The following is a 144,179-nucleotide window of genomic DNA, read 5'->3' as shown; positions in this document are numbered from 1 at the left end:
TAAAATACTCCACCTCCAACTTATACCTTCCCTATTACTATAGAGGACATCCTTCCAGTCCCTCAGGATTACAATCTGGGTGTCATCCTGGATTCCTCACTATTTCTTGCCTCCAATATTTAAGCTGTTGCTAAGGCTTGTCAATTACACCTTTGCAACAACTCTCTGATACTTCCCCTGCTCTCCTCTGACGTTGTCACCAATCTAGTGCAGACTCTCATCATTTCATACCTGAATTATTGATACAACCTGCTGGTGACTGGGCCTTCCTTAAGTTTCTACCCACTTAAATACATCCTCTATTGAGCCACTAATGTGATTTTCCTAAAGAGCAAGTCCGATCATGTCAACCCTTTATAGTGGCTTCCTATTGCCTCTAGGATCAAGTACAAAATCCTTTGTTTGGAATTCAAAGCCCTTCATAACCTAGCCTCCTACTACCTTTTCAGTCTTTTTTTTCATTTTACTCCTTCCATGTCTTCTTTGATCCAGTGACTCTGACCTCCTGCCTATTCCACAAACAAAACGCTCCATCTCTCTGCTCTAGGAATTTTCTCTGTCTCTCCCCTATTTCTGAAAAGCTTTCCCTCCTCTGCTCTGACGCTTGACTCCCCTGGCTTCCTTTAATTTCCAACTAAAATCCCACTTTCTACAGGAAGCCTTTCTCCTGCCCCTCTTTAATTCTATTAATTATTTCCTATTTATTCTGTATTCAGATTGCTTTGTATATTTATCTCCCCCAGATTGCAAGCTCCTTGAAAGTTTAATATTAATTAGTACTATGCCTGGAACATAGTAGACACTTAATAAATGCTTATTGATTGAATGACTTTTAACAAACATATGAAAGAACATACCAAATTACTAACAAGAGAAATACAAATCAAAAGAACACTGAGATTTCACCTCACATCAATAAGGTATTGAACCTGGAATCAATAAGACCTAAGTTCAAATCTGTCCTCTTACCTTTACTAGCTGCCTAACCTTAGTCAAGTAATTTAACCTCTGTCTTCCTCAGTTTTCTCATCTATAAAATAAGGTTAATAGAATCTGCTTCCCAAGATTGCTGAATCTTCATCTGGGACAAACCCACCAACTTTGAGTGTTTCCCAAGGCTCTATCCTGGGCCCTTGTCTCTTCCCTTTCTATACTATTTTATTTGACAATCTCATCAGCAACTATCATCTCTATGCAGATAATTCTCAAATGTATTTTTCTAACTTTAATCTCTTTGCTGGAGTCTATACTATCTCCAACTGTCTATTAGACATCTTGAACTGAATGTCTTATGGGCATCTTAAACTCATGTCCAAAATGGAATTAATATCTTCCCCCAAACTATTCCCTTTTCCAAACTTCCTTCTTCCTATCAGAGGCATTACTACTCTCCCAGTCAACCAGGCTCACAACTTGGGTATCATCTTACACTTCATTCTCTCATTCCCCCATTTCCAATCAATGCCAAATCTTGTGGTTTCTATCTTTGGAATATCTCCTGTCTACACTCTCTTCTCTCCTGTCCTCTGACACTGCCACTATGCAGAGGCCCTCATTATTTCATATCTGGATTACTGAAATAGCACGCTTTCTGCTTCCTGCCTCAAATCTCTCTCCACTTGTAATACCAATGTGATATCCATAGCAGCTACTATGAATATACAGGCATATCTCCATGGTTGGTTCACAAAATATAACAAACTCTGTTCCTCCAAAACAAAATCAAAATATTTATTTGAACATCCCTATTGGGATACCATAAGGCAAGATTTAGTAAGGTACTCATCACCAGTCCAGAGATCGTCTGACACTTCTATCTGTCTAGTCTCCTGAAGAGCAAGTTGTTCCCTTCCTGGTTCCTCCTTCCACCTGCTTCTCTCTCTGCCCACACCTTTCCCTCCAAGCAGTACAATATATGTGTTGTTTCCAATTAAAGACTTAGCACTTGATTGGCTTAGTGTCAAGAAGCTTGAAAATCAGCACTTAATTGGGAAAGTGTGAGAATCCCTTCACCCAGAACCTAATTGGCTCTGAACAGGGGCTCCATGTGAGGCTTATTAATGGGCAAGGAAGATCTTATATTCCATTAATCTTACACAACTCCAATCCATCTTCTATTCATCTGTCAAACTGATCTTCCTACAGTGTAAGTTTCACTATGTCATATCTCCTTCCCATTCTATCTGCTCTAATGACTCCCTGTTGCCTCTGGGATTAACTACAAAATCCTCTATTTGGCTTTTAAAGACCTCTATAACCTGACTTCTTTCTATCTTTTCAGTCTTCTTATACCTTCTGCCCCTTTTATATCTTGCATCATAGTCTCTGTGATCCATTGACACTGGCATCCTTGCTATTCCTGGCACTAAATACTATCTCTCAACTCCATGCATTTTCTTTCTTTTCCCCTCTCTCATTTGATTCTATTTTATCGTATGTTGTTATTTGGTTGTTTTAGTCTTGTCATAGAGGACCACATGTGGCCTTGAGGCCACAGGTTCCCCACCTCAGTAGCAGTCTCACCCACTGTACCTTGATCCCAACAGAGTGATTTATTTTGGTTCTCTTAAAGAATAAAGGACAACAACCACCAGTTATACTTCTGTGCTTTTTATCATCTATAAGTTTAATAAGCATGTCATCTATTTCTTTACCAAATCACAAATTAAAAATCTTATATAACACAAAGCCAAGGACAGATACTTGATACAAGTACCTGCTTTTAAACTGACATGAGCCTCTTTTTAAGATTACAATCTTCAGTTATATGGAGTTGTTACATAGAATTTTGACATCAGTATGTAATGCAATATACTGTGGATAGGCAATTAATCTGACCCCAAATTAAATTGGATGAGCACAGCTGGCTGGATTGTATTAGGGAAATTTTTAAATACTTTAATGACTTCAAGCTTGTCCTTGAATCAAAGGTCTGCCTTTTTAACAACAACAGCAACAAAAAGATTTGGTGATGCTACATGGCAATGAATGATGAAATATCACAATCTCCTAAAAATTAAAGTTGTTGGACATTCAAATGACACTGGAGAGATCCTCTCCATTTATGTGTATCGACCTATCCAGATGTTGGTTGTAGTCATCTACTGGCCTCCAAGTCATTTTCTCTCATTTCCCAAGAAGTTTAATAGCTGACTCAGTTTTCTTTTTCTTCACCCTACCCTCTGCTCTCATATTGAAAACTCTAGTATATACATTGATGTCCCTTCAACTCTTGAGGACCCAGTCTCCACTTTTTCTCTGGTGCTTTCTTCCAAAGTGCTGCAAAAGTGGGAGAAGGGAGAAGATTTCATTCTTCCCCCACCCTCCAGTTCCCAAGCAGGAGTAGAAAATGCAACTTATAGCAGAAACACAGTGGTGAGAGATATGAGCTTATATACCTGAGTAGAGAGTTCAAGAACGTTGTTCCTGAACCCCAACCTCCTGTTCAGAGGATGAATAATTTGAATTCTCTAGGCAGTCAACCTTGAAACCTAGCCTTCCAGCAGAGAAGCACTGGCCTTATTGGTAACCCCAAGTTAAAGAATTCAGGAACCAAAATGTCTGTTGAGAAATGCAGCATTTTCCTTGGAAAAAGAACATAGTTTTCAAGGTTCCTGTACAATACTATTTAGCAAAGCCAGTAAGTTACTTTGACAGTGCAGACCTGATGAAAAAGGATTTGCTTATTGAACAAGCTCCAATGTATATTTATCTTTTGAGGAGAGTTTAAACCACAGTATGGTACTATGAGTCTTAGAGAGACTGTGTAGGAATCTGTGGGAAAGAGGGACTCACCAGAATGACTGAGAGTTGTCTCATCAGCTACCCTAAGGTCAAGACCCTTCTGGGGATGAGGGATGGAGAGTGAAGTTGATGGACTATTTGATGAGCTTTATATTTTTGTATTTGTTCATTGACTCGTGAGTCCTTAGGTCTTAGGTTTTCTGTTGTTGTTCAGTCATTTTTTTTAGTTGAGTCTGACTCTTCATGAGCCTGTTTGGGGTTTTCCTGGCAAAGGTACTAGAATAGCTTTTTTCCATCTCATTTTACAGATGAAGAAACTAAGGCAAACAGGGTTAAGTGATTTGCCCAAGGTTACACAGCTAGTAAGTGTCTGAGGCCAGATCTGAACTCAGGAAAATAAATCTTCCTGACTATCCACTGTGCCACTTTGCTGCCCTGTTTTCTGTACGGTGAAATAAAGCTTTTATCAATAACCATATTGTATATTGTATGCCTATGGATAAGCTGGAGACTCTATAATCCATATTTGAGACATCATAGACTGAACTATACCTAAGTTTTGCTTTGTAGACTTTCCTGGATTAATCCAGGTTCGACCAATGAACTAAAGAAAGAGAAATTGACTCTATGTGGTCAAGCTCCCAGAATCAGATCCAGTCTATATGAGACCAAAGAACTGAAGGGGTCTTAGATCACTGATCATGCTTCAAATATACAAACTTTCATTCTCTTTTAATGAAAAATAAATACAAAAGTATACAGTCTCAATCACTCCTTTTTGTTGTTTTGTTTAATTGTTTTCAGAGAATGTACTTTGTTCTTAGTGTATTTGGTTGTATTTGCTTTGTTAAAACAAAATATATAAATAAAAAAGAAAAGAGAACATATGGCAAGAATCAAAATAACACAACATACAGGAAACCTCTGCTCTCTGCTGCATTTTATTATGGTTATGGCATCTGAGAATTGAGCACCTAAAATGAAGACATTCTAGCTTTTATAGAACTGGTTAGATATAAACTTGCTGTTGTCCTTTATTACTACTGACTGGGCATGTTGCTGTTGAGTTCAGAGACGGGAGAGAAAATTTTATATAATTTTGGAAATCTGATAGACTTTTTACCTTCAAAATGAGTCATTATAGGAGAGGATTCTGGGGAAATAGTGGAGTAGATTAGAAAATTCCAAGCTCTCCACATTTTCCCCAAAAACAAGATAAAATAGCACCTCAGGGTGAACAAAGAGCACTAAAAATAAACAAGAGTTGGGGCAGAACAGTAGTCCTTCTTGGACAATCAGAGAAGATCTGAAAAAAAATCCCATGTACAAGTTTTAATCCCTGTGAAGAGTAAACATATCTAGGCCAGTTCCACAGCGAGTGACAAGCATTGAGGCTAGCTGGGTTGGGAGGTAGCCGCAGCCCCAGCAACAGGAACTTTTACCTCCCAGATAGTGTGAGTAGTTGCACATCTGAGCCAAGGAAGATTGAGGGAACCTCTACTGATAAGGAACACCAGACCCAGCTTTGCTGCCAGGACCTGGCCTAGGGTGAGAAAGAAACCATACACACCTGGTGAGTGCAAAAACAATGGAATGGGGACACAGTTGGCTGTGGGCATTTACAGGAGGGCAGAATTCTTGGTTTTAGGCAAGAGGAGGGAACTGAAGGAGCATGTGAGGCCAGAGGTACCATGCCTCATACCCTAGGATTAGAGATCATTGCAATAATAAAGTGCTACAAATAAAAAAAAAAAAATGAGCAAGCAAAAGAGAAAGAACTCATCTATAGAAAGTTACTATGGGAATAGAGAAGATAGAGGTTCATCTTCAGAGGAGGATGCTGAAGCAAAAAGAGTCTGTCCTACCTGAAAGAGTAATGTAAAATGGTCACCTCCTCAAAAAGAAGACTTTAAAATCAAATGAGAGAGATTGAGGAAAAATTTTTTAAAAAAAGGACAATCCAAGAAAAACAAGATTATGAAAAGAAAGCCAACCAATTAGAAAAGGAGATCCAGAATATTAAGGAAGAAAATGAATCCTTGATAATTAGAATTGGGCAAAGGGAGGGCAGTAAAGTTATAAGAAACCAAGAAATAGGGGGATGAGCCAAGATGGCAGAGTGAGAGCAACTACTCACCTAAGCTCTTAGACAAGCTCCTTCAGATACCTCTAAAAAGAGAATTTGATCAAATTTTGGAGTTGCAGAATCCAATAGGAGACAGACTGGGGTAGATTCACAGACCAGGACAGACTGGAAGGTTAACAGGAAGGATCTGTTCCATTGGGGGTGGAGGAGCATAAAGCGCACAGTGCAGTGCGCTGAGCAGGAAAGCCCTGAGGTAGTCTGGGGCAGCAGCAGCACGGCAAAATAGAAGCCCAGGATAGGAGTCCAGTGGAGCTGAGTGAGTGAGAGCCACAGTGCCCCAGGTATTAGCAGCAGCTGCTTCTGAGACTATCAGTTGGCAGATTAAATGTCTGCAAATCACCTACTGGAACTTCTGGGAGACAAAATGGTGGTGTGATCAGTAAATGCTCTCTCCCCCTCCCCTTGTTGACCTTGAAAAAGTCATAAAATATTTCTCCAGAAAAATCCTGGATCAGTGGGATCAGCAGAAGGGGCAAATAGTCTCATACCACATGAGGCTAGGAAAATTGCTAAGGAGTATTCCTCTTACTAAGGTGGAAGATCTGAGCTGTCCTAGACAGCCCCACCTCAGGGAACCAGCAGGAGATCCAGAGTTCCAGGGGGGTACAACCTCACAACCACCAACACTAGAACCTCAGGTGTGCCTCAGCACTCCAGGGGAAATGGGAAGACAATAGGACAGCTGGGATCACCAACTGCTGAGCTTGCCTTTGTGCTAGCTTGGCTGAGGAGATCTCCCGTGACCAGACCACCCCTCCTCCACACTTAACATGCTAGCTTCAGGGTTAATCAGGGGAAAGACAAAAAGGACTTCACCTGGCCCCTGATTTCTCACACCAGCCAGCTCAGTACCAGGTTCTTTAGCTTCTAGCTGAAAGTACCAGAGGCTACAATACACAAAGTGTCATCATCCTGAACAAGAAGTTAAGTAGGAAGGAAAGGACCATAAAATCTTTCTATGAGAACAAGGACCAAAACACGAATACTAAAAAGGTCAGTATTGAGACTGTACTCCCATCTGAAACCTCACAAGGTACTATGAAATGGTTGCATGCACAAAGAACACTCTTGGAAGAGCTGAAGAAGGAAATAGAAGAAAAACTGGTCAATGATTTTAAAAGTATGAAAAAAGAATTCACTGAAGAGAACAGTTCTTTAAAAAGGAAAATTAAACAAATGGAAAAGGAAGTACAAAAACTAACTGGAGAAAATAATTCCTTAACAGGAATAAATGGACAGATTGAAAAGGAGATACAAAAGTTAACTGAAGAAAACAATTTGATAAAAATTAGAATTAGGCAAGAGGAAGCTAATGACTCTATGAGACATCAAGAATCAATCAAACAAAATCTAAAGAATGAAAAGATAGAAGAAAATGTAAAATATCTAACTGGAAAAAAAAATGACCTGGAAAATAGATCCAGGAGAGAAAATTTAAGAATTATTGACCTACCAGAAAGTCATGATGAAAAAAAGAGCCTGAACAATATCTTCCAAGAAATCATCAAAGAAAACTGCCCAGAAGTGCTAGATTCAGAGGGCAAAATAGTCATCAAAAGAATCCACAGTTCACCTCCTGAAAGGGATCCAAGACTAAAAATACCAAGAAATATTGTTGCCAAATTCCAGAACTATCAAGTGAAGGAGAAAATACTATAGGCAGCCTGAAAGAAACAATTCAAATATCAAGGAGCTAAAGTCAGGACCTTGAAGCTTCTACATTAAAAGATCGAAGAAATTAGATTATGATATTCCATAAGGCAAAAGAGCTGGGACTACAACCAAGGATTAATTACCCAGCAAAGTTCAGCATAACATGTCAGGCAAGGAGATGGATATTCAATGAAATAAGGGATTTCCAGACCTTCCTGATAAAAAGGCCAAAACTCAATAGAAAATTTGATCTTCAAATTCAGGTCTCAAGAGAGGCATAAAAAGGTAAACAGGGGAAAAGAAAAACTTGTTACTCAATTTGGGCAAACTGTTTACCTCCCTATAAGGGAAGATGATACTTGTTAATCTTATATTTATTATGAAATATAAAAGGGATATACATAGATAGAGGGAGTGAGTATAAAGTAAATGATATGATGATAAAAATGTGATTCAAGCATGTGAAGGGATTGTAACAGGAGATATGAAAAGGAGGAAGCAGAAAATGGTAAATTACATTACAGGAAGAAGTACCAAATTATGTTACAGTAGAGGGAAAGAAGGGAGGGAGATGAGCATTGTTTGAGAGGTGCTCTCATCTGATTTGGTTCAAGGAGTGAACAACAAACTTAATTAAGAATATAAATCTAACTAGCTCTATAGGCAGTAGGAGGGGAAGGGAGAAAGAAAGGAAGGGGACGCTAAAAATGAGGGAAGAAGTAGTAAGGGTAACAGGGAGTAAAAAGGAGGAGAGCTGAAAGAAGACAGGGGAGACTGCAGGAGGTGGTGGTCAAAAATTAACACTCCATTGTGCAGGGGAAGGGAGAAGGGAGAACTAAAAGCACAAATGGTGGGAAAGAGGATGGAGGGAAAGATACAGATAGTAATCATAACTGTGAATGTGAATGGGATGAACTCTTCCATAAAATGGAGACAGATAGCAGAATGGATTAAAAGTCATAATCCAACAATATGTTGTTTACAAGAAACACATTCGAAACAGGGGGATACACACAGGGTAAAGGTAAAAGATTGGAGCAGAATATATTGTGCTTCAGTTGATGTAAGAAAAGCAGGGGTAGAATCCTAATCTCAGACAAAACAAAAGCAGAAATAGATCTAATCAAAAGAGATAAAGAAGGAAACTATATCCTGCTAGAAGGCACCATAAACAACGAAGCAATATCATTACTAAACATATATACTTCAAGTGGTATAGCATCCAGATTCTTAGAGGAGAAGTTAAGGGAGTTACAGGAAGATAAAGAAAGCAAAACTCTACTAGTAGGGGACCTCAACCTCCCCTCTCTGAACTTGTAAATCTAACCTTAAAATAAACAAAAAAGAAGTTAAGGAGGTGAATAAAACTCTGGATAAGGTAGATATGATAGATCTCTGGAGAAAATTGAATGGGAATAGAAAGGGATATACCTTTTTCTTAGCAGTACATGGCACATATACAAAAATTGGCCATGTACTAGGGCATAAAAACCTCATGATACAGTGTGGAAAGGCAGCGATAGTCAATGCACCCTTCTCAGATCATAATGCAATAAAAATTATGTGTAATAAAAGGCCATAGAAAGATAGATCAAAAATCAATTGGAAGCTAAATACTCTAATCCTAAAAAATGGGTGGGTTAAACAACAAATCATAGAAGCTATCAGCAGCTTCATTCAAGAGAATGACAATAATGAGACAACCTACCAAATCTTATGGGATACTGCAAAAGTGGTTTTTAGGGGAAGTTTTATGTATTTGAATGCTTACATGAATAAAATAGAGAAAGAGGAGATCAATGAATTGGGCATACAGCTGAAAAAGCTAGAGAAAGAACAAATTGAAAATCCTCAAGTAAATACCAAATTAGAAATACTGAAAACCAAAGGAGAGATTAAAAAAACAGAAATTAAGAAAACTATTGAACTAATGAATAAAACTAAGAGTTGGTTTTATGAAAAAAACCAATAAAATTGATAAACTTTTGGTCAATTTGATTTAAAAAAAGAAAGAAGAAAATCAAATTACTAATATCAAAAATGAAAGGACTGAACTCATCTCCAATGAGGAGTATATTAAAACAATAATTAGAAATTACTTTGTCCAACTTTATACTCATAAATTTGACAATCTAAATGAGATAGATGATTATTTTAAAAAATATAAATTGCCCAGATTAACAGAAGAGGAAGTTAAATACTTAAATAACCCCATCTCAGAAAAAGAAATTGAATAAGACATCAATGAACTCCCCAGGAAAAAATCTCCAGGGCCAGATGAATTTACAAGTGAATTCTATCAAACATTTAAAGAACAGTTAATTCCTATACTATATAGACTATTTGAAAAAATTGTGGAAGAAAGAGTCCTCCCAAATTCTTTTTATGATACAAATATGGTTTTGATACCTCAACCAGGAAAAGCCAAAATTATAGACCAATTTCTCTAATGAATATAGATGCAAAAATTCTAAATAAGATTTTAGCAAAAAAAATAGAGCAGCTTATCACAAGAATAATACATTATGATCAGGAAGGATTCATACCAGGAATGGTTCAATATTAGGAAAACTATTAGCATTATTGATCATATCAGCAACAAAACTAACAGAAACCACATGATTATCTCAATAGATGCAGAAAAAGCTTTTGACAAAATACAACACCCATTCCTAATAAAAACACTGGAGAGCATAGGAGTAAATGGAACTTTCCATAAATAATAAGCAGTATCTACCTAAAACCTTCAGCAAGCATTATTTGCAATGGAGATAAGCTAGATGCATTTCCAATAAGATCAGGGATGAAGCAAGGATGTCTATTATCACCACTATTATTCAATATGGTACTAGAAATTTTAACTGTAGCAGTAAGAGAAGAAAAAGAAATTGGAGGAATTAGAATAGGCAAAGAAGAAACTAAGTTATCATTCTTTGCAGATAATATACTTAGAGAATCCCAGATATTCGAGTAAAAACTACTTGAAATAATAAACAACTTTGGCAAAGTTGCAGGTTACAAAATAAACTCATGCAAATCTTCTGCATTTCTATATATTACTAACAAATCCCAACAGCAAGAAATACAAGGAGAATCCCATTTAAAGCTAGGGTAGTCACTATAAAATATTTGGAAGCCTACCTGCCAAAACAAATCCAGGCCCTATATATATGAATACAATTACAAGATTCTTTTTGCACAACTAAAGTCAGACCTAAGTAAGTGGAAAAACATCAGTTGCTCATGGGTAGGCCAAGCCAATATAATATAAATGACAATTTTACCTAAATTAATATACCTATTTAGTACTATACCAATCAAAGTATCAGATAATTATTTTCTAGAGCTGGAAAAAATAATATCAAAATTTGTTTGGAAGAATGAAAGGTCCAGAATATCAAAGGAACTAATGGAAAGAAATGCTAGGGAAGGTGGCCTAACTCTACCAGATCTGAAATTGTTCTACAAAGTAGCAGTTATCAAAACCACTTGGTACTGGCTAGGAAACAGAAGGGTAGACAAGTGGAATATGCTAGCTACTCAAGACACAGTAGTCAATGAATATAGCAATCTACTGTTTGACAAATGCAAGGACCCCAGCTTCTGGGATAAGAACTCATTGTCTGAGAAAAATTGCTGGGAAAACTAGATAACATTGTGGCAGAAACTAGGCATAGAGCAATGCCTGACACTTTACAAGAATAAAGTCTAAATGGGTACATGACCTAGGTATAAAGATTGATACTATAAACAAAATAGTAGAGCAAGGAATAGTATATTTATCAGATTTATGGAAAAGGGAAGAATTTTTGACTAAAGAAGAGATAGAAAGCATTATGAACGCAAAATGGATAATTTTGATTATATTAAACTGAAAAGTTTTTGCACAACCAAACCCAATGAAACCAAGATTAGGAGGGAAGCAGGAAACTAGGAAAGAATTTTTGCAACTAGTGTCTGTGATAAAGCCCCCATTTCTAAAATATATATGTGTTTGTTCTTCGTTGCCAAAGAAGACCATACCATCAGAGAAATGATGACATGACTTGCACTTGACTTTGTTTTGAGTGAAGGAGGGCTGTACAGATCACCAGCCTCACTTCTCCTCCAGAGCCATCTGAATCCAGTGACAAGATATTCATCAGGATGACTGGAGATGACTGAAGATGAGGCAATTGGGCTTAAGTGACTCGCCCAAGGTCACACAGATAGTAAGTGCCAAGTGTCTGAGATAAGATTTGAACTCAGGTCCTCCTGACTCCTGCACTGGTGCTCTTATTCACCGCACCACCTAGCTGCCCCTAAAATATATAGAGAACTGAGTCAAATGTACAAGAATACAAGCCATTCCCCAATTGAAAAATGGTCAAAGGATATGAGCAGACAGTTTTCAGAGAAAAAAATTAAAGATATCTATAGTCATACAAAAAAATGCTCTAAATCACTATTGATTAGAGAGATGCAAATCAAAACAACTCTGAGACACCACATCACACCTATTAGATTAGCTAACATGACAAAACAGGAAGATAATAAGTGTTGGAGAAGATGTGGGAGAGTTGGAACACTAATTCATTGCTGGTGGAGCTGTGAACTGATCCAACCATTCTGGAGAGTAATTTGGAACTATGCCCAAAGGGCTACAAAAATATGCATACCGTTTAACCCAGCAATACCACTTCTAGGACTGTATCCACAAGAGATTATAAAAATGAGAAAGGATCCCACATGTACATAAATATTTACAGCAGCACTCTTTGTGGTGGCCAAAAACGGGAAATCACAGGGATGCCCATCAACTGGTGAATGGTTGAATAAATTATGGTATATGAATTGTGCTATAAGAAATGATGAACAGGAAGACTTCAGAGAGACCTGGAAAGACTTATATGATTTGATGCTGAGTGAAAGGAGCAGAACCAAGAGAACTTTGTACACAGCAACAACTAGAGTGTGAGGATTTTTTCTGGTACACTTAGAACTTCATTACAATGAAGGACTTAAAAAATTCCCAGTGGCCTTTTAAGGCAAAATGCCTTCCACATCCAGAGAAAGAACTATGTAATTCAATCACAGAATGCAGCAGATAATTTTCTTTTGCATTACATGTTGGTTTGTTATATGATTTCTCCCATTCATTTTAATGCTTCTGTGCAAAGTGACTGTGGTAATAATGTAAGTAATAGGAATGCATGTGTGGAACCTATATAAAATTGTATGCCATCTCAGGGAGGGAGGAGGGGAGGGAAGGGGGAATGGAGAGAGAGGGAGGGGAAAAAAATCTAAGTTATATTGTAGTGATTGTAGAACACTGAAAATAAATAAAATAAAAAAACAAAAGAAACCAAAAGAAACCCATACAAACAAACAAAAAAAGAAACCAAGAAATAATAAAACAAAATATAAAGAATGAAAAAATTGGAGAGAATGTGAAGCATCTCATAAGAAAAACAATGGAAATGGAGAACTAATTAAGAAGAGAAAACATAAGAATAATCAGACTACCTGAAAGCTATGATCAAAAAAAGAATTTCAACATATCAATAATATAAGAAATAATTAAAGAAAATTGTCCTGAAGCATTAGAACAGTAGAAGAAAGTAGAAATAGAAAAAAATCCACCAATCACCACCTGAAAGAGATTCTATGAGGAAAACCTCTAGGAATATCCTGAGTATTTCAGGGTCCTTGCTGTTGCAGGTTGCAGTCAAAAATATCATACCCAGTAAAGTTAAGCATAATTCTGAATGAAAAAAAAAATGGATATTCAATGAATTGCTAGACTTTCAGGATTTTATTACAAAAAAAACTCTGAACTTAATAAAAGACTTGACAGATAAGATGCCAGAGAAATATAAGGTACACATCAAATACTAATTACAAGGGTCTCAATAAGGACAGAATGTTTAATTTTTGTATGAGGAAATGCAAGATGTATGTTTAAGACAGTTAGTAATTGGGTAATTCAAAACAAAGATTGGAGTGAACTGAATATGAGATGATTCTAAAAAAAGTAATTCCATTTAGGAAACAGTAAAAAGAGTACTTATCTTATACAAATGAGGTGCTAGAGGAAGAACTGAAGTGGAATTAGATGGGGGAAGAGTACTTGTAGTTGTGGAAACCTACTCTTGGAACAATACATATACACATATACCTAGAAGGGTATAAAAGTCTTCTGAATTCAGAAAGAAATAAAAGGCTAAGGAGATAGGGAGGGGAGAGAAGATAAGGGAAGGATTTTTAAAGAGGAAGGGGAAGGAGTAAGATAAGGGGGGTGTAATAGAAGAATGTTTAGATTAATGAATAATGGGAAGATAGTGGAGGGACCCATGGAATAGGGGTAGGTTAAGTAATAAAAGGTCAAGGTAGAAGTAAAGTATAGGAGTTAGGAGGGATAGGAAATAAGAGATATGCACAAACATAAAATAAAGATCAGGAACAGAATTTATTAAGGGGAGAAAAAGCAAAGGAAGTAATCATTATTAGACAAAGTTAAAGCTAAAATAGATTGAGCCAAAATAGAAAAATAGGGAAATTGCAATCCATGTCAGCCTTATTAATCAATATTATTCTAAACAATTTAAAATAACTATACAGTGTAAGGTTGGAATCTTGCTGTGATGTAGAAAATGATGAGTTGGTGGACTTAGAAAATATGGAAAGATTCAGACTTATGAAGGAAGAAGTTACTCACCCTCAGAGAAACAGAGGACACACAAGTATATATGGTCTAACACAGATGTGTATGGATGTATATGTCTATATGTGAATGATTATAGATAGTTTAGAACATGTGTCTAAGTAAGTCTATGTATATGTAGGCATATATGTTTGTATATGTGTATATGTGTATTGTATGTATGTGTGTATGTATACATAGTATATATGTGTGTATGTGTATATATAGCATATATGTGTGTATATGCATATATGTATATATGATGTATATATGTATGTATATGTGTGTATGCATGCACACACATCCATTGTAGCTTTTTAATTGTAGCCTTTTGTGGGGAGAAGAAGAGGAAGAGGAAAAAAGGAACAAAGTAAAAAATGCACAGTAGCGAACAAAAGAAAACTTACAAGTAAGCAAAGATGAACATCTCTGAACATTATGTGTAGTATTTATTATGGAGAATTTCTTGAAATAGAAATTTACTGTTGTGTATTTTGAATCCTCTCATGTTCTTACTTTGTATTTGTTTTAATATTTAAGTTTACAATATGTTTTTCTTTTCTTGTGTATTTAAATTTTAGTATTTAAGTTTAAAATAAAAAAATAACAAAAAACCCTAAAAAACAACAAAAAAACCAAACTGAGTCATTATAGATTGATTATTCAACAATAAACATTTATTAAGTACCTACCATATATCAGTCATAGACAGAGCTAGCTACTGGGGTACCAAGACAAAAAAAAATGAGCACAAATTTTATGGGTTATTTATGCTCTCTCCATCTCTCTATTTCTGTCTGTCTCTCTCTCTCTCTTCTTCTCTCTCTCTCTTCTCTATTCATATGGGTATATTGTTGTATCAGGGAAGAGTTGCTTGTTATTAACTTTTCTATTATATTTAATTTAATGGAATTTAATTGAGATATGCATGCATATATATATGTATGTATGTATATAAGCAGATAGATAGCTAGTAGCTATCTTGCTAGCTAGTCTTACACTTGTGTTCAAAAGCAAACTTCACAGTATATGGTAGAGAAGGCACAATTAGATATGAAGGAAGAGATTCAGTGAACTGTTCACTCAATATAAATCAAATCATAATATGGCAGCCAAAATAACAATAATTGCTGACATTTAAATAGCACCTACTATTTGCCAGACACTGTGCTAAGCACTTTATAAATATTTCTCATTTTATCTTCACCATAACAGCAAGCACCCCAACATACACAGTGAGGCCTGCTATCATAGGTTCTTTGATCTGCTTTTCTAAACGGAAAGACAACTTTCAAGGGATCGACAATCACTTTAATCAAGTACATGTATCATTCACTTAGTTCAGGGGAAAAAGAGTCAGCATCCTGAACTTCAGAGAAAATACAGAGAAATCAGAATCAACAGATATGCTTCCAAATGTCTGATATAAGCAATACATACATCATGGATCAACAGACAGGTCCAACTGTCTGACCATAACATACATACATAGTTACCAGAGAAGGAAGCACAACATCTGAGTTTTCAAAGCCAGGAGGTTGCTTAACAGCTTCCCAGAGTCTCTTCTGGCACACAAAGCTTCTTCCATAACTAAGCTCCAAAGTAAAACCTCACCCTCAGAGTATTTATATATTTTTTAGAGCCCAAGACATCACAACCCTTGAGAACCAGTGCCTCATTGAAAACTTAACAAAAGGTGTGGGTCTTCCTATAAATCTTCCCAGGCCCATTAATGGGTGGGGAAGATCTTCTTTAATCACATTATTCAGTCAGAGGCGCCTGATTATACTAATACACACCACAACTCTTTGGAGGTAGGTGCTATTATTATCCCCATTTTACAGATAGGGAAACTGAGGCAGATAGAAGTGAAGTGATTTGCACAGGCTCACACAGAAAGCAAGTGTTTGAAGCTAAGTCTTCCTGATTCTAAGCCTGGCATTCTGTCCATTCATTGTGCCATTTAGCTGTGCTTCCCGCCCCCCCCCCCCCCCCCCCAATAATGCAATCATAGGCAACATTAAGAGAAAAACAGTGTCCAGGACTAGAGAAATGAGAATCCTCCTATTTGGAGGACATCCTGTTTGAACCTCTTCTAAATTATCGTGATCATTGTGATGACTGTGATAAGAGAAAATCTAGAGGAGGGACACAGATGGTAGAGGGCCTTGAAGATCAACTGAAGAATCTGTAGTTTATTCTGAGAAGACTTAGTGGGAACTCGTAACTTTTTAAAAGTATTTGAAGGTCTGTCAAGTAGCAGAAGGATTAAACTTGATCTGTTAAGCCCTTAGGAGCTAGTGCTGGGAGCAATTGTATTTTATGTCATATGCCTATGAATTACATTTGAAAGAGATAGATCTCATGTAAGGAATTTTTTTAAAACAATTAGATCTACCCCAACATGCACTGGCCTGCTTTGGGAAGGAGAGAGTTATCCTGAACTAGAAATTTTCAAGATGTTGAATGATCACAAGTTGGTGATACTGACAAAGGTACTATCTGTCAGGTATAGGTTGTTTGGCCATCTGTGTGAACTCTTAGGCTCCTTCAAAAGAGATTCAGTGATGTGTGGTTTGGAGGGTAGATTAGATTATTTTTAATAACCTTTACAGCTCTAAGTGTTATAGTATAGTTATCATTCCTTGTCAGGTGATGCAATGACAGATCACATTTTTATTGCTATTTAGGATTTATTCACAGGTAAATAGCGAAAATATGATCCCCATTTTACAAATGAGAAAACTATGACTCAGAGGGGTTAGGACATTTGCCCATTGTCACACAGTTTATCAATGTCAAGGGCAGGATTTTGACATGTTTCCTTACTCTTACTGAAGTAAGGCCTCTCCAGCTTGATTTCATAATAATCCACTTTATCCTCTCCTTTGGTCCCTTTACAGTTAAATTATGGAGAAGACATTGATTTACAAAAATCGTTGGCCCTCCTTCTATCAATTTATTTCTGCTGTGCTGCATGCATTCCTTTCTTGAAAGATTTCATTCTGCTCTACAATGTTGTTTGGGGTAGGTAAAACTATGATCTCAATGGATATGAAAGCTTTGCTCTAAGGAAGCATTAGGAAGGGCCATAAATCATCAAGTAATTTGCTAAACTCTTTCCAAGTTCATATTGCATTTGAATTGTCTTTGGATTCAGATAAATAAAGTTCACTTCTCTCATGGAGACATGAAGACAAAAGATATACCTGATCTGAAGTCCGTTCCTAATGGTGCTTAAGATCTGATATGATTATAGTTCCCAGAAGTACAACTGCAGTTTGTCAAACTGTTAGTCTTAACACAGTAGAATAGAAGGAGACTTAGGTGGTGGAGAACAATCATAGCTTAAATAGTCTCGTTAACTGGTACCTCCTTTCAAAGTAAGCTCAGCTCCCATTTCTGTTTAAAGATGAAGATAAGTACTGTGTAAAAGTAAAATAAGATTAAAAGAATATTTCACTTAAAATTAGCCCAGTCTAGTTTAAGGAATGGAAAAAGTTCCCTTTAATCACCTACCATGTACCAAGCATTGCACTACATTGAAATAATGTCATTTGAGAATGGGAAATTAGGGAAAGGATAGTACAGGCAAGATTTATTTTCCAACAGAGTAAAAGGATGAAAAAGAACACTTTAAAGGGGAGGGAGGAGGGGGAAACCTTGACAGCTTCAAAGACTATTATCTAATACTTTGACTCAATTTATGTTTGTTTCCCTTTAACATACTGCTTCCAATAACATCTATTTATTTTCCCACACCAATGAAATAGAGCTCTTTACATTAGCCCTTGTAACCTTTGAAAGTAATTTTCTGAGCCTAAGTTGCTCTTAAGAAAATCATTCCTTTATTTCATTGGCTTCTGGTACAGATTTCCTGAAACCCATCCCTCAGTGACATCCCTCAGTGGCAACTCGAGATATTTCAGAACAGAATTCTTTTGTGGTTAATGGATAGTCATTTGAAAACTTCCAGGCACCTACTGGATAATTTATGCTCAGGAAATAATTTCTTTACTGTTACATTAGGTCCACCACTACACATTATCAATAGTACCTTCTATAATAAGCCTTAAATGGGAACATAGTTTTAAAATATGAAATGTTCATCTTCTATCAAAAGAACAGGTTCATATGTGCTAGCACACTATTATAATTAACAAAAATTCAATTTATTTAAAAAATTATGTTGGGAGAATTAGGTGGCTCAGTGGATAGTGCCAGACCTGAGATCAGGAAAACTTGAGTTCAGATTTGGCCTGAGACACTTCCTAGCTATGTGACTTTGGGCAAATCATTTCACCTCTCTTTCCATCAATTTCCTCATCTGTAAAATGGGGATAATAATAGCACTTACTTCCCAGGACTGTTGTCAGGATACAAAAAGAGAAAAAAGACAACCCCTGACTTCAAGCAGCTCACAATCTAATGGGGAAGACAACAAGCAAGAAATATATATAAATCAACTAAATACAGGATAAATAGGAAATAACTTAAAAAAAGAAAGGCATCAGAATTAAAAGAGATTAGGAAAAGCTTTCCCTAGAAGATGGAATTTTTGTTGGAACTTAAAGGAAGTCAGGGAATCAGTTGGCAGAGATGAGGAGGTAGAGCTCTCCAAGTGTGGGGGACAACCAAAGAAAATGTTCAGAGCCAAGAAATGGAATGGTTTGTTCTTGGAACAGCAAGCAGATCAATGTTACTGGGTTGAAGGGTAGGGTCAGGAAGTAAGGTGTAAAAAGACTGGCAAGGTAGGAGAGGACTAAGTTATGTAGGGCTTTGAAAACCCAATACAGGATTTTGTGTTCCATCTTGGAGGTGAACAGGAACAACTAGAATTTATTTAGTGGGAAATGGGAAAGTGACATGATTGGAACTGTGTTTTAGGAAATTCCCTTTGATGGCTGAATGGAGGATGGTTTAGAGTGGGAAAGACTTGAGGCAGGCAGATCCACCAGCAGGTTATTGCAATAGTCTAGGCATAAAGTGATGAAGACCTACACCAGACTAGTATCTGTGTCAGAGGAGAGAAGGGGAATATTAGAGAGATGTTGCAAAGATGAAATTGCTAGGCCCTGGCAACAGATTGGCTATGAAGGGTGAGAGATAGTGAAAAATTCATTCTGACATCTAGGTTGTGAGTTTGAGGGACTGGGAGGATGATATTGCCCTCTACAGAAATAGGGAAAGTAGGAAGGACTGGGAGAAAAGATAATGAGTTCAGTTTTGAACTTGTTGAGTTTAAAATGCCTTCAGGGCATCCAATTTAAGATGTCTGAAAGGCAGATGCAAGATTGGAGGTCAAGAGAAAAGTTGGGGGAGGATAGATAGATTTGAGAATCATCAGCATAGGGATGGTAATTAAGTCCATGGGAGCTGATAGAATCAGCACATGAAGTAGTATAGAGCACGAAGAGAAGAAGGCCCTAGGACGTAACTCTTACCTATGGTAAGACGGTATAATCTGGATGAGAATCCAGCAAAGGAGACCTAGAAGGAGATCCAAGAAGGGAGTAGTGACCTAAAAACCTAGAGAGAAGAGAATATCAAGGAGAAGATAATCAAGTGTCAAAGGATGCAGAAATATTAAGTATAACGAGAATTGAGAAATGAGATTGAAGAACTGGATGATTAGGATATTTGAAGAAGAAAGTCAATATGCATGTCAAAATTCCCAAGAATGAGAGTAGGAGTTGAGGGGGAGAAAAATATTGTGAGTCCTGTACCAAACTCATTGAGGAAGAAAGGAGTGTGACGGGGAGGTCTCTAAACAGAAGCTGCCAGGATTTTGATTGGGTGCTAGATATGAATTGCATGAACTTTATAGGACAAAAGGTTGCTTAGTGATATAGGTAAGGGGAGAACCTGGAAGTGCCAATGGGGAGCAAGAAAATCCTTTCCTTGAGGATTTGTACCCCCATGAATCACCAAGTAAATAGTTTTCATCCATTTTGATGTCTTATTGATGAGGGCTGGAGAGATAGGGATACAGGAACTCCAAGGCTGGAGTTCCCTGCGAGGGCTGTCTGGAGAAGAATTCATGGACTCCAGCATTCTTGAGGTCAAGGTAAAGATTTATTATGCTTTTCAGTGGGCAAGAGTTCTTAGGGAACCTGCAAATTTAAGAGTGTTACAGGTAAAGTTTATATAGGATATTCCATAGTAACACATGTGCCAAATATGCTAAGTAGGTGATTCAGGGAAGGATTAGGGAATGGTTAAGGGGTGATTAGTTCTTAAAGGAACATACATTTTTGGTATCTTCTGCCCAGGTGTTTCACCCAGAGTTCATCAGAAAATAGCCCAAAGGGGGCCCTACATGGAGGTGTGGTTTTAGGCCTGAAACGTCACTAAGTCAATTTACCTTCACGGATGACTAAGGAATACCAGGCTGCTCTCATCAATGTCTCATTAGGCAAGATAAATGTAAGGGAGTATGTGTATGTCTAAGGCTAGGATACATATGATTGGTCGGTGAGTAGTAAATGTCATTATGGCCCAGTATACAGCCTGTTCAGCCAGTACACAGCTGGTTCAGACTAATAAGTTCTGTAGGTGCAACTGACTACTGTATCAGGAAAAGAGATAAAAGTGTTGCTGGGGCAGGCTGTGTCCTTGGGCTGGGGGGGAAACTGCCTGGGATAGTGTTTTGAGGCTAGGGAGAAATATAATTTATAAAGAGAAATGTGATTTTAGAATTGGGGTTCAAGCACATGCACCTAAGCACCCCCATCATTATGAAGTCCTCTGTCATGTTTTGTGTCTATGCCTCAGGAAGACAACAGACCTCTCAATTTATGGTTATTAGGCTGACATATGACTGCCTCAGCATCCCCAAGCAAGGAATCACCATATACTATTAGTCTTATCTTCTTCTGACCCTCATTGGATGATCTATCACTTGATAGAATGTATTTGCTGGGTATCTTGCAAATCTGATCAAAAGGGCTTTAAACTAAAAAGAGAGGGAGGGAGAAGACTATTTATGCATATCTTCCAAATTAGATAACAGAGAGTAGCTACAAAGAAGAAATAACAACAGCTAAGACATCCAGAAGTTCATAGAAACATAAAAAAGCAAAAGCCATGGCATCTCATGTCAGTAAACAAATGCTCAAAGTGGGTTGGGTGACTCTACTTTATCATTCTTTAAAGGACAAGCAATTTTTTCCTCAGAGCATCTAGTTTCCCTCTCCCCACTTTTCAATAAGACTATCAAATCTTATTTTTAGTTCTGCATGTATATATAGTTTGTTCTTTTCCTTCCCTTTCTCCTCGACATAATACTCTTCCACTCTCCAAAATCCTAACAAAGGTCATCTCCACTCTTCCATTTCAGAGTCCCTTTATTTTTCATGGAAGCCTTACTTCTTTTTCCTTTAGGAATGCCTCTTCTAAAAACCCAAAATATGAAGAGACATTCTATTCTCCAGGAGAAAGATCAGCTTACACTTGGAAAGTAGATATGTCAACTGACTGTGGCAGAAATACAAATATCACAAAAATTTAATATGTCACAGTACAATTTTCCCCACTCCACATAATGGTTGAGATTTTCATTCCTGGTTGTTTTTTAAATTATTTGTGAGAGTCTGTCATTTCAGTCCAAAACACCTAGTTAAAACATTTGCTCCAAATTGTAACCTTTTAATAAATTGACAAGGGCAGCTAGGTGGTACTGTGGAAGAACACAGGGCCTGGAGTCCAATATGACCAGAGTTCCAATATGACCTCAGCACTAACTGTGTGACCCTGGGCAAGTTATTTAACCCCTGCCTGAATAAAACTGGAAAAGGAAATGGCAAACCCCTCCAGTATCTTTGTCAAGAAAATCCATAGGTCAGTTGGTCCATGGGGTCATGAAGAGTCAGACATGACTGAACTACTTAACAACAACAACAAAATACTTGACAACCCTACTCAACTAACTTTCCTTAGTTTCAACTGTTCCTCATGCCCACTTGCCCTTTGGCATTGTATCAAATTCTCATTTTACCAGTTTGCCCTACCCCCTAATCCATTCTATCAATTTGCTTTACCCTCTAATTGTTCCACTTAACCTTTTCTTACTTACTTTGCTTTGTCTTATCCTTATTGTCTGGAGTCTATCCCTTTAGGGTCTACTCCACTCTCTAAATTGAATATCCTTGAATATCCATAATCTTCTTTAATCCTTTTATGACCTCTTTAATTGTCCTTGATCCTTCTCTACTTTCAACCCAGAAATAGAATCTGTACCAGGAGATTGTTCTCCTTAGATTTCTCACAGATTTCACCAAATTTCCTGTCCTGAAATTTAACCTCTGACCTCCCATATCAAAAAGGGCAGCCTGCATGTAGCAAGAAAGAGAGGATGAGCCCCACATATAAAGAGGGATCCATGTGTGATAAAGAAGCTTGTAGTTGTGTGTGGTGTGAAGGGAGACAGAACAGACATTTCTAGACTCTTTTCTCCCACCTTTCTCCAAGGGAGACTCCTGCAGGAGTTTGGGGCAAGAAACCACCACTTTGCTCTTCTCAGAGAGAGATGGGGCACCAAAGTAGAATTATATCTATCTACTCCCTTAAATATTGTTCACCTAAGGATATGATTGGGTTTAAGCTAACTTTTGATTACTTTGTCATTTTAAAGGGAAGACAGATCCTAAGCTCCTTATCCAAGGCTTGACCCCTTTCCTGCCAAATACTAGTTCCACCATGAACGTGTATAACAAAAAGCAAAGGAGTGCATTTATTCAAATCATAGTAAAATAGAATTTAGTGAAGGTATATATAAGAGAACATATGCTAAACAATACAGAATGATGGAGCTTTTCCATTGGGAGTAAGAATATCCTTGATCTCACCCAAGAAGAAAATTCCCTTCATTCTCTAGAGTAGCAAACTGGGAATAGGGACATAATGGAGACTACTCTTTCCAGAATCTTTTTCCTTCAGCAGTCTAAGGTTGGGTTTCTCTCAAAACTGGAAATTGGAAGTTGACTCAATGCTATACTCAAATGTTTAGACATTTGGGACAGTGGTTGCATATAAATCATAGGCTAAATAAATGGATAGATAAATAGTTAAATAAATAAAAGGTCAACTGGACCCAAATGACCTCTAAATGGCCATAATTAAACAAAGCAGTTTAGAGACAGGAGAGTTAGGAATCAAACAAAACTTTAATTTCAAAGTGAAGGAAATGGCTTGCAGGCAAGGAGGTAAATTAGGCATGTGCTGTGGCCCCACCCCGATGGGGGAACCCACCTTAGTATAGGCTGATCTCAATACTTATACCTACGGTTACTCAGTGATCTATAGCCCTGACAATGAGGGTAACAGCAACAATGTGAAAAGTCTGATACATAGAAGGTCATCATGACCAGAACTTCTCTGGTGCTTGTCCAAACCCAGAGAACACCTGGATACTTTTGTGCTTTGATTACAGGGATAGTTGTCTGAATTGTCATGAAGCCAAAAACAGAAAATGGCATGTGTCTTAATAACACAGTAATTATGTGATTTTTCCAGAGGATGAGATCATCTAGAGGGTGAGTGCAAAGGATTGCTGTTATGCCAAGCTAAGGGCACAGCTTACTTGCTGGGCCTTAGCCCTGGAAAACAGGATGTCTCCTAATATTTTGACATTTCCCCCTTTTGGCCAAAGGGAGGGTATCTGAAAGAACCCCTACCCTTCTGGCCAATAAAGGAGAAGCAGGTATAAGCCAAGATGCCATGAGAGGCCAGTTGGGCTACAATGAGATGTTGCCCAGAGGGTTAGTTCCTTTAGGGAACCTATTGGGTAATGTGTCCCAGGTATCATTTCTAGCTATTGTTTGCTTGCCAGTAGAAAAGGGGAGGCAGGTTCAAGAATATAGAAGGAGAGAATGCCAACACATGCTTGAATCAGAGCCTTGATGATTGGTGACATAACCAAAAAAAAGAACAAAGCTAGAATAGTATACTCAGCTCTCATCTGGAATCTTGGAACAGCTGTCTCATCTGGGTATTGGCTGCTTCTGGGTCCAGAGTAGACCAACCTTGAGGTCCCTGGAGGATTCCGCTGTCCATTCAGAAGCAGGGGTTTCTTCACATGATTCAGGAGTCCAAATCCACAAGTTTGGCAGCTGTGGAATTAGTCAGAAGGACCTTAGCTGGAGATGTAGATTTGTGAGAAAAATACTTGGATCAATCTTTGGGTCTCAGTTTCTGGTCAGCATCCTTGGTTAAAAGTCTCTTAAACAGCACATAGAGATGGTCCAGTTTCCTAGCCATGCAGGGCTAGTTCAAACAATGCAATGAAGATTTCTCATAATTCCCATAATTGCATTAGCTACATTAAGTCAGGTATAGATCAGACTACTTACAGGGCTCACATTGCACTAGTTTTAAGAAAGGAGACTCACATGTCACCAAGGTAAGCAAGAAAACTTAAATGTAAAATTAAGTTTCCTTGTATCTCAGTGACTCATTCTCAATGTCCATTTAATCAGCGCATTTTGAGTCCCAGATGTCTCATGTAGTTATCTGGTTCCTAGATATCTTTTCTTGGTCAATAAGCTTTATTATCAGGGAAGCTCTGAAAAAGTCTCTGGCTCTCTGATTCCAATTCTAGAAGTTCCTAGATGATTCTGTGAGTAACCAACTTAATGCAATTTAGTAAATTTGGTCTCCAATCTCAAAACCTCATTTTCGTATATATATGTATATGTATGTATATATGTATGTATGCATGTGTGTGTATATATATAAATATAAATATATATACTTCATATATACCATTGGCTGCTTCTATCCTTACCTAAATCCTGTACCTGATAAAAGAATCTTTCAAAAATTTATGAAAGTCCAACCACAAAATGAGTTCTTCTGCTTTTTAAAATTATCAGATATTTTTTAGATGGAAAAAAATAATTTCACTTTCTTTACTGTTATCAATACAATGTATGCGTAAACTCCTTAATCCAATTTTGAGAACTTATTAGTAAAGCATATTTAAAGCCTGAATTTCCATGACAGATAAATTTGGAAGCCAATCATATAATCTGTATGTCGTTTTTAGAGAAAGCAGTCTAATTCTGTTGCTTTCTCAAATTTTTCTATTCCATTTATTTAGAAAACTTTCACATTACGTCTTTGTCTTGTTTACTTTGTTTAATCATTTCCCCCTTAGGAGGATATCATCCCTATATTATAATTTGACCACAAATACAGATTAAAATTATTAGATATTCGTATTTGCATCCTATAGTAGTAACTCAGAGATGTTCCAATAACAATCTTTTATTTAATAGCTTTAGTATTGTACTTACAAAACTTCTTGAGTATAGAGATTTGCCATAAAAGGAAAAGGAGGGAAACAGTTATAACAATGTCATATATCATAACAGAGGGGAAAAATCCCTTAGCTCTACTTAGCTCTACTTGATTCCAAGCATGAATCATATCTGACAGCCAATCATATAGTCACAGGGTGTTAAAAGCAAGGCACAGGATTAACCAGGTGGGGAAATTTCTTTCTCAGAAAGGAAACAGCACAATGGGAAAATAGAGTCAGAATGATCCTATCTTGGGCCATGACAAAGTTGTCCCCAAAACTTACCCCAGGCACAGACATCCAACTTTAGCAGTTCCCAGACTAATACACGTACCATTTTCTGCTATTAGCTTCTTGACAATTCAGACAACTATCCCTGTGAACAAAACACAAAAAATAGTAGATTACAGTCCCAGGAATTTTTATCTTAAGTAGCAAAATTTCACTAACCACAGCTTAGGACTTGAATATCTTTCCTGATGTTTCCCTAACATCGGTCCTTTACTTATAAATTAAACCTAACCATTTTCTGGGGCTTCAGATGTACAGCAAATACCTGATAGTTGATTCATCACTAATATGTTGAAAATTCATCTTTAAATTACCCTACATACTTTCATAATAGCCAAGAATTTTCAAATGAAAATTTTCTATTATATATTATTATCTGCATTATAGCAAAATGTGCCCCATTAAATATGTGTTTTCAAATACCTATTTTTATCATATTTTTAAAAGCTCAATTCATGTATAACAGCATCCATATTAAAAAAAAGTTGTTTTGTCTAATAGCATTTCTGTTACAATCTCTCAAATTTCACAATATAAGAGAATTTACAATAGCAATAAACAGAACTTCAGATGAATCAATTGCATTAATTCAAGTTTCCTACATTTTTTCAGCATTTTTTAAACCCTTTTATTTGGGAACATAATCTGAGATGATCAAGAAAGGGTTAACAAGAAGTGACTATAAGGTGTAAAACTTTTACGTATTTTTTTTCTTCACTCTGGAATTACTTCTAACCGAGTTGCCTTCCTTCATTACCCTGGAACAATGAAGCTCTTAATCTCATCATTTACTTTTAAAACTTTTAGAATTTAATTCTTATTTTTCCTTAAAATTAATTCTACAGAGTGGTACCCTAAAACTTACTAAGACATTTCAGAAGGGAGTGAGTTCTGAGAATTACCCAAAGTCTCAGGAGCTCTCCCCTACAATCTTAAAATGATGCATCTTCAAACTCCTTAACCAATTAATCTCCAAACCTCTGAAACTTGCTAGATGTTTTTAGTGATTCTACAGACTTTGATTATCTAACATTATTTCTGTAATTCAAACATAACCAAAGCTGAATTACAGGGGGAAAAGTGTCCTGCATATTTTTTTTTCTTTTAACCTATTCTCCCACAGAACCCTTAAAGTAAGAGTTAGTCCTGCTTACTGGGACAATTGCTTCAATTATGAAAGTTCATTAATCTTTACCAGTGTTCTAAACTCTTTAGGAGTTTTTCTGGCTGCCTGTATTTTAAATCTTTCAGGGTACCAGAATCTATAGACAACACACACACATGCCACAGACATTTTACAAAACATAAACACAGACAAAATGACAAAATGGAATAGAAACATACACTAACAGTTCTAACAAAAACTAACAGTTACAATCCATAGCCAGGCATTCATTTATTGGTTTCATGGAGGTAACTGAACACTCTTAGCCTTAGGGAGTAATGACTTAGGGGGTGAAGCCAGAACAGAGCAGGTAAGAGCCTCCTGCCCTGCAAAAGGCAGGAACATTTGATGAGGGGAACAGAGTTTTCAGAAAGAATATCCTTACCAGAGTGACCTGAGATGAACTGAGTCACCAGAAGGCCCCAGAGCTTTCCTCACAAAGAATGGTGAGCTTGACAAGGCAGGATCTAAGTCACTGGGGCAGCAACAAGGGCAGAGGACTCACCAGACAAGGGGAGGTAAGACTCTGGAGAAACAAATTTCCAGTACAGCTTGATCTGTTCCTGCTGGTACTGGAGAATCCAATGGCCGAGATCTGTGTTCAATCCTACATCTGACATCAATTCATAACTGGACCAAATGGGCCTCTAACCTGTGGATAGTCAGATCTGAACAAAGCAGGCTAGAGCCAGGAGAGTTAGGAACCAAATAGAAGTTTAATTTCAAAGTGAGGGAAATAGCTTGCAAGCAAGGAGGTAAATTAGACACGTGTGCTGGGGCCTCACCCTACTGGAAGGACTTACTTTAATGTAGGCAGATGTCAAAACTCATGAGCTTTAGCCTTGACAATGAGGGGCAACAGCAACAATGTGACAATTTTGATTCATAGTAGGTCTTCATGACCAGCACTTGTCTGGTGCTTGTTTGAACTAAGAGAATACCTGAGTGCTGGTCAAAGCAATATAATAATCATGTGATTTTGCCAGAGGATGAATGAAAGGATTGCTGCTATGCCAAGCTCAAGGCACAGCTTGCTTGCTGAGCCTTAGCTCTGGAAAGCAGGATATATCCTAATATCTTGACAGAATGAACACACACACATGTATACACATACATGCATATATATAACACATATGTGTGTACATACATATATATGAAATTAAAATAATTTCAATTTACATTTTATTATAATGTGTTTTGATCCATTTTGAAACATCTTGGAGGTTTTTTTAAACTTTGTTTTTAAAAAGCTATTTAAAAAAATATTTGTAGGCTTTTGTGGTTAACACTTTTTAAAGTAAGAAACATGAGATCAGTATCATTTCCAAAACTAGGTTTAAAGTCCTTAAATAGGATCATTGTGAGGCAGTCATTTTGAAATCCTTTAAATAATAAATATACTTCCTACTTTATGTTTCATGGCACCTAATAGATCTATAAATCCTACAGGAAGAGAGAAAAACTAGTTAACAAGGCCCAGCCAAAGTAATTCATCAGTGTCATGAAGATGGCCCTATAACAAGATAGGTCATTGTTAAAGTCTTACCTTCTGACCATTTTTGTCCTTTCCATGCACATCATGGAACTGGAAGTTAATGCAGTAGAGTCCATATGTTGTCACATCATTAAGTAACACTTATGAATTGAGAGTTGTTCAGTGCTTTCATATGGAGTTTATTTGAAAAATGAAAGAAATGTAGTTAGCAGTGTTTTTCTTAGAACCAACAATGCTACCTCTGTCTTCAAATTCATGTGGGAAAGTCATGTGAAGGTATAACATTGAATATTTCCTCTGTGAATTAGTGCTTCTGCAAACTGGTAGAATGAAGAATGTTTTTTGAGCCTTAGCAGAATGTAAAAGTATTTACATCAATACTCTTAAAACTACTTCCTTAGGTAAAAATAACTGTCAGATGTATATTGGAGCTATTTAAGGGTATGAGAAAATGTAAGAGAACAAAACTGTGCAAATTAATTTAATACGGGAAGAGATACTAGAATTCAAAATGATGAAGCATGGTAAGGCAGAAAAGTGTAAGATGATGGCATCAGATATTGGGTCAGTGGTGAGAGAAGAGTAAGGAGGAAGTCAGAAGAAAGTAGCTGAGGACACTTGAATGTTTGTATCATGGAATTGGCTGATATCTCTTCATTTCAGATCAAAGTCATCTCTGCAAGTTGGGTCAGCTAATGTAGAAAAAGGGCCAAAATTGTGCTCTAGGACCAGGTGACAATTATGAGTGCACAAAATGTGTTTTGGCATCCCTTGTAGTAGAGAAAGCAAAAAAGATGGAAGAATGACTCATGGTTGTCAGAAAGATTGAACTGTTTTTTAAAAATATAATTAGTTTATTTATTTTTAGTTTTCAACATTCACTTCCATAAAATTTTGAGTTTTATATTTCCTCTCCCTCCCTCTCTTTCCCCCTCTCCAAGACAGTGTGCAATCTGATATAGGCTCTACTTATACCTTCATGTTACACATATTTTCACATTAGTCATGATGTAAAGAAGAATTAGAACTGATGGTAAGGACCCCAAGAAAGAAGAAACAAAACAACAATAATGAAGGAGGACAAGTAATATGCCTTCCTCTGCATTCAGACTTCAAAGTTCTTTCTCTGGACGTGAATAGCATTTTCCATCATGACTCTTTTGGAGTTCTCTTAGATCCTTGCATTGCTGAGAAGAGCTAAGTCTATCAGTCAGTCATCACACAATGTAGCTGTTACTATGTATAATATTCTCCTGGTTCTGCTCATTTCATTTAGCATCAGTTTGTATAAGTCTTTCCTGGTTTCTCTGAAGTCTGCCTACTCATTTCTTATAGTACAGTAGTAATCCATTACATTCATATACCACAACTTGTTCAGCCATTCCCCAATTGATGGACATCTCCTCAATTCTTTTGCCATCACAAAAAGAGCTGCGATAAATGTTTTTGTACATGTGAGTCCTTTTCCTGTTTTTCTGATCTCTTTGGGATGAATTTGTTAAAAAATCTCTACAAAGCACTTTCTTCCTCCCTCCCTTCTTTCTTTTCATCCTTCCTTCCTGACACATTTTGTTTTGACATATCAGTCACTTCCCACTAAAAAATACCTCCAGCCTTCTAACTTCTTATTTTAAAAAATAGCTAAGCAAAATTAGATAATATAATGGTTTCAAATGGCAATTGATATCACCTTCCATTCCTATAGTTTATCATTTCTTCATAGAAAGGAAGTGTTTTAAAATCTCACTTTTCTCTCAGCTCTACTCCTATTCTCCTGACTTTTCTGATGTTTCTCAGCAGGCTTATTACCCTTGAAGGATCTCTCTGCCCTGAAGCCCCCTTTTGTGATTTGTCAGTACTTCCTGAAACCTCCATTTTGAGAAAAGTACCCAGGCCAGCTCCATGCACACACCTTCACTACTCTCCATACTCCCAACTCTCTGGACTTTTCTTCCATACCTCTACTGGGTACCTTTCCAGTTCAAGTCCCTTTCCCGTATTCCTTAAAATGTAAATTGCTTGAGGGCAGGGACTGTTTTTTTGTTTGTTTGTTTTTCTGTTCCCAGAGTCTAGCATATTTCCTGGAACAGAGTAAATACTTAATAAATGCTTGATCACTTAACCTGGATCTTCTGGAGCCTACATTGGTTATTGCATTTGACCTGAATTCTATTTCTTTTAGGATCATTTCCATTTACATTATTGTCATTATAAAAGAGGTGAGTGAGGAAAAACTCTAATCAAATGGAGAGTTTTCCTAAATCATCTGCTAGCATAATAGTGGCACAATGAGCCATTTAGTTGATGACCATATTGGAGAAGTTTCTGAATCAACCTGATGAGATATTTGGAAAAGGCAACTAATAAGATGCTGGAAACTTTTGATGCTTGGCTGAATTGATGACCATACCCTTTGTGGGGGAGACAAAAAGGAGACTAGTACACTCCCACATAGTTGTGAAGATGTTAAATTTTAAGAGTCTACTTTAAGGGAAGTACTTACCTCTTTAGGACTCATTTGTATTTTGGGGAGGGGATTCCTTTCTCTTAGATCAGGCCTACATAACCACCAGAGAAGCCAAAGGATTTCAAATGGCACAAGAAAAATTTGGAGTTGCACTGCGCACTTTCTTGTTATCATGTCATCTGTGGCAACCAACCATCATCAGTTTGTTTCTAGTCTAACTTATCTGCGCCCCAAAGAAGTTTAGCCTATTTATACATTGGCCCCTACCTACTGCAAAGTTATGCAGGTCTGTCTTAGACCCTTATCAGTAGGAATATCCTGCATGTGGCTGCCTCAGACATGTGCTTACCTGTAGTCTGAGAGGATAATTCAAGGATATTGCTTCCAGAACCAAAGAAAGGTTATAAAGGAAAGAGAAAGATCTTGGTGACTAAGTCAGAGATCCTATTTACTTAAGAGATAGCAAGGTTCCAAGTAGACTGAAAGGGAACAGAACTGGAGAGGCTTCCTGTTAGTATTAGGGTACAGGTCCTAGTTCTTTGTGAAAGTACCCCACAGTTCCTTAGCTAAGAATTTTAACTTAGTCTGTGGAGTTTGTAGAAACTTTGGCTAACCAGTTCAGCAATGTGCCCAGTGGAGCAGTCCTACTGAGCCCAGCAAAGAAATATACCTAGGCAAGATATCTTGCCTAGTAAGGAATATTTTATGGAACACCATGAGAAGAAATTAGGAGCCAAGCAGCATGAATTATGTGCATTTCCCATCCACACGTGGTCGCTCTTTGTAGGCCTCTCTTGTGTGTTTACTTACCCATTAACACTATGGTTATTTGTTGGAGAATATGCCATAAGCTTATGGGGAGGGAAAGGTTCCACTACAGATCTTACAATTCTATTCCAGTAAATAAAAATGTCTTTGCTTTGAGTTAATTTTGTTCTCTAGGTTATTATTAGAAGGTGAACATATCAATGTGGCCCAATGCACTATAGTGTTAGGAGTTCATGCCTCAAGAGAACCTGAAACCTGAGGTAGCAATTTTATAGGAAACTTCCCCTATAAGAACAGTGACTTAAAGAATTTCTACATAATTACATAATTATTGTGTAAATTGTCATTTTGTTCTGCTACTAAATGGACATTGTGACTCAAAAGCTGGAAGGCCTCAAGTCAAGTTCTTCCTCTGACATATATTGATTTGTGAAGCCTTGGGCAGGTCACTTATCTTCTCAGCACATTAGCAGTCTTTAAGTCTGTAATTTGCAGAAAAGATGCTGACCTGTACTGTTAGAATTGGTTTCCATATCTGGGAATCCCTTCCACCAATTACAGTTATCTCTTCCACATTGAGAGGGTTAGGGTCTTGGTGCCCCAAGGATCTGGGAAATCCAAGTAAAATTTTTGGCCCTCCCTTTGTACCAGAGAAGAATTCTGAATTTTTTTCTTTTTCTTTTATGGGATATTTACAATACCTTATAGTAAAATTTGGGTTAAGTATTTGGTTATAGGCTCTGTGTCATCTACTGGCCTTAATGTGTTATCTACAGCTTCCACAAAACTCCTAAAAAAAAATTCCCATTTAATTTCTTATGCTAGTCTGTGAATTGGAGAAAGTTGTGATGTAGAAGGGATAGCTGTAGATTACAGGTCCCCTCTGTATCTCTATCCTCTTGTATCAGTTCATATAAGTCCTCCTACATTTCTATTAATTCTTCAGAAAGAAGTGTTTTCTTTTGTTTTTGGTAAAGCAGTTGGGGTTAAGTGACTCACCCAGGATCACACAGCTAGTGTCAAGTATTTGAGGTCACATTTGAACTCAAGTCTTCCTTACTCCAGGGCTGGTGCTTTCTCCACTATACCACCTAGCTGACCCAAGAAGTGTTTTTTAATAAGACGAAAAAAGTGCTACAAGGTAAAAACCAAAAACAGACAAAAAATCCAAAGATGATGTAGGAAATCCAGACCTAAGAGAATAGAAAGTGAATTAATGTAGCAAAGTAAAGAAAGGAAAATAGAACCAATAGACCACTGAAACTGTGCAATAGCTTCCAAGCTTTTCCAACAGAAGACCTGGATCCTTTGAGGAAGAAGTAGCATCATGTTGATTTTTCAAAGACATACAAAATATAGAAAGTATTAGGTATTAGGATGAGTACAAAAGAGTGGAATAAAACTGTGGGATTAATATTTATAGGATTTTGAGCCATAAGGCTCCTTAGATAGCATCTAGTTCTACCCCCTAATTTTAAGGATAAAGAAATTGAAGCTAAGAGAGGCTAGATGATTTGGCTAAGATCATCAGGTAATAAGTAACAGAACCAGTGTTTAAATCTAGGTTTTCTTGACTCCAAAATTAATTGGTTTTTTTCCCCAAAAATGGGCTAAATCTCAGAGCTTATTCAAATTTGTGATAGATCCTATGGACAACAAAAAGGTCCTATGATTGATTTTTTTTAAAGCTACAATGATGTCAAGAAGGATACTGAAGTAGAATTAGCTCCATAGTATGGGGTGAATGATACAATGATAACAAGTGAGGAGAGCAGGCAGAACAACTATTTAATTATTAACAATTAAAATTACTCAAAAGGGAAAAGGACTCCTTCATGAAAAAGTTTCCTGTAGCAAAAGGTATCCAAGTTAATGCAAGATAATTACTTCTCAAGGATGTTTCAGAGGGAATTTCTGCTAAATGTAAGGTTTGTACTAGATGTCTGAGATCTCTTTCATCTCTGAAAGTCTGTGATTATGTAGTGAGAGAAGAGTCAAATACTTAGAACGTCAACAGAGGGAATCTAACTATTTCACTATGGTGTATTTCAATCAAGTTGCCCCAATTAGAAATTTTTTATATTTCAATTATAATACCTCCTCTGGAGCCACTCACTCAACTAGGTAAGAATTCAAATTCACAGGTTGGCACTCCAAAGTATAACTACCCCTATTCTGGATTCAAATGATTGCCCTGAGAGCTGGATTTCTAGTACTGTCATTCCCCAGCCCTGAATTTTCCTGTTGATCTTAAACCAGTGGCCTCAATTAACTTCTAGCAAATGTTTACTAAGGTAGTAAAGATATTTCCTTAAATCCAGAAATAATTTCCTCTCCAGGATTTGGTTAGAACTTTTCAATGACTAGTTTGGCCTACTACAGAACTGGACAATTCCTAGCTGGCTCATTGTTTAATACATAGGCTTATCAGTGTGTTTGTTTTTTTTTTTTTATTAGCTAGTCACAAGATATTTACTAGGGTCATCTGTCTATATCTAATTATCTCAACATTTTCACAAATTGATTAAGCATGTTTTTTCATAACTAGATTACACATTTGATTGATTGATGCAATTGAATTTTCTGTGATTACATTAATAGGAAGACATAGTATTTCAATAACTTTAATAATATTGTTAAATCAATAATTGCTTTAAAAAGCATACAAATGTTCTTTTAAAAGGAAGGGACGAAAGTGTTTGGGGTTTTTTTGAGAGCACAATACAATTCAAGAAAAGTTTATTAAATGCCTGCTATCTAAATTTCATTAAAAAAAAATTATTGACGAGGCACTGAAATCTTGTGTCTTGATAGTTGTTGACATTGTTCAGCTTTTGCTGAAACATTATGCTTTAATCTACAGTTTTCAACAATTGTTAAATAAGCGAGAAACGAAAACCTATGAAAATAATTGCCAAACATCACACCTATTGCCATCCTTCCTCACTGCTGTCTCCTTATTTCAGTGTTATTTTTATGGTTTTTGTATTTGTTATAGCTTTACTATTCCTATTTTCTTGGACTATACTGCAACCTTGTAATTTATATTATATCAAATGAAACCAATTTGATTGTAGTAAATTAGAACTAAAATGACCTTGTCGTTGAAGGTTTTCTGTTGATTCCAAGTGGCATCTGTATAGATTAGCTTTTTTCTTTTACTGAGTTGAACAGTGTTTTACATTCATCAGTGGTTCAATGAACAACTCATCATATGTTACAGCAACATCCTGTGGGCTACTCAGAGCTATTTCTCCATCATACCTTTTTCAATTAGATATAAAATCAGTGAAATAGAACATTGTCACAGAATCCAAGTTAATGACTTTAAAAAGCAAATATCTTTCATTAAACAATTGGGGCATATAATCACTGACTTAGAAACTTCTTTAAAAAATTAGAAACAAACATGAGATAATTTCTGAAATTATCTCATAGCAGGAGACCATTATCTTACAAAATTGATGTACTTCATCATGACTGCCATTTAATTATTTAAGAAGGTGCATGTTCTTGATAAATATGAATGTCTTTATATATCCTTTATTTCTTATTAAGGGAGAGCTCACATAATAAAGGAAGAGGAATTTAAAACATGAATGGATTAAATAATGTTTTTCAGGCTGGTGAATTCAAATGATTATTTGGAAGTATAAATGTTTTCCAAATAATTATTTTGTTCCAGCCTGTTAATGTTGCAAATAGGCAAATAAAGATTCTATCCTATCTCATTTATGGTAAAATGTTCCTTGTTTTTTTAAACTCATAATTGAAATAAATTGATGAAATTGTGGCTTTTGAATATGCTAATAATATTTAATACATTCATTTCTGGGTAGAATTTTTTCTATGTGAAAATAAAAATTTTATTCCTTTTCTGACAGAAAAAAAAGGAAACCACAATTGTGAATTGTTTTTCTTTTCGTCTAGACTTGTGACTTGATCAACAACTCTTATATAATTTATAGTCTAAGAAAATTACCTCGGGCACTGAGAGTTAAGTACATTGACTGTGGTCACACAACTAGTAAGTGTCAGAGGTAAAGAAAGAAAGAAAGCTAATACGAAGAAAGAAATTCTCAGACTATCTCAAAATCTTAAGTTAATTATTTCAATCCCTTCTCCCTGAAAAATCCTTGAACAGTATAGGTAACAAATATAACTAATTTGGAATTTATTTTCATTTTTATTCTCTATGGATATGCTAATGGCCCAAAGGCAATTTAGAAGAAAGGACAGATTTGCACAATCCATAAATTGGATAACAAGTCTTTGAATAAAACTTAACAATGTTTGAAAATTGGTGTTGAATGGCAATATCTGAAATTTACCATCAGATATTATAAAAATAAATAGAAATAAGAACATCTGAGAATAATTTATTAAATTATTAAATAACATTTATTGAAGATTTGTCAGGAATAGAGCTATACCTGGCAGGGAGCTAATGGGACTTTGCCAAAGGCACTATCATGAGACAAACTGATCTTCATGGTTGCTCTTACACCCCCTTCCTTTATTATTATTTTTTTCATTTTCCAAGTATTATTTTTTTTCGTTGTGTTCCTACTGGGGAAAGGAAAGGAAGGGGAAGAAATGCTTATAACAAACATACAAGATCAAGCTGAACAAATTCATTTATTGGCCATGTCCAAAAATGTGTATCTTCTTCTGCATATTTTGTCCATCACCTCTTGGTCAAGAAGTGGGTAGCACTTGTTATCACTGATCCTCTGGAGCCACAGTGAGTCATTTCATGGATCAGAGTTCTTAAGTCTTTCAAAATCATTCATTTTTACAATGCTGTTGTTTACTATATAGTATAAATTGTTCTCCTTGCTCTACATCAACTCATACAGATCTTCCTAGATTTCCCTGAAACCATCCCTTTTGTCATTTCTTATGATACAATTGTATTAGATCGCATCCATAAACTATAATATGCTTAGCTATTCCACAATAGATTCTTACCACTTCAGTTTTCAGTTATTTTCCACAATAAAACAAGCTGCTATAAATATTTTTGTACATAAGTCCTTTTCCTATTTCTTTGATCTCTTGGGGCTCATAGACCTAGTAGTAGTATCTCTGGGTCAAAGATATGTATTGTTTAGTAACTTTGGGGGGCATTATCTAAATTGCTTTCCAGAATGGCTTACCAATTCACCGATGCATCAATAGTGTTCTTGATTTGTTTGTTTTCCTGCATCCCTTTTAATAGTGGTCATTTTCCTTTTTGGTCAGCTTTGTTTATCTGATAATAACACTAATGATAGCTAGTATTTACGTAGTTCTTTAAAGTTTACAAAACACTTTACACATTATCTCATTATATCCTCACAATATGTATTGGAGATAGGTGCTATTATAATCACTATTTTATAGATGAAGAAACTGAAGAAAACAGGTTAAATGACTTACCCAGAGTCATATATACAGAGTAAATATCTGAGGCAGGATTTGAGCTGAGGTTTTTTCAACTACAGGCTCAGTGCTCCCCTGCATTATTTAGATGCCTAGCTAATGTGTTTGAAGTTGAACTTTCAAGTTGTTTTAATTTACATTTATCTAACTATTAATAATTTGGAACATTTTTTAATTTGACTATTGATAGCTTGGATTTCTTTCCTTTGACCACTTGACAATTGGGAAATGGGTCTAATCAGGGGCAGCTAGGTGGTACAGTGGATAAAGCACCAGTGCAGGAGTCAGGAGGACCTGAGTTCAAATCTCACCTCAGACACTGACACTCACTAGCTGTGTGACCTTGGGCGAGTCACTTAGCTCCAATTGCTTAATCCTGGGTCATCTCTAGCCATCCTGATGAATATCTGGTCACTGGATTCAGATGGCTCTAGAGGAGAAGTGAGGTTGGTGACCGGCACAGCCTTCCCTCACTCAAAACAAAGTCAAGTGAGAGTCATGTCATTATTTCTCTGATGACATGGTCTTCTTTGGCAATGAAGGACGAACACACAAAAATGGGTCTTATCAATTTATATCAGTTGCTTATTTATCTTGGAAATGATGCTGCCAAGATTTTTTTTTCCAAGTTCCCTCTCTCCTTTCTAATCTTAGTTGCATTGGTTATGTTTATGCAAAAATTTTAAAATTTTATAATATTCAAAATTGTCCTGCCCTTCTCTATATTCTTTTTTGGCCATTAACTCTTCCCCTATCTATAGATTGCAAAGATAATTTCTTCCTTCCTCTCTTGTTGGTTTATGAGGTGAACTTTTAGATGTAAGTCATGTGTCCATCTGGATCTTATCATGGCAAATGCACACTCCCTTCCTGAGACCATCTTTCCTCTGTCACTATACCTGCAGGATTGTCCCTGGCTATTGCAGACTGTTCATATTATGTTGTTAGACCTAGGAACAATGCTATCCAGGACACTCAGGATCAGTGGCAGGATACATGCCATTTTGGGTGAATACTGGTCTCCCCAGCTACAACTTCAGGATCATTGCTGTCTACTATTCCAACTAAATTTGCCCTAGTTGCTGTAACTTCTTCAATACTACTCTCCCCTCTCCAACTTTCAGTATTTTTAAAAATCAATTTCATTCCTTTAGAATAAAATATAATTTTCCAAATCCATATTATTGGTCATGGGTGCCATCCCAGCAAGTCTTAATAATACCTTAATAATGTATTCCATAGGTCAGAGAATGCCCATCTCTCCACCAAAGGACCCCAGATGAGGACTCATGTAGGACAGGTTCATGCTAATGATTCCAAAACAATGCAGATCAATTAATAGATCTCTTCAACCCATAAACTGATTAATGGGCCAAAATTTCCATTGCTTAGAAATGAGTGTTAAGTGGCAATATCTGAAGTTCACCAAGAAAATAATTACACAATAAGTAGAAATTAGAATATCTGAAAATAATATTCTTTGAAGTTATCAGCAACAGACCTGTGACTAATATGACCCTAAAGTAAGGAGAGCAGTCTACTCTTACACTCTCTGGATGATTGAAGTCTTGTATGAATGTTCATTAGTATAGTACATGTTCCATGGCAATTATCTCAACCTCCATTTGCACTAGGTGCATTTGTCTAGACATTTGTCTAGGTGCCCAAGTTGCTACTTGTCCCCTCAGAGTTAATAGATAGCTCTGAGGGATTGGAAGATGTTTTTTCTAATGCATAGCTCACAAACCTCCATCAGTGTGCTCTCCTCTCATTATAATCAGTTTATATTAATTATCCAGATTTAGTTACCTTTTAGAAAGGGTAGAATTTACTAAGGGTAGTATAGAGAAAGAGGAAGCTAGGTGACTCAGTGGATAGAGTGCTGGGTCTGGAATCAGAGAGACCCTGAGTTCAAATCTGGCCTCAGATATTATTAGCTTTGTGACTCTGGCCAAAGCACTTAACCTCTGATTGTCTTAGTCCAGTGCTGGAGAAGGTAATGGCAAACCACTCCAATACCTTTGCCAGAAAACTCCAAGGCCAGTATTATTGTGCTATAGCCCACAGGGTCACAAAGAATGAGACATGAATGACTGAACAACAACTTTGTAAAACATAAAGCACTATAAAATATAATTGTCATTTTTTAGGGCAGCCAGGTGGAACAGTAGATAGAGCACAATTGTAGGATGCCAGTGGCTAGCCAGCAACACGTAATTTAAGAAGGTCAGAAATTTAAATCTCATTAGGACAGGACATCTAGACAGGATAGTAGATAGTGTGCCAGTCCTACGTCAGGAAGACTCATCTCCCTAGTTGTGTGACCCTGGGCAAGTCTCTTAACTCTGTTTGCCTCAGTTTCCTCATCTGCAAAATGAGCTGGAGAAGAAAATGGCAAGGCAGTCCAGTATCTTTGCCAAGAAAACCCCAAATGGGGTCACCAAGAGTCAGACACAACTGAAAAATGACTCAACAACAAAAATTGAAAATAGAATTTTAAAATGGACGAAGTTGATAGCATGAACAGTAAGTAAAAAGCATCCCTCCTTCCCCAAAGTCTGTAATACACTCCCCAACCAGAATGACTTAACCAGAGGAAAGTGGGCTCAGGCTTAGAGAACACATGTGACATAGGGGTACCACAGTTTCTAGAAGTCCCTGGAGTGGATAGTATAGTTTTCTGCTGTATTCTTTGTAGATCTTTTATCTGGTTCAATCTGTTCTTGGCTCCACCTGCAGATACTCTTGTTGACTGTTCTGGGAATGCTGCTAGGATGATTATGAGAAGATGGGAAACACAAAATTCTCTGCCTCTTCAAAGTTTACAAGGTTCTTTTTCTACTTAACATGAAAAGGTGGACAGGAGACTGAGGACACTTCCCCTACCTCTACCCAAGTAGTTCTTTCTTAGGAGTTTGACTGGAACTCTCTCTCCTGTCTTGCTGTTCACTGGAATTCCAAATTCCAACTAGGTCTCTGGCTTTAACCAGAGTTTACAGAACATCACCAATCTCAGCAGACTGTTGCATCTAGGAGATATCCAGACCTGTTCACATCTAGTGATGTGTTCTCATCTGATAAATATATTAGGGCATAACAATCTTATCATTTTCTTTAAGCAGGCAGGGTGATTTGGTTAATTTGCTCAATTGACCTCAACCTTAGAATAGTATTATCTGCTGTATTCTATGAGGTAGAATGGGAGGGGCACAGGATTATCACTGGAAATCTTTCCCTAGTCCAGTCCATCTTCCATTCAACTGTTAAAATGATCTTCCTAAAGTACAAGTCACACTATGTCCTCTCTCCCCAGTAAACTCCAGAGTCTCCCTATTACCTGTAAGACCAATATGAAATCCCGGTTTGCCATTAAAAGCCCTTCTTAAACTGCCTGTCCTGCCCCAACCCCCACCCATACACACACTTTCTAGTCTTCTTACATCTTATATCCCTCCATGTACTGCACTGATATTGGCCTTCTGCTGTTCCTTGCATAAGACACTCCATCTCTGGCTCTGACCATTTTTACTGCTGCCCCTCATGCCAAAAATGCTGTTCCCCCTCATCTCCTCCTCCTGAAAGAAATGTATGAAGTCATTTGATAGGGAGAGAGGCAGAAAGGTATGGCTGCTTCCGGAAGTTTTTGTGAGGTTACAGTATGTAGAATTCAGACAAAGGCATAACGACATTTGCCTGATTGGTCTCAAGTAGGCAGTAGGTAGTCTCTAAGAGAAGGGAAGTTGGAGATGTATATCAACAGATAAGTAAATCAGATATAAGGAACCCAAAACACTAGCTTTAGATGCACCTAAAACAAGACAGTGAGCAGACCCAAAACAAGCACCAGGCAGGGATCTAAATATTCCTTACAACTATCAGACTTCCCTGGAGGTTTCTGAGGTCAAACTGACCTCCACAGAAAACATTTGGGTTAGTCAATTTTCTACCCATATAGCTAAGTTCAACGATATTAATAAAGTTTTCCAAACAATATAATAAAATATTTCCCTACATATCCTCAGAGCTTAGCATAGAGGTTGGCACATAGTGGGTGCTTAATAAATGCTTATAGACTGACTCTTAACTAGTCATGTGAGCTTAGACAATTTACTTAACATGCCAATCAGAGAGGATAACTTTCTTTCTCCTGGGAACTCACTCATAAGGCATGAACTTGAGGCCTTTCACTATCCTGACTATACTCCTCCAGATTATCAGTCCTTCCTAAAATGTGGCACTCAGAACCAAATCCAATACTCCAAATATAATCTATCTTTTTCCAGGGTTGTCTGTCCACCTATGGTATCCACCTTCACCCAACTCCCAGTTGTGGCTCCAAAAGGCTGTAGAATGCATAGTGGCTATACCCTGGTAAAACCATCTGAACCAACAGGTTAAACCAGATTGAGGGTAACCAGCAGGCCTCAAACCCATTGGTGAGGTAGGGGTATGTCTACCCCAAGCTTTGATTTTTCTGCCACACCCATGTCTCAGAAAAGAAAGAAAGAAAGAAAGAAAGAAAGAAAGAAAGAAAGAAAGAAAGAAAGAAGGAAGGAAGGAAGGAAGGAAGGAAGGAAGGAAGGAAGGAAGGAAGGAAGGAAGGAAGGAAGAAAGGAAGGAAAGGAAGGAAGAAAAAGAAAGAAAGAAGGAAGGAAAGAAAGATTTCCCTTGGTGGAATGGATGGATGAGAACAATTTGTTCCAACATTCACGAAGGAGGCAGGTGCTGAGCTTAGAGCTTGGTTAGACATCAAAGATTCCAAGGTCATTCATTTATTCTGGGTCATCACACATCATCTTGACTTTTGTCCTGCCACTAGACTTCAACAACTCAGGAATAGGGAGTGAGGCTGAAAACTCAATCTCACTTAAATCCAATTCATGCACAAGTCAAGACATCACCTATGATGTCATTGGTCTTCTTCAAAAATGAAGGATGAACAATGATTATGTCTCTATCCCAGATTATAATGGTAGAGGAACTCTCTTTAACAAAGCTGCTCATCTAGTATCTCCCCAAAAGGGATTATTAGGATTTCTTCCAGAAAGGCTCTTAATATACAGAGTAGATCAGGTATAGGACTCTTTATTTCCTTCACCACAAAAGAAGGACTTAAAACACAAAAGACACATACTAGTGGACTAATAAATATAAGGAACAATAATCTATCACTCTTATTATACTCACTTGGGAGGAAGGAAATCTGCTGAACAGATTTCATTTTACCACAGCTTGTATTATTCAAGGAACTTATTTGAGGTCCAGAATTTCTGGCCAGCCAGGCATATACCCTTTCAGTAGTGACCTTTAGTTGTGACCATTTCCTCTACAAGACCACTGCAGCTGTAAGAAGTACTTCCCACTGGACAATCAGCATCCAGACCCAGGAGTTCCCTAATTTTCAAGTTTACAAGGTAGCTACCAAGGTTGGGAACATCTATATCAAGAAACACAAAGCAGAAGGGAGCCAATCACTTAAGATCAAGGTCCAGGGTCATCTAGGCAAGCACATGTTCCCAGTGCCATTGAGGCAGTTGCCATTTTTACTAGGGGAGGTAAGAGACTACTTAAGTTCCAGGCAACGGGAGTGGGGGGGGAGGGAGAGAGAGACATAGAGACAGAGAGAGAGAGACAGAGACACAGATAGAGAGAGAGACACACAGAGACAGAGATAGAGAGAAGAGACAGAGTGAGACAGAGACAGAGACACAGAGAGAGAGGAGTCAGAGTGAATTCACTCCTCTTAGAATTCAGTGAGTGGGTCACTCTTGCTAGTTCTTTGACATAGGCCTAACTATGGGAATACCCACAGACTAGCCAGATGTGTCTGTTTGTTTATATCCTTTAGCAAGTGACTAGGGTGTAGGTCCATCCCCACACATGTTCCATGAGATAGTCCCAGGTCAAAAGATCAAGATGCTACCCTGATAATCACCATTACATCTAAAAAGTCAAAGTTGACTCCTTTCCTTAGAGGTCAAGTTCACCTCATTCACTAGCCATATTTTGTGCACTTGTTTTTGGATAAATGAGGCTAAAGGTTTTATTGTTCACTCTTTTCTTAGGACTTTTGTGATTTACTGAGTATCTCTATGGCTATTCTTTTCCTAACATGGTAGCTATTCTTTATAGTAGCTAGTCTGATAAACATAAATAAGCAATTTTCTCTATCTTCCTCCCTTTTAAATTTAAGCCCTTTGTATTAGATTTACAAAATTCTAGATAAATACATTTTAACCAGCCCTTGTTAAGTTTACTGTATTTCTGATCAAGAGCCCAACATATTTTAAATCTTAAGTCATGGTCTAGATATCCAAATCTGAGACTCAGACAGCATCTTCTTAACCAGAAGTCTTCTTTCCCATTTTCCTGATTGTTCAGAAACTTCTGTCTTAAGTTGGCAGCAGTGATTAAAAACACAGTATATACTTTTGGTCTATCATTTAGAATTACCTGTCCTATTCCAGATATATCCAGTGTTCCAATGATTCCTACTGCAAGTCCATCTGAAGCATGGCCTATGCTTTCCAAGTCCATATCCCCAGTCATCATTAAAGTGCAGGAAGTGCTACTGGGTTTGGGGAGGTGATTAGAACATCTCTAGTAGTTTTTGAGTGGGATAGTGACAGGCAAAGATAAGAAGGCAGTATGATTCAGGCAAGGGGAACAGCCTAAACAAATGAATGGAGGGAGGAGATGGAGTACCAAGTGTGGGGAATAGATAATTGTATAATTTGGCTGGAATGTAGAGTTTGTGAAGTGAATTAATATGAAATAAAGCAGAAAATGTAGGTAGATACCAGATATTGGAAGGCTTTAAGTGCCAGGTTTATAAGTTAATATCTATTCTAGAAGTCAGAGGGAACCACTTAAGCTTTTGGAGCACATGGATGATATGACAAAATCTGTAATTTAAGAAAATAATTAAAGTGGAGGACAGATTGAAGGGTGTTGAATGGGAAGTCCAGAAGCAGGGAAATCATTTAGGAAGCTATTACGATAATTCGGGCAAGAGACAATAAGGATAAAAAAACAAGTTGATAATTATGGGAGGGAAGAGGATTGTAGTGAGAGATGTGGAAGATTTGATACAAGATTTGATAACTGAATATGGGGGATAAAATAGACAAGAACAAAGAATGCTTCCAAAATTACAAACATGGATGACTAGGAGGATGGTGGTGTCTTCAACAGAAGTAAAGAGGTTTAGAGGAGAGGAAAATTTAGAAGGGAGAAAATCATGAGTTTTATTTTTGACAAAGTGAATTGGAGATGACAAAGGGATATACAAGAGAAATATGTTCATCAAATAGCTATGCTCTCTCCCTCCTCGATATTTCTTGGGTCATACTTAATTTCTGTACATGTTGCATCACTTCTCTCACAATATGTTTCATGAGAGCAGGGATTATTTCATTTTTCTCGTGTTCCCAATGCCTAGAACAAAGCTTTGCCCACAGTATATGATTAATAAGTGTTTGTTGGATTGAATTTAATTGAAATATGTCACCAAAGTTCAGGAGAGTGATCAGAGCTAGATTTCAGAGTCATCTGCATACAGATGAGATGAGACATGATGAGATCATAAAGAGAGAAATTGTCAGAAAAGGATAGAAGTATGTCCAAGGCAAAACTCTGGGGGAAACCCTAGCCAAGAGGAAGAGATAGGTGATGGTCCAGTAAAGAAAACTTAGAAAGTTAAATAGGCAGGAGTAGAACAAACAGAGCAGTATCAAGGAAGCCAAGATAAGAAAGGACTCAAGAGGAGAGGAAGTAAACATTGACCAAAGCTGCATAGAGATAAAAAAACAATGGGGACTGAGAAGAAACCCTAGAATTGGCAACAAAGAAATCATTGGCAGACTTTGACAGAGCACTTCCATCATGATTAAGGTAGAAATAAGATTGTAAGGATCTGAAAAGTGATTGGTTGGTGAAAAAATGGTATAGGTAACTGGCTGTAGATGATTCAGATAAATGGCTTTATAAGCATCTTGTTTTCAAAGTTAATCTTTTGACTTATGTAGAATTCATGTCTTCTTCCAAAGTTGTCTTTTTCTTCTCTTTGGCTAAATCTTTCACTCCTGTTTTTGTTTTTAATTTTGTCTATTATTTTCTTCTTTCAGAATCTCTATTATTTGAGATAGTCTGCCGTGTTCTAAACTGTCTCCTCTGTGATTTTTTTGTTCATTTCTTCTTTAAGAACTCTTATTTCTGACCTAGTTACAATCATAATTTCATATTGAAATGCATTTTATGGTATGCATTCATATTAAATTCATATTAAAATGCATAAGTAACATTTCTATATTTTTACCAATAAAACTTTCAGAAGAGGGTGGTGTTTGTATCTTAAAACACTCATATGCTGAATATTAGGCAGAAAAGATATTGCCTCTGGATTCACTGCTCACCAATCATTTGAACTGGTTGTTGCATGTAAATAGAGCCTTCATCACTTGAAATATCTGTTTCTGATCCATCGTCTGATTCTAGTGGTCATTGCACAACAGACAGCTGGTCTGTACCACTTTAAGTCTACAGAAGTAAGTGTCCATCAGAATCAATTTGTCAATCAGGGAGTCCAACTAATTCACAATTGGCAGCAAATGATTGCAGTGAATTATTTTTACAGGACCTTTGCCAATCTCTAGTGATATTTTGTAAACAGGAAAGTCTTCCCACAATTAAGTATGGAGTAATTTCCATCAGTCTGTTAACTTGTGTATCCCATGAACATCAAGGTTTCTTAGCAGAACTCTGTCATCATGTTGAATGTCTTGACAGTGAACATGGACATGATATTGTCATTTATTTCCCTCAGCATCCTTCTGAGTTAAGATTGTAGCTAGAAAGCAAGGTTCTTTCAGCTACTCTCATTTAAGAGGTCATGAATATCTGTAGCATCTCCTTTCTCAGAGACTTGTTGCTCAGTCGTTTTTCAGTTGTGTCAGATTTTTCATGATCCCATTTGGTGTTTTCTTAGCAAAAATATTGGAGTGATTTGTCATTTCCTTCTTTAACTCATTTTACAGATGAAGAAATTATGGCAAATGGGTTAAATGATTTGTCCAGGGTCACACAGCCAATTAAGTGTCTGAGGTCAGATTTGAACTCATTAAGAGTGCTGGACTTTTTGTCAGGGAGACCTGAATTCAAATCTGACCTCAGACACTTAATTAGCTGTGTAATCCTGGGCAAGTCACTTAACCTCTTTCAGTCTGAATTTCCCCATCTGTAAAATGGAGATAATAATTGAGTTTACCTTGAAGTATTGTTGCTATTGTGATGATGATGCTGATGCTGTCAGTGTCCCTAACATTTTTATTAGAGTGTTATTAAAATCCTCAGGTTGTGAGTCTACTTTAGGGTGGTAAAGTGTCATTCTAGACTTCTTGATAGCAAAGACAACAACTTCTTGATAAGTATATTTCCAAAGTCCTTATGGACCCTAGTAGAAAGTTCATACATAAAGAAGTGTTTTTCCATAGTACCTTAGCTACTTTGGAAGCTTTCTGTTTTCTGGTTGGCTGTAACTTTGCATATCTAATGAAATGGTTAGTCATTACCAATATATGACTTATGTTCTTGCTATCGCTTTCCAAAGATAGTTTGTCAATGTAGGGAAGTTTCAAAGGTTTACTAATATTTATATTCTGCAAATATGCAGCAAGAGTTGGCAATAATTTTCTTTGAACACGTCTTATACCTCTTGGGGATACCTGAAGTCATTTTTAGGTGAGCAAAGTCGGTTTCTTAGTAGCTCTCAAATCCTTTCTTGTCCTATATGTCTAAGTCATCATGAGAAGTTTTTGCAGTCATAGAAATATGAATTTGATAGCACCAACTACTTCCTGGTGCTCTGTATGTGAATATTGATCATCCAATCCAGTACTGCATTGCATCCTTCCAATTTTTGCCATTACCTCAACAGTACAATGTCTTCAACTGACTGGTTCTGACTTTATGGACCTGCTTCTTGGTTCATATGACTTTATATATTCATTTATCAGCCTTTTGCTCTCTTCGCTAACCATTTGTTCTCTTTGCCACAATCAACTAAGGCAAAAAACGTTGGTTAAATGCAGTAAAATTCATGTATGCTGCTGGCATGCAGTCTAATGGAAGCCCCAAACTTTTGTTTCTACTTACAGTTGCTTGTATATAGTCGAGTTCTTTGGGTATCACATATAGCTTTTACTATTTCTATTGGTTTCACCAAGGCTTTGCTGTTTTGTGACTTTCTAGATGGGAGATCTGCATCCACATTGGTCCCTGGTTGGTAGTGAATGCTCAAGTCAAAGTTGAATCCATTTCTGGCAAACAGCATCCAATGAGGCACTGGTCAAAATATATCAATAGAATGCTATCTTTCCCCATTTGTAACTATGCTTCATATATAATGTCTGAATTTCCCAGTAACAGCCCACTCCCGTGCACAGGTAAAAATCTGTGTAATTGAGGTATAAAGCTCTAGGGGAAAAAATTCTGTCTGCAGAAAGAGGAGAACAAAGAAGGGATGGAAGAAGGCACCTCAACCTCTTTCTTATGCAGACAAGGGTGAAAAGCCCATTTCCTCTCAATTATGTTTCATTCCAGGTACCACCCTCCCTGAAGGCTTGTACTTGTGTCTCTGCAGCTTAGTCTCATTCAAATAGTCTCTTATTTCTCCATTCTGCCCAGATTCATGTGGCCAACCGATCTCCTCCTTCTCGTAACATCCCACCCCCTGCAGCCATGATAAAATTACCTCTCCCTGAAGAAACTATTACATCTTTCCTTGGAAGATTGTAGGAAGGGTCCAATATGAATCTAAAAAGAATTACAAGAGGACAGGGAATATATAGAAAAGTAAAGATCACAGCGAGATAGTATGTTTTCATCAGAAATAGGTTATGTCAATTCTAAATCTAGGGTCTTATATTATTCCAAGACTTATCTTATTTCCTTTTTTTGGGCAGATAGGATTATTAATCTAGTAGACCAGCAGAATTTTGTAGATACAGTTGATCTAGAATTTAGCAAAAGATTTAGTGCTTTAAAACGGAAAACATGGAGAGATGTTAGCTAGGAAATAGTTCAATTAGACTGATTCAAAGCCCATTGAGTGTCTGGGTGCTGACAAGTCATCACTAATCATTTAATGCCATCTTTGAAAGTTTCTGTTGTAGAACCCCCAAGGATTTGTGCTTGACCAATTATTATTTATCAATGGCTTAGAAAAAGACATAAACAGCATTCCTCTCATCTGAAGATGACCCAGATTGGGAAGTACACCTAACACACCAAATGTTAGAGTCAGGATTCAAAAAGATCTTGAAGGACTAGAACATTGGATTGAATCTCATAAGATGAAATTTAATAGTAATAAATGGAAACTCACACACTTGGGTTCCAAAACTTGACTTTACAAGTAAAAGAAAGATGTGGATAGATAGCTGTTCAGCTGAAAAATAAGTGGATTACTTGATGTGAATAAAAAGAAATTAATGTGACAGACTAGGCTACATCAAGAAAGGTAATGCTTCAACTATAGTCCAACTAGGGAAGAGTATAGCAGAATGATAATTTCCTTTGTTCTGTGTTTGCTTCTATTAATTCAGCCTAAAATTACATTTGCTTTTGGGGTTATCATATCACCTTTTCAGCTCATATTGAATTTACAGCAACTAAAACTCCCATATCTTCTCCTTCTATTATCTGGTTATACTGCCCCCATCTTCAACTTGTGTAATAAACCAGACTCAGATACTTGGCTAGAGCAATAGGTAAAGATACTGATCCTCATATACTGGTAGAACGAGCCTTAACAATTTAGGAAAACGTAATTAATATGATTCGGAAAATGGAAAAGACTAGATGGAAATATATCAGGATTGAAAACAGAATAGAGATCTCTAGGCAAGAGATATCTGTGTGGTAACTATAAGATAACTTAAAGATTAGGAGAGAACTTCTCCTCCCCCTCTAAACTCCTCTTAGCCAAATTTTTTTTAAAAAGCTTACATTTGATATCTCTACTTCTTCATGACTTGCTCATTCATCAGTCTTTTGTAATAGGGTTTCCAAGAAGCCTTCCTTAAGTTCCTCAAGCAAAGAAGGCCACACCATTATTTAACTACCAGGTGATGTTACTAGCCACTAACATGATTCTGTTCTGCAAAAAAGAATTTGTCCCTGGGAAGTTTCATGATTATCTTAGTAGTTATTGGCTTCCACTACACCAGGCAGATGTGCTGAACTCTTTGTAGTTCAGAGAGGTATGTGTAACCCTCTAGCCTTCAGCCCACCTTTCTTTGAGGGGCTATGCCTCTTCAATTTCTCTCTCTGTCTCTCTATGTCTCTGTCTCTGTCTCTTTCTCTCTCTCTCTCTCTCTCTCTCTCTCTCTCTCTCTCTCTCTCTCTCTCTCTCTGTCTCTCTTTCTCTCTCTTATTGTGGATTTACTCAATCTGAATCAACTTCCGAATCCTTGCTTCTACCAAATCCCATTTCTTCCCACTTCTGTTTCACAGAACCCTAATTTGTGATATGGTTTCATGAGTTGATATACCAGGTGAGCAGATGAACTATGCTTAAATGCAGAAAGCCTTTTATTCCTGATAGAATCATTAAGAGCAAACAAACAATAGCAATAAACAACATTTAAGGTTTGGCTGTGCCTCTACAACATCTTCCAGAACCCAGTAATCCCCAGGCAATAGATGGATTTTTTCAAATTTAGAAGTGCTAGAAAATACACAGTTCAGTTTTCTAATACTTCCCTGCCCTGTCCCCTCCCTCCCCCCATCTTCCTTTGAATGACTGGAGTAGTATATATAATACGACATAGTTCAAAACTAATACTTCTCGTGATCTTACAGTTACAAAAAGGCTAATTTTTAGATGAAGAATGAGAAATTTAGGACTAAGTATCTTTTTGAGCCTGGGGAATGGAATCTGGGATCTGGTGCAAATAGAATTCCTGAAGGCTGGTGCATTTCTTGGTTTGGGCCATTCTGTTCCAGGATGAGATTTTACTTCTTGTAGCTGGCTTATTGTTTGTGGCGAGGAATAGGCAAGCACAACTAAACAAGGTGAAAAATACTATTCTGTTAGTCATCTGGCCTTCTCAATCCCCCTATCTGACTAAATTTGAATACTTCAGGCCTACACAATCTGTAGCCCACTAAAGGATTTTGGGATGGGTAGCGAATAATGTTTTTTGCTGGCTGCTCAAAATCCTTTGATCTGCTGCAAGCGGCTTGCAGACTGCAGGTTGTGCAGACCTACCTGCTTTAATTCCTCTTTCCTTTGGTATGTCATATCCCCTCTGTCTCTTTGACACTTAGGATTTTTAGATTTAAGGTCAAAACACAAAACTTTGATATTAGTTTAGCCTAATGTTTAGTCTCCATTATGCTGATTTGACTGACAACAGGCTAGGAATAAGTTGGGAACATGTGTTCTATTCAGAGTGGATCTAAGTGGAAAGAAACCAGATTTTAAAGAAAAGATGATGACTATGGAAGAGAGCAGACAAATCAGATCCCTGGGGTTCCTGGGAGACAAGAGAAAGGTGGAGCTTAAAAGGGAGATAGGGCAGGACAAAGATTGTCCCCAAAAGGCTTTGGTGGAATTCTCCATGATTTCTTCACAGAGCTTTTTTTTTTTTGAAAGTGCACGGCTACTCAATTCTAAGGTTTAAAAACTACTTAAATGTATTTTTCACCTTGGAAAAGTAAAGAACATTTTTGACTCGCTGTCACCCCTGTTTACTGAGCTTAATCTAGGCATTTCATGTTAATTTACTGCAGCATAATCCAGAATGATTTTATGGCTAACTGGGAATTGTGTCTGGATGTTTCACTTTGACCTATTTAGGGATAGAAATTACTTCAAAATCAGCTATAAACATTAGTTTTACAATGCCCTATCTAAGCATATACAGTTTGATAAATGTTTTAAGGTGATTATGATTATCCATTTCTCAGTGATTAAATGCCATGGAGAAAGGTATTTTATCTTTTTTATTATTCATTTTAATATGAGGATTTGGAATCTGGAAGACTTGAGTTCAAATCTTGCCTCTGACACTAATTGTGTGACGCTGGGCAAGTCGTTTAACCTGTGTCTGCCTCAGTTTCCTTATCTATAAAATGGGAATGATAATATAAGCTTCTACCTCCCATGATGGTTGAGAGGATGAAATGAGATAATATTTATAAGGTTCTTTACCAACTTTAAACCTATAAATAAGTGCTAGCTATTATTATTGATTTTTGCCAGCTTTCTACCTGACTACAAGAGCTATTTTACGGTAGGGTTGGTCCTTAGATGGTCAAGTTTATTGGATTAACCTTTTTCTAGATCCAATTAATTTTCTTCTATAGTGCCATATGTAGATTTATGATACTTTTTAAAAAACAAATGCAAATATTTAAGAATTTAAAGAATATTTTATGATTACATTTTTATCTATGGTAAGGATGAATCAAAATGAAGGAGAGTCCAAATATTTTAAACTAATAAGGAAAAGTTCAATTTTTATTCAAATTCACTTTTGAGACCAGAAAAAGAAAAGGAAGAATATCATTTTAGTGAAAAGAAAGACTTCAGTTCTATTCAATATAACTAAAAAAATTTAATGATTATTTATTAAGCACCTACTTATGCAAAGGATTGTACTAAATAATAGGAATAAAAAGGATAAAAACATACCAGCCCTTGTCCTTAGCAAGCTTACGAGCATAATATTTGTAAAGTGCCTGGCACATAGTAGGTGCTTAATAAATTATTGTTCCCTTCCCTCCCCTTTTCCCCATTTGGGGATGAAACATGCACATGAATAAGTACATACAAGTTAATTTGAAGTAGAAAAGAACACTAACATTTCAGTGGATCTGGGAAGATTTCAAGAGGAATGTGAAGCAATGCATTACAGCTTGTACAAATACAGAGGAAGGAGATGCCATATTGAGTTCAAGGAAGAGCTATTTTTCAATTTGCCTGAAATGCAGAATGCATGAAGTGGAATAGCATGGTGATAAGGCTTAAAAGGTAGGTAGGAGCCAATTTGTGCAGGTCTCAAAAGCAAGGCAGAGGAATTATCCACAGCTAGTTTAGATTGCAGTTAGGAAGATCTGAGTTCAAATTTGACCACAGATACTTACTAGCTGTGTGTATCACCAAGGCAATATTCACAGCACCAATGGTGACTATGAATATACCAGCATAGTTCTGAATCGCAAAGTATAACAGACTCTCCATATGGAAGGCAGAAGAAAAACATTTATTCAGACACCAGAAAGCCAAATTCTAACACCAGAAAGCCAAATTCATCACAGTAACCAAGAAGTCAGTACATATTAGCACTGCTGGGGATAAAGCCATGCCCAAGCCTTCCCCCAACCCCCAAAAACCTTCTCACAAGTACACACTCACAAAACTAGCTGTGCCTGCCTGCCTTAGTCCTCCTTCCTTTTCCCTAATTGCTCTCACCAACTTCCTTCCAGCTCTGCTCTACCTTTCCTGTTCCATCCCTTCAGCAAGTTCATCCTACCACATGTAACTTGGGCTTCCATGTGTTTTAAGCAGGTCACATGGGCCTATTAATGGATGGGAAAGATCTTCCCATTTAAATTACCATTATACTGTGTAACCCTAGGCTAGTCACTTCATCTCCATTTGACTCAGTTTACTCTTTTATAAAATGGGGATAAAAATAGCACCTTTCTCCCAGGGTGTTTATGAGGATCAAATGAAATAATAAGTGGAAAGTGTTTAGCATGGTGCCTGACTTGTAGTAATTGCTGCACATGCTGTTCAGATGCTTTTCAGTCGTGTCTGACTCTCCATGGCCCCATTTTATTGGCAAAGATATTGGAGTGATTTGCCATTTCCTTGTCCAGATCATTTTTACAGATGAGGAGCTGAGGCAAACTGGGTTAAGTGACTTGCCCAGGGTTACACAGCTAGTAAGTGGCTGAAGGATGATGAGTCTTCCTAATTTCAGCCCTAGTGTTCTATCCACTGCACCACCAAGTTACTCTATTAGTTATTATCATTATATCATCATTATTTTACTAAAACTTTAGTCTCCTGACTTCCAGTCTGTGTTCTTTCCTAGTGGAAAGAACATTCTCATTCCCAAAACCTTATGAAATATCAAACAGATATTTAGTTTTGACGCTAAAAAGAATAGGTTTCTTTGTCCAGAAAGAGTTCAGTAACAACATTTAAGAAATAATTGACTTAATTAGTCTTGTTACCTCTTGGTAAGCTTGTATATACAGAAACCTGCATTTCTCTCCAAATGAAAAGTTTGGAAACATTAGTTAATACAGGTTGGTGGGGGTAAGAATAGTCACCAAGTCCTATTGATTTTTCCTTCTTATCCTCTATCCTTATATCCTGCTACCTTTACAAGGATCTAGGTTCAAGTCCTAGCACTAGCTGTGACACTGATTTGGTCAATTCACTGAACCTTTCAGGGTCCCAGGCAACTCTGTATGTCTATGAGTTAGTTACAAATGAGTTGCTCGCCTGCACAAGTGGAAGGATTTCCCATACCAGTAATTCTCTAAAATAGATAAAATCATAAGTCTGCGCGCACACACACACACACACACACACACACACACACACATCAAATAAATGCACTCCTTTTAATTCTCATTTCCATTAGCCTAATCTAGATTCTTATTCTTGGGACTATTAAAACAGTCCTATCAGGTTTTCCTGTTTCTATCCACTTTTTCCCTCCTAATACAATCTGTGTGAGGTTACTAAATAGAAAACTATATCAAGATGAGAAATGAGTGTACTTAACAGAACAGCTGAAAATGTTTTTATGATATTCATAAAGGGAGATAAAGCCTCTGCCAAATAGTTTGCTAAGATTAGGATGAATTAGATTTCATAGATTTTTGAAATTTAGGTCTTTTTCTTGAGAATTATCTTAATCATTCACCAGAATTAGCATGAAGCAAAAATCTGGTAGGAAAAAATATAGAAGGGCAAATTTTTTTAACGTAGACCAAAAAAAAAAAAAGAAACAGAACCAGAAGAACGACATGTATAATGACATCAATAATCTGAGTGGAAACAAAACTAAAAGGCAGTTGAATTCCAATTAAATGCAATCACTAATATTGTTTCCAGAGCTCAGATGGTAAAATATACTTCCTTCCTTGGGGGAGAAAAGAGAGAGCTGGAGCACATTAAGGATGATGAATGTTATATACCATGACAGTTACACCCAACCTATCAGTTTAGCTGAAGTGATTTTCTTTGTTTCAAGGTTGAACACTTTTACTGAAAAAATATGAACATTAACCGTAACTTTAATTTTCCTCATTTTAACTCATTTATTTCTAAAATATAAAGATTTCCATTAGGTTTTATTAATTCTGTTTTAAAATTTCTATTTTTATGCCTATGGTATCATAAGACTTCAGTGTAAGTTAAATATATTTATTTATAAAAGGGAACTAATATTTTGCATATACAAAATGCTATTATTTTAAATATTTTGTATTATGCACTAACAATATGATTAACAAAATAACATAAACTTCAACAAAATGATGAGTTGAATATTTATAAGCCAAGCTGTCAAATGAAATTAGTGTTAATGAAAAGTTCTATTTAGCAACACAGAAAGAAACAAATGTCTATTATTTATATAAACAAAATATCAAAAAAGCTGTCTCATAAAAATCAATTAATAGGTGCACCCCATTTAAAATAAAGCTATGTTTATAAAAACATATTTATAATCTGTGCCTCAGTATTTGATCTCTGAGCATTTGTTTTGATCTTGAGACTCTCTCTCTCTCTCTCTCTCTCTCTCTCTCTCTCTCTCATTTTTATAGTTCAGCACCCACCCAGGGTTTTGCCTGGAAATGTCAGAATCTAGTTTGTGTCTTTCTTTTTAAGTCCCCCAGGCATTACTGAAGCTAACAGAACAGTAAACAAAGAAGAGGCCGATTCTAGACAAAATATGGAGCTGAACATAGAAATAGACCCCTTTCAGGTAACTGCTCTTTCCCAAAAGCTCAGCTCTGTCCTTCTAAACCAACTTAGTGAATAGACCGAAGGACCTTGTTGAAAGATTGTTGTTCTCTCACTTGCCTGTCTACTTGCTCCTTCCCCCCACCCCCCAGAACTGTTGCCTCCAGTGTGCTGGACATGCCAACTCTAGGTCTATGGTAAACTTTTCTTCTCCAATTTCTCTTCAGCATTCACTTTCATCAGGACTGTGTTGATATATAACAACCTGCTCTCAGAAAATAATGTTTTAAAATTTAATCTGCATTATTAACATTTTTTTAATCACTTGCTTAAATCTAGACAATCACAAAAACAATAAATCAAGCCCTAATTTGAAGGGTTTGCCTATTTTTGAAGTTCCTGGAATTGCAATCGTTCCTCACTTTCAAACTTCAAAATTTCACCCTCTCTCAAAAGAATCTGCTTCTGGTTTGCTCTTGACCTGGACACAGGGAAGGGGAGGAGCTACTTGATTTAAGCTGCATGGTCCCTTCAGAATCCCATGTTTCCTCCTTCTGTGCATTCTGGTAAGCTGTCCCCCAGACCTGCAATCTTTAGGTCCAGGCCTCATTTTCTCCTTTCAGAACCATTATAATGCAGCATAAATTAAGGAGTGATCACATACTTTGGTGTATGGGGGAAAAGAATAAGAATGTATATCTTGATTATTCATATTCTTACTCTGTCCATTAGTACCTACTATGAGCCAAGAGTTGTGCTCACCTTTTAAAAATATTATTTCATTTGATCCTTACAACAACTCTGAAAGGTAGGTGTTATAATTGTCACCATTTTACAGGAGGAAATTGAGGCAAATAGAGGTTAAGTGACTTTCCCAAAGTCTCACAACTAATGTCTGATTTAAACATAAGTCTTCTTGACTCCAGTCCCAGTGCTTGACTCTAGCAACTCTGAGTGCTTTAATTCATTGGACAGGGCAGGGATCATTAAAAATACTGCACAGTCTCTCAAAAGCGATACGAGTTATTCTCTACCTCTTATTCAGTTGTGGGCACAATTCGTTGTCTGTCTATAATGTGCATCCCAGCTTTATGAGTATTTGTAAAATGACCTATAGTCTACATAACTGACCTTTATTTATCCATTTGATTGTTTGTGTGTGGGTAGTTAGGCCAAACTCTTTTGAATGGTTATGATTCTGATTTAGGAGTTTCTGCAGTGTTATAAGGCTGAAGAAACCAGCACAGTATCATCTGTGAACAGTAGTACTTTAAGGATTACATGATCTACAAGGAATCCCTAGACTGTATTGGATATTGTCCAGATCTGAACTCAGGAAAATGGGCTCAAATCCAGTTTTAGTCACTTACTTGCTGTGTGAACCTGGGCAAGTCATTTAACCCCTGTCTGCCTCAGTTTTCTCATTTGTAAAATGAGGCTAATAACAGAACCTACCTTGCAGAGTTATTGTAAAGATAAAATGAAATGAGGGAATATTTGTAAAGTGATTTGCAAATCTTAAAGCATTAGATAAGTGTTACTATTATTGATGACAAGTTCTACTCTGATGCCTCATCATATCATGCAGATGATCCTGGATTTTTGAAGGCCAGGGGAACATGAACTCTTACTATTCATATTGACCTGGAAAGACTTTTGAGAGCAGGACTCTGGTATGTATCCATAGGGTTCAGAATCAAAGGACTTGGATTCAAATCCAAGTGATGGAAATTACTAGCTGTGTAACTTTGGACAAGTCACTTAGTCTCTCTGAGCTTCAGTTTCCATAATGATAAAATGATAGAGTTGGACTAGATGATCTCTAAGGTCTCTTAGAGAGACTGGCCAATAGTTAATGAGTTTTTCTTGTACAGCTTGGGAGACTGACTACCACAGCATGGAAAGATTGCACTTTATATTGTTGGAAGAACTGCAGAAAAGAGAATCATGGATTCTTAAGGTGTTAACATGTTTTCAGAAATATTTAAAACAGAGTCCTGTAAACCAGAAAAAAAAAGTCTCATGAATTATATAGAGGATTTAAAAGGAATTTTTCTGAATGATTTTAGCAGTTTTCTCAGTAAGTAAAATCACATATAAAAAGAAGCTAGTTATTGAAATGATGTTATTCTTCATGGAAGCAGCTTCTAATTCTTATATAATTGGCTTTGGCAGTACTGCTCAAGGCATCGAAATGTTTTGTTTTTTCTTTCTTACTTGATTGTTTGAATTTTTCTTTTCCAATTCTCTTTTTTCTACTCTTTTGTCCCTACCCTTCCCTTTTTCCTCTCTCTTTTGGTAAGTGGCATTTTCCCTGTATCATGGCTATACTGTCACAACGTTGATAAGAATTATTTAATAACTTCAATGTAAAAAGAACTCAATCTTGAAAGAACTGTAAGATTCTCTTGAACCTAGGGGGAGGATTTTTATGAATATTTGAATTATATTTTAAGTGACTCAGTTTTAGTTTCCAATAGCTTAAAAAAAGGGAAAGAAAGAAGAAAAAAGGAAAAAAACTAATTTCAGACTTTGAGTAGCAGGGTTTTTATTGAGGCAGCAGTATAAGTGAATTAATGTCATGCAACTAGTAAGATAGTTCATTGTCCTAAGAAGACAACCTGGATACAGAACTTGAATCTGCACCTGGATCTCCTACCTTTCTCTTTTCATAGTTGCACTATTTGTACCACTAAATTTAATTAGATCTGAATGCTAATTTCAACATCTCTGTGTTTCCTCTGTTTGATAAGCTGAAAGTAATTGTCAAAATCTCGCCTACTTTACTTTTATTTTTAGTTAGTCCGAGAAAAGGTATCACCCGCAGTAGCACAGATCTTGCTTTATGAAGTTTGAATTACTAACAATAAAAAGAGTGCTTTTCTTCCCCAAGAATAATTCATTGGTGAATATATCACACCTGCAACAATCACAAATAAATTATGGAATAGGATTTCTGAAGCAGAGTAAATGCATTTTAAATTGCTTAATATCCTTAGGTCCTTCAATACACTACCCACTGAACTTCTATTAGAGAAAATCTTCTATTAGAGAAAACGTTCTTTTCTTCTAATCCCTAACATAAAATTCTTGAACCAAAATATGCATGTTCTGGTCATCCTGAAAATGAGTGGTTTTCAACAAACAATTTTTGAACAAATGAAGGGATTAAAATGATTAGCTGTGAATGAGAGAATACTTTGACTTATCATTTCTGGAAATAAGCTGGATTTTAAAGCCCCTTAAAGAATCCACATGAGCAGTTATTATCTTTTCAATGCACATGTGTAACATCTATTAACATTTACTGTTATCATTTTAGGAATCCCTACCCCCCTCTATGTCAATAGATAATGCATCAATGGAATTACTTCAGACACCAATATATATTATATGCAGTTTACTAAGAGGTAGTAATTAAAGACAAGGTAATATAATGGAGATTTATATTGTGCTATTAAAAAATGTGAGCACATGTTCACTGAAAATATTTACTTTCTTCCCAAGAATTCACATGTGCTCACAGAGAACATTGTCTTAAGAAAGCATCGCAAGACATACAAGGTCACATATAGCAATAGCTTGGTAGTAGATGGAACTGGAATTCAATTCATAATATAGTGCTTTATCTAAACCAAACCATGTCTTTAATATAGTAGGCATTTAATAAATGTTTATTGAATTTTATTTTGGAGTTTAAACCACTTTCCCCGCAACATTTACCATTTAGTATCTATTCCTTCATGGGAACCAGTTTCTTACTTCTGTAGGGATATTTATAAAGGCAAATAGGAATTCTCAAAGTGAAAAGTGAGCTAAGTTCCAATGACCAATCAATTATGGCCCTTCTATTTTGTGACTTATTCTCTGTCCTCCACCCAAACCTACCTTTAGGATTTCTTTTCTGTGTGGAGTTATTTAATTTACATTAGGGAGTCAGTGTAGCACATATTACAGAACTATGGTCTGAGAGTTGGGATATTATTGTTCTTGTCTTTGCTTAGTCAGTGACTGGCTATGTAACTTTTACTGAATTATTTATTTTCCCTAGGTTTCAGTTTCCTCATATGGGAAAAGATGAGGTTGAGTTAAATCTAGGATTTTCAAACTTTTTGAAGTCACAAAATATTTTCATATTTCAAAAAATTAAATCAAACTTTCATCTTGGATTTTCAGTGATCATTATAAAACAATTACATATACCAAAGTTTTACATACATCATCATTTACATGTGGACACACACACATACATCCCAAAATAGCATTTGATATGTTATGTGTGTACATTAAAAATAATATATACATGTAATGGAAATAAAGGAAACTCTATATCAATTTGTAACTAATGACTCATGTTAAGGAGTGGGGAGTGGTTTGAAACAACAATTATCCTTTCTTACTAGTAAGAATATGAATAAGAATGAATTTCTCCACTTAACTACAATGGTGATGACTTATTATGGCATGGAGATTCTTAAAGGCAATGCCAGGGAAGCACAGGTTTTAACGCACTCCCACCTAGCTGAAAAGGCTCGAAGTATAAGTCTTGGACAGGATTTTGTTTTTTTCCATGAACCAGTGTAATTGGGTCTGAAGAGGCTCACCACCAGGCACAACAATACTTGATGACTATCTACTAAATTGGAGAGGGGTTGAATTGTACCAATGCCAATAAAACTGTGACCTTATAAAGTGTTGAACTGAGTCAATGTTAGAGTAGTAGGGCTGGAGACAGAGGTGCTGGGAAATGTAGTAAATTTTCTTTCCTTATGTTTTATTCTGTGTCTAGTTCATAATAAAATCCATTTAATAATGTCCTACCAGTTGTTAACACTTTTAAATATCGTCTAGCAGAGTTACCGATATATATTGATTGTAATGGGTAATAGATGAGCAGATGTTCAGCAAACATATCATTCCATTTTCCCCAAACTGTCTGATTGACCATTATTACAATATGAGAGAACTGGAGATGGGAGTAAAAGTACAGGAATATAAGCAGTAGCTAAATCAATGAAATGGCAACAATGACCCAACACTGAGTTTAAGTCCACAGTTTTAAAGTTCACAATTGGAAACTAAAAACAAAGAAAAATTCCTGCTCTTAGAAAATAGTTAAGAGAGAGAAAAAAAGAATTGTGAGAGAAAACCCTCCATCATGGCATATAAATGTAAATTGTGCGTGTGTGAAAACTATTACACCACTTGAAATTCCTAGGAGATCTCCTGAAAGGTGTGAATTAAAGGAAAAATAAATAGTCCTTCTTTTGGGAAAGTCTCAATTACTTGCAGTTAACTTTAAATTATGCTAAAGGACCTCTGTAAAAGATGCCCCAAAGAATATAGATTTGGATTTAATATTTGCCCTTTTTTTTTTTCTTTCCAGTGTCTCTGGAATCAATGAAAACTGGTGGAGAAATTGCCCTCTCACACAGAACTTATAATTCAAATTTCTTTGCCTGTTTTTTTCTCTCCCTCAGTTCTATCATAGTGCATATTTATCTTGTACTGCAAATTTTTCCTTAAAACAAAAACATTTTATAAACTACTTAAGAATTGATTTAAGAGTATATTCAGTGAAATCTCTTTTCTTATTTTTGATGGCATTGGTGTTTTTAACATTTGTGATATAGATTCTTACTGGTGCTGAATTACATTTCTCAGCTAGGTGACCCAGTGCAGACAGCCCTGGACTTAGAGTCAGGAAAACCTGCATTCAAAGCCTTCCTCAACCACTTTAGCTGTGTGACACAACATTTCTATACCTCAATTTCCCTATCTGTAAAATGGAGATAATCATAGCACCTAGCTCATAGAGTTTTTGTGAAGATCAAGTGAGAGAACAAATATGAAATGCTTTACAAACCTTAAAACTTTAAAATAAGATAGCATGTACAAAGTGCTTTAAATGATTTAAAGCTATAAAGTTATAGAAATGCTACTATCTTATGTTTGTCCAAGCAATACCCTAATTTAGAAAAGAGTTAGTTACAAAAGTTCTTAAAGTTAGTTTAGAACTTGGAACATATTTTTCTCATAGAGACTATGTTATAAATGGGGTTTATGCTTTCAAACTATCTTACAAAAACTAATTTAATCAATAATGTAGCTGAACTGTAGCAATAATAGCATTGGCCTAAATTCTGAGTCCTTCCTAAAAGAATGAGACTATGTGGTGGAGGAGGGTAAGGAAAAAAAAAGTTTTTAATCCCTTTCCTAGAATTTGGTTTATCTTTGGTAACTTTCTACTTCCTTTTCTATATCACCTCCCACCTCTTCCTTCTTTCTCAATTTTATAGGCAGCCAATGCCCTACCTAATGTTGCTCTAAGACTCCACTGTATCAGTTGATCTAGTTTATGTTAGACATATGTTAAGATAGAGCTCCCATTATTTATCAGTGCAATTGATCTTACTTAAATGTTCAAAGAAAAGCATTCTTATTGAATCAATTTATGCTAAGTACTACCTTTACAGAAGGCTTATTCTGGTCCCTCATCATGGTGCAGAGGTGACCCTAGACCTTTGGAGGATATACCAGTGGAGCACAGACTACCAAGGTCCTAAAAACTGTAATAAGGGCTTTGGACATTGACCCAGTGATAGAGCAGTTTAGCTAAGATCAGAGAGGATTGTCACTAGAAGATAGGTTGGACACTAAGTGAAGATTTTTTTTTTTTGGTCACAGCAACTCAGGGATGAACCAAGGGAGTACTCCCAGCACTAAATTACAGATCTTTTGAAATGTTGAAGTAAGGCTTGAAAAGCCTCTTCATATTTTTCAGTATTTGCATTTTTAAAAGAGAATTTCTTTTCCCCAGATGGAATGAGTAATTGATATAATTTCAAGAACCAAGTGAAAAAGTCCAGATAGTGTAGGAGAAGTTTGGGGGAAAGAATAAGCAGGCACTTTTTGTAAATAGTCTAAGATTCTGTCACAGAATGTTCAACTAGCTTGAATCTATCCCAGAGGTTAAGCAATTACTACTTTCCACAATTTCCTTCCTTTCTCCATTTCTGAACCCATAGATTCTCTACATAGTCCAAGCTTATTTATAGCTGTTACTATGTCAGGGGAAGTGGAGGCATTAGTGGAAAAAGATTGGGGAGTGGACACTTGTATGCCTAAATAATGTGTAATTCAGGGGCTACCTTTGGAGTCAAAACACATACTTACATAGTTCAAATTTTACAATGGGTTGGAATTTGGGATCATAGCTCTAGTATAGAGCAGTGTACAAAATGTTCTCCATTAATAAAGAAGGGATTCATCTGAGTATTCTGAAATTTTGCTTTCCAAATTTATTATTATTTTTCTACTGATCTAGAAATGAGAAAGCTGCATTATTCTTTGTATTTTATTTAACTTATATCTATTAAACCCCATCATGGTTTGATTGTATAAGAGGAGCACCATATCTCATTATGACATTCCATTTATAAAGTCCTTGAGGAGGATATAAATGACCATAAAGCTGAGATACTACAAAAATAGTCAAAGACTAGCTCAGTGCAATACAAGAGGCATGTACAATAGTCAAGGGAGAGATGTCATGGACAAAGTCAAGAAGACAGAGGACAGAGGACATAAGATGGTTAGTGGGGCAGATAGTTTTTCTATTCCTCTGACTTGCCATTATCTACATTCCAAAACTCCATAAATGATAACCTAGTTGTGGTGAGAAGCAATTAAGAGTCCTAGTCAGTGACAGGACATCAAATAGGAAAGCACCAGCCAAAGAGAGTCTGTGCACCCTGGGATTCACTAGATTCCATACCGTGAGCCACAATGAAGAATCTTGAATCCAGAATTCTCTAGTCTTTCATCTAAAGCAGAGGTTCTCAATCTTATTTGGCTTACCACTCCCTTTAAAAAAAAATTACTCAGCACTCCCCTGGAAATCTATTTTCTTTAAGCCTTTAATGCTTTTTAAATTTGCATCATTTCAAAGAAATTGCCTTAAATGGCATCTTAAGTTTAATAACTTATTGTAAATTTGTGGGGTTTTTCCCCGCATTGAAGTTTTGATGATGCAGTATTGCATCATGTAACTATATAGTATCATTGTTAACAAGCCATTACACGCACGTATTCCTGTTATTGCTTGCTGGTCTTCTGACAATGCTTGATGCAGCTGGCCTGCCAACACTTGCTTATTAAGACCTCCCCATGGACTTGACCACTGATCAGTTATAACTTGCATTTTGTGTGTTTATTTGGAAAATGATGTAATTACTACAATTTTAACTATGTTACACAACAGATGAAACATGTATGAATGGCTTTTCAAAAAATTTTTTTCTCTTCTTTTCTTATGCTTTCACAGCCCCTTTATTTTTGTTCAACTCTCCCCAGTTGCACCTGAGGCTAGTACCACCTCCTGGATCATTCCAGTGCCCCACAGAGGGGTGGGGGTGGTATTGCCCACTTTGGGAACCTCTGTCATGAATCAAAAATCAGTTGGTAATGGTATTGTGTTTCTTACACTCCTTTGTATGTTCCCAGGAGGAGAGGCTGTGGACAGAGGAGGAAGAAAAGGAACTAAACAGCTGGACTGAACTGTGTCCTTCTTATAATTTTTTAATTTGGAGAACATCTATATATGCTTTTGGGTAGCAACTTGAGCCCAGGAGATGCTATGAACATGCAACTGTGCAGTAGATATTCTATTATTCCCTTAATTAATTCTATGACAAAAAAGTAAAGCATTACATACAATTTAACAGATCTATTCACAGAAAGACTGACTCCATTACGCCAAGATTTTATTATTAGATTGATGTCACTAGAGTCAGAGAGGAGTCAGAAATATATGATAGGCTGGAACTCAGAGCCAATTCTGATTGGATAAATTTATATGAACTACACTTCTTAGACTAAGGAGATAATATGGCTTTTCAGAAAAAGGTGGAGCTTGGGAAAGAAGATTGCCCAAGCTTTGAGAATTGTAGAGAGGTTGGCTTTTCCTTAGTGCTTCCTTTCAGTGAGGTGAAATGTATGGTTTCAGTGCTGAACTTCCCAGAGCATTATCCTTTTTTTTTTTTCTTTTTTCTTTTTGTGTGAATACAATTAGGTTAATGATCAGCAGTGTGACTTAGGTTTAAAATTGCAATGTGGGAAGATGAATCAGGGCCATTTAGGCTGAAAATTGAAATCATGTCTCCCCTCTTGTCAACCCTCAGCTTCCGAGGAAATGAAAGATATAGAATTGGGCCTGATAATAGATGAGACCCCTGGTAAAGTCTGTTGGTAATATTTTCTCAGTTTATTTCTCATTTTGCCACTTAGTCTTTTGAAGTTCAATTCTAGGGCTATGAGATCCTGCCTGAGTTTAAAAGTATTATCTAATTGGAAGTAGCAATGTCAGACCAGGTGCAGATACAGAGCGTCCCAAAAGTCTTAATATAGTTTAAAGCTATTAAAGCTTAAAACTGCATTGCAACTTTTGAGACATCCTATATGTTATTGTGTCCTGATGTTGAAAAAAAATTGGACAATATGTTGTGATAAAGCATAATCTTGTATATACTAGAAACATGGACATTTAGCTCATTCTTCATGTTAAAAACAACTTCCCATAGTCTCAGTCTTCATTTCCCTCCTCCAACCTAGATATTCCTGGCTATTTAATCATGAAAACAATTACATGTTTTCTTTCTAATGTCTTTTTAGTTGTGACTAAATCTGCTATCCATTCAAATATCTTTCCAGGTTAAGCAGATTTTACTGCTAAAATAACTCTGTCCTCTAGAGTGTTTTCACTAAAATAGAATGTTGATGAAAATTGGGGATTTTGTAAGATACAGCAAGAGAGAAGGTTTTGAATATGGGGAATGTTAGGAAATAGTAAAAAGATGAAATAAGGGTTAATAAAATACATAGTAATAATTAAACAATTCTATTTTTAATTTTATATTTAAATTTTATTTATTATATGGATGATATATTTAAATTATATTTATATGAATAACAATCAAAATATAAACATTCAAATATTTTTTGAACAGAAGAAAAAGTACAGTGGAACTGGATTTTGAATGAATAATGATGCAAACTATTCTCAGGATATTTATAGAACACTTAATATAGTCCTATTATACTAGACTCTATGAGAAATGCAACATTTTTTTTATCCTTAAAGATAATGGCATATTGAATTCACAATCCATAACTTGTATTTTAGAATGAGAGGGAGGATGGGGTAGCGACTACATAGGCAGCCTTGGAGTCAGGAAGATGGGTTGAAATCCTACATTTGATACAATCTGGCTATGTATCAAATTTGATACACCCTGGAAAGTTTAAATTTTCAGTTTCCGAGGCAATTCTTTAAAATATAAGTTACAGAGTGTTTCTGAGTTACATCAGTGAAGAGAGTTTCCACACCAAGAGTTCCCCATACTGTTGAAATCACAAGTCCAGACCAAAATGTGTAATATTTATATTATATTATATTGTATTATTTATATTTCATTTAATTTTATATATTATTCATCATATATTATATTATTTATATTTAATATATAATTAAAAATAATAATAATAAACATTTCAAAAGTGTTAGGTTTAAACATTCACACTATGCTTAGTTAATTATTTTATATTTGAAAACACTGATACATAGAATAAAATAAATCAATTTTAATCAATGTAATTAAATATTCTGATCAATAATGCTTCCAGGGAGGCATAGCACAAATTTTTATAGTTTAAGGAGACTTTATTTTGTAAATAAATTTTATGCTAAATAAAATAATGGCAAATTTCAGTTGATTATGAAATATTATTAACAGGATTACATTAGTAATAAAGGAAAATTTTCCTTAATAAGTTTCTATTTACTGAACTTATATGCTATTTCATATGATGTAGTCCTTTTTGGATAAGTTATAGTAAAAACATTGAGTATAATCAGCAGAGCCTGAAGAGTACACATTTAATCATAGAGTAGCCAAGCCTTTCCATTTCATTAACATATTTTTAAATATGTCATGGGGCTGTGGCTGGCTTTATGGCTCAAGAATGTATCTGGATAGAGAATTGTGAGAGGTTGTTCAAAAATAATCTTTGCTTAGTCACTCATCTACCAAAAAAACAATATGGCAGGGGGGGAGAAAGAATGGAGAATTGAAATAAGGAAGGAAAGTGATTTTTTTCCTTTAAGACAAACCTTGATCCGAAGTACCTCTTCTAATCTGAAGTTTTATTTATATACCAGGACCTGAAATCTAAGTGGGATTCTCAAACTATCTGTAGATAAGTAAGAAATGGGCAGCTTTCTAGGAAAGCTTTTTGGTTCAATGTGTAAAAACAACGGACTAAGTAGCAAGTAGTTGAAGAGCTGGTAATTATAATGTCTACTACTCCATCAATTCTTTTGAATGAATTTCTAACAGTTACCCAAGATTTTCAACTGAAAAACTGTGGTAACTTTATTTTCTAAGCTATCTCAAAGGATTATTGTAGGCAATAACATTCCTTCATTCATTTTTTCATTCATTCCATCAGTTCAGTAAATGTTTTTTGAGCATTTACAATATACAAGGCACTGTGCTAGGCAAATGTTTCTGAATAAAATAAATTTTAATAAAATTACAATGTAATTATGCATGGCTCTAACAAAAAAAATTTGCTTATCTTAAATATAGTTAAGAGAATATAGACAAAGTTACTGTGGCACAAGTGAAAGAATCTTGGATTTGGAGTCAGACATTTATTTAAGCCCTGGCTCAGCCATTTACCATCCTTGTGCCTGGAGCCTCAGCCTCCTCATTTCTAAAACAGGGATAATAATATTTGGACTATCTATTTCATAGGATTGTTGTGAGAAAAGAAATTTGAAAGCTGTAAAGGTAGAGTTGACAGATTCAATCTAGTCATCTCACCCTACCTCCTTTGAAGTAAATTAACATGCCCAATCAATTCCATTTGTTAATTAAGGGTTTGGAGTGATTATGATTGGACTCAAATTTTTTTTTAACTCCCTAAAACAGCAGAGAAGGGAACCATGAGGTCCTGAAGGGCTATTATATATTTCCTAGGCTTTAAAAAAACAAACTATTGTTATTTGCTGTAATAAATGTTCTTTAATAATGTTCTATTATAACTTGCATTAATAAATATTCAGTGGAAATGAGAGAATTATGTTTTGTGATTATGACTTCAACTGATAAAGAAGAGAGGGAGCAGGAAGAGAAAGATGGGGGAGTAAGAGGGAGAAAGACCCAATGAATAATTAACTAAGCCAATGAGATACTTTTGGTGGAATGTTGTCTGTAGAAGTGGGAAGCTGTAAATCAAGACTATACTGATTATGTCATTATTTAAATGGAACTAATTCACTTTATTTCAGCTTTTGGGAAATGACCCCCCGAAAATAGTTATGTTACAATAAAATACATGCTTGTCAATTTGGTTAATTCAGAAAATCAGTTAATTCAGTTTCTTCTGTAGGGATAATGTTTGGGGATCCCTAATTTCATTGGTGAGAGCACTCCCTTTTAAAATTCAGCTGCAATACCTCTGTCACTTTGTACAGAATCCATGATTTGCTATGACTAGAAAGCAATTCATCACTCAGGGGCCACCTTTTTGGAGATGAGCTTCAAAAGATGGACAAAAGGTTTTAGGGTTCTTACTGGGAGGCTTTCTATCATATTAAGACCTTTCAAGAATCCAGGGTCAATTCCATGAGCTGACATATTATAATAGGAGAGCTTTGGTCAAGGTTCAAAAATAAACACAGTGAAAATCAGATTCACACTTTGTTGTAAGCACTACGAAAAGTAGTTTAAGTAGAGAATTTTTTGTGTAGTAAATAAAGTATCATTACTCTCAAAAAAATGGTTCATTCTTTATTGTAATATTTATAAATTTAATAATACAAAATAAGAAAAAGAAAAAAAGGACATTAATGAAACTTTTTTTTTAATACACAAAAGAGAGAAGAAAGTATAGGAGATAGAGCAGCAAGGTGGTTTTGTTACTACCTTGTTAAATTTAACATATACTTTAAAAACTACATATAAGTTCACAGTTTCATATACAACTTTATTTTCTATATTATTTAAATTGAAATAACATATATTTATGAATTAAAAAAGGAAAGTAATGCTTTTAAAATCATGTTATTTATAACATGTATATGAATTCTTCTGTGTCTACTTGGTCTTGTCCAGCTACTGTTCCCAATTTCATCTTCTTGAGTGACATTTCCAAATCCACACTGGTTAATGAAGTATTAGAGTCCAAATGTGGTGGTTTCAAGATCCTCAATTATAAAATAGATTACTATAGACATGCTATGAGATCTGTTTCATTTTTATTTCATTTGTTTTCTTTCCCATTTCCCCATAAATCCCTATAAATGCACTTGGGATGATATGGTTTACTTGAATGTCGTATCAGTCTTTCTTCAGACATGTTTTCCTCTCCAATATTCTTCTCCGTTTTGTGAAGTGATGCTGCTTATAATTTTTCACCATCCTCCTCCAAAATATTTTGCCAACTAATTTTTAAAATAGTGTTGTGCTATGCTGCTGTATCTCTTGATTTGGAAAGGAGAACAAGTGTTTGTTAGATGAAGTGAATTTTCTGATTCTTCAGCCTTTTTGTTATGGTGATTAACTTATATCAGTTAACTTCTGCAGAAAATCAAGATGATTCTTTTCTTTATTTCACATTTATAGCTTATTTAAATTAGCTAGTTTGGAACTATTGTCAATCAGTCCGTCAATAAACTAAGTTCCTACTATATGCCAAGTACTGTGCAAAGTACTAGGGATACAAAGAAAGTTAAAAGACAGTCCCTGCTCTCTAGGAGCTCACAGTCAAATGAGAAACAACATAGAATAACTATGTACAAATAAGCTACACACATGATAAATTCTAAATATTAAACAGAGGGAAGGCATTAAAAATTAAGAAGAATAAGAGGAATTAGGAAAGGCTTACGGTAGAAGGTAGGATTTTTTATTGTGTTTAAATATGTTGTGATTTGAAATATTTTAAATCTAATCTACCTGATAAAAGAATTACATCAGTAGGGTCTCAGCTATGGTATTAGGGGGATATTGACAATCTAAGTGGATGCTATCATATTCCTCCAGCATACAATAGCTTTAGAATGCCCCCGTATGTGAAGGGGAGCCCTAGTACTATATAAAGATGGAGGCCCCAAAAGATTAACTGATTTGCTCAAAGGGACAACGTTATTAAAGTTACTATGTAGCACAGCCAGAATATTAGGTGTCATATGATAATAAAATGTCACCCCTCCCATCGTAACTGACATTCTGATAGAGCTCAAAGTCCCCAGATAAAGAAATGAAATTCCTGGATTTAAAGGACTGCACTTGAGGACCTTGAGGGCCACCTATGGCCTCAAGGCTGCAGGTTCCCCATCCCTGCATGCAAAAGGTAATGGTTCCCTACAAATCATCAGTGCTTTTGAATCAGGGCAACCTGTAAATGTGACATTTCTCCTTTGCAGTACAGAGCTCTAGGGAATTCAGAAATTGACAGAATAAAAGGTTGGACATTGGAAAGATAAAGGGAGCTCTTTATCATTTCAGTAGGGACTTCTTATATTTTCTGAAGTAACAGATAGATATCTTCCAACATAGATCTTTGGGGAATTGCTAGGCTTTACATCTATATTCATTTAATGTTCTTCAACAAGCATTTTTAAATACTTATTAAATACAAGATGCTGAAGATAAAAAGATGAAAAATAATCCAATCCTAGCCTTTGTGGAATTTACAGTCTAATAAGATGATTGGACATATGCAAAATAAATATGATATAAAATAAAATATAATGAAATGAATGAACAAATAAGCATATATTGAATTCTTAATATGTGCAAGGCACTAGGAATATAAACACAAGATAGTTTCTATTCTCAAGGAACTTATAATAGCATGTATTTAGAATTGGAAAAGTTCTTGGAGGCTATCAAGTCAAATCCCTCATTTTACAGATAAGGAAATAAAGGCTGAGAGGGTGAATAGCCTGTGTTCAGCCACAGCTAATATGAGGCAGGGTTTAAATTAAGGTCTAAAACTCCAAGTCCAGCATGCTACCTACTGTACCACCTAGCTATCTAATAACAGAAACAACACATGTAGGAAGCCCAATGATTGTAGGGTACAGTGGCAAAGCTAATGGTGATAATAAAAATAACTAACATTTATATAGTACTTACTAGGTTCCAGGCACAGTGTTAAATGCTTTATAAGTATTATCTGATTTGATCCTCACAACAAGCCTGGAAGGTTAGTTCTATTATTATTCCCGTTTTACAGATGAAACTGAGGCAAACAGGTTAAATAACTTACCTAGGATCACACAGTTAATGTCTGAGGCCAGATTTGAACTTGTCTTCCTGACTCCAATTCAGGACTCTGTTCACTGAATTTATAAAATTATACCTGGTTAATTTTAATTTATAAAATTGTAATTTATATAATTGGTAAAATACATAATTTATAAAATTATATCTGGTTCTATTTTTGGATCACTTGGCAGTAGCAATGATTTTGGTGTCAAGTGCTTTGTTTTTCAATTTAGCTATAGCTGCTGAAGAGGCAAGAGTTACGGCACCTGCAGAGACAGTTGCCAGGCTGCATCTTCACAAGGGTTGTTTCACTGAATGACAGCTGATAGGGTGATCCATGGCTTGAAGGGTTTTCTAAGAACAGTTGGGGGGAAGTGTTTGTATTGGACCCCTACCTCTACTCTAAAGATATGAGACTATGCGTAGGGGATTTAAGCTCCCCCTACCCCCTGAACACCTCCCCAGGCTCTATATTGCTGTGACTCTCAAACATCTCACATGGTACCTATAAATTTATGTTATTTAATTATAACTAGACCCTCAGAGCAACAAAGCAATCTTTTTCCTCTGAAATAATTCTCTATTCCATTGTCCACAATGACTACTTCTAACCTTTTCTTCTTTCCTCAATTATCTCAAAATATACCCTTTTTTACTCTGAGCTATTCTCATCTCCTTTATTTAAAAAAATCAAGTTCCCTCTTCTCTTCTTCTCATATATCAACCCACATTTCTCATCTTGCAACCTCTTGATTTCATCATTTATATCACTGATATTCTCTTTTGATCCTGTCTGAGATGAAAAGGTAGCCCTTCTCTTTACTGAGACTAACCTCTCTATATATGTCCTTGATTCCATCCCCTCCAGTCTTCTTGAGTGGATTGTCCTCCAAATCATTATTCCTCTCTCTAATATTGTCTCTCCCTATCTACTGGTTCCTTCCCTGTTTGTAAATAATTCCCCTGTCTTTCCCCATCTCTAAAATACCTTCACTTAGATCCCATCATTCCTGCCAGCTATCATCCTATAACCTCACTTTCTCAGCCAAACTCAACTTCTTACTCTCTTTCAAATCATTTGCAATCTGTCTTCCAGCTTCATCATTAAACTGAAACTTCTTTGTTTTCAAATTTACTAGTGATTGCAATTGTTCATCCTTCTTGACCTTCCTATAGTATTGGATACTATCGGCCACCTTTTCCTTCTGAATACTCTCTCTTCTCTTGGTTTTTGCAATACTCTCCTGGTTTCTTTTTTTTACTTAACTGCTCCTTCTCAGTTTCCTAAACTCATTCATCATCCATGTTATGCCCTCTAACTGTGAGTATAGCCCAAGGCTCTACCCTATGTCCTCTTTTTTCTCTTTACAGTGTTTTACTTGTGGACTACATCAATTCCTGTGGTTTCAACTGTCATTTCTATGTGGATAATTTTCATGTCTATATATTCAGCTTTCGTCTTTCTCCTGAACTCTAATTCCTCATCACTAGCTATTTATTGGACAATTCAGACTGGATATCCCCATGGCATCTAAATCTGTGTACAAAACATATCGTTATCTCACATCCTCCTCTTCCCACCCCCATCTTTCTGAACTTCCCTATTCCTTTGGGCAGCACTACCATTCTTCTAGGCACCCAAGTTTTTGCAGATTTGGTATAATCATTTTGGATTCCTGACACTCATTCACCCACTTTTCCAGTAAGTTGCAAAATCTTGTAATTTCTACTTTTAGAACATATCCTCCTTATTACTCATACAGTCACCACTCTTAGTTTAGGCCACTGATCATCTCTTGTTTGGTTGAAGCAATAGTCTTCTATTTGAAGAATCTTTCCTCCTCGATCTATACTCTAAAGTGATTTTCCTATAAAGCACAGGTGTGACCATGTCATCATCTTATTCAGTAAATTCCAGTGGTTTCCCATATTTTGAGGATCAAATATAAATTCTTCTTTTTGGCATTTAAATCTTATCACAACTAGGACCAGTCTTCTTTTATGTTATTCTTTTGTGTCCTGCTTCTCACTTCCACCCCACACTCTGCTTCAGCCGTAATAACCTACTTGTTTTTCTGCACACACAACAATCGATTTCTCTGCCTTTGCACTGACTGCCACTTCTGTACTTTATCCCCCTCTTTTCTAGATATGGAACCATTATCAAAACAGTATTGCCATTACTACCAATTTACTATTCTATGATTCCATTCACCATTCTTGATCCAAATTAAATTATCCCTTCCTGGACATAATCTTACTTGTGTTTTCTTTCTATATATGGACTGTCAATTCATTGAGGACTGAAACTATCTTAACTTTTTGTTTGTATTATCAGCAATTAGCCCAGTGTTTAACATGTGACAAACAATTAATAAATACTGTTTCATTCATTCATTAGAAATTGAAGAAAAGGAATCAATAGACTGAAGATCAGAACAGAAGGGGAGGTGATTGTGGAGGCAGTCTGCTACTGGAGATAGGAAATGATAGGAATTATGTAAAGGGAGATGTCCTTGATGAGGAAGTTAACTTCATTAGAGCACAGAGAAGAGGAAAGAACACAGCTTCACTGGAAGAATAATGGTATTAAAAAAAAAAAAAGACAGGCTTTTTGTGGTAGAAGCAACTTGAGATTGTCTTAAGTAATTCCCAAACACAACTGAGGCCACTTTTCTCTTTTTATTTAATTTTAGGCCCTCCATTATTGTTCTTCTGTGATACCTGCCTAAGATGGTAGACTAACTCAATGGGCTGTCCATCCAGCTATATGTCACCATCTGGATAATTATCACACTTTACACAATTTTTTTTTTCTGTATGGATTGCTAAATGAATCTCTTTTTAGTGACTATGGATCTTATTGGGGAAGTTCTATAGTATTCTGAATTTAAATAAAATCAGCAGAATGTGATCTGCAAACAAGAACATCTAGAGGGCCTCACTATCAGGGCCTTCCTCTTCATTTTGGTTTAGGTGCACAATAGGACATCTTCCAAGAGAGTATTACTTTGGCTGTTGTTTGCCTCATAGTTTTATGCCCTGTTTAACACTGATAAGCAGAGGACTACTGAACAAAGCTATCTCTGTGATTTCTTCTAGCAAAGAATCTCATAGGACCTTGACATATGCATGGGAGACACTTTAGTGGGAGAGATTGTTAAAGGCTGCATTCTTCTCTTAGAAACTAAATGCTGTCCTTCAATAAATATTGCAAGATACTGTATTCACTATAACTTTTAGTCAGTTGTGTGAAGATGTAGTTTGCTGTGGAAAATTCATCGAAAATTTTCCTATTCTTTCTTATATTTTTATTAAGAATAAACTCCTCAAAAAGATTTTAGAGAGGTAACTAAGGACTATAAAGATAGTAGTTTTTGGTAGATAAGTAGTGTAGAGTGTGATATCAAACTCAAATAGAAAGGACTCATTAAACTGTACATAAGGATCCCTGTGGGCTGCATATTTAGTTTGAAAATGTAATATTTTATTATACAGTATTATTATACAGTAATTATGCATATTTTATTTTATTTTGACTTATCTTGTTAAATAGTTTCCAATTACATTAAAATTATGATTTAGTTTTAACACCCTTTTCTTTTTAAATTTTGAGTTCCAAATTTTCTCCCTCTTCACCACCTTCTGCATGCACTGAAAAGGCAAGCAATATTATCAATTATACATGTGAAATCATGCGAAACATATTGTCATATTAGCCACATTTCAAAAAAAAGAGAAAAAATAACGAAAGTGAGAAAATTGTACTTCAGTTTGCATTCAGAGTTTGTCAATTTTCTCTCTGGAGGTGGATAGCATTTTTTTCATCACTATTTCTTTGGAATTGTCTTGGATCATTGTATTGAACAGAGTAACCAAGTATTTTACAATTGATAATCATTACAATATTGCTATTACTATGCAGAATATTCTACTAGTTCTTCTCAGTTTACTTTGTGTAAGTTCATAAAAGTCTTGCCATGTTTTTCTGAAACTGTCCCCTTTGTCATTTCCCACAACACAATAATGCTCCATTACAATCATATGCCAGGACTTGTTCAGCCATTTCCCAATTAATGAACATCCCTTTGATTTCCAATTCTTTGCCACCACAAAAAAAAGCGACTAAAAATGTTTTTGTACATATGGTCCTTTTTCTTTTTCTTTGATCTCTTTGTGATACAAACTTGGTAGTGGTATTGATGGGTCAAAAGATATGCAGTTATGTAGTCTATTTTGTCTAATTCCAAACTGTTCTCCAGTATAGTTAGACCAGTTTGTTACTCCACTAGCAATTCATTAGTTTACCTATTTTTCCCTCATCCCTTCCAGCATTCATCATTTCTTTAGTTGTGAGATGGTACCTCACAGTTGTTTTAATTTGCTCTTCTCTAATCAATAGTGATTTGGAAGTTTTTTTTTCATATGCCTATAGATTGCTTCAATTTCTTCTTCTGAAAACTGCCTGCTTATATCCTTTGACCATGTGTCAATTGGGAAATGGCTCTTATTTTTATAAATTTGACTCAGTTCTAAATTCAGTATATATTTGAGAAAAAAGACCTTTATGAAAGAAACTTGTGGTAAAAAATTTTCATATTACTTCATTGTCTATGGTACCTTTTAGTAAAATGCAGTTTTCCTGATTATCCCTTTAAATTAGGTCTACTTTTGCATTTGCTTTGTCCGAGATCATGATTGCTACCCCAGACTTTTTTTTTTTTTTAGCTCTGCTGGAGCATATTAGATTCTGCTCTAGCCCTTTAACTCTCTGTGTGTCTTTCTAAGCAATATATTGTTAGATTCTGGTTTCTAATTCATTCTATCTGTTTCTGTTTTATGGATGAGTTCCTCCCATTCATATTCACAGTTATGATTATAGTGTATTTCCCTCCATCCCATTTTCTTGTTTCTTCTTCTCTCTCTCTTTTTATCCTGTCCCTCCTCAAAAGTCTCTTTTGCTTCTAAGTATTGATTCCCTTAATCTGAACTCCTTTTTATCATTCCTCAGCCCCTTTCTCTTATCTCCTTCCCCTCCTATTTACATTTCTATATACACACACACACACACAACTGTGTGTATATATTCTTCAATCTTTGAACCAATTCCAAAGAGGGTAAGGTTCAAGAATTGCTCATTCCCCCCATCCCCTGCCTCCCATTTCTTCAATGTAAAAGCTCTTCCTTGCATGTCTCTTTTATGTGAGAAAAACTTCCCCATTCCACCTCTCCCTTCCCCCTTCTTCCAATGCCTCCCTCTTTTTCACTCCTTTATGTTTTTGAAAGGTCATTGAAACATAATCAACTCACATCTAGACCTTTTCACGTCTAAATGCCTTTTAACTGCCTTAATAATTATAAAGTTCTTAGGAGTTACATATATAATCTTCCCATACAGGAATATAAACAGCTTAATTTTATTAAGGCCCTTATGTCTTATGTTTACCTTTTTATGCTTCTTTTAAGTCTTGTGTCTGAATGTGAAAATTTCCATTCATCTTTGTTTTTTTCATACTTCAAAGTCCTCTATTTCATTAAATATCCATTTTTTTACCCTGAAGTATTAACACTCAGTTTTGCTCAGCATATTATTCTTAGTTGTAATTCAAGCTCCTTTGCCTTCCAGAATATCACATTCCAAGCCCTGTGCTCTTTTAATATGGAAGCTGCTATATCTTGTGTGATCCTGATTGTGACTCTATAATATTTGAATGTTTTTTCTTTCTGGATGCTTGAAGTATTTTCTCTTCCTGCGAATTTTCATTTTGTTACTTCTATCAAGAAGTGAATGGTGGATTCTTTCAATTTCCATTTTACTCTCTGGATCTAAGATTTTTGGACAGTTTTCCTTGATAATTTCTTGAAATGTGATGTCTAGGCTTTTTCTTTGATTTTAACTTTATTTATTTTCAAAATCAGTTGTTTTTCTGATATTTCACATTTCCTTCTATTTTTTTTCATTCTTTTGACTATTACTGTTTCTTGATGTCTCATGGAGTCATTAGCTTCTTCTACTTGCCCAATTCTAATTTTTAAGGAGTTATTTTCTTCAGAAATATTTTGAACCTTTTTTTCCATTTGGCCATGTCTGTTTTTTAAATACTTCTTTTCTTCAGTGAATTTTTGTGCCTCTTTGAGCAAATTATGATTTTCAGGTATTTTCGTCAGTACTTTTTGTGTCTCTTTTGCCAAGCTATTAATATTCTTATTATAATTTTCTTATATTACTCTGATTTCTCTTCCCCATTTTGCCTCTACCCCTCTTGTCTTTCCTGAACTCTTCCAGGAAATCCTATTGGGCTGGGATCCAATTAGCATTTTTCTTTGAGGCTTTTTTTGTAGTTGTTTTCACATTGTTATCTCCCTCTGAGTTTATGACTTCAGAAATATGTTGTAAAGTAAGTTCCAAACCTTAAAGTGTTATGTAAATGCTGTTATCAATTTTCTTCTATCCTTTGAAATTTGTGTCTTTTTATATTACATTGCCTTTATCTTTGCATTTATTCTACTTTTCCTTATACTATAATAGAGTGAATAGCTTCCTTTCTTCTTCCTTGCCCAATTCCCTCCCTCTCATTCCAGGAAAACAAGGTCTTTGTTCCTTTATTTTTGTAATCCAGGTACCTTAATTAGGGGATCTCCAGTACTTTATTTGTTTGCTGAACTGAATGCTCCTTGTTATTGTAGTCATATATCCTATCCATTTAATCTTCTTCAAAAGGTGCAGAAAGATCAGAAGCCCAATACATGTAAAGTGCTTTTGCAAACTTTAAAGCTAGGTTCAGTATCAGTACTTGTTATTAATAACATTTCCTACTCACTTCAGCAATTTCTATTATAACCACCCTCTCCATCCCATCCTATAGTTCATCCTTCTACTGGGAGAAGTATGGAACGGGGTTTGCAAGAAATGGAAAAAAAAGACTATCAACCTGCTTATCTTTTAAATGGATCCTAACCAAAGAATTACACAAACAGGTATTGGTTTACAACTAAATTAATCAATGTCATCCTTTAAATGAAATGTAGTAACTAAGGTATATCTGAAAACACTAAGCAATACTAAAAGTGACAGTCATCAACCTAGTGATTAAGAGAAACTTGTAGTGGTGGTACAGCGAAATGAATCCTATATAAACTACTTAGTGTGGTTTACAAATACTGTTGTAAAGGGTTACCCTTTCATAATCTTAAATATTAAGATGCTTTCATCATCATCATCACTATGCTCTGTGCTATTGGTTTGTTAAGTAAAGAACAAAGATAAATCAGACATTTTAAAAAATAACCAAGCCCAGTAAAAAAGCCCCATTTTTATACAATCATTAGAATTTTACATAATCTTAACCCATTCAAGAAATAGAATGTAAAAAATCAGTAATACCCCAAGACAAATTTAAACAATTCATATTTCATTTCTTTAATTAAAACTGTAATATCATCTTATTTATCCTTATTGACACTTTACAAAAGAGCACAAGTGCAGACGTGCCATTAGGTATTAGGAGCTCACCCCAGAAATACAGATGAAAGTAGGCAACGGGAACACTAGAAAAAAAATCTAATGCTCCCCTTGTTGAGGGCTGATCATCATTTAAGTGGACCTGAATGAATGAGAGTAAGGGTAAGAGGAAGAAAGAGGGCAGACATGGGGGGAGGGGAGGTTGCCAGTTTACAGTGATGATTCGTGACTGGGGATCAGGGACATATACATTTGTAACAGTGTATCCATTACACAACTTCCAAAATATCAACACAGAGCGGTAATACAAGGCAGAAGAAATCAATGAATTTGCTACAACGAGAGTGAGAAAGGCTATGTGCTCACTCCGGGGGGGGAAGAGAAGCGTCTTTCGGCGGCGGCGCCCTGTTGGAGGGGCACGCGCTGTACAAGCTGGTTTCTTATCCTCTTCTCCCTGACCCACGGAGCCAATGCCTCCCTGCCCAGTCCGGCCCCAACAGGCTGCTGGTGCTCTGGGCTGGGGATGTGGCCGCCTCTGGAGGAGTCTGAGCAAGGTGCGATGGACTTGGCATTGTTGGCTGGGGTGGCTCCCGGCAGCTGGAGGTGAGGGGAAAGGGCGAGGCAGGTGGGGCAGAAAGGAAGTTGGCGCTCGGGGATGGAACGAGGACTTTTAAGTCTTTGGCGTGGCTGAGGGTAGATCAGACGGAGGACAGGAGTCTTGAGGTAAGAAGCAGAAAGAGGATGAGGACTGGGTACAAAAGGAGCGGGGGGAAAGCGTGCGCCAAACGGGACGCTCCTGCCTGAGCTCGAGGAAGGGGCTGGCTCTACCTCCTTCTCGGCTCCCCCTCTCACCCCCCCACTTCTTTCCCAGCAGCCGGGCAGAGCGGCGGGCGCGCTTCCTCCCCTTGGCCCGGACTGTCCTCTTTCTCGTCCCCGGGCCGCGTGCCCGACAGTGCTCGCGCTCCGCCGTGGGTGCCTCCGCGCCGGGGCTGAGCCGCTGGGAGGCGGCTGCGGGCTGCCTGCCTGCGTGCCCCCCGCGCCCCTCGGGAGCGGAGGACGAGGACGGAGAAGAGAGGAGGAGGAGGAGGAAGAAGAGGAGGAGGAGGAGTTGAGCAAGAGGAGGAAGGGAGGAGAGGAGCGGCCGCGGCGCCAGCGCAGGGGCGCCGAGCCGGAGCGGAGGAGGAGGCGGAGGGAGCCGGGCGCCGGAGCCGGGCCCCGCTGCAGGGTAAGTGTCCTCCTCCCTCCTCGAGGAGCCGTGGGTGGGAGGGGAGCCGAGGCTTAGCTCCTTCCCGTGCCCGCCAGGACGTTCGCCGCGGGGAAGGATGGACGGGCTGGAAGTCAGGGCGCCTGTCTGCGGGATCAGGGCAGCTCGGGAGCAGCGGGCCCCTCCATGCCGGCGCTCAGGAGCGTGCCCCGGGCCGCGGCCCTGAGCTTCGGCCCTGTCCCAGGGACCTGGGGCGGCGGCGGCGGCCCGGCTGAGTGCGGCCTGGTGCTGACGGCGCTTCCGCTGTTTGTTTGGGTTTCGCCCCTTCCCTGCCGGGCTCCCTCCGAGGCCGCCCGTGAGGCCCGGTCCGCCGCCGCCTTTGTGGCCGGCGCGTGTAGGTCTGCGTGTGGCCCGCAGGCCCCTAAGAGAGGCCGGGGCCTCGGTGCGGCCTCTGGGCCGGGGCGGGCAGGGAACCCCGGGCTGCGGGGCCCGAGCAGGGAGGCTGCGAGGAAGGAGGAGCAGGACGCGGTGGAACAAACTCTGGGGCCGGAGACTCCCTGCGCCCCCCTCCTCCTCTTCATCTTGTTCTTGGGGGTACAGGAGTGAGCCCGCAGTCCTCGAGAGGACAGCTCAGAAGTGAACTTAGTGCAGTGAGAAACTAGGGAGGACTCCCTCCCGGCACCTCCTCCCCAAATACCCGCACCCCATATATCTGCACTCATTCCCCACCCCGTGACTGCGCCCCCCTCTCCCCTCCCCCTGTCTTCGTGTGGCCAACCAACCTCCACCACCACGCACACTATGTAGATATTTAAAGTCCCCAGGTAAAACTGGCTGGGAGACTTCCTCATAAAATGGAGCACTTTCTTTGCAGGGTAAAACTGCACCCAGTATGTGACTGGAAGGGACTGGGACTAGGGTGTAGAGGTGGGTTAGTTAGCAGGAGCAACACCGTAGTCAGCTGTTCTGGGAAGTGAGGCAGGCATTACTTAGCAGGGGGTCTCTGGGATGGTTGTGCAGGGTTTGTATCCGTACACCTACTCTGTGTGTACCTGAACTCTTGAAATGTTGATGAAGGACCTGGTACCTGGTTGTATGCCAGCTTAACATTTTAAGGCCTTGTATCAAATTGGTGTTCTCTTCACCCTCAGATAGGATCTAAAGAGAAGAGGCATCCCAAGTGGAGTAGAGGGGTAAGAAAAAGTTGTGATATTCCAGCAAAGTACAGTGTCCTACATACCTGTATCCCCCTATGGAGGATTAGGGAGAGACTTTTAACTTTAGCAGTTCTCACAAAGGAAGAATCCATTTAGGGCTAGTTGAGTTGAGGGAGCTATGCTGTTGTATTGATCCTTTAGGGTGCTTCTCCTTGGTTGTCCTAACTTCTCTTAAAGTCATAAGTGACAACAGAACAATACCATTTTTTAATATATTTATAGCTCAGAAAGCAGTCTCCTAGTTTCACCTGCAGACTTAGCTTTCAATTACTGCTGTTTGTTAGATTCAGTCACATTGCCAAACCTTGCTCACCCTATTCTACCACCAGTACCTTCTTCCTAATCCTTTCTTCGCCACTAAGACTAGAACCTCATTCTTGGAGTGGTAATCAGAGCTGGTCCTGCTGGGTAGTCAAAACATGCTTTGATCATAAGGGGAAAATTGATGGATTGTTATGATTCTTTTCCATATAAGCGTTTCTTTTACTCATGCATAAGCCATAGAACTGATAAGTTCTATATTCTTACCTATATCCTAGCATCTGTGGGTAAGTTGCCTGCCAGACAAATAGACTTGAACAGGCTGTTAAAGTAGGTGAAGTGATTCCTAACAGATCCTATCTGTCATGTTGGGCCTGAGGCAGAGGAGCTAAGGATATCTGGAAATTGCTTTCCACATTATCAGTAGGTATAGAGGCCAGTTTTTCAGTCACCTGGAACTACCCCCATTCCCAGGAATCAAATACATTACTAGCGCTATTGATTGAAAAGCTAAAAGAAGTACAGGATACATACTGCAGGCATCCTTAACTTCTCTGTCCTGAGCAGCTGCATTTCTTACCTGCCATCTTTCAGGAAGGAGGAGGAGTATTGATAACATAGGAGGAAGTGCTGCCTACATTTCAGTAAGCAAGGAATGAGGAAGAATAGGAAGGTAGAATAGGTGAAAGCTATTCTCATTGCCTCCTGGGAAATGATGACATTTCTGGTGGCACAACGAGCTATTGAGGTCACCCTTTCCACAGCCAGAGCTAGGCAGGGGTGGGAAAGGGAATCCCACAAAAGTTGGAGATAACTTGCTTTATATCTGTATACCAGTTATTCTCTCCCTCACCCTTTTTCTCTGTGCTGTAAAACATTGCTTTAGAATTTGAGGAGATATTTTCATGAGTGGGTCCTTTTTAATATAACAAACAGTACTAGTGCTTGACTTATGTAATGCCAGCCATGCATAGCCCTCATGGGATCCTTTTAACAGCTCTGTGAGGTAAGTGGGGAGAATACTGTTTCTAAGACAAAGAAACTGAAGCTAACAGAGGTTAAGTGGCCTTGTTCAAGTTGATGTGTATAGGTGGCTGGTGGTATAGTGTGTAAGACCTTTGGTCTTGGAATTCGGAAGACCAGATAAGATACTTATTAGCTTCCTGGCAAGTCACTTAACCTCTGTTGCCTTAGGTTCTTCAAAATAGGGATAGTAGTACCTACCTCCCCCAGGTCTTATTTTTGTTGTGTAGTTGGTCTAACTCTTTGTGACCTCATTGGGGGTTTTCTTGGCAAAGATACTGGAGCGGTTTGCCATTTTCTTCTCATTTTACAAATAAGGAAACTGAGGCAAACAGTTAAGTGACTTGCCAAGGTCACACAACTAATAAGTTTCTGAGGATGAATTTGAACTCTGGAAGATGAGTCTTCCTGATTCCAGACCCAACTCTTTATCTACTTTACCACCTAACTGGATCATATGAGACAGTAGTTGTATAGCTCTGAGCACAATATCTGGCACATTGTAAGCACTATATAAATGTTTGATACTATCAGTAGTACTAGTAGCAGTAGCAGCAGCAGCAGCAGCAGCAATAGTAGTCTTATGATAACAAAATAGTCTTTTTTTCCACTTCACTGGGCTCCCTGTTTTATGGAAGATTAAATTAGGAGTTCAAGACTCTTCAGTAATTCTTCCTTTTCAAAATCTTTTAGTATTTCCTTGTTCTCAGAAAAGTAAGGCAATGTAATACCTATGTATTATAATGTAATATAATATTACAGTAATTGTACAGTATAATAGTAGTTTTTCATAGATATTTGTATTCAAGTTGGCATGTTTATTTTGCTCAGCTCAATAGCTTTAAGGCATCAAAGAAATGGCATAGTAAATAATATTATATATGTATAAATTCTTTGGTAAAAACTAAAATGTTTGGTTTGGAATTTGGGAAAATTTTTCTTGTGTTAATTTAGAAATAATTTTTTAAATGAGATAATATTTTTAAAGTGAATAAAGTGCCAGGCACATAATATGCACTCAATAAATGCTTGTTCCCTTTCCCTTCCTCCTTCCCCTTTAGGAATTGGTAATATTCTTGCTTTATTAATCCAGTTTGTAACAAGTACCTTATCAGCAAGAATAATAATAAGATACGTGATTTGACTGAATAGCCAAAGAAAGACGCATAAGCTTCACTATCCTATAACAATGAACATTTATATGGTTTTTTACAGTTTGTAGAATGCTTTCCTACAGCTTATAGAATGCTTTCCTCACTACCTAATACAAATCAAGGTAGCCAGTTGACCTGCAGCTAATACTTTACCCTCCATTTTATTGCCTCTGACTGGGAAGGAGAGGTATATGGGGCAGCATATCTATTTCAGATTGCCCATCTCTCCTTCTCTATTCTCCTAACCCCTCCCCCATAAATACATATGTTGTTGTTGTTCATTTGTTTTCAGCTATGTCCAACTCTTTGTGACCCCATTTAGGGTTTGCCATTTTCTTCTCCAGCTCTTTCTGTGGATGCCTAAACCAGGACAAGCAGGATTAAGTGACATACCCAGTGTTACACAGCTAGTAAGTATCTGAGGCCTGATTAGAACTCAGATTTTACTTACTCCAGGCCCAGTGCTCTATCTACTGTGCCATCTGGCTGTCCCACATACATATGTACCCTTCCCCACATTTTCTCTTGGTCTTAGTAAGAGCCATTAGTACCTCAGTGTTTCTGATGTCTGTGAACATTTTTGAGAAAGTGTGTGTGTGTGTGTGTTTTTCAAAGGGGACTTACATTGGACTTATTTTTTGCAATTAACGTAAGAGAGAAGCTTTCTTTTGTTAACAGCTTATTATAGTTATTACCTTTGAAATATAAGAACTAGAGATGTTTTGGGTTGTGGTCAAAAGTGGAATTGTTATGAATATTTTGAAGAAAGTTTATTATGGCTGTTTAGCTCTTTGGATTCTTTCAGAGGTAGTAGAGGTCTAAAAAGACATTTTACTTTGAACTGATTTCATAAGTAGCCTTTATAATGAGAGTATTTGTATTCTACAGAATTTAGCTATTAGGTCTTTCATAAGAGTTTTTATTGTATTAAGAGCAGACATTCTTATCTATGCTTTTAAGATTTCACTTTCCATGTAATATATGTCATAGATTTTTCATATAGAGTTGACCTGAGCAGTTTGGATAGTTTTAAGTTTTGTTTGTTTATGTGAATCTGAATTTACCAGACTATAAAGGGGTCTTGGTGATAACTAGTGAAGCCAAAGTTTTCTTCATAAAGATAATATATCCTCAGTTACTTAGAACCCACCCATCCTGTAGCCTGTGATTTCTAGGGCAGTGATGAACGCATTACCAATAAACAAACAAACAAACTCCCCCAATCCTTCGTAATTAAGGAAAAACAATGGAGCACAGAATTTCAAGAAGGTAGCCAAGAGAAACATGGAGACTGTAAATGAACACTTCAGCTGATGGTACCAGCAACAGTCTATCCTTTCTGTGTGAAAACTGAGATGCCAAGTATAAGCTACAGAAAGCAGAGGATAAGAGATAAGGAAACCAGGAGAGACAGGATACAGCTACAAAGAGCAAGAAGGCAGTGGTGAAAGCTCATAGATAGCTTATAAATGTGACTTTTGGGCCAATCTCCAATAGCAAAGAAGACAGCAAGTGACAAAAGAAGATAGAATTCTGAGGTTTGTGGATGGACGTTGGAGTTGGCCAACGGTCTCCTGTACTTTGTAGTTCTGAGGTCATGCTTGTCAGGCTGAAGGCAGACTAGCTTATCCAGTCAATCCATCTGTGTGGAGAGGTGTTCATTGTACACTGTACTTTAGTGACAAACTCAATAATTGTCTTTAGTGTATATCATTTATGTTCGGCGTACTGTAGGAAGTTGAAAATGTGTCATATATTTGAAAGGTTTACATTAAAAAAATTAAGAATGAATTGATTTAGACTGTAAAAGGTGATATCCTAGCTACACAACTGCATATTCCTTGATGTGTTTCTAATAGGAGTCTAACTAGTAACATTTTTATATGAAGATAGACAGTTCATTTAATTATTTTAGTTTTGTCTTGATATTAGTTGGGCTTCTCCTCGAAATTCATGATTTAGAGCATGATTTATTAGCTGTTGAACTAAAATGAATTTTTACAACTCCATACTTTTTTGTTATTTTTGTTTTTTGCCATCAAGGGTACTGCTGAAATTGTGTACTACTTTTCTCTACCCCTCCTCCCCTCAGGATTTCTTCCTTCATCCTGGTTCTCAGTATTCTCCCTTGGCTCCCATCAGTACTCTTAATTGATTGGAGGGCTGGAGGATAAACAAAAACTCCTTCTATATCCTCTCTTTACAGAGGACTTGAAGTACCAGTTATGTCTTCATTGGCCACCAGTTACTCTGCTTGGTTTTGACTTCACTATCATTTTCATCATGTCCCTGAGACTGGCACTCCTCCTCACCCCCTTTAGCTTCCTTTTATATATTGTAAGCTTCTTAGTCAGAGACTAAGGCTCAGGGACTATCGTTCTTATTTGTATCCCCAGTGCTTAACACAGTGCCTGGCACATAACAGTTGTTTAATACATATTATAGTGTAGCCCAGGATCAAGACCCTTGAAATTTCAGTAAGAGAGGAGACCTGGAATAGATAATTTGGATATTTTACTCTTCTGTACTGTGATCAGGGATGGAAAATGAAATAAAACCTAACCTTGCACATAGTAGACTTTAAATAAATGTAGAATTGAATTAAATAGTGTACATTGGAAAGAATGCTGGCTCTAGCACATGTGTTTAAATCCTGCCTCAGATAACCTACTACCTTTGTGACCAGGCAAATCATTAAATCTCACAGTTTCCTCATGTGTAAAATGAGTGGGTTGATTCCAGATCTGTGATCCTGTGAACCTGTTTTTGATGCAGTAAATCTCAAATTATAAAGCCCTTGGAAGTATAGAATGCCTTGTGTGTGGGGGTTAGGGGAAGCAATATATCACTAGTGCTTTACGAGCATATTATAGTGAAATTACACAAGTATGGATAGGGGTAAAATTCAATTCTTTGGCTGCAGCATTTTAATGACAAGGTAAAAGTACATACTGCCTTTTTAAGGAAGACTTCCATCAATAGTTTCAGTCATTCAGCAAACATTTGTACCAGCATTTGCCATTTGCTAGTATGAGGATACAAAGATGAAAGAGAAACAGGTCTTTTAAGGAGCTTATATTTTATTGGGAAGAAATGTTAAAAGGAAAAAGTTAAGAGTCATGGTCACAGAGATGAGTTCTCAGAGAACCTTTAATCCATGGGTTCTTAACCTGGCATTCCATGATTTTTTTTTTTTAATTTTGAGAACTGCAGTTCAGTATAATAAGTTTACTTTGTAATCTTATGTATTTATGCATTTAAAAACATTATTCTGAGAAGGAATCTATACGTTTCATCAAACTGCCAAAGGTGTCCATGATATAAAGCAGATTAAGAAGTCCTGTTTTAGCCCAACCCCATCATTTTACTGAAGAAAATGAGTCCTAGAGAAGGGAAACAAACCAGCTGTTTAACTTAAATAGTGAATTTATAGTAGAGGCAGACTTAGAACTCATGTGTTAGAACCCAGGCTTAGCATACCTACCTCAGAACTCACTGATTCCCAGTTCACCGTTCTCTCTACTATACCATAATCCTTTTGCACTTATATTCAATTTTCTGTTAATAATTGCATTCATTCAGTAAACCTTTAAAGGTCTGCTGTTTGAAGAACACTTTGTCAGCTGCTCTGAGAAATACAAAGTTTAGGTTATTGGATCACAGATTTAGAATTGGAATGGACTATAGATGTCACCTAGTCCAATCCTCTCAGTTTACTTTAGTTCCAGTATTTGAGAGGAAGTGAAATATGGATAAATAGTCCACCTTGAAGTGAAGACTTGGGTTCTAGTTCTACTTTTAGTATGAGTTATGTGAACCTGAGCAAGTCATTTAATTTCTTGGTGTTGCACATAACTCTCAACACCTTAAATTTCAGAACTTTTGCAGATCTGCATTAGTAGGAGGAGTTTCCTCAGGAGGAATTACCTAAGGAAATGGTTTTCAAAGTTTGGTCCTAGAACCCTGAGGGTCCCCAAGATTATTTCAGGGTGGTCCATGAAGTTGAACTATATTTGCCTAATAAAAAGCTAAGATATTTTAATTTCTAACATGGTAAATATTAATAGACTGGGGAAGGGGTTCCTTAGTAATTTTTAAGAGTGAAAAGAGGTTCTGAGACCAAAAACTTTGAGAAGCTGCCCTAAAGCAATAAAATTACAGGTCCAAACCACTAACCCTCAGCTATCTGGAAAATTAGTTTTTCCATGATTTTAATTCTAAGAAATTTTTTTCTTTCTACTTCTTAAAGTTATACATGTAGTTACGGTGTACTGTATGCTATCTGATTAATGCGATAAAATGCTGTACAATTTCAGCATTGGGAAAAATTTGTGCACTTCCTTTGGGAGGAGAATAGACAGTAACAATTAGAAATTTTTTCATGATTTCCCTTTTTTAGTTTTATTTTTAGCTGCCTTAAGGGAATTTTTACTCCAGGAATTCTTACACTGTTAAAGTCATAGGCTCAGACCATCCTTCCCTCTCCCCCAGTTTTTTTTTTTCTTAAGGCAAATTTAAAGTAAGAAAGTTAGCATAAAACCTGGTGTCCACAAATATACAGACACCCCCCTCTGTGTGTGTGTGCACGCACACATATGCACTATTTCCTAATAATACAAAATAATTTTTAGACCTGAAAGAACTTCATAAGATTAGCTAGTTGCTTATTTAATAATTTGTCTCTCCCACTGTGTTCCTCTCCTTCCCCAACTGAGGAAAAAAAAAAGCTTGAAAATAAAGCCCTTAATACATGACTGTATAGTCTGGAAAAACAAATTCCCACATTATTCATAGCCAAGTATGTATGTCTCTTTTTGCATTTTAAATTCATCACCTCTCTGTCAGGCAGTGACTGGTGTGTGTTTCATCCTCATTCTTTTGGATCTATTTATCATTGTATTGATCAGAGTTCTTAAGTCTTTCAAGGTTGTTTTTCTCCATGCTGTAATTATTGTATAAATTATTCTCTTAGTTTTGCTCACTTTGCTTTGCATCAATTCACAAAGGTCTTCCCAATTTTCTCTGAAACTGCCTTATTTCATTATTTGTTATATCATAATAGCTATTAAATAAATACGCCACAGTTTGTTGAGGCATTTTCAATAGGATACCCCATTAGTTTCCAGTTTTGATTACCACAAAAAGAGCTGCTATAAACATTTTTGTACATTTAGATCCTTCCACCCCACCCCCCTTTTTTTTGTTTGCTTTGAGTTGTAGGCCTAGTAGTAGTATAGCTAGATCAAAGACTGTGGACATCATAGTTAATTTTTGGATATAGTTTCAGATCACTTTCTAGAATGGCTGCACCACTTCATGGTGCTACTATGAGTGCAGTACTCTATGTACCTATTTTCTTACAGCTCTTCCAACATTTGTCACTTTCACCTTTTGTCTTCTTTGGCAGTATGATTTGTGTGAGTTGGAACCTCAAAGTTGTTTTGATTTTCATTTTTCTAGAAATGATTTAGAACTTTTTTTCATGATTGTTGATTATTTGGATTCCTTTCTTTGAAAATTGTCTTTATCCCTTAACAATTTATATATTGAGGAGTGGGATGAGACTGAGGCACAGAGAGATGAAATAATTTCCTCAGGGTCACACAACTATTTGGGGATTGATCCAAAACTAAATTTGGCCCTCTTGACTTTTAGTTGATTGCTTTTCCTCTGTTTTAGTCTTCTGACAATGAATAAATGAGTGAAATTTTAAAAAGCATTTATACAGCATTTTTTTTAAAGATTCGCAAAATGTTTTATGTTATCTTGTTCGATCCTGACAACAACCATGTGAAGTAGGTACCATTATTATCCCCACTGTACTTATGAGGGACCTAAGACAGAGAGGTTAAGTGATTTTTCAGGAATACACAGCTAACAAGCATCTGAAGTGGGATTTGAGCTCAGGTCTTCCTTATTCCAAATTCAGCATGTTAGCCCACTATACACACACACACACACACACACACACACACACACACACACACACACACACACACACACACACACACACACACCACTTAGCTCTCTCATACTAAGTACTAATTGTGTGCCAAGCACTGTGCTAAGCCCTGAGGATATAAGTAGAAAAAGAAAATAGTCCCTACTCTGAAGGAGCTCACATTCTAATCAGAGATGTTGTACATGTAAGAGTTCATCATCAGGGCAAATGGAAGACCTCTAGAGGTATTAAGAATAGAAATAAAAGGCAAATGGTAAGGAATTCTTAAGATGCATTGAGGTATCTGCAGTAAGAAGTGGGCCCAAGTTTTAGTGTGGAGAGGGGATTCTCTGGTTCATTCATCAGTGATGGACGGAACTCAGTACTTCAGTGGACCTGTAATCTTAATGGTATGTGTACTCCCTCTAGTGGTGGAGGTCATATGTAACCCATGAAGCCTTCTTAAATTGCGTGATGCTTGTTCCTGCCTTTTTGTAATTCTCTTGGTTCTTTTAATATTTTGTGGCAGAGTCCAACACTTAGGCTACCCTTGATTCTAACTACATAATCAGAGCACCTTCTTTTATAGGTCTTACATGTCCTTGATGACGTTTCTTAAACTATTTCTTTAGTTTATGAAGAACATAATTTGTGTCAAATATGTATAAAATTATATTGGAAAAATATTGTGGTTATAATAATAACTGGCATTCATATAGTAGTTCAAGATTTTCAAATATTAACTTCATTTTTATTCTCACAACAACCCTGTAAGGTAGGAACTATTATTATTCCTATTGTACAGTTGAAAATCCAAGGTAATTGCATAAAGTGTTTTAAATGACTCTTCACATATCTAGTAAGTGTCTGAGGCTGGATTTGAACTCAGGATTTTCTGACTCCAATTTCAACAACCCTTTATCCGTTCTACCACCAAGCTGCCTACTGATTATTATTGTATGATATAGTAAAAATATTACAGATATCCTTTTTGTTTCTCTAAATGTAGAAAAGCAGTCCAACAGTTAAATTATCTGATGATAACTATAATGGAAATGACCAGAAGATAAGTAGGACTAAAGAATAGAACCTAATTTATCCCATAGCCCCAGTCATAATAAAAGTTGATTGTATTTATTATTGTTATTTCTATTGTTATTCAGGTTCAGAAGGTTTAACAGTTTTTTGACTAGTGTAGATTTACTTTCATTAACCAGTCCCAGAAAATAAGGAACTGATTAATTTGATCTCTTAAGTTTGTAGCAATTTGTTATTGTAGTTTTTATAACTTATTAAATACAATGTACTTGGAATATGACATTAGTCATGGACTTTATTTTTTAAAATAAAACCCCACAATTCATAAATTTCATTTGTATATCCATAATTTACAAAAATAATTCCAGTAACTTTAACTCTTTCAAATATCACCTTAGCAAACATAATTTTTAGACTTAAGGTCTTAGAATTCATTCAGTTAAGTTTCCCAGCTAGCATAAGAGTTGTATTAACAGTATTCTTGATTAGTAGTTATAGGTTTTTTCATTGAGTACTTTAATCGATAAGACCTCACTGCCTAACAATAGTCAGTCCCTTCCATTTTTTTAGCAGTATTTTATTTTTTCCCCAGTTACATGTCAAGAAAATTTTTAGCATTCATTTTTACAAGATTTTGAGTTCCATATTTTTCTCCCTTCATCTGAAAATGGTAGGTAGTTTGATATAGTTTATATATGTGCTATCATGTAAAAATATTGGTCACAGTTGTGAAAGAAGAAACAGATCAAAAGAAAAAAGATATGAGAAAGAATAAACTGGAAAAAATATGCTTTGATATACATTCAGAGTGCGTTAGTTCTTTATCTGGATATGTTTAGCATTTTCCTTCATACTTGTATTGGATCATTGTATTTCTGAGAAGAGCTGAGCCATTCACAGTTGATCATCTGCTGATGTTGTATATAGTGTTATCCTGGTTCTTCTCCTTTCACTTTTGCGCCAGTCTATACAAGTCTTTCTAGGTTTTTCAGAAATTTACTTGTTCATCTTTTCTTATTGCACAATAGTATTCCATTACATTCATATACCACCACTTCTTCAACCATTGCCCAATTGATGGCCATCCCCTCAATTTCGAATATTTTATGGCTATGAAAAGGGCTACTGTAAGTGTTTTCGCACATGTGGGTCTTTTCCCCTTTGTTATGATCTTTTTGGGATTTGGTTGCCCTTTCAGCATAGTTCCAAATTGCTCTTCAGAATAGTTGGATCATTTCACAACTCCATCAACAATGCGTTAGTGTCCCAATTTTCTCACATTTCTTCCAACAATTGTCATATTCCTTTCTCTCATATTAGCCAATCTGATAGGTATGAGGCGGTACCTCAGAGTTGTTTATTTTGCATTTCCATAATCATAAGTGATTCTTCATATGCCTATAGATAATTTTGATTTCTTCATCTGAAAACTGCCTATTCGTAATCTTTGACCATTTATCAGTTGAGTAGCCCCTTCCATTTCTGAGCAGAGTTAACAGAAAATTTTTCTTGTTTTATCTGTGTTCTTATAAATTCCTTCTGGGCACCTAAGTGGCACCTTAGATAGAATGTCAGACCTGGAATCAGGAAGGCTTATCTTCTGGATTTCAAACCTGGCCTCAAATACTTAAAAGCTGTGTGACCCTGGGCAAGTCACTTAATCCTACTTGCCTCAGTTTTCTAATCTGTAAAATGAGCTGGAGGAAGAAATGTCGAACTACTCCAGCACCTTTGCCAAGAGAACCCCAAATGGAGTCAAAAGAGTTGGACACAGTTGAAAGCACTGAACAGCAACAAAACCTTCCTTCCATTGCATCTAGTTCATAGTATCCTAAATGAGAGGTTCATAGATTTAGAACTGGAAGGGTCCTTTCAAGTAGGTTCTGAAATTGAGGCAAGTCCATAATTTTAAATAGTAGGGAACTGAGGCACAGAGAGCTTAAGTGATTTGCCAAAGGTCACATAGGTAGTAAGCATCTGAGGTAGGATTTAGTACCAAGGTTTGCTGACTGGGCAAGTCCTGTGCCCTACCACTTTGTTCTTCTGCATCCTTGAAAGGTGATGAGGGAATCAGCAGATATGCTAATCAAAACATTAGCTTCAACAGAATTGTAGGCTACAAAATAAATCTTCAAAAATTAAGTGCATTTCTGTATAATAATAACAAACTATATAAGAGGCAGTGATAGCAAGGAAAATCCCACATATTTTGGGATCCATCTACCATCTACCACACAAAAAATTATAGATTCAAGTACAGTATGCTCCATAAACAAAATCTTAAATAGCTGGAGGAATATTCAGTGCTCATGGCTGGGCCATGCCAGTATAATAAAAACGATAATATTACCAAAATTAATTTATATTTTTAATGCTGTCCAATCAAATTATCAAAGGAATAATATATAGAATGAGGAAAAATAACAAAATTTATTTAGGAAAAAAAGATCTTGAATATCAAGAATAATGATGACAAGATGTAGAGAAGAAATGTGGCAGCTCTTTCTCACTAAAAAGGCAGCAGTCATCTGTTATTAGTTAAATCATCTGTTATTAGTTAAAAAATAGAGAGGTAAGAGGTATGGAGAGGAGATAGCGTTTCTTGACTTCAAACTATTTTATAAATTGGTCACTATAGTTTTCTGGTCTGATTATTATGTTTTCTCTTCTTGATCTGATCTCCAGATCCATTGTTTTTCTTATGAGATGTTTTACTCTTCTGTTTTTTCATTGTACTTTATTTTATTTTATTATATCTTGGTCTCTTGTAACTTCACTGCCTTCTCCTTACCCAGTTCTGATTTTCAAGGAGTTGTTTTGTTCTTTGAGATTCTGGATATCCTTTTCTAGTTGGTTGAGTTTCTTTTTATATCTGGTTTTCCTTGGGTTGCTTTTTTTTTTTTTATTTGTTTTTAATTTTTCCTTAAACTCTTTCATTTGAAATCTTTCTAAAGCGTTTCTATTTTATTATAAATTTTCATACATTATGTAAATAATTGTAGATTTATATTTACTTAAAGTTCTTTTTGAGCAGGTGACCATTTGATGTTACTCTTTGGGGTAGGTGAGGCTCTTTTTTGGTTCAGTATCCTCCTCTGGAAATGATCCCCTGTTTTCTCTGTATTCCCATAGTAACTTTCTGTAGTTCGGTTCTTTCTTCTTTGCCTACTCTTTTTAAAAAAATTTTCAAATTTGCATTATTGTGTTATTATATTGTTATTTCATTTGTATTATTGTAATCACCACTAGTCCTAGGGTATGGGGGATGGTGCCTCCGGCCTCAGATCCTCCTTTTTTAGTTCTCTTGTCTGGCCTGGAACCAAAACCAATTACTCTACTTTCCTGTAAGTGCCCACAACCAGCATCCCTGCTCCACTGCTTCTGCATTCATCAGGTATGTGCTGGTTCTTTGTCACCTAGGCGCCAGTCTTGGCAGCACAGCTGGGCTTGGCCTCTTTTGTCAGCAGAGTTCCCTCAATCTTCCCGTGCTCAGACACTGCACTCCCCACACTGTCTTAGAGGTAAAAATTCCTGTGGCTGGGGCCTAGGCTACCTCCCAGCCAGGTTAGCCCCAGGGTTTGCCACTTGTTGTTTCAGTAGAACTAACCTGGAGGTGTTTATACTTCACTGGGACCAAACCTCAGTCCTGGGATTTTTCTTCCAGCCTTTTCCAGTTATTTCAGAAGGACCACTGTTTCATCTCCTACCCCCAATTCTTGTTTATTTTTTCTGCTCTACATTTGCTTTAAGGTGCTATTTTGCCTTTTTTTTTTGTGGGAAATCTGGAGAGCTTGAAATTTTCTGACCTACTCTTTCATCTTTCCAGAATGTTCTCTTTTTTTAAAAAAAAAAGCAGTTGTAGGATTGAACCAAGTGATGGCTTTGGAGTTAGGAGACTTGGATTCAAATTTTAGTTTAACAGCTTTATGGCCACGTGACCTTGGGCAGATGATTTAAACTTCTTGGGAACCTCAGTTTCTTTTTCTTTGAAATAGGTACCTCACAGAGTATGCAGTATGTGAGAGAACTTAACATGAAGAACTACATAAATGTCAGCTTTTATTATTTTGGAGGCAAATTAGTCTAGATTTTTAACTTTAAAGTGTGAACTATATGTGAAGTCAAGAATTGTTTTAATATTGAACTTGATGGGGACTCTATGTTGCTTAGCTTCCAAGGTATGACCTTTGTAAAAATGGGGGGGAAGTCCAACTTTGTTTATGGGAGTGTTTAGTGAACTATTTGTCTATTATTATAGGACTTCCTTTACTTCAAGTTATCTAAAAGTAAATTATCTCTTTATTCTTCATTTTGTCTTGTAGCCATTCATTAACATGCTGCTGTATTGTAAGTTGTCAAGAACACATTTAATCATAAGTTTTAATGATATTTCCCCCATGTTAAATAGCAACCTTTTATTGTTTCCTTTTCTATATCCATACTATTCCTTAATACTCCAAAGGATCTCTGATCTCATCAATTCTTAAGTTCATTCCAGAGATGCAGATCATGATTCATCTGTGTTTGTCCATGGGGATTTAGTCTTGCTTACTTTTTTTTACACATTGCAAGAGAATGACTATAGTGCTTTACCTTTTTAATCTGTCATTCTTCATTCTTTCCACCTTGTCATGCCTTCTTCTTGACCTTTTTTCTTAAATTGTTTCTCTTTAAACCATGTACAACTAACTCTCTTTAGTATACTGGTATATCTTATTTAAGCACATCTGGTATGAAAACTTTGTTTCACAAGACAAATAAATTAGAGGATGATAATTCCATTTGTAAGTGAATTTATCACCTTGTTTCTTTAACTTTCCAGTCATCTTTACAGGAATATTTATACTGTGAGACTAGGTATTACTCTGCCAATGTTCCAGTGGATCTGTGATATATTAGTGTGCGTATCCTCTTTAGTAATTTATATCACACCCATACTCTATCCTGTGGGACTTTCATCTATGTCCTCCTATAAATTTGCCACAAGAGTCTCCTCAGTGTCCTGTGGAGCTTCTTGCTCTGGTTATATGGCCAGCCCATCTTTTTTGATGGAATCTTTTTCACTTCTGGTTACTTCCTTGTTTGTAATGTGTTGTCTGCTCATGCCAAATGTGCATCTTTCCATTGCTTTTGGTTTTAAGACTTTGAAGGTTATAGTTTTGTATGATTCTCAGTCACTTTGTATATGGCATTTCTGCAAAGGTACCAATGAAGAATATTTGTTTCAAGAAGACTGGAGTCACAAAAGAACTTTACAATTTTCACAAGGCCAGATTTCTTTTCTGGATTGCTTTTGGGAGAGGAACATAACATTGTAAAACCCTTTGAAAATCTCATAAAAAATTTGCCTCCCTTAAGTTTGATTTTCAGGTCTTACATATGTATTCTTAATATTCTTTAGTTGCAGAATGTTGGATGAGACTTTTTAAATCATCTGTCTCATTTTTATGGATGAAGAGACAAATGCTCAAGAAAAATGAGATTTATTTGCCCAAGTTCACACAGCTAATTATGAAACTAGAACTCAAAATTTCTAACTCCTATTCCATTGCTTTTTCTCTTGTATTGTCCTCCTTCTATAACATTTTCCCATTATCAACATTTTTACTCCCAGGATGTTTGGAGGGTTTTACTACCTTTTTCTTAAGAACATTTTGTACACTGTCTAGCAAAATTTAAAGACCTTTTAACTTTATCACCTTTTATTTACTGTTTCATTACCCTTCTTCTATCTCTGCTAACTATTTATTCTTTAGTGTCCTCTCCTGAATGCAGAGGACAGATTTTCCTCCTGTTGGAAGTACCTTAGGAAGAAAAGTACTTAATTATCATCTTAAATCCTAATGGACAATTTTAACCAGATGGGCAGTGAGATAGACAGAGAAAGGACAGCAGGACTTCTTTGTGAAAAGTGCCATCCTTCTTTAACTTGGATTGAGGCTCAAGAAAACATACATGGTGGTGAGATTGTCTTTGTCAGTCACTTACAGTATGAACTTTTTTGGGGGGGAATGAGGAAGAAGAGAAAAATGATTTTCTCGAAGGACATCTATGTTGAAATGTAGATACAAAAATGTTTCAAAGTCAAGTACAGATAATTTTTAGATTATGTTATTACTGTTGTAGTGGAAAAAGCATTGGACTAATACTTTTTTTCAGGATTTTTGTAAGATTGAGTTCTTTATAAACAATATTTGTTCATACAGTAGTAATTATAATGATGATAATACTTAGGAATTCATGCCTATTTCACTAAGGGATTGAAAGCCAGAGAACTTTTACAAACTTGATATTCTTTAATTTCAATGAAGTGATTAAGGTTCAAGGAAACACTTTGCTTCATTTTCTTTCCCTAGGAAAGTGAAATACTAGCAGTAATAATAGTAATTGAAACTTATAGTCATCTTAACCTTTTAAAATTACAAAGCATTTTGCATATATCATATTCCCACAGTAACTATCTGAAGTAGGTAATAGTCATCATCATCATCATCATTTTACATACGAGAGAAATGAAACAAAAAGAAGTTTAGTGATTTGCCATAGTCTTACAGCTAGTAACTCAGTTTAGCCAAGTCATTTGACTTCAGATCCAGTTTACTTAATGTTAGAGGGGCATTGTCATTGAGATTTTGTTTTATTTCATTTATTTTATTTGTGAGACTGGGTCTTCCTGTCTTGCCCAGGCTGGAAGTGTACCAGATATTCACCCTCTAATCTCTCTACTTTGACCTGCACTGTTTCCCACCTGGGTTGTTTGACTCCTTCTTAGGCATTCTAGTGACCTCCTGCTCCTAAGAGCTGATCATGTGGGTGCTGGACTTAGAGTAGACACTGGGCCAGCTGTAGTTTTATTGCAGTCAGAAATTCTGAACTCATCAACCTGCCTCAGCCTCCCTGGTAGCAGGGATTTCAAGACCTTTTAAATGATTCCATAAGCAGTTTAGTTTATCTTCAGACAATAATTCCATCAAGACCTTTTAATTTTATCACCTTTTATTTACTGAGTTTCATTACCCTTCTTTTATCTCTGCTAACTATGAACCTTGCCAAGCTCTGGGCAAAAGAAAAGCAAAAGATAGTCCCTGCTGTCAGGGATTTCAGTCTAAAGGGGAAGATAACATGTAAACAATTAAATACAAACAAACTATATACAGGACAAATAGGAAGTAATCAAAAGAAGGAAAGCACTAGAATTAAGAGGGATTGAAAAAGGCTTCCTGTACAATGTAGGATCTTGGTTGTGATTTTCCAGGGAATCCAAAGAGTCAAGATAAAGAGGGAGAACATTACAGGTATGGGGGACAGCCAGTGAAAACGCCCAGAGTTGGGTGATGGAAGGTCAAAGACAGCAAGGAGGCCAATATCACTGGTTTGCAGAGTATGTTGGGGAGGGGAAGGGAAGAAATGAGGGAGATGTAATAAGTCTAGAAAGTTAGGGAGTTAAGGTTATGAGGGACTATAAATACCAGAGGGTTTTATATTTGATTCTGGAGGTGATAAGTATTTATTTATTGAATTTATTGACTGGGGAGTGGGGTCGTGATAACATGGTCAGACCTGAGCTTTAGGATCACTTTGACAACTGACTGGAGGATGGATTGGAGTGGAGAGAGACTTGTGGCATGCAAAGTGACCAGCAAAAGTTTTTGGTAGGTGAGATGATGATTGCCTGCCACCAAGGTGGTAGAAGTGTCAAAAGAGAGAAGGGGACATTTAAAAAAAATTTAATGTTTTCAGTTTGCAACTTCCATTGAGTCTTAAATTTTCTCCCCCTCCCTTCCTTCCTTCTCTCTTCCCTCCCTCCCCAAGATGGCATGAAATCTTACATGGATTTTACACATGCATTCCTATTAAACACCTTTTCGCATTAGTCATGTTGCATAGAATAATTAAAATGAAATCATGAGAAATAAAACAAAACCTAACCCAAGAGAAAATAGTCTGCTTTATTTTGTGTTCTGATTCCATAGTTCTTTCTCTTGGATGGCATTTTGCCTCCAGTGCTTTGGGGATATTTTAGGTCCTTACTGTTGTGAAGGGCTTAGTCTGTCAGAAACAGTCCTTGCACACTGTTGCTGTATGTTACTGTTACTGTGTATAATGTTCTCCTAGTTCTGCTCATTTCACTCAGCATTAGTTCATATAAGTTTTTCCAGGTTTTTCTGAAGTCTGACTGTCATTTCTTGTAGCACAGTAGTATTCCATGACATTCATATACCACAACTTGTTCAGCCATTCCCCAGTAGATAGGCATTCCCTCAAATTCCAATTCTTGGCCACCACAAAAAGAGCTGCTATAAATATTTTTGTGCATGTGAGACCTTTTCCCATTTTTATAATCTCTTTGGAAGGGGACATTTTTTAGGGAGGCAAAATTGATAGGCCTTGGCAACAGATTAGATATGGGAAGGTGAAAGAATGTGAGGAGTCAAGGATCACGTCTAGGTTGTGAACCTGGTTGACTGGATGGATGGTGGTACCCTCAACATTAGTAGAGAAGTTAGGAAGAGGGCAGAATTTTCAGGGGAAACATTGAATTCAGTTTTGAACATGTTGAGTTTAATATATCTACCAGACATTCAGTTTGAAATGTCCAATAGGTAGTTGGAGATCTGAGAAAGGAGGTTGTAGAGAGGTTAGGGCTGGTAAGTAGGTCTGAGAATCATCAGCATAGAGGAAATAGTTGAATCCATGGGAGCTGATAAGATCACCAAGTGAAATAGAGAAAGAAGAGAAGAATACCCAGGATACCATTTGGTGGGACATATTTGGTTAATGGCTAATAACCTTGATGAAGATTCAACAAAGGAGACAGAGGAGAGATGTCAGATAGGTAGGAGTACCTGAACTTGGAGAGAAGAGTAATGTCATGACAACCAAGGGAGAAGAGACCATCAAGGAAAAGAGTATGATTGACAGCGTCAGAAGCACAGAGAGCTCTAGAAGAATGAGGTTTGAGAAAAACAAATTAGATTTGGTGATTAAGAAATCATTAAAGACCTTGGCAAGAGCAGTTTCAGTTGAATGAGGTTGATATTAATTTCTTTTCCTATTAGAAATACATTTATGTAAAGTTTTTAAGGTTTCATAGCATTTTATCATCATCACCATACTTTATTTTCTCAATGACATTGTCAAAACTGAGATATAAATTAGGTTAAATAGCTTGGCCCAAGGTCCCGAGTTAGTTAGAGTAGAATTCACATATTCTGTCTCTGGTAAAAGAAAGGTGTTGTATTTCCAGAAATGCTGATTATCTTTACTTTTCAAAGAGAGATGAATGCTTGACTTAGTCCTATCCTATAACATGTATGAATGTATTCCATTAAATTTTTTGTACATATTTTACCCTTTTAATCTACAACTTCTGTTGTACTCTACTTGCCTTCTTTATTCCTCTACATCCACATACTCTCTATAACTTAAAGGTTTAAAATATAAAGTGGAGGAAATTAATTCAAATTTTATTTGTTTTAACATCTTTCACATTCTCCCATATTCACACTAACCCTATTCTTAACCTCTGATCCCTTTTGAAGTTATCTCCATACAGGTGGTAGCTGATACAGGGCTATTCTCCTAGTGTTATCTCCCCTCCCTGTACTCAGCCTTGATCCATTGGCCATTCACTTTAACATTTCATTGGCTACCATCTTAGAATCCTTTGACCATATGACCTGCTGCCATTCTTCAGCTACTAATCCTCATCTATGGTACAACTCCCATCCAGTTTCTCTATTTTTGCTATCTAGGTATGATGTCCCCCCAATTGAAAAAATAAAAATAAAAAGGTCTTCTTTTGATCACTTTTAACTTCTGTTTACTTCCCATCCTTCTCCCCATCGCTGTCAAATGTCTTGAAAAAGTTGTCTGTATCTGATGCCACCATTTCCTCCTTATCATTTTCTTTACAATTTTGCAATTTGTATCCTTCCCTCACATCTAAATATAAAACTACTCTTTCTGAGGTCACCAATTACTAGTTTCTAATTCACTGGTCTTTTAAAAAAGTCTTTGATATCTTTGACATCTTTGTAACATTTGTAATCTCTCATTTCCTCTCCCCCTTCCCCCATATGCTATTCTCCCTTGGTTTTAGAGACTACACTCTCTTGGTTCTCCTCTTCTGACTCCTTTGCTGGCTGGCTTCTTATCTGCTCCTGACATCCTAATGTGGATGCTCTTCAAGTCTCTCATAAGTTTCTCTCTCTTTCCCTCTCTCTCTTCCTCTGTCCCTCCTCTCTTCTTTCTTTTTCTTTTGGTAATTTCTCTCACTCTCATTGATTCACTTACCCAAACCTGTATGTAGATAACTTCAGAATTTCCATCCCTGATAAGCTCTTTGGAACCCCAGGATTTCTACCTGTATATTTACCTTTTTAGCTTTTTCCCATATTATTCTTACCACACTGCATACTTCAGACAAACTGCATTACTTTCTGTTTCCTAAACACTTTTTTTCTGCTTCTGTGCCTGTGTATATGGTGTTTTCCTAAGCCTCTTTAATTCCATTAAAGCCCAATTCAGATATTCCCTTTGCAAACCTGATTTCCAGCAACCTCTCTTCTTCTTCCTATCTAAATTTTGTATTTCACATAGTGTAACTTGTGATAACTTTGTATAAATAACACAGAGCTTTGAGCGCAACTGGTGGTTAATACATATTGAGTAAAAGAAGAAGCCCTTAGGAAGTATTTACTGTTTGCAAAACCTTATGAGGATAAGCAGTAAGGATACAAATAGAAAAAGAGACAGGCCCTGTCTTCAACAAGTTAACATTCTAATAGGGGGAGAAATACAGTTTTTTGCGGAATAATGAATAGATGTACCGCTACTAAAAGTTGTATCTGGGGTACAGAGTATAGAAAAAAAAATTATTCTAAACATACTAAAATAATACAAATATTTGAAAAAATATGGACATATCTAAGGGAGTATGTATATGAGGAGGTAGAAAGGTTAGAAATCTGTGATTTCATCAGTGTGAGGGACTGTGTGTGAAAATACTTTTCAGGAATATAGATCAATAATTTGTCTCTCATTTACAGTTTTAGAAAGTTGCTTGGGACCTGATCACATAGTTAATATGTGGCAGAGACAGAATTTGAATTATGTTTTCTAGACTCCAAGGCAGTCTTCTATCCATTTTTGTTTGTTTGTTTCAAGATAAATTCTAGAGAGTTTCTCATCATTTATCACTCTTTTGTGGTAGAAAATGAGTGTTCCTTTGGAGAAATCATCTTGAACATGTCTGTTTATTAATTCCCTTACATAACATTATTGGGCTGTTTTCTCCGTTATGCAAACATACAAATAATAGACTGAATAATACTTCTCATCCAGATACTTTCATTTCTTCAGTCATATATGCAGTCAAATAAAATACTCTGTGAAGAAGAAATAAATTAAACCATAGGTATTTCTTTCCTTGGTTTTGCTGAACCTAAAGATAATATGAATAATCATTCTTAAGATTTCTTGATATAATCTCTGTACAGCATCTCAATCTATGCTTCACATATACCCTAAAGTCCAACTATAATCTCATAGTCATTACTAATCACTTTTAATTATGTGGTGCTTTTAATATATGTCTCAGAATGTACGTGGGATTTGCCTGACACCAAAACTCCTATATCTTGTGACTAACTGGAAAGAGCACACTTTTTCAAAAATGAAAAACATTGTTTTCAGTATTTGTTCCACACTACAATAACCAAAGATTATTTTATCGTGTAAAACATATGACTTTCCCCAAGTTTCAAAGAGAGCCACACCCAAGTCACGGACTCCTGTTACCCTTACTTACCACATTACGTAGCTTTTCATAGTTTTCACCTCCCATTCATATTTGCAACTGCATTGTGGTTATGTTAGTTATCTGACCCAGGTAACTCTCTTTCTTATGGTATACAGCTAGTCCCTCAGCCTTCTTTCTGAAGAGCCATGTTTTGTCAGTCTTTACTACTTCTGGAAGTCATTCATTAAGCTCCTAATTATATGCTAGGCACTGTGCTAAGTTCTGTGAACACAAAGAAAGAGAATAATCTCTGCTCTTAAGGAGCTCACTATCTCTAAATCCTATCCCATAAAGATAGCCCTAATTCTGTAAATAAGGGAATGAAGAAAATTAGGAGTAGATCCTAGAGTAGGATTTATAGTGTAATTAGGAAAATGTATTCCATAGCATGTTTACTTTTCACCTGACTTAATATTACGTAAACATAGTGAAGTTTGTTGCTGTTTTAAATAGGAGCTCTTCACAGTTTCTTTTTCCTTTTTAGAAATAGTAGCTATAAATTATAGATTTATTTTTTTCCTCAGATGTTATGGTTTCAATATTGGAATAAATAAATAAAAATTTCTCTTTTAAAAAAGATTCCCCAGTTGATAAATGGTCAAAGGATATGAACAGGGAGTTTTCAGAGGAAGAAATTAAAGCTATCTATAGCTTTAATATCACCATTGATTAGAGAGATGCAAATCAAAACAACTCTGAGATAATTACATCACATCTATCAGGCTGGCTAACATGACAAAACAGGAAAATAATAGATAAATATTGGAGAAGAAGTAGGAGAGTTGTAACACGAATTCATTGTTGGAGCTGTGAGCTGATCCAACCATTCAGGAGAGCAATTTGGAACTCTGCCCAAAGGGCTACAAAAATGTGCATACCCTTTGACCCAGCAATATCGCTTCTAGGACTGTATCCCAAAGAGATCATAAAAATGGGGAAGGGTCCCACATGTACAAAAATATTTATAGCGTCTATCTTTGTGGTGGCCAAAAACTGGAAATTGAGGGGATGCCCATTAATTGGGGGATGGCTGAACAAGTTGTGGTATGTGAATGTAATGGAGTGCTATTGCGCTGTAAGAAATGATGAACAGGAAGACTTCAGAGAAGCCTGGAAGGACCTATATGAACTGATGCTGAGTGAAAGGAGCAGAACCAGGAGAATTTTGTACACAGCAACAACCACAGGGTGCCAGGAATTTTTCTGGTAGACTTAGCCCTTCACAGCAGTGCAAGGACCTAAAACATTCCCAATGGACTTGAGGCAAAATGCCTTCTACATCCAGAGAAAGAACTATGGAATTGGATCCCAGAATGAAGCAGAGCATTTTCTCTTAAGTTTTGTTTTCATGGTTTCTCCCATTCATTTTACTTTTATTTATTTATTTTTTAAATTTAATTTAAATTTATTTATTTTAAGTTTTCAACCTTCATTTCCACAAAATCTTGGGTTGCAAATTTTCTCCCCATCTCTCCCCTCCCCCCACCCCACAATGCTGAGCATTCTAATTACCCCTGTCACCAATCTGTCGTCCCTTCTAACATTCCTCCCTTCCCTTATCCCCATTCATTCCTCTTTTGTCCTGAAGGGCAAGATAAATTTCTGTACTTCAATACCTGTATTTCTTATTTCCTAGTTGCAAGAATAATACTCAACAGTTGTTCCTAGAACTTTGAGTTCCAGCTTCTGTTCATCCCCCCCTCCCCACCCATTCCCTTAGGGAAGGCAAGCAATTCAATATAGGCCATATCTGTGTAGTTTTGCAAATGACTTCCATAATAGTCGTGTTGTGTGAGACTAACTATATTTCCCTCCATCCTATCCTGCCTCCCATTTCTTCTATTCTCTTTTTTGATTCTATCCCTCCCCAAGAGTGCTCCCTCCTCCTACTGCCCTCTCTTCCATTATCCCCCCCCACCCTGCTTATCCCCTTCTCCCCCACTATCTTGTATTGTAAGATAGGTTTTCATACCAAAATGAGTGTGCATTTTATTCCTTCCTTTAGTCGAATGTGATGAGAGTAAGCTTCATGTTTTTTCTCTCACCTCCCCCCTTTTTCCCTCCCCTGAAAAGTCTTTTACTTTCCTCTTTTATGAGAGATAATTTGCCCCATTCCATTTCTCCCCCCTATATATTTCTCTCTCACTGCTTAATTTCAGTATTTTAAGATATGATCCCATCCTATTCAATTCACCCTGTGCTGTGTGTGTGTGTGTGTGTGTAATCCCACCAACTACCCAGTTACTGAAAAAAGTTTCAAGAGTTACAAATATTGTCTTTCCCTGTAGGAATGTAAATAATTCAACTTTAGTAAGTCCCTTATGACTTCTCTTTGCTGTTTACTTTTTCATGCTTCTCTTGATTCTTGTGTTTGAGAGTCAGATTTTCTTTTCAGCTCTGGTCTTTTCATCAAGAATGCTTGAAAGTCCTCTATTTCATTGAAAGACCATTTTTCCCCCTGAAGTATTATACTCAGTTTTGCTGGGTAGGTGATTCTTGGTTTTAGTCCTAGTTCCTTTGACTTCTGGAATATTATATTCCACGCCCTTCGATCCCTTAATGTAGAAGCTGCTAGATCTTGTGTTATCCTGATTGTATTTCCACAATACTTGAATTGTTTCTTTCTAGCTGCTTGCAATATTTTCTCCTTAACCATGGAACTCTGGAATTTGGCCACAATGTTCCTAGGAGTTTCTCTTTTTGGATCTCTTTCAGGAGGTGATCGGTGGATTCTTTCAATATTTATTTTTTCCCCCTGGTTCTAGACTATCAGGGCAGTTTTCCTTGATAATTTCATGAAAGATGATGTCTAGGCTCTTTTTTTGATCAAGGCTTTCAGGTAGTCCCATAATTTTTAAATTGTCTCTCCTGGATCTATTCTCCAGGTCAGTTGTTTTTCCAATGATATATTTCACATAATCTTCCATTTTTTCATTCTTTTGGTTTTGTTTTGTGATTTCTTGGTTTCTCACAAAGTCATTAGCCTCCATCTGTTCTATTCTAATTTTGAAAGAACTATTTTCTTCAGTGAGCTTTTGAACCTCCTTTTCCATTTGGCTAATTCTGCTTTTTAAAGCATTCTTCTCCTCATTGGCTTTTTGAACCTCTTTTGCTAATTGAATTAGCCTATTTTTCAAGGTGTTATTTTCTTCAGCATTTTTTTGGGTCTCCTTTAGCAAGGTGTTGACCTGCTTTTCATGCTTTTCTTGCATCTCTCTCATTTCTCTTCCCAATTTTTCCTCCACCTCTTTTACTTGATTTTCAAAATCCTTTTTGAGCTCTTTCATGGCCTGAGCCCATTGAATATTTATTTTGGATATTTGGGATACAGAAGCCTTGCCTTTTATGTCTTTCCCAGATGGTAAGCATTGTTCTTCCTCAACTGAAAGGATGGGAGAAGATATCTGTTCACCAAGAAAGTAACCTTCTATAGTCTTATTTTTTTTCCCTTTTTGGGGCATTTTCCCCAACCAGTTACCTGACTTTTGGGTCCTTTGTCAAGAGTAGGGTATACTCTGGGAATCTGTAAGATCTCAGTTCCTCCAAGGTGGCCCAATCAAGCGTGTACTGGTCTGGATGCAGGGATTTTTGTGCCCAGAATCTTAGCAGTTACCTCTCCACAGCCACCTGGCCTCCAGTTTTTCCAAGTCAGCACTGGGGGCTGATTTTCAGATAAGCTGGATGGGCAGGGCTGTCATTCAGTGTGAGACAAAGACCAGCTCCCTTAGGGCCTCCACACAGGGCGGAGGCAAGGTTCAGCTCTTTGATGCCCCCAGGGGTTTTACACTTTAGTAATGGTCAGGCTGCTGCGCCTGCTGATATGGCCACCTGCCTATGTGGCCTCTTTGGCAGCTGCTTAAGGCTGGAGCTATGGAAGGCGCATCTCCCTTCCTGGCCAGCTGAAAAAGCCCCGTCACTGACCTTTGGCACCTCTGAATTGAGGGATCTGTGATCCGGCTGCTTCTGGGACTGGGGATGCCACAACTGGAGATTCTGCCCCCAAGGGCTGTCCTTGAGCAGCATGGCCAAGGCTGGGCTGGGCTGGGCTCTGCTCTCCACTCCACGTCCAGTGCAGCTGACCTTTCCGGTAAGCCTTTTAGGTCACCCTGGGCTGGAAATCTCCTCCACTCTGTTATTCTCCACTTCTGCTGCTCCAAAATTTGTTGAGTCCCTCTCTACAGGTAATTTATGGGCTGTGGGTGGGGAGACCCTGCCTACGTGTGTCTTTCTACTCCGCCATCTTGCTCCGCCCGCTCTTCCATTCATTTTAATTCTTCTGTGCAACATGACTAAGGTGAAAATGTATTTAATAAGAATGAATACGTAGAATCTATATAAGATTGCATGTGGTCTTGGGGAAGTAGGGGGGAAAAATCTAAGATATATGAAAGTGATTGTAGAAAATTGAAAACAAATTAATTTTAAAAATAAATAAAATTAAATAAGAAAATTTGTGCTTTGAAGAAGCATTTCCTGTTGATACTAATTGATAGCCACTTAAATATGCAAATGAAAATTTTTTTCATTTGCCTTTTATACATATTTTAAATATGTGTAAATTCAGTCTTTTATAGTTAGAAAAGCATTAAAAGTCTTGTGATTGCAGTGGCATAAGACAGATAGTAAACCCATTAAAAAGATGCTATATTTCTAGAAAAGCAGACAGCAAAATACAATTTAATTCCAAATAACATTTTGACACTATGGGAAAGCATCAAAGAATAGAGACCATGATGAAAGTCCTACTAGAACACTTTATCATTTCTAATGTCTAGTATTCTAGAAATAGCCCATTTTATTATGTCATGATATTTGCTTATGGTGCATATGAATTAGGAATCAGAAAGTGAATGGTTACTCAGTAGCTGCTTAATCTATTGTTGAATTGTGAATCTTTATACATTTTTCCCTAGCTTGATACAGAGTGTATCTGCCTATGTGGAGATAGAACTAGTTGAAGCACGAGATTTGATTTATTAATATGTGAACATTGTATGATAGGGGAAATAAATACATTTCAGCCATTTAGGTCATAATGGTGAATCATTATCAACAGGTTTTTTATTGCACTCATCTTTAATTGTGCATGTAACACCACTGCAAAAGTTTTCACTTATTCCCAGGGCTGATCTAGCCAAAAGTGTGAAGCCTCAAGTTTTGTATTTGTTTAGGTATGCTTTCATCCCTCTGTCATTCAATAATGAATACTTGTTTGTACCTGTTCTTCCTTTGGAACTACTTTCTCCCATTTCCTATCTCACAGGGACTCATTGCCCCTCATATTCCATGTCATGGCTGCCTAGGGATTTGCTGTCATGGTGTTGGTTTAGGGTAAGACTCTGAATCTGTTGACCTGGAATCTGTTCCATATTCTGCCCTTTAGTAGCTGTACAGCATTGTAGAAATGTTGAATTTTGTTTGCTCATCTTTTGAAGAAAGTGTTGGACTTGGACTTTTAGGATTCCTTTTAGATATTATCTCTCTATGATTCTACCTTATTCAGGCCTGTCTTTCCCACTATTTCATGCTCTGGATCTTTTCTGTCTCCATGAAAACTTAAATCTGTCTCCTCCCCCTTTTTATTTTTTGCAAAAAAAATTTCCATGGGTTCTCACACCTCATTTTTTTCTTTTTTATTATGAACTCCTACATGTTTTTCAAGAAACATTCTATCAAAGTAATTCTTAGGTTTTATTTTATTGGAATAAAGTTAACAATTTATTTCTGTCCCCATGAAAACTTAGCTATATCAGAGAATCTTAGGTGTTAGAGTTGGAAGGGACTCAGAGAGATCATCTGGTTAAGACTGTATGTAAGATAAGATAGAGTGAAACTCATTATTAATAGGAAGAGAAGACAATAATTAATTACTGAAAGTTATTGGAAACTTCTTAACAACTGCAGCTATCAAAAAGTGAAATGAAATTGCCTTTGGAGGTAACGTATCCTCTCCCCTCACATTAGAGATTTTCACGCATGGACTGGTTGAGCATTCCAAGTGTGTTGTGTTGAGGATTCCTTTTGGTTTCTGGTTCATCTAGATGCTGCTGAGGTTCCTTCCAGTTGTGAAATTCTGATTCTCTGAGTAGACACAGAGGGAACATGGTCTGGTGGATAGAGGGTGGGACTTGTAATCAAGAAGATTCAGGATTGAATCCTATCACTCATCAACTTGTTGAGTGACTGTGGACAAGTCACAACCCTCTTAGGGCCTCAAGTTTCTTCCTCTCCAAAATGAATGAGTTGGACTTGTTCCCTCCATTTGTAAATCTGTGATCCTTATGTACTCAATGTTTTTTGCAATCAGATTATCCTTACTTTGTCATTGGTCCATTGTTTTAGGGCCAGGTTCTCTGCTAGGGCTAATTTGATTAAAGTTTTAAGGTATTAAAGAATGATTAATGGGTTCATATATTCTTCTTTCTGTGTAATTTATTTTGTATTTAACAGGAGTTTTCAGTATCTTAATAGAAAGGAGACATTGAAAGTAGGAATTTTTGGTACTTTAGTAAGCCACTAGGCTAGTCACTTTGGGGGCATGATGTGCCTATCTTCTGTGTTTTTTTAAAACATAATGCATAGGCTGCTTCTTATTGCATATGTGGACAGAGCCTGGCTTGAATGCATATGTGTGTATGCACATATATCTAAGTGCACTAATTTTTCTCTGTCTAGTGGTAAAATATATTTCTCCAGCATTTTGAATATAGTTGTTTTTTTTTTTAAAACTTGTAATGAGTAAATTTTTAATTGCATACTTATCTGCCATTTTCCATGATTATAATTGTGGTGATTGCCATGCTTAAGGTAATTATTTATAAATTATATTTACTGCCTCTCCCAAACCCCATTTTTGCTAAAACAAAAAAATTGTCTGAGGTTCCAACACCTTTTAAAAACTTTTTCTTTTTCATTATGAATCCCTCACCCCATTTTTCCAGAAACAAATCTATAAAAATAATTTGTAGCTCCTATTTTATTTTAATAAATTAACAATTTATTTGGATTTTTATACCAATCAAATTTTAAACAGTGAAAACACGGGATACACAGACATTTATTGATAAAATCCTTCACAGTTTTTATATTTATAACTTTGAAAATAACCATAATTATAATATTAATATGATAAGGGACTCTTTTGGGGTAGTTTCTTAAGAAATAGTTGCATTGATAGTACTCCTTAGAATTATTTCTCAGTATCTAATTACAATTGATATTTTTATAATAGCTACAACAGAAAATGCCATTTTACACAAATAATGTTTAAAAAGAGGCACCTTTAGCCAGCACAGAGTAAGAATTATTTAGATTTTAATTCTTGTTTCAATATAATATCTCTCACAAGGCAAGTCTATTCATTATTTTTCTTCATTTGGGAAGAGAACAAATGTATTATATATTTGTCCATGGCAAATGAGTTCCTTATTCATTAATATTAAAAAATAATTAGACCTTAAAAAGAAAATTTGAGAATTGCTTTTGTAAATTGGTGAAGTTATTAATGAATTGGCCTTTTCTATTTTTCTAATATAGTTTCAGGGTAAGCACCTTTAAAATTATCTATAGCTCTTATAAATTAAATCACTTTGTTTTTTCTGGATTAGAGTATGAATTTGAGGATAGGGCATTAATTTGTTTAAAAATCTTTTATTCTGAATTTGCACACAAAAAATCAGAACACAGAAGGTGAATTTTTTATGAAACTTAGAATCTCCTTTTCATACCACATGCTTTTTTTTTAAAAAGTTCATAAATTTTACATGTTATTTTCAAAACTGTCCAGTTCATCTGTCTTTCCTGCTTAACTTACTTATTTTCTTTGTATTTTAAAAAAATGTTTCAGTGGTGCTCTTTGATTTGGCATCTCTATTGCAAATCCCCTTTCTTCCCCACTCCCCCCCCAATTAAAAACAGAAAGAAAGGGGGGGAAAACATGACAAGTGTAGTCAGGCAAAATGGATCTATATCCAAAATGTCTGTTCTCTTTGAACTTTATGTTAATTACCTGTCTCAGAGAGGTAAATAACATTATTTATCATTGGTCTTCTGGAGTTGTGGTTGATCATTGTTTTGGTCAGAATTGTTAGGTCTTTCAAAGCTTTCTTTGCTTTATAATGCTGCTGTTGTATAAGTTAATCTCCTGATTCTGTTTACTTCACTTTGCATTATTTCATATTACCCAGGATTTTCTTCAGTTGTCTTTTTAATAATTTCCTATAGCATAGTAATATTCCATTACATTCCTGTATCACAATTTGTTTCAGTCATTCCCCAGTTGTCTAAGAGGCAGTGTTAAGACAAATCTCTTAAAGTTTAATATCTTCTCAGGCTCAGGAAGTTGCTTTTGCTTGTGACTATTCCCTCCCTGGTATTATCCTCCCTCATAACTGTCTCCCCCAAACTCCCCCTCCCACCTGTTTGCCTATTATGTTTAACTTATTTCTACCAAATCCTTGTGTGTTCAAGTTTTGTGTGTTCACACCATTTTTGACCATTTTAGATGAGTGATGTTCACTTAATGCACACTTTCCTATGTTTTCTTTCGTTTTTTTGTACTCTTCTTATGTGCCCCAGTTAAGTGAAGTAAGTTTCACAACTTTTTTCCTCGTTTCTTTACTAGTACATTCTTTCTTTTATCATCCTCCCTTCTCTTTCCCTTCTTATAACCCAAAGAACACAACCAGTTCACCCTCAGGACCTCTGTTTTTCTCATCTAACTCCCTCAATAACCTTTGGAGATACTAAGTAAGGTTCTGAAAAAATACTTGTTTCTCCTTCTCCTTTTTAGAGTGTTAGCATTGAATCATCACAAAGCCTATTCCAATTGCTTATATAAACTACCTTTTTGGTTTCTCTGATTCTTTATGTTTGTATTTCAGAATTCTTACTCAGCTCTGGTTTTTTCATCAGCAGTGCTCCAAAGTTCTCTATTCCCTTAAAAGTTTCCTTTTCCTTCTATAGGATTATACTCAGCTTTACAGGTAGGTTGTTCTTGATTATAACCCTTGCTTTGGGGAATATTGATCTCCTTTTGTGATTAGAAGTTGACAGATTTTGTGTAATTTTTATTATTTAGTTCCTTGGTACTTGAACTGCTTTTTTCTGGATAAAGTATTAATTTTTCTTTGTGGAAGTTCTAGATTTTGATTTTGGCATTCTTGGGAGTTTCCATTTTATAGCTCTCTTCAGGAAGTGATTGGTAGATTCTTTCTATCTTTACTTTGCTCTCTGGCTTGATCTGGGTACTTTTCACTATGATTTCTTGAAATAAAGTATCTATACTTTTTTTTTCCCTTTTAAGTTATGGTTTTCTAGGAGTCCAATGATTGATTCTTAAATTAAAGCTCCTTGGCCTGTTTTCCAGGTCAGGTTTGTTTGATTTTTAATCATCTTACACTTCCCACCACCTCCCCGCAAGTCTTGGATTTTGTTCTGTTATTTCTTCCTGTGTAATGGAGTCATTGATTTATCTTTGGTCTATTCTAGTTTTAAGAAATTCCATTTCTTGAATAAGGTTTGTCACTTCTTTAAAATAATTTTTTTTTTTACATCTTTTGTTTGGACTTAGATTTTTCCCCTGTATCTCTCCCAGAGGGAGAATATGGAAGAAGGGGGCAGGGGAGGGGAGACAGCAATTCAGCAAAACCAATCAATCTAGCATCCTAAAGAGATCATAAAAAAGGGAAAAAGACCCACATGTACAAAAATATTTATAGCAGCTCTTTTTGTGGTGGTCAAGAATTGGAAATTGAGGGGATGCCCATCAATTGGGGAATGGTTGAACAAGTTGTATATGAATGTAGTACAGTACTATTGTTCTGTAAGAAATGAGCAGGGGGATTTCAGGAAAACTTGGGAAGTCTTACATGTACTGATGCTGAGTGAAGTGAGCAGAATCAGGAGGCATGGTACACAGTAACAGCAACATTATGCAACGATCAACTTTGATAGACTTAATTCTTCTCAGCAATGCAATAATCTAAGATAATTCCAAAAGACTTGTGATGGAAAATGCTGTCTACAGCCAGAGAAAGCGCTATGGAGTCTGAATGCAGATAGCATACTATTTTCTCTCTCTCTCTTTTTTTTTTTTGCTTTCTCATGATTTTTCCCTTTTATTGTGATTGTTCTTTTACAACATAACTAATATGGAAATATGTTTGATATGATTGTACATGCATAGCCTATATGAGATTGCATGCCGTCTTGGGGAGGAAGAATTTCGACTAAAAATCTAATAAAAGGGAATGTTGAAAACTAAAAATAAATTAATTAAAGAAAAGCAGTCTATACAAAAATTAAATTATATGTGGTGTTACATACATGTCTGTTACCTTCCACGTCTGCAAAGGAGTGAGGGAGATGTCTTCTCATAGCTCTTTAGGGCTATGCATTTTGTAATTTTGCAGCACTGACTTCTTAAAAAAAATTTTGTTTTATTTTTAATTTATGGAATAAAATAAACAATATTGACTTTTACTTCCTCAGTACCACTTTCTCTTTGGAGCTTCTTATTCTAATTTATTCCTCAAGAGTTTTTTTTCATTTTTGCTCTCTTAATTTCTTGTAGGTAGACCTTGTGAAAAATCCATTTTTTTCCTTTGAGTTTCAACATGTAAATTGTTAAAGAGTTAAATTATTCAATCCTTTGGGATGTTTCTAGATTTGTAATATTCTTTCATACTGTTATAGTATTTCATACTGTGCAGTATTTTCTTTTACTTCTAATACTCATCTCACTAGCTTTATTTCTTGAATAGGTCCAGAGTCTTCGCCTTGATATGATTTGAGTAAGCTGTTGGAGGTACTCAGCCTGAGTCCCTGTAATGACCTTATCACATCTTAGAGTTAGCTCCTCCTCGCCTCCCACCCCCTTAAATCTTTGAAATACATATGACTGCATTCAGTAAACTCTAGTGGCTCCCTGTCACCTTCAGCATCTCCCAGGATAATTGTGAGTATCAAATCTGATGAGAGTATAAAGATCATCATTATCATTATTATTATTTCGGTGTTCAAAGCCCTTCATAACTTGGCCCCTCTTACATTTTCCTGAAATTCTCTTCCTCTTCCTCTCTCCCTCCTGGCTTCCCTAACTTCAAGTTCCAGCTAAAATACTATCTTCTACAATAAATCTTCCTGACACCCTTCAATACTAGTCTCTTTGTTGATTATTTCCTCTTTATCCTGTATGTAGTTTGTATATACGTTCATGTTGTCTTATCAAATTGTAAGCTTTTTTTTTTTTTTTTTTTTAGCAAGGGGACTGCCTTTAACCTTTCTTCGTATCCTCTGCACAGTGCCTGGCACATAGAGATTCTCTAGTTTTAGATAGCTTGAAATCTAATAAAAATTGAAAAGACATGCTGAAAATGTACCTATCTATAGGACACACTGGTAGGACAAGATAAGTTGCCAGGAAAATCAAAAGTAATTGCTTTCAGTGAGCAAAACCAAAGAAGTTCTTCCAAATCCCAATGATAAAATTGGTAGATTATATTTTCTGGATTGGAAATTTTGGCTTAAAGACTGCTGTAAAATCCCAGTACTGTGATTTATCATTGTCAGATCTTCATACACATTTCCTTAGACCTGTAACATAACCTGAGAATTTGTTTTATCCTAGTTTAAGGGTTTATAGCAGATCTGCATAACATACTGCTTGCCGAAGAATTTTGTGGGCCCTGCAAAAAATGTAGGGTTGCCACTGTTCACTCTCCTGTTTGTCACATGACTTGCAGCAACTAACCATCATCATTCTCTCTCTAGTCTAACTTTCTATCTCCAGTCTAATGCAGTAGTATCCCATTACATTCGTGTACTACAACTTGTTCAGCCATTCCCAATTGATGGGCATCCCCTCAATTTCCAGTTCTTGGCCATGACCAAAAGAGCTGCTATAAATATTTTTGTAAATGCGGGTCCTTTTCCGATTTTTGTGATCTCTTTGGGATACAACTCTAGAAGGTGGTATTGCTGGATCAAAGGATATGCACATTTTTATAGCCCTTTGGGCATAGTTTGAAATTGCTCTCCAGAATGGTTGGATTAGTTCACAACTCCACCAACAATGCATTGGTGTTCCAATTTTCCCCCATCTTCTCCAACATTTATCATGTTTTTTTATCATGTTAGCCAGTCTGATAAGTGTGATGTGGTACCTCAGAGTTGTTTTGATTTGCATGTCTCTAATCAATAGTGATTTAGAGCATTTTTTCGTATGACTATAAGTAGCTTTAATTTCTTCCTCTGATAACTGCCTGTTCATACCTTTGACCATTTATCAATTGGAGAATGACTTGTATTCTTATAAATTTGACTCAGTTCTCTATATATTTTAGAAATGAGACCTTTATTAGAGACACTCGTAAAAATGTCTAGTTTTCTATTTACTTCCTAATCTTGGTTACATTGGCTTTGTTTGTGCAAAAACTTTTCAATGTAATGCAATCAGAATTATCTGTTTTGCATTTCATAGTGTTCTCTATCTCTTGGTCATAAATTACTCCATTCTCCCTAAATCTGACAGATAACCTGTTCTTTGCTTCCCTAATTTGCTTATAGTGTCAGCCTTTATATCTAAATCACGTACCCATTTGGACTTTATTTTGGTATGTGGTGTCAGACATTGGTCTATGCCCAGTCTCTCCCATACTATTTTCTAGTTTTTCCCAGCTGTTTTTGTCAGATAGTGAGTTCTTATCCCAGAAGCTGGGGTCTTTGGGTTTATCAAAGAATATATTACTGTAGTCATTGACTACTGTCTTGCGTACCTAACTTATTCCACTCTTCTACTCCTCCATTTCTTAGCCAGTACCAGTTTTGATGATTGCTCTTTTATAATACAATTTAACATCTGATATGGCTAGACCACCTTCCCCATTCATTTTCTTGATATTCTGGACCTCTTCTTCCAGACAATTTTTATTATTTTTTCTAGCTTTATAAAATAATTTTTTGGTAGTTTGCATGGTGTGGCACTGAATAAGTAAACTAATTTAGGTAGAATTATCATTTTTATTGTATTAGCTTGGCCTTTCCATGAGCAACTAATGTTTTTCCAGTTATTTAGATCTGACTTTATTTGTGTGAAGTGTTTTGTAATTGTGTTCATATAGTTCCTGGGTTTGTTTTTGGAAAGTAGACTCCCAGATATTTTATAATGCCTTCAGTAACTTTAAATGGAATTTCTCTTTCCATTTCTTGCTGTTGGACTTTGTTAGTAATATACAAATATACCAATGATTTGTGTGAGTCTTGATTTAATTTCAATCCCAGAGCATCACTCCTGTCTATCCCTCTGCTCAGCTCCCCTCCTTTATGTACTGACTCCCAAAGAAGCATTTATCCTGTAGGCAGGGTGTTGCCAGGTTCTGTCCATAATATCACCTTCTGTGTTTCAGGAAAATCACTTTAGTTTCTGAATGGATTTGAATGGAGGAGAGTTGAAGCAGGTAGACCCACCCTTAGACTATTGCAATAATTAAGGTGTGAGGTAATGAGGATCTCCACACACTAGATTGATGAGAGGGTCAGAGGAGAGGTGGGGTGTTTAAGCAGTGTTACAAAGATGAAAATGTCAGCCCTTGGCAATGGCTTGGATATATGAAAGGTGAGGAATATCTGGTCACTGGACTCAGATGGCTTGGGAGGAGAAAGTGAGGTTGGTGACTTTGCACAGCCCTCCCTCACTCAAAACAATGTCAAGTGCAAGTCACGTCATCTTTTCTCTGATGTCATGGTCTTCCTCAAAAACGAAGGATGAACACAGTTACCTTTACCATAGTTCTACCTGTTCAGCCCTGTCTTCTCATGTAAATTTAGAAAGAAGTCTCTTACTAGTCTCTTTGTTGTCATACTTTTGCTATTCTGTTCTTGCCTTGCGTATTTTATTTACTCCTCCTATTCTTCTATTGTTTGAAATGTTTGAGAGGCACATAATCTCTTTGGTACTGGTTTTCTTTCTGAAAGATGTTTCAAATTCTTCTGTATTGCATGTTTATCTTTTTTCCTGTAGTTAGGCTAAGATTTGCAGGATAGGTCACCTTAAGCTGTATCTGGAGCTCCAATACTCTTCAGAACACATTTTTCCATTCTCTACTCGCTTTCTTCTAGTGGGAGTGAAATACTCTTGAATCTCCTTTTCTTTGTATTTGTATTCTTTGTCTTTCTGCTGTTGACCAGCAAAACTTGTTTCTGAATTGAATTGTTAAATTTAACCACTTTGTCTCTTGGACTTTGCAGTCTTATGGTTTTTCTTTTGTTTTCTCGAAGGAGTCTGAATTCTTTCCAGTGGAATTTCATTTCCTAAGTTTAGAAGGTCTGGGTACGTGTGTGTGTGTGTGTGTGTGTATTTCTGCATCCTGTTTTAGAGTTCAGTAGATTTTGTTTGCATAGTGACAGTATGTATTTTTTTAATGTTATGTTTTTTGTACATTGTCCTTCGTTTCTTTGAAGTTGCTTTCTCAGTCTTTTGTTTTCTCTTTTTCTTTGGTAAGGCTGCCATTGCAGATTCAACTTTTTCTTTTGTTCAGTATTTTTGCTGAAAGACACTAATTCTGCTCTCAATTCTTTGAACCACTCAGGAATAGTGTGTTATGATTCCATAATTATCTCAAATTTCATAGGGTCCTCTGTCTTGTAGTTTGAATTTTTTTCTTTTGCAATACTTATTCATAGATGGCGGAGCTCTTTGCTGGATCTGGAGGCCATATTTCCTTCTGTTATTACTTTTTATGCAACGTCATTGATTTTTCTTCTTTTTGAAATCTTTGGTACTCTTAGTCATTTTGCCCCTTTATTTTTCCTTGTTACTCACTTCCTTACTTCCTCCCCTCTGAAAGTGTTTTCTTTATGGGCTGGATTTCTGAGGATCTCAGCCTTCTCCCACACTGAGCATTTCATGGTTCTTTCCCAACTGATTTTGGGATGATCAGAACTGGCCCTAACTGGATACTGTGCTCTTTCATCAGGCTTGATAGAATGCGGCACAACCCCTCACAGAAATGGAAAACTGCCCAGGTGACCTATCCACTCCATGTATTCCTCAATTCTCTGGCTAAACACTAGAAATTCAGAGTTTTGCAACACTGGTTCTTCCACATTGCATCCCCCAGAAGATTTGTTCCTCAAAGGCTTTGACCAAAGTGTCAGTTAAGGCCCAAGCAAACTTCTTTAACCTAGAGCTGGGGGCTCCACAGCACTGGAAAGAGGGAAGGGGAGAAACAGGTTATAGGGGTGAGTTTTGATCTAAGGTTGTGTCATGTCCTTGGGTCTTCTACTAAAGCTTTGCTCTTGGTAGCATGGGAAATGGAACAAGGGTGCTAAGTGAGCTCAGGGTCAGTGCACATTAGTTCCTAGATTGTGTTTTTTTAAACCTCCTTTTGGATTCTGGGTATCTATGGAGACAGATGATGATGTTTTATTTTTGCTGCATAATTTATGTTTTGGAGAGATTTGAGAGATTGTAGGGATCAGAGAAAATGCCTAGGCCACCATCTTGCTGCTCATGTGACCTGGAAATCCTGATAACTAATTTTCAATGTAAAAAATAGACTCATCCCAAGCTATGTGAAACTGTAATTACTGCCAGATTTCCTTTTTCCTTCACATTTTACTTATATGACTAAATGAGACTGGTTAAATAAAAACATATCATATCTTTTGGGATAAAAGTAGAATCATGAAAAAAAATCTTTATGTAGACAACAATTCTCAGGTTTCTTATATACTTTTATGGCAATATTTGCTATATGATAGTAAATATGATAGGTTTATGATCCTTTGTAATGATGTTTTCTGATTAAGAAGTATCTCCATAGTTCAACTATTGTGCACATATAAGGCATCCCATGCCTTATTCAAGTCAATAATTTTTTTTCTGGTACCATTACAATACCAAGGCATAATGTTAAGTGTTATATGTGAGTTTTTATTTAAGGAATCTTGGAGGAGAAATAATATGTATACACATAACCACAAGTCAGTATATGCATGTCATATGTGAAGTTGAGGTCAAGTTCTGTAGATGTTCAAAGGAAGAAAAGCAGGTTTCTGACCAAGTTATCTTTGCATTTACTTGACACTAATGTGCACAAAAGTTACATCCATCATTTTTATTTTTCATTCTCATCATATGAGTCCTCCCCCCCGCCCCTTTCTTAACCATACCTTTCTTTAATGGCATTCTTTACACCATTTCTCTTGGTATAATTATAATAATTTCTTACTTGTAATGTGTCATGGCTTATTCGTACCCACAATCTGCTGTCCATCGTCCTTTGGGTTATCCTCAAACTTCATTTCTTTAGAGAGTATAGTTTTCTGCGACTCAACCATCCAATAGTACCAAAAATGTCAGTGTTAAAAAAAAGGTAGACTTTTGTTTTAGGGAGAAGTTTTGGATCATTAAAAAAAATTGACCAATTCCCAAATGGCAATCCTGCCTTCTCCTTTCCCCTTCCTATACAGTTCTAAGCCAGATTCATTGTCCATTTACAGTGCCTGAGGAGCTATGTTCCAGGATTTACATTTAACCTTATTATCTATGTCAGGAGGATCTGGACAATCTCATCTAGATGGGATCTTTTTGACTTGAATTATATGCTGGATCTATTCCATGACAGTAGTGAACATATTTGGCAAACGTACATATCTGTTTTATATCTTGTTTGTTATTAATAATCACTAGCAGGCTGACCACTTGATGGTGAATTCTTTGGATATGGTAGCCCATGAAAAAAGAAAAAAAAAACAGCCCTAAGTCCTTTGTAGATTTTTTCTGCTGTTCCAGCAAGAATGGCAGATGGGTGGAAAGGGGGACCAGAAGAGACAGTTTTTAGATCATCTATAAATATTATAGCTGTTGGTATTGTAAATGTGAGAGAGATCCTTGTTCAAAGAGCAGTAATTGAGCAGGCTATGGGAGGAACTTAATCATAACATTCTTGACATAACTATAAATGAAACCAGAACTCAGAAGGAAGTTGCAGGCAAATCAAAAGAAGGCTTACAGGTTCTCCTGGGACAGAGACAAAAAGAGTTGGTGAATTTAGTTTTATCATTGATCCAAAGACAACAGGAAGCATTATTAGAGATGGGGGAGGTATCTGAGTATTTCATCTTGGAAATTTTTATGGAACATATTTGCATAAAGATCACTATGGAAATACTTGTAGTTCATGCATCTGTTGCAGGTGAAGGGATAGAAAAGCCTTATTAAGAACATGAAATGACCTAAGTTAAATCAGTATATACTTTGATACTTGGCAATTTCGGTGCAGAGGTTGGCATGGGGAAGATAACAAAGATGTTTGAAAATATGGTTCAGGAGTAAAAAGTAATAGAGAAAAAAACACTATAGATTATACAGATAGACTACATAGATACCTCATACCCATGTATCTTGAATACTTTGAGAAAAGAATTGGAAGACTCTTGACTTGCAAAGCCTGAATAACACCAACAGAAGTGGAATTGATTATAGTTTATGAAATTGAAAACAACTCTTTACTGATGTGGTAGTTATTCCTGAATGAGTTGTCTCCATATTTAAATCACCAACCTGTTAGAACAAAAATAAAGATTAATACTAAACTTGAATATAAATTTTAAAAACCATATAGCTTGCAATCAAAGCAATTCCTGTCTGACTTATTAAATATGTTATTGAAGGAAACAAAGATAGGAAAAGCAACTGAGTTAGATCAAGTATGTATGAAGGAAGTCCATGCCTGAGACAAAATTTTGAGGGTGTTTAGGAATTGATTTTCAAGGTATCTGAAATGGGAAGATACCTAAGATTTGGGGTGGGGTGGGCCATCTGACCTTATTGTATTAGAATTAATGACCAGGAGAATATCAATAACTGCCAACCCGCATACCTAATTTAACAACCATATACATTTTTTTATGAGAATAGTGTATACACAATTGCGGATATCCCTGATAAGGATATTAGAAGGAAGTAGTATTTTAAAAATAACATTCAATCAGTCATTAAGCACTTTTTAAGCACTTAAAATATGCCACAAACAAAGCTAATGCAACCAAGATCAGAAAGGAAGCAGAAAGCTGGGAAACAATTTTTATAGCCAATTGTCTTTGATGAAGGCTTCATTTCTAAAAATATATAGATAGCTGAGTCAAATTTATAAGAATACAAGTTATTTTCCAATTGATTAATGGTCAAAGGATATGAACAGACAGTTTTCAGATGAAGAGATTAAAACTATCTATAGTCATGTGAAAAAATGTTCTAAATCACTGTTGATTAGAGAAATGCAAATTAAAATAACTCTGAGCTACCATCTCATACCTGTCAGATTGGCTATTATGACAGAAAAGGAAAATGATAAATGTTGAAAGAGATGTGGGAAAATTGGGATGCTGATATATTGTTGATGGGAGTTGTGAACTGATCCAATCATTTGGGAGAGCAATTTGGAACTCTGCCCAAAGGGGTATAAAACTATGCATACCATTTGATTCGACAATACCACAACTAGGTTTGTATCCCAAAGAGATCATAAAAAAGGGAAAAGGAGCCACCTGCACAAAAATATTTATAGCAGCACTTTCTATGGTGGCCGAGAATTGGAAATTGAGGGGGTTTCCATCAGTTGGGGAATGGTTGAACAAGTTGTGGTATGTGAATGTAGTGGAATGCCATTGTTCTATTAGAAAGGATGAGCAGGTGAATTTCAGAAAAAGTTTGGACTTATCATGAACTGATGCTAAGTGAAGTGAGCATAACCTGGAGAACATTGTACACAGTAACAGCAGCATTGTATGATTATGAACTTTGATAGACTTAGCTCTTCTCAGCAATACAGTGATCTAAGACAGTTCCAAAAGACTTGTGATGGAAAATGCTCTATTCACATCCAGAGAAAGAACTGTGGAGTCTGAATGCAGATTGAAGCACGCTATTTTCTCTTTTTCTTTCTCGTGGCTTTTCCCTTTTGTTCTGATTGTTCTTTCACAACATGACGAATGTGAAAATATGTTTTAATATAATTGTACATGTATAGCCTATATCAGATTGCATGCTGTCTTGGGTGGGGAGGGAGAAAGAAAATAATTTGGAACTCAATCTTATAAAAGTTAATGTTGAAAATTATCTTTCCATGTAATTAGAAAAAATTAAATACTATTAAGGGGAAAAAATGTTTCAGATGCTGTACATAGTTAACTGCATCTTTTTTGTCATATAATTGACTGAAAGACACAGAAAATTTAGAAAATCTTACTGTGTTTATTGTAATTGTAGCATATATTAACTCTGGGAACTGTTATTCCAACTCCTACTCACATTGTTGAGTCGGGTCCCCAAGGCTCTCTCTCTCTTTTGGGCTATGGTGGTTTCTCTGAGTAGTTGAGAGTCTGTTTCTATTGCTACACATAGCTCAGAGATCTCCACAAGTGTGCTTCCCCACGTAAGTACTAGTTAATTGCAGTTAGCCAGTCTTAATTAGCTTTAAAAGTGGTTATTTTGCTACAGTGAAATAGCCAGAACACTTTATGCAAAACAGTCCCCCAAAAGTCTATGTCACATTTTTCCACCACTTCATACAAAATCCATGGAAAATTAGGCTCAAGCTTAGCGTTCATGTGGCACAGGGTTAAATCACAATACCTGGTTGCTGGAAATTCTTTATAAGTTCCCCTTAAGCATAATATAGTTTTTCTTTGGGCTTCTTATAGAACCTTCAATCTGTCTTTCCTCATAGCATCTAGACTTTTCAGCCTCCAGATGTACTGCCAACTGTCGCTGTCCTAGGGACGCTGCTAGGCGCCGGAGGAAACCTCAAATCCTTTGTGCTGCTAGTTTTTCAATGTGATTGAGATAATTTTCTACAAAGGTGGGGAAGATAGGAAGGAGAGGAGGTTACAGCCAAAACTCTTCTTCTCTCCTTCTCTCCTTCTCAGGCATAAGGCCAGGAATATTCTGTCCCAGCTCACTGCTTGTTCAAACTCCTTATTCTGCTTAGGTCAGTAGTTTTGTAGAAGTTCCAGAGAATGTGACCAAGCTCCTTAGCCAATCTAAACAGACTTCTGTCATAGAGATGGAGGTGTTCAGGCTATGTTCAGTCTAGTGAATGATCAAGATGTGCTTTTATCTGATAAATATATCAGGGCTAAGTGAGGTAGGGTAATTTTGACCTCACTCTTATGCATACTTTTGACCTCAATCATATGCACACTTTTTAAAAAAGCATTTGATTTAATAAAACAAATACAAACTTTAGTCACCTAAAAGTAACCTCTTCATATGGTATCCCTTATATATGTTAGAATGATAGGTAAAATAACAAATAAAACTCTGCTTGGAGGACTTTTAATACTAAAGAAGTTTGAACTTTATTTGGTAGGAAATAGCCATTGAAGATTTTTGAGCACTGGAGTAACTTGATCAACTCTATGAACAGGAAAAATGAATGACAACAGTACTGAGTATAATTTAGAGGGCTAGCAAATGGAGGTGGATAGGCCTGGCAGGATTTTGAGCACAGAAAACTGAGAGAGAGAGAGAGAGAGAGAAAGAGAGAGAGAGAGAGAGAGAGTGTGTGTGTGTGTGTGTGTGTGTGTGTGTGTATGTATGTATGTGTACTCTAAATACACACAGACATAGATGAATTTACTTGCTAAGTAGATTATTACCTATTTATGTCTGGAAGGAGTTACACATATAATCAAAGTTCTTGGTTACAGAAGCTTTCAGCTTGGGCTTCTTTAAGTATCCAAATGGTTTAATCCTTTCAGATGGATGACTTTATAAAAAGTATTATAAGCTTACTTGCCTACTTACTAAAATAGAATACTGAGCATAATTTAACCATTTCTTGTTGACTTAGGGTCATTATTGTTTATATTAGTGATTATACCTTGGTATAATATGGTGGTACTCTCAGGCTGCTGTAATACATATTGCTACAACAAAACACCTTTGCTGTTAATGCTTTTTGAATGTTGTTGCTGAACATAGGAACTCCCAATTTCATTTTTTAGCCTACTGAATACCTAGATAACCAGTGCCTTTTAGATTTTTAATGGGAAAAAAAGCAAATAGGCATTTGAGGGAGTAAGAGGGTTTTCTGTGAATGACTTACTTGCATATGCTTTAGTGCAAGGTTTTTGTGATGTCAATTTTGCCTTCTTTGAGTTTTTCATAGTTGAAGTTGCCAGGCTAAGTAACGTAAAGATAAGTATTATTGTATCTTGAGATTTTGCTAACAGATATTGAAAGAATTTTATAATTTTCATGGAGGAATTTGCATGAGTATTAAAGGACAAGCAGGAGTTTAAAGAACTGAAGGTATTGTAAGCTTGATGATATAATAGTGTGAGCAGAGGTTGGAAATTGTGGGACTTGGGAGGGAGGGGGTGTGAATAGACTAGTTTGAGTGGATGGATTGAGTAGTATTGTAAAGGGAAATACTGTGAGAAAGTTGGGTTGATACCAGGTTGTATAGAGACTTGAATGCCTAGATAAGGAGTTTGGGCTTTATTTGGTAGGTAATGTTAAATCATTGGAAGTTTAAGCATTTAAGTGGCACAGTGGAGCTGGAGTCAGGAAAACCTGGATCCAAATCCAGCCTCAGACACTTAATAGCTGTGTGACCCTGGTCACGACATATAACATTTGTGTGCCTCAGTTTCCTCATCTGCAAAATGGAGATGACAGTAGCATTCATTTCCTAAAGTGGTTGCACTATATTTGTAAAGCACTTTTCTTAAAATTAATTTATTTTTAGTTTTCAGTATTCACTTTCATAAGATTTTGAGTTCTAAATTTTACCTCCCTCCCTCCCCTCTCCATTCCCCAAGATGGCATGCAGTCTGATATTGGCTATACATGTACAGTTATCTTAAACATATTTCCATGTTAGTCATGTTGTGAAAGAAGAGTCAGAATAGAAGGGAAAAACCACAAGAAAGGGAAAAAAAGAGAAAATAGCATATTTTGTTTCTGCTTTGTGAACTTTGTGTTTCTTTGTCAGGATATGGGTAGCATTTTCCATCATGAGTCTTTTGAATTGTCTTAGATCAGTCTTGAGGCTGCAGGTTCCCTAGCTCTGTCTTAGTTCATTGCATTTCTGAGAAGAACTAAGTCCATTAAAGTCGGTCATTGCACCGTATTGCTATTACAGTGTTCTGTAAAGCATTTTTCAAGCCTTAAAGTGCAATAGAAGTGCTAGCTGTTGTTATTGTTAGTATTGTCAAGCAAGGGAATTAAGAGCTATCTGCATATTGGAGACATTGATCTAACAGCATGTACAGGAAGAATTAGGAGCTAGGAAGATGAGTTACTAGCCTATATAGACCAATAGGCATATCAGCAGTGATGAGAGGTTTAAACTAAGTTAATGTCAGAAGCAGATAGAATGGGGAGAGGATTTCAGACATATAGTTAACAGAGTATAATAATAAGTTTTAATGACTAAGGCTTTGATTACCGAGAGAATGGAGGCTCCAGAAATAAGGATTCAGAAGAATAAGTTTTAAGAGCAAAGTGATGAGTTTGATTTTGCACATAATGAATTTGAGGTACTGGTGGAAATGGTCCATGGGTAAAATAAGCAGTTAGAAATGTGACTCAGAGACAAAGTGAAGTAATCGGATGCTGGAAAAGTGTAAACAATGACTACAACAATGTTAGTGGACAGAAGCTAGGTAGTGCAGTGAATGAAGTGCTGGGATTGGAGTCAGAAAGACTCGAGTTCAGATGTGGCCCCAGACACTTGCTGCCTGTGTGATCTTGGCCAAATCATTTAACCCCTTTTTCATTTTTTTTAGCTGTAAAATGGGGATGATAGTAGCACCTACCTCTTAGAGTGCTTGTGAATATCAAATGAGATCAGTGATTGTAACATGCTTAGCATATAGTAAGTGCTATATAAAATGCTAGCTATTATTATTATTGTTGGGCAAAACTGGTATAAATAATGATCAAACAAAAGAGTTGAGAAAATGCTTGTCATCCTCTGCTTTGCAGAGGTGGGGAATTAGGAGTGTAAAGTATTACTTTATTATCATCAGACATGATGCTTCATTTTGCTAAAAAGCTTTCTTTGCTTTTTAATGTTTGTTAGAAGAAATAACTTGTTGAGTGGGAGAGGAGAGAAATTTATATATGAAAATACATAATATAACAACATAAAGGATCAATCAAAAGAAGAATTGTGAGACAACTCAGAAGAGATGTTGAAATTGGACATAAACAGTTGGGTATAGAGGATGTCTTTGGAGCATTTGCGATGCCTTACACATGCTAAACGTTTAATAAATGTTAATGTAATTGAATTGAAAGTTGATGAACTCACCAATGGAGAAAGTGTCTGAAGAGAAGGAGAACAAAGACAAATATTGGGTTACAATTAAGTTTGAAGAGTAAGAGGAGGAAGAGAAACCAACCGAAGATTCAGAAGAAAGGATTGGAGAAATAAAAAGGGAGTCATGAAAGCATGTTGCTATTGAAATCAAGAAAGAGTATGAGAGAAATGTTAGTAATGTGTTACAATTCAGAGATGTCACTCAAGGAGAAATAGAATTGATAAAAGACTGTTGAATTTAGTAATTAGGAAGTAATTTGCTTTTTTATTAATTATTTGTTTTCAGTTTTCTACAGTCACTTCCATAAATCTTAGATTTTCTTCCCCTCCCTATCCTTCCCTGAGATGGCATGCAATCTTATATGGGTTCTATTCTTACTAAATACATTTTCACCTTAGTCCTGTTGCATGGAAGAATTAAAATGAATGGGAGAAATCATGAAAAAAACCAAACCCAAACAAAATAGTGTGCTTCATTCTGCAATCCAGTTCCATAGTTGTTTCTCTGGATGTGGAAGGCATTTTCCCCCAGAGTCCATTGGGAATTTTTTAGGTCTTTGCATTGCTGTGAAGGGCTAAGTCTACCAGAAAAATTCCTGGCGCACTGTGGTTGTTGCTGTGTACAAAGTTCTCTTGCTTCTGCTCCTACCCTCAGCATTAGTTCATTAATTAAGTCCTTCCAGGCCTCTCTGAAGTCTTACCTTAGGAAGCAATTTGTGATCTTTGAGAAGGAAAAATAAGGGGTTCAGGATCTTCTATAGCCACTGCTTTAAGACTTTAGGTTATGTGAAATTTTCAAATGATACTTTTTAAAAAATGATTGTTTAAAACTCTTTTCTCCCCTCATATATGTATGTGTATGCATGTATGCATGTGTCTATATATATCTATATATATACACATATAAGCCATTATCTTTTATGCCATTTTTTTCTACCTTGTACATAAATAAATGTAGTTTCTTCAGTTTTGAACCCAATACTTCAGAGTTGTATTCATTGGTCTTCCAGGGTTTAGTGCGCTACCATAGTAGGTGTTTAATAAATTCTTGTTCACTTGAGACCATAACTGTATATATAGATCTGGAAATCATCTGTGTACAGGTAATAAATCCATGGTAGCTGTTGATGTCATGAAGAGTGTATAGAGAGGAGAGTATTTAGGACAGAGCTTTGGCAGGTGGAGTAGAAGATGAGGAAGAGCCAGGTATTGTCCTTTTGCCACAGTTCCCAAGATAAGCTGAGTGATTATGATAGCCTGGAATAAGAGAACCCTGGAGTTTCTAATTTGAGTGTCTTCTTCTTTGCCTGTAATAATATAGAAAGAATAGAGCTAAAGGATTCTGGCCCAAGTGGTCAATCAATAATCATTTTGTTAAGTATCTGCTATGCACCAAGGGGAGTGTGTGGGTCCTTGGGAATAGAAATATGAAGATCATACAGAAATTGCCTCGAAGGAGTTTACATTCTACCAGAATGGTCAAGACTGAAAAGGAACTGTACCTAGGCACCTCATAAACAATTACACTATTCAATTACCACATAAATTTGCTTAAAATAAGTTTTGTGGGAAGTAAAAGTACTTCATCATTTAGCTATTTCTCATCCCAAATCAATTTAAACTTTTGTCCACAGACTTCCCAGGTGTTCCTGATACCTGGTTATATGGCACCAACTGAACTGTCATTTGATTAAACAAGGTCTACTCTTAGTCTTTGCCCTTTTTTTCTGTTACTGGGATCTTGTATACAGTAATAAAGTATTCCTGTCTACCCTTCTTACTTGAATAAAATGTAAGAGCTCATGTTGTCAACAGACATTTAAAATTATGTAGAAGCAAGCACCCTGACACATCCAGGATGGGCCTGCTAGCACAGGTTCTTAGATCGGCTTTTCTAAAAGGAAAACAACTTTTAAGGGATCAACAATCTTTTTAAATCATGAATACCAACAGAGAAAATACAGACAAATAAAGACCAACAGACAGGGTTTCTGTCTGACCATAAGTAATACATACATCACAAATCAACAGACTGATCCAACTGTCTAACTGTTACATACATGGATGCCTAGTTACTAGAGAGAGAAGCACCAACATCTGGGTTTTCGAAGCTGGGGGCTCCTTAAACAGCTACCCAGTGTTTCATCTGGCACACAAACATTCTTCCAAAGAGTAAGCCCCAAAGTAAAACCTCACTGCAGAGTAGATATACACTTTTCAGAGCCAGAGAGATACCCTCTGACCCAGTACCTCATTAGAAATAAACAAAATTTGTGGGTCTTCCTACAAAACAAGCCTCCCCTAATCAAGCTTCCCTTAATGGGCAGAGAAGATTTTTAACTCTCACTAACATTACAAATGTCAAATTTTATTTTAAAAGTTTAATATTGTACACATATTCAAATAGTTATTGCTTACTACTACTGAAAGGATTTCTTCATTTATAAATTGATAGACTTATGAAAGTATCTGCTATGTAGGATTTTTTATTCAAATAGAATCTATTTTATCTACATCAGTAAACAGTTTATGTGAGCAGTTGTCCAGGACATAAAAAATAATAGCATTGTCATTAGAACTAGGCATTATAATTGTGCTCATTAAAACAGGATTCTACTGATACAAAAAAAAAATGACATTAGCATAACTAGTAATTTACTTATAGATTGAAAATCAGATTTGAAAAAAAATACCTTAATATTCACCTAGAGTGCATTACTTAGTACTTTTTTTTTTTTGCATTCTTCTAAGTAGTGGATAAGAGATTTTATCCATTGCTTTTAATGACATCTGATTTTATCATCTGATGTACCTGCATTTCATTTAAGTTGCTTAGATTTTCATGCATTTTGTGGGTTAGGGGTAAAGATAGTTCAGGAAGCAAGAAAACAGGCAAGAAACAGTAGAGCCAAGAGAAGATTGGATAAAAATACTTATTTTATTCTATTTACTATGCTACTTCTGTTAGGATGTGAGGCAGGGTAGAGCCACTGTGATAATATGAAATTGCAAATATGAGCACAACTTGCAGGATTCTCTGAGAGATATGAAAAAAAGATATTGGCATAATCAATAGTAACCCATTTTCTCTATATGTTAATTGCCACCAAGGAAGTCTTGATATATGATTGGTTGTAAGACTTCTATTCAGAGAAGCCCCACCCCACCCCAAAAGTGTAATTCCATAGTGTCAAAATAAAATATCAAATTCCATAGTATCACAATAAAACTGTTAATTTGGTAAATTATGAATCATTTAAGAAGCATTAAACTTTGATTTTGTGGGTAAACTGAGAGATGTAGAATTTTGTAAATTGTAAATCTACTCCCCAGATATTAGCTGCTGCACATTAGAACTATAGTTTTTAACTGTTCATTTCTTTGGAAAGGAATAGACATAATTATTGCATGGTTAAATTTTAATTGAGTAGATTTCAATGAATTGTGCTAGGGGAAAAGTATCTATAGGTGTTAAAGTTTAAGTAGATGCAGAACACAACCATTTTCTTACTCTTGTTTTTTCTGTATCTGATAGAAATGGAAAAAAGTCTGCATGAATTTAATCCTCTGGTGTCTTACACTTTTTGTTGTTGTATTGAATCATGTCTCTAGTGAAACCCTGGAGTCTGGAAAACAGGGTTGATATCTTTTGGTTGTATGACCTGGGGGCGCTACTGTAGAATAATACTCTCAAACTCAAATAGAAACAGCTTGCTGTAGGCCTCATGTTGACTTAGAAAATCATAGATTAGCATTATCAATGTTTTATTTTGTATTTATTTATTTTGTTAAGTATGTCCCAATTAAATTATAATCTGGTTTGGGCAGCATTAGAGAGTTTTGGGGGCTTTGAATTTTACACCTCTGCCTTAGATCACCTTCTAAGATGAAATTTAGAGCAGTCTTCGTTGGCAGAGTCACTTTTCTCATGAAGAACACCTTATATTAGTAAAATTTCAGGTTTATTCCATTACATGTCCATAGTTCTGTTTAGTATTTTGTCCTCTGAAAATTGGGTATGTTTCATTTGTAATGGTGATTATGAAAGGATAAAATACCTCTGACCAATGTTTTCTTAAGTACCCTTGAGCAATCAGCATGCATTGAACTAGGTAAAACTTTGTTTAAAAAATAATAGAAGATAGTAGTCTAACAATATAAAGGAGTACCTTTGCGTTGTATTATCTTCTTTTCTTTTAAATTGGGCAAAAAAGAAATCCTCAATCTCTCTTTACTCTACTTCATCCTCGATTCAAATGTCAAATTGATTTTCCTAGAACATGGATCTGACCATGTCAGCAACACTCCTCATTCAGTAAACTCCAGTGGTTTCCTGTTATTTCCAAGATCAAATGACAAATCATCCTTTTTTTCTTCTGTTGTAGCCCTTTGTAACCTAATTCCTTCCTACCTTTCCAGTCTTATACCTTACCCTCATCCACATACCCTCGAGTCCACTGAAACTGACTCCCTTGCTCTTCTTCACACACCATTTTCACCTAGCTTGCCTCATCTTAGAGAGTAATAGTATCTTTAGGCAACAGAAACACTAAGTCAAGTTTATTGCAAGATGGAATTGATGATCTCACTCAGTCGTTTCTCATTTACTTGGACCTCTTACTATTGACAAAGACACCAGATCTATAATATAAAAAAATAATTAAATGCTTTTTCTAGTATTTATATAATGCTTTACGGTTTGCAGAGTACTTTACATATATTAAATCATTTTAATTCATTTGTGTGGATGTACCTTCTACTGAAGCAGACCACAGAGCTCTCCTTTGCGTAAAAAATTTAATAAGTTGCTAGCTATCTACCCACCTATACCCCATCCCTCCTGCCAAAAAAAAATTCTTCATCCAATAACTAACCCTTCTGAATTTCAGGGCCTGGGCAACATCACAGAACCCATGCTCAAAGCCTTTTGTACCTTAGATCGGAACTAAAGAATGTGTCTATGATACTTACAATAGGAACTTCTCTTATTGGCAGAATCCTTCCTTTACAGAGAAGATGAAATTTGATCTTATATATGAAATATGTTTGGGATTACATTTTGAGAATTAGGGAAAGATTTGTGCTGATTTATCTCACACACTATGGCCATGTCTTACTATATTACATTATTACATTTATGTTTTACATCTTAGCTATTTTTAAATCAATGGATATCAGCTTTGTTCTTTGCTACTACAGAAAGTAATGACATAAATATTTTGATGCATACAAGGCCTTTCTTTTGTCATTGATCTCCTTGGAATATATGCCTAAGTATGGAATCTCTACACCAAAGGATATTGGCATTTTTTTCTTTTTTCCATAGAATTCCATCTTGTAGTACATTGGTATGCCAGTCTTTCCACAGTCCCTCTGACTTTGACTTTGCCAATTCTTCTTTTGAAAACTGTTTGGTGATATGTTTTTATCATTTATCTATTGAGGAATGGCTGTTGATACTACGTATTTCTGTTAGTTGTCTATGTACCAGACCCTTTCAGATATATCCCTAGTTCACTTGCTTCCCTTCTCCTAGTTGCATTAATTCTATTCATGTAAAGCTTGCCAATTTTGTGGTCAAAAATACTTCTTTTATATCTTGCAGTTCTTTCACCCCCTTAGCTTTATAGCTTAGAAAAGCATAAGATATGTTTATCTACTAATTGTTTTATGTTGTGATCTTTAATATTCGAATCACAGATCCACTTTGAATTTACTTTGGGTGTTAATAGTTGTTGGTCCAGACTAGTTTCTGCCACATCACTTACATTTTTCCCAATAATTCTTGGCAGTATTTCCCTTGAAATTCTAGATCAGAATCTAGAAACATTTTTGTTTCATTGACCCTTTTGGCATTCTGTTAAAGGCAGTGGATCCTTTCTCAAAATAATGTTTTTAGATGCCTAAAGTAAAATATTAAATATTAAAATTTTAAAGGAAACCAATTATATTGAAATAAAGTTTTAATTTTTTTCCCACCCAAGGTTACCGACTATAGGTTAGGAACCCCTATTCTGGATCTTTTATTCCTTCAAGTAATTCTGAATATTTTGTCTAATAATAATAGCATTTGTGTAGCACTTTAAAGCCTGTGAAATGCTTTGTATATTTTATTTCGTTTAAACCTTGTAACTACTCAGTGAGACAGGTTCTATTATTATCCTCATTGCATAAGTGAGAAAACTGAGTTTGAGAAAAGTTCAAGTGAACTTGCCCATGGTTACATAGTTTAGTAAGTGTCTGAGGCAAGATTTTAATTCAGGTCTCTCTCTACCTGACTTCAGCATTCTATTCCTACTTGTCTGTCTTAGCTCTGTAAAGTGATCCCATTGGTAGTTTTATTTACCTTGCTCTCTTAAACTCAACCCTTACCATTATCTCTTCCACATCATGGGGGTTAAGTATACCGTGGCACTATACAATCTGGAAAATCTGTGTAAAAGTTTTTGGCTCTCCGTACCAGAGAAGTCTGAATTTTATTTTGTTTTGTGGGGTGTTTATAGTACCTAATTTTAAAATTTGGGTTGATAATTATATAGTGCTATACAGAGTTTATGCATTTCTGAGTTTCTAAATTTTTCCTTTGTCATCTTTGCATGTTGCCTTTGCATGGCTTCCACAAAATTCCCATTTAATTTCTTATGTAGACCTATGCTATATTGATGTCCCGATGTGAAAGGTATAGCTGTACTTAAATTTTAAAAACTATAGGATTCAAATCTGAAAAAGGACATTAAAAGTCCTCTTATCCATCCCTTTTATTTTACAAATCAGGAAAATGAGAGAGGGGATTTAGTTCCAGACCTCAGTAGAAAAGCTGGGCTTCGAACTCAGGTTCGCTAATTCCAAAACTGGTGCCTTTTTTTCTTTTTTGTCTCTATATGGCCATCTTAAGTATGTATTTTTTTTCTCTAATTTTTTTCAAAATCTGCCCCTTCCTTTGACTTTCCTATTCCTTTTCACTTCTTGCCTGAACTATTGTAATAATATCTTAACTGATTTGCTTAACTCCAGTGTCCTCCTCTCTCCCATCTACTCTCCACACAGCGCCAAAATTGATACTTCTAAAGCACCATGCTATGTCTCTGTTCCAGTTTCAGTGCTTCCTGTTTGCTTCTTATACACAAAATATACTGGCATTTAAAGCCCTTCACAATTTGGCATCAAACTGATATACTGGCTGTTTTCTTTCCTGGTAAATTCTGTCTCTTATCTCTGTCAGTCCTTAATTTAGTCAGTATGAATTTATTACATTTGTACTCTGTGTTAAGCCCTGGGGATGCAAATACAAAAAAGAAAGTCCCTGTACTCAAGGGACTAATGGGGGAAGACTGAAGACTACACACAAAAAGGAAGCTGAAAGGGGATGGTGAGAGAGAAATGATGAAGTCCAAAGGAATGCAGGCAGGGTGAGAAAGGAAGAGATAGCTGTCCTGGACCTCCTACTTAAAGGGAGATTTTGGGAGGTGCTCTTCATTTTAGTCTCCATTCAGAAAAATACCAAGGCAGATGCACCCTTGAAGGATGTTGAGGTTCTTGGTCAAACTTCCAACTCCCTTCAAGGCTCAGCTTAGGTGCCAAATTCTACTTCTTACACGATTTGTTCATGTTTTCCCCAGTTATTAATGTTCCCCTCTCCTCAAATTACTTTGTGTCACACACCAGAACTGTACAATAAATGTTTTTTAATTGAATGATTTTTATCAGTTAACTGAACGAGCTACATTGTTGTAATGTTGCTTGCTATTTGATATTTGTAGAGCACAATTATTGAAAATATAATATTCCCATAGGTGGAATAAAACATTTGTATGAATATATATGCATAGATTTACCTTAGTAAAGAAAGCACAGCAGTGAGCAGTTAAGGAGACTGATAGGAAAAAAAATCTCATATACGAGAATGGTTTTCAAAATGTCATTTCAAAATTATTCATGTTTGGTTAGGGCACATATTTTTGTGTTAGAATATACCATGGGAAGAGGCAGAGAAAAAAAAGCAGGAAGTAAAAATCTTCAAAAGTATGTTAAAGCTAAAATATATTTAATCAAAGGAGGAAAATAGGGAAACTACACTATATGTCAGCTATATATATTTATATGCATGTGTGTGTATGTATACATATACATATATATCAGCATTTAATTGTAGCCTTCTTGGAGGAGGAGGAGGAGGGAGAAAAGGGGAAAAAAGAACAAAGTAAAATGTGCACAGCAGAGGGAACAAAGGAGAACTTAAAAAGAAGCAAAGAAAAGATGGACAACTATGAATGCAATGTGTAACATTTATTATACGTAGGTTTTCTTGAAATGGAAATTTATTGTTATATATTTTGAATTCTTTCTTACGTTCTACTGTGCACATGGCAATTCTTTTTCCTTTTATTATTTTGTGTTTAAGTTTATAATGTTTCTTTTTCTTTTCCTATTGTGTATTTAAGTTTAAAGTAATAAAAAAATCATATCCTGATCTGCCTTGTTTCAAATTCTGAGCATAATCATGTTAATGGCAGCAGTTTGTAACATGGTAAATCTAGTTTCAGAAGATTCCTCAGAAGTTGCCTATCTCATCTAGATTGAAGGAACTGAGATCCAGGGAGGTTAAGGAATTGTCAAAAACCACCTAAGTAGTGATCATCAGAAGCAGAATTTTAACCCACATCCTCTTATCCATTACTTTGTCTATAGTGCCACACTAATTCCTGAAAGAAAGGATGACAAATTTGGCCTGTGCATCTTTAAAAAAAAAAAATTAGTTATTTTTTTTTAAAAGAAAGAAAATAAATATTTTGTAATTTAAAGAAAAGATTTTCTCTCTCAACCAGTGAGTGAACGAAGGAAGAGGAAAAAGAGGTTAGCTGGTAAATTTGTAATGAATTCAGAAAGAGAGAAAGGCAATTCACATACAAAATAAATTGCATAATAATAATAACGGATAACCCATGTTTGTATGGTGCTTTAAGGTTTGCAAAGCACTTTAAAGATATTATCATTTAATCCTCACAATGACCCTGACTAGGAGGTAGAATAGAATTTACTGTGTGAAATACTGTACTACAAGTGCACAAAGCATGTTCGTAGACCATTAAAAAATGAGTAATGAGGGTTACCAAAATTTGGGGTATGGTTAACTTCTGTGAAATTAACTTTCTTTTTCTTTTTTAATTTCTTAATAGGAAATGGCTCTGAAAATTAAATGAAACCAAGAAAACATACTAATAGAGTGTTGCTACATATTCTGAGAAGAGCATATCAGAAAATAACTGATCATCTGGATTTGGTAATCAGTCATAATGAAGAAAATTAGTCTTAAGACCATTCGGAAGTCTTTTAACTTGAATAAAAGTAAGGAAGAGAATGATTTTGTGGTAGTACAACAACCATCACTAACCACTGACTTTGGAAAAGATGATTCCTTGTTTAGTAGCTGCTATGGTAAAGATTTGGCCAGCTGTGAAATCAACAGTGAAGATGAGAAAAGTGGGAAAAATCGATCCAAAAGTGAAAGCTTAATGGGTACGTTAAAAAGGCGACTTTCAGCAAAACAAAAGCAGAAAGGCAAGGGCAGCCCACCATCTGTGAACTCTGCAGATGAGGACACCTTCTCCTCTTCATCAGCTCCAATAGTCTTCAAAGATGTAAGAGCTCAAAGACCATTAAGGTCAACATCCCTTCGTAGTCATCATTATAGTCCTACTCCATGGCCTCTTCGCCCAACAAATTCAGAGGAGACCTGTATTAAAATGGAAGTAAGAGTCAAGGCTTTGGTTCACTCCTCCAATCCAAGCCCAGCACTGAATGGTGTTCGAAAAGATTTTCATGATTTGCAGTCTGACAGTGTATTCCAAGAACAAAACAGTGCATTAAAAAGTACAGAATCTCAAAATGGAGACCTGCATCTTCACATTGATGATCATGTGCCTGTAGTTATTGGACTTATGCCTCAGGACTACATTCAGTATACTGTGCCTTTAGATGAGGGAATGTATCCTTTGGAAGGATCACGTAGTTATTGCCTGGACAGTTCCTCTCCTATGGAAGTTTCAGCTATTCCTTCTCAAGTGGGAAGGAACTCATTCCATGAGGATGAGAGCCAGGTAGACCAGGACATAGTAGTTGCGCCAGACATCTTTGTGGATCAGGCAGTTAACGGCTTGTTGATTGGCACCACAGGAGTCATGTTGCAAAGCCCAAGAGTTAATCACAGTGATGTCCCTCCACTCTCACCATTGCTACCTCCAATGCAGAATAGTCAAATCCAAAGGAACTTTAGTGGACTGAATGGCACAGATACACATGTGTCTGAAAGTATGCGTTGTCATTTGAATTTTGATCCTAACACTGCTCCTGGAGTTGGAAGAGTTTATGACTCTGTACAAAATAGTGGCCCTATGGTTGTAACAAGTCTCACAGAGGAACTGAAAAAACTTGCAAAACAGGGATGGTACTGGGGACCAATTACACGCTGGGAGGCAGAAGGAAAGCTGGCAAATGTGCCCGATGGTTCTTTTCTTGTTCGTGATAGTTCTGATGACCGTTACCTTTTGAGCTTGAGCTTTCGCTCCCATGGTAAAACACTTCACACTAGAATTGAACACTCAAATGGTAGGTTTAGCTTTTATGAACAACCAGATGTAGAAGGGCATACTTCTATAGTAGATCTAATTGAACATTCAATCAGGGACTCTGAAAATGGAGCTTTTTGCTATTCACGGTCTCGGTTGCCTGGATCTGCAACCTACCCTGTCAGATTGACCAATCCTGTATCACGGTTCATGCAGGTACGTTCATTGCAGTACCTGTGTCGTTTTGTCATACGTCAATACACCAGAATAGACTTGATTCAAAAACTGCCTTTGCCAAACAAAATGAAGGATTATTTACAAGAAAAGCACTACTGAAAGCTTATGGGAATCTTGCATCTTGCACTTTGGGAACAAGAAAAAGAGATTGAAATACAGTTTACAAACTTTCATTGCTATCAGAATCTTTTGCTGCCATAACTATTTCAGTTTTACGTGTAAACGAATAATGCATTGTTTTGTTTGGGGATGGGGAGGTGTTGGCAAGGTGTCTTAAGTTTATTTTTTACTTTTTAAAGGAAAAATCTTGAGGTTTTTAGAAGTGTGAAATCTTTCATCAATGTGCAGAATAATCACAATGTGAATTATCAGATTATACTTAGATTTCCCCCCAAATCCTTTGCTGCTATCCACTGTGATTTTTTTTTTGCATTAAAAGCACATTTCATGTGTATTCAACCATATGTAAAATTGAATGAAACTTGTTACTTGTCCTTCAGAATGACCCATTTTCAAAAGATAATCTTCAAGAAACTAGTATAAAAAAATTAAAATTGATATTAGTATCATATCTTATACTTTAAAAAAGTATTCTTAATTTGGAATATATGAAATTATATAACTTTACGTGAATGGAACATAGACAATGCAGCATATCTTTTGAAACAGTCATTTTTCTTTTTTTGTTAATTATCTCTGTTTTAATTGGGGTTTTTTTTGATTCCAAAAAATAAAATACTTCATTGCTTCCATTTTCATCTTATGGTTTGCTTGGCTGCCAAAAAATGGCATTCCTTTTAAAAATCTTGAAAAATATGTAACTCACTCTGGTATAAGATGTGAAGCCTCTTCTTTACTTAAACACGGGCACAAATTGACATAACAAATTTCACCATGAAAGTAGATCTATTAATTGAAGAAATAGTGCATGATAATAGATCACATAGGATATTCTTTGCCAGCATTGATTTTTGTTACCTACATTGCCCTTTGTCAAAAATGTTTTATGTGTGATTTAATTTGTTTGTCATTTTCTTGGTTAGAACTTGATTGTATAAATTATTTTCATTAATTTGATTTTATTTCAACCCTAAAACTGAAAAAAATTTAAAATGTACTGTTTTGTATTTGAAATTAGGGTGACAAGTTTTCATATGTGATTATGGAAAGGTGCTTGATTACACAGAATTTCATTAGATGATAAACTGGGGAAATTGTTGGAATATACGTATTTTAAGTATTAGCAAGCCCATATCAGGAGTACTGAGCTCCTAATGCCTCCCCTTTCTACTGCCATTTGGAAAGTGGTTTGTAAATTCAGCAATCTGGGCTCAAAAGAATTCAGCATTTGCTAGTTAATGAAATATTTATTTTTCCTGGACCCTGTACTACTCTGATGTAAAATTATACATTTTGTTTAAAGAGCACCAGAACCTAAGTGCGTTAAATAGTTATGTTTTATTTTGAGAAGTTCATCCCTTCCTACATACTTTGATGTCCAATTTATAGCAAGTCAAATAATTTTCATTTTTCTTAATGATAAGGAATTCTTTCCCTTCCACCCCTCCTTCCCTCAGATTGTAATGTCTATTGTTTTATCATTACTTGGCATTATAATCCACTGTTTTGGAATCGCTTAGAACAAACTTAATTTCTTTTTCCAAGTTAAAAACCTTTAAAGGAAACAGTCCATTATCAGATGAAAATTTGGAGGCTTTTCCATTATTATTAAGCTGTCATTTTTCCCTCTTCCTATTCCCACTGTAGAACTTGCTCACTTTATCAGTCAGATATATTTATATAAACTTGCATCCTTATTTTTTCTTTGCTTTTGGAGGATAAAAACTTCAAAGATTTTACCCAGAAAAGACACTCATGCTGTTATGGCTTTTACTTGGAGCAAGGGAAGGGATGGTATTTCATTTTTATGAAATTGTACCTTGTTGGGAAGAAGCCTCTTTAATTTTTTTTTTTACTTTAAAATATATTTTACTTAATAAAATGGAGTAGATTTTAATAATTCAGATGTTCACTATTAGTAATTTGAATTAAGAATGATAAAAAATTATTGAATTCATGCAATATACTGTTATGGTATATTGTTTTCTCCCCACAGGACTGATTTTTAAATATCACATTTAGATTGATGCAAAAGGCCTGGTGCTAAATTCTTGTTGATGATATGCTTTACTAAAGAGATAATACAAAGAAATTCTTTAGAAAAATATTGACAAGGCCTTCCTCTTAAGGAAACATATTTCTTCTTCCTACCACAGAGATGCCAATTTATTAGGGCCTCCCTCCACCCCCAGCAGAAATGCCTGGTGACTTTTAGACCACCTTATATTTCAATTTGGTCACATGGAATAATTTTGAACATAGAAGCCTGCATTTTGAAATGATTTCATATATTTACTGTGTTTGAGATCTGGTTATTGAATTCTGAATTAAGCTTGCATTTTTTTTTGGCTTGGTTTACCTAAATGGTTTTATAATCCTCTTTTGTGTTTTTGCAATACAAATAGTAATAGTCTTCTAATTCATATTGCCACTTGTTGATGTGCTTTCACATGTGTCCTTAATATAAAATGATATTTTAAAGTAGTTTTATCCCTAAAGCTGACCTAATTTGAAATTACTGTAACCTGTCCTCAAAATTAAAAAAACATGTGCCAAGAAATTAATGTGTAATCATGAACATAATGGAGATAGAAGTGCATTGCAGCTATTCAGTCATTGTAGGTTGAGGTAGTGTGATATAACTATGAAGGTTGTGTCTGTGGTGTTAAAGGAGGCTGGTTGAAAGTGGTAAGACAGAGCCATCAGTCATCCATTTATTGCGTTTACATGATGCAGTCCGACTGATTTCCACCCCCCTCTGCCTAAACTGACTGACTTTTGGAGAAGTTGATCAAATGATAGCTTGTGTTTTACGTAGGCGTAACAACCCAGATCTGTGCTGACGAAATCTTTGCTTATCAGATGAAGTAAATAGGAAAGTTGTGTCAATTTTTGCCAATAATAATAAATGAGGAAAATGAATCTTCATATAAAACATATTAAATGACAGAAGCTATTTTCATACTTCAGTACACTACTGTGTAAAATGAAGAGTAACAATTCTATTGAAAGTACTTGAAGATATTTAAAAACAAACACAAAGGAAAAATTGTTCTCATTCAACTTGGTGCAATACTCTTAAAGTTTGGAAAGCAAACCCTTAAGTTAGGAGATGACTATAAAATGAACAATAATTTTTAAATCTAGAATTTCTGAACCAGCCATTTAGATCAGCCATCTTGCTCTTACAGAAAACAACGTGCCAAAAGGCTAAATTATTGGAATATGATGAATAACATAAATTACACATTAAACATTACTTTATAATTGCTGAGCCAGTATTATTAAAACAGGATGGAAATTAGTAAAGTCTTAAGTAGGGAACGAATATGCAATGTCTCGAATTTTGCTGGTGCCACAAAAGTCTAAATATTTTTCTTAAGATCACTGCTTTCAGAAATGCCAATTTTAAAATATTGTATATTTCATAGTTTTCATGATAAGAGATTACTTTATGACTGATTCAGAAGAATAATTTTTATTTTAATCCTAACTGCATTTCATAGTATGTGAATTATAAATTTGAAAATGGAATCACACTACCAGCAATAGATAGTATTGTTGAATACACTAATAAGGAACAATCCCCTGTTCCAGGAATAACTTTTAAATTCTAAACTAAAATTATTGGTACGGTAGTAATCGCAAATTTGGTTTCTTTTAATACTTTTTTAATCCTGTAAAGAATGTTTTTTATAAACATCCTTTTTATTAATAGTTAATCATAACATGGAAAATGTTGTGTAGTTGCTGTATCCGAAAAGTGTTCCATACTCTACACCCACAGATCATGAAGAATTCTTATAGAATTTTGTATTAAGTATACATGTTGGGTTAAAGAAATTTTATAGTGGTGATGGAGTGCCATGAAATTAATACTTGCAATCCAGATTGCTGTAGTTTACACTTTTCTGTATGTCAAACCAGGTGTGTACCATTTGTACTGAGCACACCACAGAATGAGAATTATCCAAAGTCCATTGATTTTAATATGTGTTTTGGTTTGTAAACAAAATTATAGTAATTTCTTGCACATTTTTGGAAAATAATTGTATAAGAACTTATGTATCTGCTTCTAGATACAATATGTAAATAAAAATTTCACAAAATAATCTGCTTAGTATTCTATATTTAATAATCTGAATGAAGCAAATTTTAAATTTAATTTGTGTGGTTGCACATTATTTCTGAATGTGTCCTACTCAGAAAACTTAAAGTCGAGATGAAATGTAATCAACTATATTTTTTATTTCTTATTTGTATAGAAAAGTAAACATGTCTCCTTATTTGTAGAAAATTAGATAAAAAGGAAAAACTAGTTCAACATAAGTAAACTTATTGCTGGTTTGTTCCATAGCTGCACTTTAAACCAAAGCATTTTATTACTTTTCGTTTATTGGAAAAGCAAAAATAAAATTACAATTGGAATGTTTTAGGAAAAGGAGAATTTTATTTACTGAAAAGGAAAAAAAAAAGTTGTTTATAGGAGTCTTTCGGAATATTTATAAAGGTCAAAAAGAATTTGCAACCAAAAGTGAACATAGAGGAAAGAGCATGAGAGATTATCAGATAATGAATAAATTTTTAAAACATCTATATAGCAGAATCCTCACCGATTGAGGAAAGACAGGTGCTAAGCCTGAATGAGTAAAGTATGAATTGCAGGACATTTCTCAAATACAACCTATTATTGTCAAGTGTAAGCATACAAAGATGACAAGCAGTTGTCCTATTAAATTCTTACAATCTAGGAGTTTGAAACATTAAGAATGATAGCAACGTAGAAAATAAGAAGAGCAAAGAGTCAAAGTCCTGTCAGAATTTGAGGATGGGTTACTTTTAGGAGAAAATCACAAAGCTGTGTGAAATAGACAATTAGCTCTGAAAACACTAGACAAAACAATTTTACATAAGAACAATGTTTTATATCACTTTTACCACCCTATATGGTAAATTGTATTGGTAATATTTGCATATCATAGATAAGGAAATGAAGCTTCCGAAAAATGACTTGAACTTGGGAATCGCACTAAGTGATTAAGTGTTTAAGTAGTACTAAGTGGAGGCTAGAACCCAAGTCATTTATATATCAAGAATTCTTGAGGTCTGTAAATTTATTTTGATAACTTTTAATATAATTAATTTCTTTTGTAATCCTATATATTATGTGTTTAGTCAATAAGCATTTATCAAGCATCTGTTACATGCTATGCATGACGCTAAGTCCTGGATACAAAAAGGCAAAAGACAGTTTCTGGCCTTAGGGAATTGACAGTGTAATGGGGGAGATAACATACAAATGAATATGTATGAACAAGCAGTGGACAGGATGAACAGGAGATAATTAGCAGAGGGAGAACACCAGAATTAAGAGGGATCAAGAAAGGTTTCTTGGTGAAGAAGGGATTTTAGCTTGGATTTGAAGCCAGAGAATCCAGGAGGCAGAAGTGAGGAAGGAGAGCATTCCAAGCATGGGGGTACGGCCAGAGAAAATAACTGGAGCTGAGAGATAGGTGTCTTATTCAAGGAATAGCAAGAGGGCCAGTATCACAGGATCTTCAAGATCATATCCATCAGACAGTCAGAAGAGTCCCTTAATACAAAAAGGTTAACCCATGGTCTATATACACTATCCTGTTTTTCTAGGAGGCTTTCTGTGCCATTGAATTCTCTGAATTGACTGAGTACCAATATTGCATAAACCAAAAGTCTTATGGGTGAATTGACCCCTTGCATGCTATGGTGAGTTTAAATTTTATTCCTTGAAGTTGTCCATTTCTGGTTCCTCTTCAAGAACCAGGTACCAAAACATATACAATTGTCTACTGTGTCCTACTGATAAAGTGAGTTAAACTCATGTTACCCTTTACCTATTCTCTCCCACCAGTGGACCCCATGTATTTTACTATGAAGGTAAAAACCATACATAGTGAACTCCATGTTAGATTATTACTCAAAATCCCTCTCCATTCTTTTCTCCCTGACTCCTGTCTAGAGACAGAGTTTATTGCCAAAGCCAGCCTCTCTGATAGTGCTCTTGATTATAGCCTTTCTGTCAACCTCTAATTTATTAGATCTTTTCCCTCTGCCTGTAAACATTCCCATCACTCTCATCCTTAAAATCCTTCACTTACGTTAGCTGTCATTCTACATCTTACCCCACATTCACATCCAAATTACTTAAAAAAAAAAGAAAAGACCAATTTAGCTCTTATTTCCTCTCCTCTTCCTCATAATACTTTGTTTTCTGTCATCTTACACCCCAGTCTATCAAAACTGTTCACTACAGGTTTACTAATGACATTTAAACTGCTTAATCCAGTAGATTCAACAGTCTTTATGCTCCCTAGGTACTTAAGCTTTCATGATCCTACTTCATTCTAGCTCTCTTCTTCCCTATTGTACTGCACCTCATGCTCGTTTCTTGGGTTATACTCTTCTGGGCTTGAGGATTGGTATTCCCCAAAGTTCTGTTCTGGGCCCTTTCATCTTTAAATGTGGTCTCACGTGGGGATCTTATCAGCTTCACAGATTCAATTATGTTTATACAAATGATTCTAGAACCTATCTAGCTCTAGCTCCGGTCTTGCCTCTACAATTTCTTCCTTGGTAATTTCACCTTAAAGTCCCATAGGGAACTTAAATTCAAGCATGTACAGACAAATCATTTCATCTCTAAACCTAGCCATTTTCCCAACTTTCCTATTTCTGTTGAAGGCACTACCACCCTCCTAGTCACTAAGGTTTATGACCTTAATGCCTTCCTTACCTTCATGTTCCACCTCACACATTTTAATTAGTTGTCAACTTTCACAAATTCTCCACAACAGTTCTTGCATGTGTCAGCTCTCCACTTATATGGTCACTACCTTAGTTAAGGCCCTCATCGTCTCTCACCTGAACTAATTGCAACTAATTAGGATCCTGCTTCCACTCTCTCATGTCTCCTATCCATTTTCTAGACAATTGCCTAAATAATGCTCCTAAAAAACAGATCTGACCGTGGTACAAGAATCTTCAGTAATTCTCTTGCCTCTGAGATAGAATAATTCCTCAAGGGTTTCTAAACAACTTATTCTTCCCAGAAATTAATATTCCATCTCCTGTCTCTTCCCTTTGCCTAGGCTATGCATCATCCTTGGAACACTATGTCTCTTCACCTCCACCTCTTTATTTCTAGCTTCCTTCAAGGTACCCCCTCCTCCACCTACTTGCTGCCTTTCCACTCACAAATGGAAGAGAGTCATGCTCACCAAAGGAAGAAGGTTATAGTGAAGATTCTCTCTGTTCTATCAATTGTGTTCTTCCAACCCTCAAATTCTGTGATACTTTGATGGGAAGGGGGAACAATTTTTAAAGGAGGACAAGAAAAATAAGCAAGGACAAGAAGTCTCTTTAGGCTGAGGGGTGAGTCAACAGGCAGCAGGGACATTTAGACCCTATAGTAAGTAACCCAAGAAGAGAGGGTCCAATTTTTACCTCCTCTAGGATTGGGATAAAAAGATACCCTGTGAGAAGGAAGGAGGTTTAGGAGTGTTCGGGAGCTGTTCCATCCAAGGACCATGAGGAAAGACAGGTTGAAATCAGATTGTGGAATGCATTGTATGGCAAGCAAAGAAATAAGCATTTTATCCTCTAGATCATAAACTTTTGATCATACACACCTATAAGCAAAAAAATAAATAAGCATGCTTTTTGTATATATATATATATATAAATATGTCTACTAATATGTATAGACTTGCTTAGTTTTAAAATTACACAATGTGTTTAAGAGACAGATGAAATCGTAGGTAGAACCAATTTTAAAGGAGGGGAGATGTAACTTCAAATTCACCTCTGATACAATCTGTGATCCAAGACAAATCACAACCTCTCAGACCTCTGGACAACTCTGAAGTTTTAAGTCAGAAAGAAGGCATCAGTCTGCATTGGTAGAGGAAATTCCTCATCTGAGAGTTCTCCATACCAATGAAATTACAGGTAATTCCTGTTTCTATTTTAAGAACTACTATACTAATAACTCTATGTGTCATGTAACTTACATAAAAATAGAAATGAAAAAGGTTGAGACAGATGAAATATTTGATTTTAAAGTTGATAGGGAACCCTTGGAGTTTGTTGAGTAGAGGGAGTGATGAGGCCAGGTCTGTACTGTTGGGAAATCACTTTGGCAGCTATAAAGAGGATGGATTAGAGTGGGGAAAGGCTTTTAAGACATGGAGACCAATCTGAAAACTCTTGTAATGGTTCAGAGGAGAGGTGATGAGGGTATGTACTAATGTGCTGATTGTGTAAGTGGACAAAAGGAAACAAGTCAGAGAGATGTAGAGATAGGAACAAGATTTGGTGCC

The 144,179-nt window shown here is 36.3% G+C and overlaps 1 protein-coding gene across 6 annotated transcripts; it reads left to right on the top strand.

Annotated features, from left to right (window-relative positions):
- The first annotated feature begins 44,779 nt into the window (after positions 1-44,779).
- On the top strand, positions 44,780-139,937 carry SOCS6 (suppressor of cytokine signaling 6). Of its 6 annotated transcripts, XM_072604119.1 has the most exons (5): positions 44,780-45,027; positions 55,052-55,148; positions 56,715-56,799; positions 77,331-77,442; positions 134,080-139,937. In XM_072604119.1, the coding sequence occupies exon 5, from the start codon at positions 134,197-134,199 to the stop codon at positions 135,802-135,804; it is 1,608 nt and encodes a 535-aa protein (XP_072460220.1). In that variant the 5' UTR covers positions 44,780-45,027; positions 55,052-55,148; positions 56,715-56,799; positions 77,331-77,442; positions 134,080-134,196; the 3' UTR covers positions 135,805-139,937. The 6 variants fall into 6 exon arrangements, with proteins under 6 accessions (XP_072460220.1, XP_072460221.1, XP_072460219.1 ...); XM_072604120.1 differs by lacking the exons at positions 55,052-55,148; positions 56,715-56,799; positions 77,331-77,442; XM_072604118.1 differs by lacking the exons at positions 44,780-45,027; positions 55,052-55,148; positions 56,715-56,799; positions 77,331-77,442 and adding an exon at positions 78,562-78,649.
- The last annotated feature ends 4,242 nt before the right edge of the window (positions 139,938-144,179 follow it).

The sequence above is a fragment of the Notamacropus eugenii genome, chromosome 4, assembly GCF_028372415.1.
Source record: "Notamacropus eugenii isolate mMacEug1 chromosome 4, mMacEug1.pri_v2, whole genome shotgun sequence".
NCBI lineage: Eukaryota > Metazoa > Chordata > Mammalia > Diprotodontia > Macropodidae > Notamacropus > Notamacropus eugenii.
The sequence above is the reverse complement of the archived record's forward strand: the minus strand, read 5'-3'. Positions and strand labels throughout refer to the sequence as shown.

Coding starts and splice junctions, on each gene's coding strand:
- SOCS6 (XM_072604120.1), top strand. CDS start 134,197: ATGAAGAAAATTAGTCTTAAGACCATTCGGAAGTCTTTTAACTTGAAT.